General features: G+C 40.1%; 1 protein-coding gene across 2 annotated transcripts; it reads right to left on the reverse strand.

Annotated features, from left to right (window-relative positions):
- Window positions 1–6,141: 6,141 nt before the first annotated feature.
- SEC6 lies at window positions 6,142–110,060 on the reverse strand. 2 transcript variants are annotated; one of them, XM_087682188.1, is made up of 25 exons: window positions 109,641–110,060; window positions 109,528–109,566; window positions 103,602–103,690; window positions 103,302–103,392; window positions 97,422–97,511; window positions 69,776–69,855; window positions 69,569–69,661; window positions 68,888–68,914; window positions 64,500–64,601; window positions 64,169–64,325; window positions 63,948–63,992; window positions 63,772–63,827; window positions 36,686–36,794; window positions 36,463–36,603; window positions 36,178–36,357; window positions 35,949–36,029; window positions 8,398–8,511; window positions 8,000–8,044; window positions 7,822–7,900; window positions 7,668–7,737; window positions 7,458–7,545; window positions 7,270–7,359; window positions 7,053–7,169; window positions 6,897–6,959; window positions 6,142–6,787 (listed from the first exon to the last, which is right to left on the reverse strand). In XM_087682188.1, the coding sequence occupies exons 1-25, from the start codon at window positions 109,764–109,766 to the stop codon at window positions 6,668–6,670; spliced, it is 2,292 nt and encodes a 763-aa protein (XP_087538314.1). In that variant the 5' UTR covers window positions 109,767–110,060; the 3' UTR covers window positions 6,142–6,667. The 2 variants fall into 2 exon arrangements, with proteins under 2 accessions (XP_087538314.1, XP_087538320.1); XM_087682194.1 differs by having other exon boundaries at window positions 6,143–6,787; window positions 8,398–8,484; window positions 109,641–110,058.
- Window positions 110,061–144,179: the final 34,119 nt, after the last annotated feature.

The raw sequence follows: 144,179 nt of genomic DNA on the forward strand, positions 1-144,179 counted from the left end.
GTACTCCATGATGCAACAAAGGGGTCCAAAACCATCATGGAAGAGGCAGTGGTACCGTCCTTGTATATCATAGTATACTGTACATCTATATATATAGTGGTCCTCTGTCTCAGGCTCTCGACCACAAAGCTGGTAAGTCCTATCCTCTGCTAGGGTATCTGTCCACTAGCCTATTTCCATTTGAAGCCTATGTGAGGAAGTGTGAATCTATTCGATAGTAGCTCGCATACTATGGGAGAGATGGGTGTCCATATATGAGGGCCGAATAGTGAAACCATTATCAGAGAGACAAGAAACAACTCCTATAGAACTCCATACTTGATCCTAGAGGGAGTGGTGGGTGGATCCATGTCCTTGCTATCTCAATCCTCAAGATATAAGCTTTGATCACCTGGTTCAACTCTAATTGGTTGAGAGAAAGTATAGGGCAGTCAAGGCTATAATCAAAAGGTGAAAGGCTGTCAATATCAAAACCATGTAGGCTCATCCAAATAGTCATATGTGAAAACCAACAGTTCTTCTTGCCTCCTGCTAGTTTTCTAGATGAAGTTAGTGCCAATTTGGAGTATCTATGACGTGGAAGCTCCCATAATTTGTGCCAAAAGATCACTACCCTGAAGAGTGCCTCTATAACTATAGGTGCTATCCCTAGCTCTGCTATGACAATGGGATGTGGGGTGGAGAGCTTACTCCTAATCATACATGCTATCATCATGAACAATGACCTTTCCGTGCTATAACAAGCATCACAATAATCCCTCTCTACTCTCATATGATTAATGATGAGTGGGCTAAGAGGCATGTGGTACAAGCTGCAACCCCAAACCTTTGCTCCATATTGTAGTGTAGATATGACTAGGGTGTCAAACAACCATAATTTGGTGTGGGGCTCTTGGAACTGTATGTGAGCACATTGACTTTCAAGTGCCCCTAGTGCTGCATATCCTCATGCCACACGTGCCTCTGATACTTGTCTCAATGAAAAACGTGGGCTAGAGAAGGCAACTCCTAGGTAGACATATTCCCTCACATGCTCCACTAGGTCTCCTCCAAATGTGAACTGGTACATAGATCTAGTTACCCATGTTGCTAAAGTATTGAAAACCATGGTTTCGGTCTTTCCAAGGTTTAGTGTGAGGGCTCTATCTCTACAGAAGATGTGCAAAGCATCTAGGTGGCACTGCAATCCCTTGAGTGAGTCTTAAATGAGAACAATATCCTTTGTATACACCCTTGCTAGGCTGGCTCTTTGGCTCCTCCTCCTCGATCAATGTAATCAGACACCTCATCTATGTATAGACCAAACAATGTGAGTGAAAGCAAAAATCCTTGTTTCACTCCTATGGTATTGTCAATTGTCTTTGATAGCCCCCCAGGTGCCCATACATGATCTATCACTGTCTCATATAATGCATAGATACCCCACTGTATACCCTCTAGTACTCCAATATCTTACAATCTTTGCATGATGCATGTATGAGGCACTATATCAAAAGCTTTGTGAAAGTCTACAAAGTAGCAATAGATCCTCTTGTCTCGGGCTCAAACCCTCCTTAATAGTGGCTCTAAGTGAGAATATGGTCTAGCATGGTATATCCTCATTGAAATCCGCCTGTCCTTGTGCTCTCTTGCCTTGCATTTTAGGCCACTCACTGAGTTCATGCTCCAATATAGATCCATATATCTTGGCCAAAATATGATCTATCATGATAGTCCTATAGTTGCTAGGGATTAGGGGATCACCACTCTTAAATAGTGGAATTATTGTATTGTCTGACCAGCTCATAGGAAAGCCTTGACATACTGCTCTATGGAACATATGTGCTAGAATGGGTGCCAGTATGTCACAAGCATGTGAGAAATGTTCTACCACTAGTCCATCCTCATCCTATGCCCTCCCATTTTGTAATATATAAATTGCATCCCTAACCATTTTCTAGGTGAAGAAAGACCACTATGCCTACAGGCCTGTGGGGGCTGCATAGATGCTTGTCCTGGCAAGTCATACAGATGTCTCCCATTGTCAAGTCAAGCCTCTGGTGATGTAATATGTATGGGGGGCTGTCTTTCATGAAACATTTTCCATGTACTCTTGCTATCCCATCCCAAAAAGAGTTGATATATCTCTATGTCTGCTTTCACTAAGTAATCTCGTTTCTTCTTTTGCACAAGGCATTTAAAGAACGTCTTTGCTTGATAATGTGTATGAGTGCCTAGCTCCACTTCTCTTTGTAAGCAAGCTTGGGTGACTCTACACTCATCATCATACTAGCTATTTTGGGGAGCAATAGAGCGTGTGGGTCTACATCGAGGCAAGGTGTGTGGGAATACATACATGGATGATCCATGTATGGCCTCTGCTAAATTGCTTATACATTCTTCCAATGATCTACTCAAGTCCAATATATGTAAACTCGTTTGTAGAGAACCATTGTAGATGTGTGAGGCGTTTTCTATAAACTAGTATTTGGGATGTTTAGGGAGGCATGGTGTTTCATGTTTGATATGTCCACAAGGGAGCACGAATGTCAAAATAGCACGATCTACTGGTGTGCCGATTGGTCTCTTAGATACCTTAAAGTTTTGGATGTCTAGTATCAATGTTGGTGAGCCTATCAAGTAGTTCACAATACTTGCCCCTTCTTTGTGGTTCCAATATGTTAAATTGTTAGATCCCGGCCATTGTGGTACACCATTAAAGATGGCTAGTCTATGTGCACTTCCCAAAGCCAATAGGTGTGTCCCATAGATACTCGCTTCTTTATCCTGGGCTCTCCTATGTAGGCCTATTTCATCTACGTCGATCTCTTTGAATATGACATTATCATGCATATAAAAGTTACTCTGCCAATCTATAGTGTGTGTTGCGTGCATTGAAATCTCCTACTAAATAATATGTCCCCAATGCTAACATATCTCATGATATCCTTGTGAAGTACATCAAAGGGAGATCCATCCCGTCTAGTATACGTCGAGTTTATAGGAGGAAAGTAGCATATTGCAATGAATATACCCCATGGTCTTCATGAATGTATCTTAATCCATAAGTATCGTGCATCATCATCATCTCTTTATTACTTGCACTATCCCTTTGAGATCTTCCTGATATAGCATGGCCACACCTCTAGAACCCCTAATGCTTCATGGTTTTCTAGGTGTTGGATGAAATGCACTTTCCCACTCATATCCCCGTATGTCTGTTAATCAGCTACCTTTACATTGGTGTGTTTTTGTGTACATTGCTATATCTATGTTCCAGAAGCTATCTTCAAAGTAACCAACATTTAGGCAATGTAGGGCTCCATTACAATTCCATATTGACATATGAAGTGTCTCATAGACCTCGTACTATCATGAAGTCCTCTTGTTAGTGGTGATGACTCGTCCATCCCTATAAACAGGCCAATTCCTCTCTTTGTGAGCCTCCAATACTATGGGCATATGTTCTCTGCAATGTGCTATCTGTGCTGGGGTAAGGTCCTCATCCAAATAAATCTTTTCACCTTTGAGGGTTCTTCTCTTAGAGAGAAAGCCTTTTTTTTTTGTCCCCAAAGCAAAGAATTAGAGTCTTGGACTTAAAGAGTCCTCTTTCACCACTCTCCAAGCACTGACTATAGTTACATCCGAAGCCCCAATTTTGTCGGTAAGTGTCTTAGCATTTTCATGTGGGCTATTCTTCTCCTCCCATCCTACTACCCGTACATACAAAACCCTAGCCCATCTCCTAGCCTCTTCTTCCAAAGTAGCATTACTTTAGTCTTGTTCATTGATGTTCCCTTTCTTTTTTACTACCTCAATCAATGGGTCGGCTTCTTCTATTTGCTTTTGTGTTGTCTTTGCGACTTCTGCCCATGAGTGAACCTCCCTTTCACATGCCCTTAGTGCCTCTTTCTCTTTTGTAATTCTACTTACATGTTCTTTTTTTTTTGTTAAATGTATTCAATTTTTACGTCAATTCTAAGATTTCAAATTTGTAGGCATCTACCACTTTCTGCATTTTAGTTTTCAATGTGTGCATTTCATACATCATTTGTGCTTGTAAGTCATTCTTAATCTTTATCTACATGTCTTGAATTTTTGCCTTTTGCTTTACTATTAGTTTTCAACTTTGACTTGCTCTCATATTTCTTTTTCCAATTTTTATCTCATAATTTGTATTTTAGAGCGAATCATGAGATGAATTTCTTCATACTTCCTTTCATCATTCATGGTGCATGAGATCTTTCCATGCTTGTTACATTCTAAAGAAATGATCTGATTAGAGTAAATCATGAGATGAATTCTTTTTCCAATTTCTATCTCATAATTTGTAGTTCGAAGTAAATAATGAGATGAATTTCTTTGTACTTCCTTTCATTCATGATACGTGAGGTATTTCCATGCTTGTTAGATGCTAGGGAGACAATCCAATCACGAACCCTACAACCATACGTCTTGTACCACGTGTTCTTAGAAGGGGTATTGAATATTACTTCCATGGACGGTTGTGTCAGTTCTTGATTACATTCATCTCCCAAATTTTAATTTTCCATGGTTTAATGCTTACGTTTGTTTGTAGCATCCATCTCTCATACATTGTGTGCAAAGCCACTCAGCTTGTACTTTGTGCTATCAAATCAAAGTAATGTCTGTTATTCTTGCAAAATTTTAGAGTTTCCCTTACGCCTCACTAAATTTGTGCAAGTTCAATAATCTTTTACAAGCCCAAATGCCTTCACACTATTTACAATTAGCATCCCTAATCACTGCATTATTGCATATTCTAAGACATGATCAAAATCAAAGTCAATGCATCATTGCCTAGCCCACAAGTCAGTGCATCAATACATTCATCTAGGTCTGCATTCATGTGATTTTGAGTTCATTCGTGTCATATCAATCCGAGTACATATGCAATCTCAATACATTGGTGTCTCCAATCTTAGTACATTGGTATATGCAATCTCAATACATTACTCAGGTCTACATTCATGTCAATTGACACATCACGTCAAGCTTCTGAGTGCACTCACATCAATATGCACAATGCAACAGTCGCTCCCGTGTGTTTCAATCAGTTCCCCTACATCAGTACATTCATCATGTCTATTGTAGAGAAAGCATACAATACTTCTGTATCAATTCATTATTGTGTCAATGCATTGCTCGAAATAGGGAGAGCATTCATTGCTCATGATAAGTCCTACCTCACATGAGGCACATTCTTGCTCATGACAGGTTTGCCTCACACCGGAGAGATCAACCTCATGACAAACCTGCATCACATCACAGAGATACTGCTTCATGACAAGTTTGACACCATGACAGGTCTGACACCATGATAGGTTTCTTTAGGGGAGAGAGGTTTTGAAAAGAGGAGAAAGAAAAAAATGGAGAAGGGGGAGGGAGAGGAAAATTGGAAGGAGAGAGAAATGGAAGAGGAAAAAAATTCAGTAGGCAAGAGATGGAAGATACTTTGAGAGAGAGAGAGAGAGAGAGAGAGAGAGAGAGAGAGAGAGAGGAATAATAGAGATAAAAAACAAGAAAGAGAAGAAAAAGAAAAGAGGGAGAAAAAAAAGCGATGTTGCTGTGTGATAAGAAAGTGCACATGGCAACTTCACTTCCCTTGCACCTACTTAGTGTTCCGCGCTAGTCTATCATGGGAAAGATTCAAGAATGTGTTTCATGTGTCGCCTTTTTCCTCCCCGACTGTTGCACAAGACTCGAATATGTCTTCTTCACCTCACAATATCCAGCCTGATTATTCACTTGACTTAGCTCTGGCCTACAAGTTCTAAGATTCAAACAGTATGTCTTAATCAAAAGGGAGGTGGTCTGTCAAGGCTTGTCCCATGTAGGCTCGACCACGTGTACATCTGAGCATACTAGCAACGTGTTGTTTCCTTCTCTGGCCAAGTGTTTGGAAGACTTGATTTCTAGGCACAAGTGTCTATCCTGTGACAACTCTCATTACCTTGGATGAAGGTCACCACTTGGAAGAGAGCCTTTGTGACCACATTGCCGCACCTAGCTTAGCCCAAATCATAGCATGTAGCACGGATGCCTTCCTATCATGGTCACAAGTCTTTCCATGCCACCGGACAATATATCATGTTGAAAAGTAGCTTATCAAGCGCACAAAATCTAAATAACGAAATGCACTATCATTGTTACAAAGGTGTGATTACAAATAGCCATAAAAACAAGGAATTTGAATGGTGACTTGTGTATGTGTATCACCATCGAGAATGGAACGGTGGATTGTCCCTGTTAATGCTTCTATTCTAATTCAAAAGAATGGATATAATGTAGTTCTAGAATAGCTATACAATCAGGGGATTTGAATGGTGACTTGTGTACGTGTATCACCTCAAGAATGGAATGGATTGTCCCTGCTAATGCCTCTATTCCAATTCAAAAGAAAGGGATATAATTAGTTTGCCTGGAGTTGCAACATGGGGCTGACAACATTCATCTGAGATACTAACATATAACAACATCTGAAGTATCTTACCACTCTTATTTCCACTCAATAAAAAGACCTTTCCTCTGTTTTAGAAATGATGCAGGACTGACAGATGTAGTCTGGCTCTTGATTACAATTAAATCTGGAGATCACCGGAAAACTGTACGAACAAACTGTCATTATTAATCAGCCACAGAGCTGCCTTAGTGTTGCCAGGATTTACTATCTTTTGCGCAGTGTTGCTTTAGGCAAACATGCCAACCTGCTAAAAAGAAGCCCTGGCTTTGGGAGATCCCCACCAGCAAGGGTTTTACTATACACACTTCTGCATTCTTGCACCACCTGTTCAGACCAACCAAAATAAAAATAAAAATAAAATACAGAGAATGGAACACATGCTGTGTAGAATTCCAATAAGCAAAACTGCAAAAGGAGGTTCAAAGAACTTTACCTCACGGGCATCCTTTCTTGGAATATCGTCACGAAGTGCCACCAGTTTCTCCACTACTTCAGGCTGCCAAGATAAGTCCTATCTGTTATGATGGAAGAACAAAATAACACAAGCAAAAACGTCTATGAAAGAAAGTCTTGATCAGATGAGGTATACAGGGCAGTCAGGATGGTTTTGCAGGAGATTTGTGTAAGCCAAAGTAAATTCATCAACACTTTCTGCTGATGCAAGATCTCTCAGCTCACGTAATGGCTGCACTCTCTTTTCAACTTTCTGCATACCGGACATTACATATTTTCATCAACTTATCCATGTAGATAAAAGACAAGAAGACTATAAAACCTTAACACTATTGGTAACTGAGAGCTCATACCACTGGACTGATGTACTCTTGAAAAAATTCTGTGAGAACCTCTTGGTCAATATGCATTCTTGCTAGTGTGTCTTGTCTAATGTAGTTTCTCTGGTGGTTAGTGAAAGACAATTCGCCAAATTCAGCACTGTTGCCATATTACACATACATATATACAGTTCATCAGTCAAAAAGATGATGCTACCTACCTGTGTAAGGAGATGATCTACATAAACAATAATTGTTTCCTCTAGGCAGGACTCCACAAACTTTGGAAATGATCTGTCTTCAAGGTAACTGCATAGACAAGGTTTTAGCTGTATAAAAAGAACTAATTCAAACATACCGTATGAGGAGTCTTAGAAAACAATCTGGAAATTTGAAGAGTCTTTCAAGCTTTGTAAAGCACAATCACGTACATCTTTACATCCCCAAAATAGTCTCCAAATGTTGCTACAAGATACTCAGTTACAAGTCCCTCATTCCAATCTGATGTAAATGATATATCCATAAGAACAGCAGCAAAACAAGTGTACAAACATTTGGAAATAAGAGGAAAACAGAGTTCTTCACCTTTTTGGTACAGTTTGGCAAACAACTCTTGAACACCTGGATCGTCAAATATCACTCTTACTGTAAGCAGTATTGCTTCCTGAAGACAATGATAAGAGAATGTTAGCACCAGTCTCTGATTTCTTATAACCAGTTGCAGAAGAGTATCAAGCCAACCTCATGCATGAAATCCACCAACCTTGGCAACTTCTAAAAATCCTTTGCATGTGTCCTCAAAATTGACCTGCAAAGAAGTGCTTTACTAACCCACTGGATACAAATAGCTTAAAAATAGCTTCTTGATGTGGCTGCAAGCTATTACCATCATAATAAGAAATCACAGAATGACTTATTTAAAGTGGTTGCATTATCAGCATAAAGCAGATAAGAGACATACAAGGCAGGCAAACACATTTTAGACAATCCATTGACTATCTACCTTTGTGCATTGTCTTTCATGCTCTGATTTTCATGGGATGTTCCGTCACAAGAACATATAACATGAAATGCAGAGTAAGATATCCAAGCATATTATGTTTAAAATGCACTCTGATCTAAAACTACATAATTACTCAACAGAAAGGATATTGGTATAACCTGCTCTGCATAATAAGGTGACAAGGCCTCCATCACACTGTTCCGAGTTTCCAATGAGGAGTCGTAGTTTTTCAAATTATTGTTTACCTGCACAAAGGACAGCAGGGTGACAACCTGGCAAATTTATTAGGAAGATTTGAATTCATGTTGTAATTAACACTTCAATATTAAGGTACAGGCATATATGTGTGAGGTGGGCTGATTTCGTATGACCCCGTGTGAGAGTATGCTGATTTTGTATGTGTGTATGTCTGCCAAAAGGGGTGTAAACAAAGATAACTAACATATTAAATTGCCAGGAAAAAAAACGCTGGAAAGTCAGGACTTTCTTTTTGAGCTGCTAGGACTTAGTCAACACAAGACTTCTTTGCACCCTTCCAAGTGATTATGGCATTGGTAGAATGCTAGAGAAGCTGTTTGAGAGATCAAGTCACCTCATTCCAAAATATAGAGGAGACAAATTGGAGATCACTCAGTGGAGACTGATCACTTTGTTTGGGACTGCATATAAGATCCGTGCTAAAATGATCGTTCTCAATCTCATGTCAAATATTGTCAAAAGTGGTGCAGCAATGAAAGCATAGACAAGTGCTGAAATAAACTGCTGAACACAAGATAGAACAGAGAGAAAACAAAAGAACATTGCAAAAGAAGAGAACTCAAAGATGTGCTTGGGAAATGGAATCCATAAATCAAACATGAGACAATCGCGTACAATAGTGAGTAGTCACTGGCTGCCTGAGCATTGGCAAGGTTGTCTCCCCCAGAGTATGGATTGATCCGTACAGTACGGTTGTTGGGTTTTCACTCACGCCCGCTCACAAAGGAGTGTCGGTGATCAATAGGACACTGGGGCACTTTTTACTCTCAGTACGAGAGGTTTTTTCCCCCAAATTTATTGTCTTCTTTTGTACGTGCTTATGTCACACACTTATGTGCACTTATTGTGTTTGGGTGTGAACACCCCCTACAACCCTAGGGTTTAAGGGTTATACTTGTACTTTCAGTTTACACTTTTTCAGTCTATTGCATTGGGTGTCGTGCTTCACTCTGCACACTGTCTACTGCACTCTCAGTTGAGCTTCGATCCTCTCTCTCTCTCTCACTCCCTCTCACATTTGGTATCAGAGTAGAGTATAGCTCAGTCTGCTCTCTGTGTTCAGCTCAGACTTCTCACTGTGCTCCGGCCTGAACCTGGTCAGCTGCTCGTTGGCAATACCAGCTGACAGGTGCATCAGAAGTTGTCACTCCAACAGGAGGCGCCCTGCCCCTGTGCCCTGCACAGCATCCCCCAGTCAGTGCTTTGTGCAGCTTTGCCAGCTGTGACCCTTGGTAGCTGCAACGCCCTACAGCCGCCCTGCAGCTTGTGTGTGAGCCACCATGCCCTAGGTGCATTGCCTTCAGCCCCTCTAGCGCCGCCTGCGCCTGTTCCTGCTCTGTGTCCTGCTGCGCGGCCCTTGACCAGCAACCACACGGCCCGCCTTTGATGACGCCTGCAACGTCCAGCCCACCTGTACCTGCCTGCGCCACTCCCGTCTTCAGCGTCGCCCCTGGTCTGCACCACCAGTGCTGCCCTTTGCCACCCCCGCCTGAGCTCCTGCGGCCTGCAACTGCTGCTATCAGCTCGACTGGTTTCTGAGGTAATTTAAAAAAAAAATACTTTTTTATTCCAGATTTATCTCTGGAAAGAGGAACTTCTGCCCGGGCATGCACAGAATTCTGAGTACGTGTTTGGGACACGATTGATGCAAATTTCTTGGCAAATAAGTAAAAAATTTTGGGGCTTTTGAGGTTTTTGAAGACATTGGCACATGTACTGCAGTCTCAATCAGACATAGACTGTTTTGGACAATTTTGGGGCAAGAAATTTTGGGGTTTTTGCTCATACAGTGTTGCTAAACATTGAATGCACGTTGGATTGCATGCATTACAGACAGTTTTGACAGAGTGTACCTTAGTGTACTAATTGCAGCAAGCTATTTGCTGTAATTTCTGAAAATTTTGGAGATTTCCAAGTTATTCCAGCTTGGACATTGCTCTTTTGCCTTCTTTTGGTATTGATTATCATGGCAAATCAGGGAGGAGATGTATTTACCTATGTATCCAAGGAGGATAGATTGGATGGTAACAATTACTCACTTTGGTCCTTCATGATGAAGAATGTGCTTGTAGCGAAAAATCTTTGGGACTATGTCAATGGAGAAGAAGTTAGGCCCAGAGTTGTGGCTCTTGCTACTCCTTCTCCAGGAGGACGTGGACAACGGGCACCTCAGCCTGTTCAGCCTGCTCCATTTCAGCCACTTCCCCAAAGATAAGCAGCTCAAAAAGCATGGGACACACGGGATACACAAGCTTTGTCGCTGATTGCATTGGTAGTTCAGCAGTCCATCATCCCTCACATTTATTTTACAGCTTCTTCACGAGAAGCTTGGCTAACTTTGGAGCAGATGTTTGCTCATAAGAATGAGACCTGCATCTTTTTCTTAAAGAAAGAGCTTGAGACATTAAAGATGGATAAGGGTGATTCTATGCAAGATTACTTGAATAAAATTTAAGACTTGTGTGAGCAACTTTTGAATGTTGATAAGTACTCTTCAGATGCATAGTTGATATCTACTACATTGAACTCATTACCTCCTTCGTACTTGGCTTTTCATACGGCCCTAAACCTCACCATAAGGATTGCCGCACAACCAATTACTTTTCTTCAGTTAATCAGTTTGCTTCTAGAGAAGGAGCAAACAAGAAGAAATAGTAGTGTGGATGTCATAGCCTCTAAGTAGGCTTTTATGGCTAGACAGAAAGACAAAGGCAGCCAAGTAAAGAATGCTCCGTAGAGCTCTGGGACTTCACGCACTTCACAGGGTAATAAAAAACAAGGGGACAAGCAAGCCAAACCAAATCCTCTAAATATAAGTTAAAGTTTAATCCTTGATTCACGATCCCATTCACTAATTAAGGGCAAATGCCATTATTGCAAAAAGCAAGACCATTACATCACTGAGTGTACAAAGCGCATCGCCAAGGAGAAGAAAAAGGAGTCGGGGATGTCTGTTTTTTATGCTCCTTCCTTTGCTACTGAGTCAGCGTCCTTTGTTGTAGACAAGGATTATTGCTTTTATACATGCAGTTATGACTCTTCTTGGGCCGATTGAGCATTTAGCTCTACTGAGGATTCAGACACTTGGTTTTTTGACAGTGGTGCTTCTAGGCACATCACATCTCCCAGAGATTTATTTGCTTCTGTTGGTGCAGCTCCAGTTGGCAAGTTTGTACAGTGTGTCAATAATGCATCATACCCTGTTAGAGGTTTTGGGGAGATTGTGCTTACAGCCATTGATGGCTCTATTCTCCGTCTATAGGATGCTTTGTTTGTGCCACCTATAAAGAAAAATCTGTATAATAGCCAGCTAGTGGAACAAAACCTTCCAAACAAGCTGATTTCAAATGGAGGATGATGTTAGAGATCTTACTGATGATAAGTTGGCTGAGATTGTGGATGCAGTGGGAAAGATTGACCTCATAATTGGAGGAAGCCCCTGCAACAATCTCTCAGGCAACAATAGAGTAAGTAGGGTAGGCTTGGGTGGCAAAGAATCCTATCTTTTCTTTAAATTTCCCAAGATTCTGAGTAGTTTAAAACATATCATGCAAGCAAGAGGTTACCTGAATATGACCAAAACTCTTAACAGCTAGTATTTTTTTGAATAGGGCATGATTGGATGTATATACGACATAATTACACTTGGATCATACGCTAGGACATGATATACATGTATAGGATCATACGGACATGATATACATGTATATACGACATGATATACATTACCAACTTTACTTCTTTTTGAGTATTACAAATATACATCCAATCATTCAAAGCTAATTACATATATGTGATTTCATGCCCTATATACATCCAATCATGCCCTATATAAATGTGATTGGATAGGGCATGATGATTGGATATATATATATATATATATATATATATATATATAGAACTGATCAATACACTCACATGTCTCATTTAATGCTGTGCACTTAACCTAGCCATACATGCCAATTCATAGCATGAGTAGATTGATGTAAATTAGTTGGCTTGTGCATATTCTCTATTTCTTCTTTGGCATGTTGTGGATTGCAGGTCACCTTTGATGATGACAGATGCATGGTGAGAGACAAGGAATACATGACTTTGGTCTTGACTGACACTTTATGTCATGGGTTATATGAGTTGAATGCTCTTTCAGTTGATCAATCTCAACGTACTTGGCATCCACTCTTACTCCTGCTATGATACAGGTAGAGTTATGGCATGCTCGGATGGGGCATGTGAACTTTGGTAGCTTGATGCTCTTATAATGTACATAGATGCTAGATGGATTACCTCTTCTTAAGAGACCTCCTGAGCACTTGTGCGAAGAATGTATTTTGGGAAAAATGCATTGGTTTTCGTTTCCTCGTGATGTTGCTTTTAGAGCCACAACTAGGTTACAGTTAGTGCATTCAGATGTATGTGGGTCTATGCAGACAAAGTCATTGGGAGGATGTTACTATTTTGTGACTTTTATTGATGACTTACTCGATTTTGATGGGTCTATTCTTTGGTAAAAAAGTTAGAAGTGTATGATGCATTCTTAGCTTTTGTAGCACTTGTTGAGAATCAATCTGGCTGTAAAATAAAGACTCTCAGTTCGAACTGAGGAGAGAAATATATGTCCTCTATGATGCTGAATTCCTTTTGAAACTAGAAGGGGATTGTTCAACAGTTCACTACTGCTTATACTCCACAGCAGAATGGGGTTGCAGAGAGGAAGAATCAATCACTCATGGAGATAGCCAGAGGTATGTTGAAAGCAAAGAGCTTGCCACACAGTTTTTGGATGGAAGCTGTTATGTGTGCTTGCCATGCTTTGAATAGATGCCCCACCAAAGCATTAAAGAAAATTACACCTTTTGAGACTTGGAACAGCTAGAAACCTTCTGTTGGATACTTTCGTACCTTTGGGTGTCTTGCATATGCACACATTCTCAAGGTACTCAGAAAAAAGTTGAATAACAAGGTTGTCAAATGCATTTTTATGGGATATAGTACTGAGAGCAAAGGCTATAGACTTTATGATCCTGTCTCTAAAAAGGTGTTTGTCAGTAGGGATGTACTCTTTGATGAAAAATCAGAATGATCTCTTGCTGGTTTAGACACATATCATGCATGTGAACTTTGGTAGCTTGATGCTCTTACAATGTACATAGATGCTAGATGGATTACCTCTTCTTAAGAGACCTCCTGAGCACTTGTGCGAAGAATGTATTTTGGGGAAAATGCATTGGTTTTCGTTTTCTCGTGATGTTGCTTTTAGAGCCACAACTAGGTTACAATTAGTGCATTCAGATGTATGTGGGCCTATGCAGACAAAGTCATTGGGAGGATGTTACTATTTTGTGACTTTTATTGATGACTTACTCGATTTTGATGGGTCTATTCTTTGGTAAAAATGTTAGAAGTATATGATGCATTCTTAGCTTTTGTAGTACTTGTTGAGAATCAATCTGGCTGTAAAATAAAGACTCTCCGTTCGGACTAAGGGGGAAAATATATGTCCTCTATGATGCCGAATTCCTTTTGAAACTAGAAGGGGATTGTTCGTCAATTCACCACTGCTTATACTCCACAGCAGAATGGGGTTGCAGAGAAGAAGAATCAATCACTCATGGAGATGGCCAGATGTATGTTGAAAGCAAAGAGCTTGCCACACAGTTTTTGGATGGAAGCTGTTATGTGTGCTTGCTATGTTTTGAATAGATGCCCCACCAAAGCATTAAAGAAAATTACACCTTTTGAGGCTTGGAACAGCCAGAAACCTTATGTTGGATACTTTCATACCTTTGGGTGTCTTGCATATGCACACATTCCCAAGGTACTCAGAAAAAAGTTGGATAACAAGGTTGTCAAATGCATTTTTGTGGGATATAGTACTGAGAGCAAAGGCTATAGACTTTATGATCCTGTCTCTAAAAAGGTGTTTGTCAGTAGGGATATACTCTAAGATGAAAAATCAGAATTATCCCTTGCTGGTTTAGACACATATCAGGCTGCCCGTGATGTATTTGAAGGGCTGCTGCCCATTACATTTGGTGATTCAGTTGGAGTTTCAACAAGTGAATTCAATGTTCAACCAGTTGCTCCATTGGAAAATGCAGAAAATCAGCCATTGGCTGATTTGAATATTCAGCAAAGTGCTGAAACTGAAATTCAGTAAGAGCTTTTGCATAGTTTGGAGGCAAGACAAATGCCTAGATGGTATTTATAGACTATGAAAGATAGTCATCTGGATACACCCATGGCTGGTCGTGCTAGAAGGCAAGCTCGTATGCATGATACTACACATACCATGGAGTTTGTTATGGCAGCAAGTACAGTTGGTGATGAGGAGCCTGAATGTTTTGAGGATGCACAACAAAGTGTGCATTGGATGGTAGCAATGCAAGCTGAATTGGATTCTATCATTAAGAATCAAACATGGGATTTAGTGTCTTTGCCCTATGGGAAGAAAGCCATTGAAACAAAATGGGTCTACAAGCTAAAACAGAATGCAAATGGATCCATTGACAAATATAAGGTAAGGCTGCCCATTATGGATGGACTGCGTATTAGTTAGATATTAAAACTGCATTTTTACATGCGGAACTTCATGAGGAAGTATATATACAGCAGCCCATTGGTTTTGCAGTTGAGGGATCCGAACACTTGGTTTGCAAGCTGAAAAAGGCTTTACATGGTTTAAAACAAGCTCCTAGAGCTTGATATGCAAAGATCGATGCCTTTTTGCTCAACCAAGGATTTATAAACAACTCATATGAGTCTACCCTTTACGTATATAAAAAGGGGGGATCCATGCTGATCATTTGTCCATATGTTGATGATCTTTTGCTTATAGGGACACATGTTGATCAAATTTCAACATTCAAACAAAATTTGTAGCAAACTTTTGAAATGTTGGACTTGGGATCTTTGCATTATTACTTGGGCATTTAGTTCATACATGATGCTAGAGGTATTGGTTTATCATAGTCAAGATCATTGGTAAATGTCTTGAGAAGTTTGGCTTACAGGATTGCAAGCCAGTCTGTACACCAATGGAACCTGGACTAAAGTTGTCATTACATGATGGCAGTGATTTGTTTGATATACACACATATACTCCAGCAGTTGGATGTGTTATTTACCTATGCAACACTAGGTTGGACATATAGTTTGCAGTTTCAGCCTTGAGTAGATATATGCACTAGCCACGCTGTCACATTGGCAAGCTGTTAAGCATGTCTTTCGTTACTTGCAGGGTACTAGATCTCTTGGATTGCTTTATGCCAAGGGGGAACCACTGTAGTTACATGCTTACAGTGATTCTGATTGGGCTGGTGATTATGATTCATGTCACTCCACTAGTGGCAATTGTTTCTTTCTTGGCTCATCTTGCATATCTTGGCTTAGCAAGAAACAATCCACTGTTGCCACATCATCATGTGAAGTTGAATACAAGGCAGCTTTCACTACCACAGTTGAATGCGTATGGATTAGACGCTTGCTAGCTGATCTGGATGTATCTGTTACGGAGCCTACTCCTTTATTCACTAACAATCAGAGTGCCATTGTAGTGGCATGGAACCTAGTGTTTCATGCACGTACGAAACACATTGAGATACATTATCAGTGAAACATTTTGCAATGCTTTAAATTTGATCTTCATTGGCGGTGAAAGATCCTTGTACTTTTGATCACTCTTCACTCCAAGGGGGTTTGTTGGGTTTTCACTCATGCCTACGCTCACTATCACCAGGTGGTGATACTTTTTGCAGTTGCTTTCCTTATTTACTTATATAAATATTTTATTTTTCTTTTCTTTAGTTGTTGTTGCTTTTTACCCCCAGAGGTCTCTTGGATTAAGCCGAGATCTTTGCATGGCAAGAAGAGGCAGCCATTGGGACAAATTGGACTAATGGTTTGTTTGAGCCTTAGGACCAATTCCATATTGAATGAGCATTGAAGAATAGAATGCCAGTAGTTTGGGATTGTGTGCTTAGCCATTGGAGATGGTGCAAGACAATGAGCCTGGCCAAGACAGAAGATGCAGATGTAAGAATGCTCACGGAATAAAAGTCACTGTAACTGAGTCACATTACACTTTTTGATGTGGTTGCAATGATAAAATTTGCTCAGAACAACTTGAGGAATGCAAGGGCCACTATTTCATGATAAAATTTAGGGAGTTACTATTTTTTGAACCCCAAAATCTGTTCGCGTCATTATCTTCGTTTTTGCACGAGGATTAATTCTTTGGTCTATGCCGGATTAAATTTTGCAACAAACATGGAGAATTTCAGACCGGAAGATTTAAACGGGAAAATTGTTACATATATGCCATGTGGCACAAATTTCCAAAAGAGAGAGAGAGAGCATTTAAAAAAAACGTAATAGGCATAAGGGGCAAATCTGAGAATGAAGTTTTGAGGAGCTGAGGGCAAATTGCTGCAAGAACATCAGCTATGGAGAGTACTTCTTCAACTCTAACTCATATACAGAGGTAGAGCTTGCTCCCTTTGGTCAACTCTCTCTCTATTCTCAGAGGAAATGCTTTGCATGATGGGCTGATTCCATCAAAGGGTTTTTCAGCTCTGATTTAGTGTTGTTTGTGGGACTTTTTTAATGCTGGAATGATACTTTCCTAAAAGGGATGTTGTTCTGGACATGCTGGACAGTAAGAACTGTGAATTCAGAGATCTGCAGATTGCAATTCTGCACACGAATCCTTGAGTTTTGGTCACAGAAATGCTTTCCTAAAAGGAATGTTGATCTGGTCATGCTGTACTATCCTTATGCAGCTGGGATTTACTCAGAAAATATGAAAACCAACTGTTCACAGGTCATGTATTTTGGAACATTTCATTTGTTGTAACTTTCCATCTTTTAAATTGAAAAAGAAATACCGAAAGGGCGCCGGACTTTGGGGCCAATCAGGTGTTGAGTGAGGGAGTGAGGTCTCTGTTTGTGTGTGTGTGTGTGTGTGTAAAAAGACCAGGTGTTAATTGAAGGAACTACTGCTTTATGTGAGCCATAGACCGGTTTCATGGTTCCATCCCCCGGATTTGAATTCTTTTATGTAAGAATTTAAGCTCGTACAGTTTTGGGTGAATAGGCCATACACAAAGGTTTTACAGAGATTACACGACTAGAGAGATGGCAAACATGGATAAGGGCAAAGGAAAACTCCCTCATGAAGAAGAGAGTTCTTCTTCTGCTCATAGACACCGAAGAGAGAGTATTAGTGCACAGGTGTCAGTACCTTCTAGAACCGGGATTGAACCACTGGATGAGGAGCAAGAACAGGAGGACTTATTTATGGCACAACTCCCTAGTATGGTTGGCTCTTTCGACCAGCTGGTAAAGAATCCTTGGATGCAAAAATTATTGAAGTCACATAATGAGGATTCTTAGGATGAGTCATCACATCATACCATGGAGCGCTCAAAAAGACAAACCTCTAATGTGCGTGAGCATGTGGAAAAGACACCAACATGGAGAAAGGTCTAGTGCAACAAGAAGTACATGCACAGGATCAGGGAGTGAATGGTCAAGGCGTATGCACAAGTGGTATAGCAGACTATTCCTCCTCAGTTTGTTACTTATCCTAGTTACTTTGGTGGTGGTTCAGTTTTTCAAGCAATGGTTGGATTACCCACGGGTTATCAGGGATACTTGCCTAGAGGGCCACCAGGAATGATGCCTATTGAGGCAGTGAACCCACTTTATGCTAATATTGGTCTACAGTCCGGTTATCTGACTTTGCAAAGTCCTTATTCGATGCCTGGCATACAAAATGCAGCAGCTGGTTTTTTTCAGCCTAGTGGGCATATGGCACCTAAGACAGGTAAATGCTGATAATGCGCCTAAGCCTAGTGGGCATATGGCACCTAAGACAGGTAAATGCTGATAATGCGCCTAAGGGACTCCGCTTTTTACAGCCACCTGTCTATGACAACCTGGAGCCAAAAAGTGCAAAGCCTAAAGACTATAAAGAGGGTGGTCAGGCATTAAAGTTTGAAACCTTTAGTGGTATGCAAGATAAGCTGAAAGCTTTGACATTTATACAGCAGTTTGATGCAGCTTACACTGGAGGGAATTTTACTGAGACTTCCAAAAAGTGCAAAGCCTAAAGACTATAAAGAGGGTGGTCAGGCATTAAAGTTTGAACCCTTTAGTGGTATGCAAGATAAGCTGAAAGCTTTGACATTTATATAGCAGTTTGATGCAGCTTACACTGGAGGGAATTTTACTGAGACTTCCAAGGTGCGGAAGACTTCAACTTTTTTGAAAGGTAATGCTTTGCAGGGGTGGAACATATTGTTGATGCAAGGATATGCACCTGCCACTTGGGTCCATTTTAAACAGTTGTTTGCAGCCTCATGGTTAACTAACACGTTTGAAGTAGATGTCATGACTATATGGCATAAATTGGATGCAGCAAATTGTGCAGATTTAGAAGAGTACAATAAGAAATTTTGGGAAGCACTTTTGCCAGTGAGTTCTTACAGGACAGTACCCCTGTCAGAACAAATTGAAAAGTATTGTTGCGGTTTGTCCAAAGCCATCAGGGATTATTGTACCAAGACTAGGGTTACAAATATAGTACAGTTAATTGAAAATTCTGGTGTGGCAAATGCATTGTTGAAAGGAAAAGCTGACAACTTTAAAGGCGCTGAAAAGAAGGATTCTCAGTTTAAGCAGGATCCTGGCAAGAAGAAGAAGCAATTTCCGGAAAAGACCAGCTTTACAAAGAAGTTTTTTTGGAAGAAAAGATTTCAGCAACAACCTCAAACTTCTTTTAAACAGGGTAAAGGATAGAAGAGGCCACTTTTTGGCAAATCATTTGAAAAAAGAAAGGCTTTAATGATGGCTGGGAAATGCTTTGAGCTTGTGCAAACTTTCTCTCACTGGCATTGGCAGCTAAGCTGGGTATACCTCTCGAGGAAATGGGACCAGTTGGATAGGTTGATTTGGCATGCCCAAGACATACTAAACCTGTAATCCCCCATTCTTGGCAAACTTCATATGTACATTCAGAGCTATGTTGACAGAGAGGAATTTCATATTATGCCTTTAGAGGGGTGTGATGTTCTGTTGGGTATTCCATGGTGCCACAGGAAGCATGCTATCTTGGATACTTACAATATAACGATTACTCTTGTACATAAGGGCAAGACTCATGTGTTAGATGTGAGGCTTAAAGGAGAGTCTGTCCTCGTTGTTTCTGCTTCTGCAATTACTTTTGTAATGAAAAATCATATTTCTGTACACTTGGTTTTTGCAAAGCAAGTTAATGAAGTTGACAGTAATATGTTTGTACTAGATGCAAGTAGAAGGGCTTTCTTGGATAAATTCAGTGATTGTTTCTCAAATTCATTACCAGGAGAGTAATGAGTTACACCTTGAGAGGCCTGAAGATCATACCATAGATCTTATTCTAGGGATTAGTCTGCCCAATAGGCCATTGTACAGGGTCAGTGCACCATAGTAGAAATAGATTATGACACAGGTTAATGAGCTTTTAGAGAAGGGACTAATTCAGCCCAGTAGTTCTCCGTTTTGTTCACCTCTGTTGCTAGTTTAGAAAAAGGACGGCTCTTGGCGAATGTGTATTGACTACAGAGCCTTGAACAACAACATGATCAAGAATAGGTTTCCGATTCCAAGGATAGATGACATTCTCGATCGATTACAGGGAGCAGGAATGTTTAGCAGGATAGATTTGAAAAGTGGATACCATCATATCAAAATCAAGCCAGGGGATATCCATAAGACTGCTTTTAGAACGACATTTGGTCTCTGAATTTCTAGTCATGCCGTTTGGATTGACCAATGCTCCTGCTACATTTAACAGGATGATGGATAGAATTTTCCGCCCTTATCGAAGTTTCGTTGGCACATTCTTTGATGATTTGATTATCTTTTCAAAGAATGAAGAGGAGCATAGAAAACACTAGCTTACAGTCTTTAATGAGCTCAAGCGTAATAGATTGCTCATTAATGGCGAGAAGAGTGAATTCTTTTTGGAAGAGATTTACTTCCTTAGACACAAAGTTTCTAAAGATTGTGTGAAGATAGATCCTGCAAAGATAGAAGCAATTGTCTCTTGGCTAGACTTGAAAACCGTTCATGATGTCCGCAATTTCCTTGGCCTATGCTCTTACTAAGATTTGTAAGACACTTTGTAGAGATTGCTTCTCCTTTACATGCGCTTGAAAAAAAGGATGTCAAATGGCAATGGATTGACAAAGAGAAATCAACGTTTAGATGTTTGAAGGGGAAAATGACTACAGATCCAATACTTATTTTGCCAAATCTGTCTAAGCCATTCGTAGTGCAATGTGATGCATGTGGAAATAGCATTGGTGCTGTATTAATGCATAATGGGCCGAGTTGTGGCATATGAGAGTATAGTACTTTCTGTCATTGAAAGGACTTACCAAATTTATGAGAAAGAGCTATTGGGGCTGTGATCCATGCACTTTCTAGTTGGAAGCACTATTTGCTTGGTGCTGATTTTGTAGTGCAAACAGATCATCAAACACTTAGATACTTTCTCACATAGGCTAAATTGATAGAGAAACAAATGCGTTGGGCGAATTTCCTATCTGTGTTTCATTTTCAAATAGTGCATGTGGAAGGCAAGAAGAATGTAGTTGCAAATGCTTTATCTCGCAAACCACCAATGTCTGTTGTTTCAATTTCTTATCACCATGAATTGGATGATATGAAAGAGCAGTATGCTGATGACGAAGATTTCTCTAAAATCTATGAACACTTGATCAATAGCCACCATCATGATCATTATGTGTTCAAAGAAGGCTTTATTATGATGCATGGAAGACTATGCGTTACAAAACAGCTAAGGCCAAAAGTTTTATTAGAAAGTCATGCTCCACCGTATGCAGGACATCGTGGTATTGATGCTACAGTCAAAGCGGTAGAGACTTTCTTCTATTGGCCAGTCTTGAGATCTAATGTTGATGCATATGTTAGATCTTGCATTGTATGCCAAAAGGTCAAATTTGATAGACAGAAGGCACCAGGGTTATTGCAACCACTACCCATTCCGAAAAGGCCATGGGAAAGTATTGCCATAGATTTCATTTTTGATCTTCCAAGAACTTCAAGGAATGATGAAATCTGGACTATCATTTGTAGATTCAACAAACAGGCACATTTCATTCCTGTAAGGAAAAAGGTTAAGTCAGAACACATGGTAAAGATATTTATGCATAATATCTTCACGTACCATGGAATGCCACAGTCAATTGTGAGTGATAGAGATCCAAGAATGACTAGCTTGTTTTGGAAATCATTGTTTGAAAACATGGACATTACGCTGAAATTTTCATCTTCTTCTCAATTATTGCAACTTTACCAAGAAGCTTTCTTGCTGGAACCTACAATGACTTAGAATGCTTTTTGAAGCAATGTACATTCTCTATTGTACAATTGAATAGTACATTGCATTGAACAATGCATAATGTATGGTTTACACTTACCATTAACATGTGTATCATTGAATGAAATCTCAGTGCTTTGAAGTTGTATTTGTTACACTTCAGTTGAATGGTTATACATACTGTGACACTAATAGTTCAGGGATACGTGCTATTGCCCTGTGTTGCATCTAGAAACATGTATATTAGAAAGGCTCCTAGTAACCATAGTTGGATACAGGATATGATCCTCCACCTATGTGAGACTTGAACTTGCAATGGCACAAATGATAGTGGGATAACTTTTAACATCGCCCCGTGTCTTCTATTAGCAAGTGATACATGCGATGGTACTAATAACATGGAGAATCTTGTTGTCGTCCTATGTCATCCGTTAGCATGTGTGGCATGCAATTGAGGTCGCTTGCTTCTTTCGAGAGGGGGGTATGTCACTAGGTGGTGATACTTTTTGCAGTTGCTTTCCTTATTTACTTACATAAATATTTTATTTTTCTTTTCTTTAGTTGCTGTTGCTTTTTACCCCCAGAGGTCTCTTGGATTAAGCCGGGATCTTTGCATGGCTAGAAGAGGCAGCCATTGGGACAAATTGGACTAATGGTTTGTCTAAGCCTTAGGACCAATTCCATATTGAATGGGCATTGAAGAATAGAATGCCAGTGGTTTGAGACTGTGTGCCTAGCCACTGGAGATGGTGTAGTACGATGAGCCTGGCCAAGACTGAAGATGCAGATGTAAGAATGCTCACGGAATAAAAGTCAGCATAACTGAGCCACATTACACTTTTTGATGTGGTTGCAATGAGAAAAGTTGCTCAGAACAACTTGAGGAATGCAGCGGTCACCATCCCTAGTTACTATTTTTGGACCCTAGAATTTGTTCGCGTCATTATCTCCGTTTTTGCACGAGGATTAATTCTCTGGTTTGTGCCGAGGTCAAATTTTGCAACAAACATGGATAATTTTAGACCGGAAGGTTTAAACGGGAAAATTGTTACATGTATGCAATATGGCACAAATTTCCAAAAGAGAGAGAGAGAGAGAGAGAGAGAGAGAGAGAGAGAGAGCATTAAAAAAAACGTAATAGGCATAAAGGTCAGATTTGAGAATGAAGTTTTGAGGAGCTAAGGGCAGATTACTGCAAGAATATCAACTATGGAGACTACTTCTTTGACTCTGATCATGTACATAGGTACAGCTTGCTCCCTTTGGTCAACTCTCTCTCTATTCTCAGAGGAAATGCTCTACATGATGGGCTGATTCCATCAAAGGGTTTTTCAGATCTGATTTAGTGCTGTTTGTGGGACTATTTTAATGCTGGAATGATGCTTTCCTAAAAGAGATGTTGTTCTGGACATGATGGATAGGAAGAACAGTGAATTCAGAGATCTGCAGACTGTAATTCTGCACACGAATCCTTGAGTTTTGGTCACAGAAAATGCTTTCCTAAAAGGGATGTTGATCTGGTCATGCTATACTGTCCTTATATAGCTGGGATTTACTCAGAAAAGATGAAAACCAACTATTCACAGGTTATGTATTTTGAAACATTTCATTTGTTGTTACTTTCCATCTTTTAAATTGAAAAAGAAATACCGAAAGGGGCGCTGGACTTTGGGGCCAATCGGGTGTTGAGCGAGGGAGTGAGGTCTTTGTTTGTGTGTGTGTGTGTGTGTGTGTGTGTGCGTGTAAAAAGACCAGGTGTTCATTGAAGGAACTATCGTTTTATGTGAGTCATAGACCGGTTTCACTCACAGAGGAGTGTCGGTGATCAATAGGACACTGGGGCTCTTTTTACTCTCGGTATGAGAGGTTTTTTCCCCCAGACTTATTGTCTTCTTTCGTATGTGCTTATGTCACATACGGGCACTTATCGTGTTGGAGTGTGAACACCCCCCATACCCTAAGGTTTAAGGGTTGTACTTTGTACTTTCAGTTTACACTTTTTTAATCTATTGCATTGGGTGTCGTGCTTCACTCTACACACTATCTACTACACTCTCAGTTGAGCTTCGATCCTCTCTTTTTTTCGTAAAAGCTTCGATCCTCTCTCTCTCTTTCTTCGTAAAAGGTAATTGTATTAATTACAAAAAAAAGTACAATTTACATGATTACAAGATACACGGTGGCTCTACGCCATCGCGTGCAGGAACTCTCTCTCTCGCTACAAGAAGTAAACAACCCAAGAGTTACAAAAAGTCATGGCAAAGTCGCAGTGGAAATTGCTATATGCCAGGGAAGTAAGTCCTCCCCAGGGAGCAAGTCAGAGAGCCGAATAAGATCTATTTGCCAGAGTAAGAGACCTTTAAGCCTGGCCATGTGTCCCTGAACATTAGAGGCGGAATCAAAAATAAAAGCATTCCGAATGGTCCAGTTATGCCAACAGCCCCAATATCTAAGAAAGTGAAACAAGATCTTCATATGTGGCTGTGTCGGTGTGGGGTATTTGGGCTGCCCAAAAGCCCAATCAAACGGGCGTAGCGAGAACCCAACCACCGCACGCCAAACTGCCGACAAGGACCATATTTTCTTAGCGAGAGGGCAAGAAATAAATCGATGACGAGTCGATTCCACGCTAGTGGTGCAAAAGAAACAATTGCCATTGGAGATGCGACGCTTGGAAAGGGCTGAAGCCAGCGGAAGACCACCAATCATTACCCTCCAAAGAAAGACCTTATATTTGAAAGGGGTCTTGTTCAACCAGGCTTCCATCACCGTTACCGTCCACCAGGACCGAGATTTACGCAATCCCCATAGAGTATTAGCTTTAGTGACCAGCCATTGATGATCTTTAATCAGAAGATGATACACCTGGTTAGCTGAAGCCTTTTCCAAATTCAGCCGGCCTACAAGGTCCCAGTCCTGCCAGGGACGATCCGAAGCAAGGGAAGGAAAGGGTTGTCTGTTCTGTAGCATCATCAAAAGCTGTCCCCATAAATCCCTGTATCCACGAGGGATCCTGAAAAGTCTCTTGGCTATACGAAACGCTATCAACACATTGCGACTGGCAAGGGTAGCATCTGCTACTGAAGTCAAGGCCAAACGTGCCATGCGGTTAAATTTTGGTCTAAGCTCATGTTTCCCTTCCCAAGAAAGTAACTGCGAGACTGCCAACAATTCCAGTTGGAAGGAGTTAGTGACTAAACGGCCCTCCGCTGGATGCCACTGAATATGTGGTTGTGTCGGTGTGGAGTATTTGGGCTGCACAAAAACCCAATCAAACGAGCGTAGCGATAAACCAACCACCGCTCGCCAAACGCCTGACAAGAATGACCAGATTTTCTTAGCAATGGGGCAAGAAATAAATCGGTGACGGGCGGATTCCACACTAGTGGTGCAAAAGAAACAATTGTCGTTGGAGATTCGGCGCTTGGAAAGGCCTGAAGCAAGCGGAAGACCACCAATCATCACCCTCCAAAGAAAGACCTTATATTTGAAGGGTATCTTGTTCAACCAGCCCTCCATCATAGTTGCCCTCCACCATGACCGGGATTTACACGATCCCCATAAAGTATCGGCTTTAGTAACCAGCCATTGATGATCTTTAATCAAAAGATAATACACCCGGTTAGCTGAAGCCTTTTCTAAATTCAGCCGGCCTGCCAAGTCCCAGTCCTGCCAAGGACGATTCGAAGCAAGGGCAAGAAAATGGTGTCTGCTCTGGAGCACCATCAAAAGTTGTTCCCATAAATGCCTGTATCCACGAGGGATCCTGAAAAGCCTCTTGGCTATACGAAAGGATATCAACACATTGCGACTAGCAAGGGTGGCATCCGCGACTGAAGCTAAGCCCAAACATACCATGCGGTTGAAATTTGGTCGAAGCTCATGTTTACCTTCCCACGAAAGCAACCACAAGACTGCCAACAATTCCAATTGAAAAGAATTAGTAGCCAAGCGATCCTCAGCTGGATGCCACTGAGCCTTCCGGAGGACCAGTCTCCAAGAACATACCAAATGGGCAAGCAGAGATGAAGAAGGACTGGAGAACCAAGAATCAGCATTAAGAACATGCCACCAAGAACTCCGGATTTGGGTATTACCATGCAGAAGCCCGTGATCCTCTAGAAAATAACGGGCTATAACAACCCACGGATGATGATCCGAGCACATGGCGCGGAAAAGAGACCAACGGAGTGCCAGCATATGAGTTTGGGCATCTAAAATAACCCCTCCACTCATGCGTTTGGGGGTGCACGCATGCGACAAGAAATCCAAGAAATGCCTGCATGCAGGGAATCCTTCTTCCATAACATGAAACGAATAGACTGAGTAAGAGCATTCAGTGTAGTAGTAGTCCAGGGCAGCAATGGCAAGAAATATGTGAGCATTGGCAACATAATTGTCTGGGCTACTTTGAGGCAAACATGGAAGGGCCAGGCCTGAGACTTCCAATACAGAAACTTAGCCGACAGTTTCTATGAAATCCACTGTAACAGCTGCTTTGGGGGAACATCAACACCCAAAGGGTACCCAAGATGCCTGACAATGGAGCCACGGGGAATAACCATATCCTGCCAGTCCAATGACTGCAAATCCGACTCTGTGCAACTGAGAATGGCTGATTTCAAAGCATTGATGCGAAGACCGGAAGCCTGACAAAAGAGAGCCCAAACATCTAATGCTTTGCGAAGGTTATCCTTGTCCGCACGTAGAATCATAAAGCTGTCATCAGCCAAGGATTGACTCATAAAGTGCTGTCCAGAAGGAAGCGACAATCCAGCCAACTAAGTAGAAGCTACCATATGAGATAACATCGAAAGAACAAGATGAGTCGCAAGGGCAAAGAAGAGAGGACTCAAAGGGCACCCCTGTCTGACAAAGCGGGCAAGGACAAATGGCTCGGTAACACCTCCATTCAGCATGACTCGTGAAGATGCCGCAGCACTGATGGTGTAAATCAGACGAGACATCCGAGCACCAAAGCCCATAGTAGACATAAGTTCTGCAACGAAAGACTAGTCCAAATAATCAAAAGCCTTTTCCAGGTCCAATTGAATCAGTACGACCTCCTGATTAGAATGTCTTGCATAATCAATCACCAATTGCGCATTTAATACATTGTGCAGAATGTTTCGGCCCTTAATGAAAGCATATTGGAGAGGATGCACAATGGCAAGAAGATGCTTATGGAGCCAATTTGCCATTACTTTGGAAAAGATTTTATACATAGAACCCATCAAAGAAATTGGGCGCCAATGTTTCAACATAGACGGCGAAGGAACTTTTGGAAGTAGTTTAATAAGTCCTTCTTTCCATGACGAAGGCATGATCCCTGTTTCCCACACCTGCTGAAACAGAGCCATCAATGGTTTCGCCAGTTGGGTAGCAAAAACCTCAAAGAACTCATTGGTGAGACCATCCCAGCCAGGACTTTTATCCTTGGGCAAGTGTAACAGAACATCCATATCCTTGGGCATGTCCTGCGGAACCTGATTGTGGACCAGATCATAAAAAACTGAACGGGCATGAGTAATTTGGCCTGAAGGTGGAGAAGTGGAACCAAGAAGGTCAATGAAATAATTCCTACACATATTCATAATAGTCTGCGGATCAAGGACCATTTGACCTTCTGCATCCTGGAGTCTAGTCATATTCTCTGGAGCAGGAGAGGCATGGAGAGCTCGAAAGAACTTATGAGTCTAACAAGCACTATCTTGCAAAGTCTCCATCAGATGTTGCAATTTGGCCTGTTGATAAGATTTCAACTGAAACTCTTTAATAAGATCAGCCACACGCATTGCCAGTGACAACAAAAATTCATCATCTAGAGTGTCCACCAGTAGTGAACGAAGCAAAGCCAACAGGTCCTCCGCTGCTTGTCGACGCCGACAACAAAGAGAAGCATGACAGATCCCATACTGCCGAGCAACCTGCTGCACATTAGAGAGCAATCGTTCAAACGAAGCAGTGCCTTGAGAGGACAAGTCCAATAAGAATCTATCAATCAATTGCTAAATATAGCCCTGAAAGATTGCATGCTTCAAATAAGACGAGTTGAAACGCAAAGGAAGTCTCTCCAGAAATTGCTTAAAAGGTGCAATGGGTTGTGCAAGCAGCTCAAGCTGTAGAGGGAAATGGTCCGACAAGGCATATTGCTGCAACACTTTCATTTCGAGCATCTTAGGAAGGAAATCATCATTCTGCATGATGTATATGCGGTCCAACCGCGACCATGTTATTGCATACTAGGCAGAATGGTAAGTAAACCTTGTAGAAGAAGGGTGTAGCCAAGACCAGAGATCTTGCTTAAGAACGGCAAGAGCCAACTCATGCCACATACGACTTTCCAGCGCATCCATTACCGAATGCTCCGATGTGGACTGCGAAGAATCGACACACATATTGAGATCCCCCATCAAAAAACCCCGTCTGCCAAGTGACAAGGAAGTCTGCAAAGTATGCCAAAGCTCCCGGTGAGATAAAGGATCATTCGGAGCATAGAGACCAAGCAACCATAAGATCTCTCCTTCGAATAAAATAATGAGCACACCATAAGATCATTTTTAATAAGAGCAGGCTGATATTTTTCATGTACAATCATGAGCACACCAAAATAATGCATGGCATGTGTCCCTGCATAGAACAAACGAAAGGCATGGCAATCCACAACTTTTCCTGCTTCACTGTGACTCTTGTGCTCAAGAGCACACAAGACATCCCACTGATTCTCATGCAAGACAGTCTACATGGCATGTTGCTTGTGGCGAGAACAAATTCCTCACACATTCCACATGGCTATTTTCATGTATATTCAAAAGAAAATCAGGTATGAGGCACAGCTTGCCTCGATTTGACCTTTTCTGCGAGAATGTCCAGGACTTCCTCATCCAAAAAATCAGCTAACACGGCAAAAGAGTTCTGATGACCAGATTTGGAGGTAGACGATATATCCGCTGTCTTGGGGATGGAACGGGGATAACGACAATCCCATGGGGTAATGACATTACCTCTAGTATCAAAAGCCAGCTTAGCAGGTGGACCCTTTGGACCATCCGAATACACTCTCCTAGTGGGCTGTTGACGGGGAGCCGAGGAAACCATAGCAGGAGCAAAGTGTTCTGAAGACAACATTTCTTTCCTGCGCATATAAGTACGCATGGAATCTTGTGAGGCAGTAGGCACAGTATCCACCATGCCAGCAACAAGCCTGTTGCCTTTTTTTCGGCGTACATTGACCCAGTCATTGGCATGGGAATCCAAACCCGAAACCTATTGTTTACCTTTATCCAACACTTTAGGCGGCTGGGTGGCATCTTGCGACGGAGCCTCACACACCATATCTTCCATGGGTAGCGCAACATGCTCAGTTTCTGAAGTGTGATGCTTCTCTGGGCATTCGGCCATAAAATGCCCCAATTTTCCACACGAAAAGCAATGTCCCGCAAAGTTGCCCCATTTCAAACGAAAGTGTAAAGGATGCATACCGGAGCAATTAAGACGTAACCACGCAGGCCTTTTCCTAGAAGTGTCCCATAACATGCACAAACGGTTACGATTCACGGCCCTTAGGCTTGGAGGGACCAGAACAGTGCCCACAACGGCCATGGCGTCCTTTAACAATGGCCAATAGACAGCCGGACAGTTTTCCAAGACAGTTTTCCACTTCAACCCAGACAGGGCATTCACGTTGCAGTAGGCGCTGAAAATCCGCCATTGGGCACCATGGCACAACATGGACCAAACGGCGATCTAAGAACAAAGGTAGTTTAGACAGGAGAGCAGCACGGTACGTCTCAGATTTCAACAGCACCTCAAAAAAGCCTCAAGGCCCAACAAAAATCCCTTCAACACATTCCCCTTGTAACAAACTGTGCAGCCACAAGCGAATACGGGAAAGCTATGGGATCCAACCAGTGAAGAAGAGTATCACCACGCGTTCATAGAACACTAAAAAGGAGCACAAGACATTTTTCGGGTCCACAGTGGCTTCCAGAACATCTTCAATTGCAGAGTCAGAAAAGACTTCCTGATTATGTTGAACATAATCGCCAAGCAAAGTGTTGGCAAACTCTAGCAAATGCTCCCAGTCAACCTCCTGAGAGTTCACAGAATCAGAAGCAACCTGAGCATAGGAACGTGCACGGAACCATATCCTCTAGTTCCTCGGTATCAGAATCCGGACCAAGAGTTGCCACCATTTGATCTATAAAAGCCAGATCCGGACCAGCCATATTGTATCACTGCATATGCCGGTCAGAGGTCGAGTAAAGAGCTGCAATCTCTCTCTCTCTTTTCTTTGTATAGATCAGTGGGCACTCTGGCCGAGACGTTGTCTCTCTGACAACTAACGGGCTTAGGGTTTTACAGCAGCTGGACGCCTCGGCAAAAAAGGACATGCACAGGCAGGCGGAGCCACGAACAACATCGCAGACGAAGGAAGCGGGGCGATTGGTGACGTGGCAGCGCGATTAGGCAGAGGACAGGACGGGACAGACGAAGGGACAAAAGGCAAGACAAAAGACGGGGCGAAGCAAGGCGGCGCTCAGGACCGGGAGTGACGAAAACGAAGGCCCACGAGGCGGAAGGGCGACGACAGGGACCCCCGCCCTCAGCGCAAACGAGTGACGGGCGACAGCTACGCCGTCTACACGCTGACGAAAATTACCGACGGATGGCGAAAGAGGGGCGGCGGGACGTCGCGACCTGGATGTGCCATATCTCTCTGTCACATCCTCTCTCTCTCTCTCTCTCTCTCTCTCTCTCTCTCTCTCTCTCTCACACACACACACACACACACACACACACACAACGGTATGGTACATATCCGTACGAAAAATTAAACACTTTTTGGCCACTCTCCTTCAAGCCTACAACTTTTTTTTTTCTTTCTCCTTTCTTTTTTTTTCATCTTTCTTTCTCCTGCAAGCCTCTCTCTCTCTCTCTCTCTCTCTCAAACTTCTCACACCCTCTCTCTCTCTGAACTCTCTCTCTCTCTCTCTCTCTCTCTCAAGTTTCATAGTTGCACTAATACCACGTACTAAAGATTTCCTACTATACCATACTTGAGGTACCGTACCTTACGTATTAGTATCATAAGGTACCAACTTAATGGAAACATCTTTTCTTGTTCGAACTGCATTTTGGGATGAGCTAAATGCTCCTTATACTAATATGTTTCTCCCATGAGATTAGTTTATTTGAGATTCAAACAATTTCTCTCGAGTCTCAACCTTTTCTCTCTCAAGCCCACACTTCTCTTATTTGTATGATCATTCATGTATGATGTATCCACTCCCATCTATGTAGTTTAAGTTGTAGATAGTAGTAGAGCATGTTGCACATGCAACATCAAATTTTGGCATGTTACCCTCAAGTATTCATCTTATATACTCTAATAGGATTGCTATTTAGACTGGAAACATCTATTCTATTATCTTTTGTTCAAAATAATCAAGTTAATTTTTTTTTTTGTACTAATATCATACCGTATCTTATAAAATCTTAAGATACCATTTAGGACCGTATTTTATCGTACCATACTGTATCGTACCTAACAACTATGGGCATTGGCACCAACTCCTCTCTCCAGCAGCAAGTCCACCTGATGAATGATGATGATAAAGGAGGAGGAGGAGCCTCACTATAAATAGGCAATAAATATGCCAAACACAATAACCAGTCGGCCAGCATTAAATGCTTGCTGATTGGCATAAAATGCCACAAATAAATCACTATGATAATGCCTAAAATAATGATAATGTGCCCACCTGACAAGCATGCACAAACTCATACATGAGCTGACAATCGTGCTCTCAAATCATGGGTGAACTGATACAAAACAATGATACAATGATAATGACTCATCACAGTCCATATAACATAGAACCACCAGAGTAGAACCATAGATACCCAAGCAGGGATCAAGCCACCACCAAGATGCCTCAGAGAGAATCTAAGGTCCATGTTGATCACATGTAAGCATAGCTTCCTCATGGTTGTCCTCATCAAAATCTTCGAGAAGTGGAAAAGGACATTGAAGATATGAAATAGCTCCACAAACAATGTACCAGATCTGCTTCTGCACAAACCAGCCTTTCATCATAGCACTCCATGTAAGATAGTCACATCCATATAAGTTATAATGTGTAGAAGTGCATAGAGGAGCTATGTGGAGAGGATAAGAAGAGAAGATAGAAGGTAGACACAGAGAGAGGACAGCCAACCAAACAGCAAAGATTGCACAATAAGATAGTTCACACATAGCATTCACAAGCTGATCACAAAAACACAATGCTACTAGTACCAAAATCTGCAAGAAAACTGTTAGACGATGTTGCCCAGCAATAGAGAAGTGTTAGATGCTGAAAACACAAGAAATCTAGACAGCATGTGACAGCAATACAAGAGCCATCAAATGGAGCAACACGGTCGCAGCCTGAAAACACAGGTCTAGTTGGGGCTGACATCAGCTGACGCTGCATTATATGCAGCAAACACAAGAAGTGCAAGTAGCAAGCAGATCATGGAGTAGCAACAAACTAGCGCGCCTGATGAGCACATGGAGGCAAGACCTGAGATCAACAAAAGAAAACTAGTAGTAGGAACCTAGATCTTGCAATCTGATACCATGTAAGAAGTGGTGTAGCAATGGAAGTATAGACAAGTGCTGAAATAAACTACTAAACACAAGACAAAAGAGAAAGAAAACAAAAGAACATTGCAAAAGAAGAGAACTCAACGATGTGCTCGGGAAATGGAATCCATATACCAAACAAAAGATAGTCGGATACAACAGTGAGCCATTGGCTGCATGGGCACTGGCATCGGTTCCTCTCTCCAATAGGAAGTCCACCTGATGAATGATGATAATTGAGGAGGAGGAGGAGCCCCACTATACAAAGGCGATAAATATGCCAAATACAATAGTTGGTCAGCCAACATCTATACTAAGTATCTACAATATTAGGCTTTGGTGTAGTCAATTGGAGAACTAAACTCTAAGATCAACCATAAGGATAGGAGAACAATATATTAGAAGATCCATCCATGCATTTTAGATGGTTACTTCCTTCTTGCTTTGATGTTCGAACTCTGCAATGATTGCTTATTTTCCCTATCTCCAAGCATCATGTACTTTGGCCAATTCTTGTTTCCTGTTCTTGAGTTGGGTGGGTGTGAGGCCATCTGCCATCTATATCTTGGTTCCTCACAAGGATTTGGTTTGCTTCATTACCTCTATCTTTTCTCGCATTGTTGCATATCATAATGCTAGATGCTTTCTTTTGACCATGATTGAGGGATCTCCAATATCGATGAAGGGAATGGCCCTATGCACCTTCCTTTGTATTATTTCGTGTTCTTGAACAAAGATGTCTTCTCTATCTACTCATCATCCATGACCTTAACCTTATTCCATCCTTCATCTAAGGGCCCTACTCTAATTTCCTTGGCAACCCATTCTTATTGTTGCCATTTGTAAATTCGTGTTATGACTTCTTTTATTAGAATCTCATTTTGTGATTTAGATTGCTATAGCCTATACCTGATGGATAGTCTAGTCTTCCTTTTTCTTTTGCTAGCTAATGTGTTCTTCTAGTGCTTGAACTTTTTTCTTTGTTTCTATCAACTCCTCCTTCAGAGTTTTGTTTTCTTGTTGTAGCTAGTGGACCATATCCACTAGGTATTGCTCCAACAAGGAAGGCCTCATGATTGGTTTCAATGGGGTTGAGCCCAGTACCTCAGAGAAGCTTGATTTGGTTGCAATGTCTGCCTGTGGATAGGGGTATAGATAAAAATGGGGGGCTGCTACTAGCATGCTGCCCTAGCCATTTGAGGGACAGCCCCTTGACCTTAGGTAGTAGGGACTACTTCACACTACTGTGGCTGAACTAGCAAACAAGTGGGTTTTAGCCTTTAGGTCTGGTTGAACATGCAACTATGGGTTGCAAAGCTAGGTAGATAAAAGTGTCCCTTGTGTTAGATGTGGGAAGCATGAGGAGACACAAAGGCATTGCATACGAAATTGCCTAAGGGCTCATGAGGTTTGGAGAAGAGTGCTTAGGATAGAGCAATGGTCATGAGGATGTGTATTTTTAATGCTTAGCTTTGGTATTGTTAAGTCATGCACATGTGAGGTGCATACGTGAAGTGCAAGTCAATTAAGTCATGGCAATGGCTTAAGTAACCCGATTGAATAGTAGGTGACATTGGCAAAAGTTGTACAAAGTTATGTCAGGCAAGTACTTGTGGGTACTTAGTGTCAGTCTGGGCCCTAAGGTCTAGGCCATTAAATGTCTAGTGCTGACATTGTGGGACTAGGCATTGACTAATTAGTAATAAATTAATGCTAGTCCAAGGCCAATCAATGTTGGGACCATTAAATGTCCCACGGAGGTTAGTAGATTAATTGTGAATGGGTATTAGCTAGTTCTCGGGCAGGGTCAAATGGATAATTAATTAATTTTCAGAATCTAAATTCTGAAAATTAATTAATGAAGTTGGAAATTACAATTAGAAGGCTGTCAAGTAGCAAAAGAGGCTTGACTTGTCAAAATAACCCATGCAAACTAAGAGAATGTTGTTTGGGGGTAGGCTGAGGGTCATTCCAACATTCACAAGCAGAGGGAGGAAGGAGCCTCCATTAGATGAGCTTTGAGAGAGCTACCACCTGTCAAAATAAAGGGCAACCAAATTAGCAAACAGAGATATGCATTATGCAGTAAACTTCATGATAGTATAAACACTAAGATAATCAAACCACATCCAAAAACAGCATTTGAAATAAAACATCAAGCAACTTGAAGTGCATGTGCCTATATATGTGATTTTTCCACCAATCTTTGTACCTTTTCTGTGTCTGACACATTTCTTGGATAAGGTCTCAGTCTAATCCATTATATCATTTAGGACTTGGACTTACTCCATCTCATCTACCACTCTTCTAAGCTTTGGAATTTATTCTTCTAACAAAACACTTCTTGGCCACAACCATGGGCAGCCATGCAGCTGACAATGACTGCAAAAGCAACCAGCACAGCAGAAGGCAGCAGCAGAAAGAGGCTGATTGCAGTGGTGATGATGACGGCTGCAGAACTGACCATTGTAGCAATAGGCAGCAGCAGACAGAGGTGTCAGCAGTGAACTTAAGGGATGATGATTGCAGAGCACAAAGCAGGAGAGGATGCAAAGCGATGAAGGCGGCACAGCTGTATGCTGAAGGCACAGATGCAAGTGACAGCAGGTGGTGTGCTCAATAATGGAGGATGAAGTAACACATTTCGATTAGACCTGAAAGGTGAAAGTTTGCTGAAAAAGCAAGCATTAGAATAAAATTTCAAGAACAAAACCTCCCAAGTTGTCTCAGGAATAAACAGAAGAAATTTCAGGAAAATGGCTGCCAGCTGCTTGCCCATGTTGATGCTTTGCCATTGGCTTTGTGGTTTTTGATCAGAAAACATAGAAGGGAAGCAACTATACCAACTTAATAAATGTGGAATGAAGTATGTGCAGCATGGTGCCTATAAACTGACGAGAGCTGGAACTGGCTGACCTGATCTGAGAGGACCAAAATACGACTGACCTAAAATAGTCATGCCCATACACGTGGCAAACAACAAAAAGAAATGAGGGTAGATAAAAACCTGTCCGACTCCTTCATCCTATACTCCTCTCCCAATGTCACCAATAATCACTCTACTACTTTGCTGCATGCAAGTTTGACAGCCTACTAATGCATTGTCACAAAACATCCAAACAAGCCATGTTCCCCTCTAGGAAATCCTAGTCAATCTTGTCATAGACCCTCCCAAAATCCAAGAGAACTACTAGGGCTATGTCAGCCCATTGTTCAGTAAGAAGGAATATGTATAAATATTGTAATCCTAGGCAAACAATGTTTTTGGCAAATTACCATGCTATTCAACAGTTGTGCATGAGAAGTCCAGTCAGTCTTGGCATCACAGATTCCTAATGTAATTTACAAACCTATCATATGCAACACTACAGGTAAACCAGTGCAACCTCTGCCATGCAGATGCTGAATGTGCACAATCAAAAGTTAGCACTTACTGCTGCACATGCAAAGTCAAGCTCAAGCTCTTGGGCTTCCTCAAATCGTGTTCTCTGAGCTGCCTGGAAATCAACCATAACCTGCAACATATAAACAATATAAGTTTTTTCACTGGAAGAAGCTTGAGTAGTTATTATTTTCTTTTCTCTTGCTAAAGAAGTTTTGTCGTCTGGCTACTTGAGCCCAACATATAAACTCAATCATGCAGGGGATGCTTGAGGTTTTTGCCTGTATCACAGCAAGCGCGAGTCGATACAACATTACATCTGTGCTTTTCTCCTTTACAACCTGCACTTGCTCATTTATTATGCGAAACAATTCTACCCCTCCCATAGTAAAAGACTTCCCATCTGCATCTCTCTTTGTAGGATGTGAGACCTCGTCCTGCAATAGATTGGTATACCATTTCTGACAAAGCAAGTCACTTTATCAGCTTATGCGCTTACAACAGGTAGTACAAGACTGTGAAAAGTAAATCCAGACTCAACTCTTTCATGAAATAAGTACAAATACCTGCATTGTCTGTTGCATACGATCAACATACGCATTCATTAGTGGATCCATAGCCCCACTTTCCGCACAGACTTGTGTTAATGATTCATCAACTCCCAAACCTATTAGCTGATCTTGGTATTGCACTACCCAAGTTGTCACCTGTCTAATCAAGCTCCACTAAGAAACATTTATAAACTATCAAACTGAGAGAATGATCTGAAATCTAGTAACAAGAGTTTACCTTCAAAATTTCTTGGTTGGTAAGATCATTTGCTCTATCTCCCAGCTTTCTCAACATTTGGATGAACCGTTCAGTGTAAAGCTGAACCATCAGCTGGAAAATTTCATATCTGCATAAAATATAAAGCTTTGAGAAAATTCAGAAATTTGAGACATCCTTTGACATTTGTCACGTGAATTTCAAGCCTGCAATCTACATTAGTCCATGCAGGATGGTTCCCAAGGAAACTAAGTTTGTGGCCACCAGAAATTTGTGGCAAATGGGAAGGGAGTGCTACCTCATCATGGTAACATGACAAACATGTGATTTTATGCCCAGAAAATGTCTTATAATGCTTCAATCCACAAAGATAGTAGCAAATATTTGGTGCAGCTTCTAGATAACTAGGGCTTTGGCTTTTTATAACATTGAAATGCTGATTCTAAAGGTTTGGACTCTAAGTTCAAAGTTTTATTAGAATGTTATGGACTTTCGCTTTTCAAGCTTCACCCAGATTACAATGGCCGGCAAGTCAGGTGATAGACCTTGAGAACAAGGAGTGGAGGTAGTTCCTTCAAGTGCGAAAAGGTCACATATCATACACACATGTTATTCTGAATATAGCCAAGAAGAACATGCGCTGCATATGTAGTGCACAGCCACTTTTGTGGCCTATTATAAATGTATTGTTAACCTTTGAGTGGAAGGCAGTGGTGTTATACAACAAAATTCAAAGAAACATGTCTATGGAGAGAGATTTTGAAAGTAAAAAAGACATTATGATAATACCATTTTGCTTTTTATTCCACTTGTATACAAAGGAAAGCAGATCCTAAAGTTTACATCAAAATACTACAACTATCCTTTTCACTTGTGCACAAAGGAATATATGATCCTACAATAAATTTGTATCCTTTTTTGGTATCTCTCTCTTTTTTTTTGTGAAGAAGTTTGAAGTTTGAACTAACAAATTGAAATAGCTACAAAAGGCCATCTGGTCAACCACACACACTCAAAGACAAGTAGCAAACACACATGAAGCCCAAAGGATATGAAACACATGGCTACAAGAATAGAAGGGGATCATGAAGCAAGCACAACTGGGGTGGTGCAGATGACATCCATCCATGGAGCAGCCACCGCTCCAATGATCACACCAGCCAAAACCATGGACGTAATTTTCCATAGTAGCAAACCTCGAACACAGCCCACATGACCACGGATGCTTGAGAACAAATCAAAAATAAAAACATTGTGTGTCCAGGAGATGTGCCAAAGACCAGTCCAACGCAGAAAATGAAAAAGATAGGGATGATGCAATTGTAAAGTGACCGTGGACAGGATCATTGTTTGCTGATGTGCCACTGAAGTCCATACTTGGGAAATGAAATCCAAGATTCGTCTAGCAATTGGATAAGAGATAAAAAGATAAACAGGAGTGTGACATTAAGAGTGATATTTAATGTCACGTTAAGGTCATAAATATGGAATGTGACATTAAAAGTGACATTTAATGTGACATTAAGGTAAACCTAGGGGAACATGCACGAGAATGACCGTCTGGGCATTTGGGCGCCCGAACGGGGTTAAGGGGAGCCTAGAGAGTAAGAGAGTCCAAGAATAGTAGGACTCCAGAGAAGTGGACGGCTGGCAAAGGAATACGGATGAGGGGGGCCAGCACTTATCTAGGCGTGGTTGGAAGGAGAAGAATCACTCGTGCTCAGTGGTTTAAGGGTTTTCTCTCTGTCTTTACGAAGCCATCCAACATTGGTATCAGAGCCTATGGTTCAACGATCAGATCCGTCGTCTATCAGAGATCGTCAGTTGTTCGTCAAATTGTCAATAATACGCCAGGTCATCAATCGCCCGCCAGGTCGTCAACTTTTCGCAAGGTCGCGTGAGTATCAGGCGCCGTGAAAACGCGACGGGCCGTGAAGGAAAAGAAAGGTGAGATGTGCCAGGCGCCGTGAAAACGCGACGGGCCGTGAAGACAAGAAAAGTAAGACGTGCCACGTCACATTAATGTGACACGTTACGGGCAGGGAAAAGATTAGACGTGGGGTCGCGAGGACCAGACCAGGCGTGGGGTCGCGAGGATCAGACGTGGGGTCATGAGAAAACGTGACTTTGTCACAACTGCTGTTGACGGGTAACTGCAACTGCTCCTGAGATGGACATGACTGCGACTGCCGTGAGAGGGACAGAAGAATGTCATATACGACTGAAGTCAGGAAATTGAATTTCCAACATGACTGTTTTACTGCTCTAGTCTGGGAAGATAAAATTTGTTCATTACTCTTCGGGCTTCTTTCCAAACCAGCAACTAAAGTCTGTCATTAAAAATCAGGGAAGTACTTTACTTTGTATGCAAATTTCTTATTTTTGCTTTCCAATTCCAGTGTATTAATGGCAGAAAAAGGGAAAGAAAGGGTAATGGAAAGCTCTAGTTCTGGGGACCAACATATGGTAGATCCCCATGAACCAGAAATACAAGAAGAACAATGGGAAGAATTTTTTGCTACGCGAGAGCAATTCGATGATTTTACTGCTCGTGTGCAAACTCAGGGGGTTCAAATAGAATTTTTAACTCAAACACTTACTGAAATAAAATCTCAATTAACTTTATTGTTGGAAAGAGATAAAAATAAGATAGAAATCTCAGATGTCCCATCTTTATCGAAAGATTTAGATGTGACTATGCGAGATCCTAAGGAACCCCAAACTTACCATAAATTGAGGGATAATCCAGTTCTGAAGGATATGAAACCACCTCAATTTTACGGGGAGGAAAAGGATAGGAATAAAGACGCAATCTTTAATTTCCTCCAAAAATGGGAAGATTTACATAAATTAAAAATTACCCCACCACATCTCCAAGCACTGGAGGCTAGTTTGACTTTGGGGCCCAAAGCATATAAGTGGTGGCGAACTTTAACGGAGGCGAATAAAATACCTGAAACTTGGGCTCAATTTGAATACGTCTTTTTGAAAGAATTTCTTCCTGAAAATGAAATGGAAAGAATTTGGGAAGATTGGGATTATGTCAGACAAAAGGGAAGACCCCTGCTGACATATCTGGAGGAATATCGTGAGATAATCCTCAAACTGGAAGGAATAGATGAATTCCAAAAAACAAGAGGATTCATTAGGGGACTGGATAAAGCCTGTAAAAAGGAAGTAAAACGGAGTTTACCTAAGACGCTGGAAGAGGCAATTAAATTTGCATTAATTTATGAAGATAGTATGCGTCCAGGTACACTCACTAGTCTCACTGATACGGAGCCCAAGTCTAAGGAATTGGAAACCTCAAAATTTGTGGTCAAATTTAAAAGAAAAATGCCAGTTTTTAAGGGTAAAAAACAACCTTTTGAAAAGAAACCATATATGAGGCCAAAGTTAAGTCCTGATGACTTTGATAAGGCCAAAAAAGAAAAGTTGTGTTTTAATTGCCTATCCCCTAACCATGCTGCTTGGAATTGCCCTCAAAAGAAAAAGGGGGAAGACAAAGGAAAGGATAAGGACAAGGGCAAGGGAAAAGAAAAACAAATCCATGTAGTGCAGACCTTAGAATTAAAGGGCCATGAAAAGTACAAATCTTTAGAGGTCTTGCACATGGATGTACAACATAAGTGTTGTATGTCAACTTCTATGTGGCAGCCTACTTTTGGGCCACATGATTTACTTAGAGTACATGGATTGATAGCTGGAAAACGGGATAGAGTCATGATTGATGACTCTGCCACACATAATTTTATAAATTATGCACTTGTCAAAAAATTGAAACTTCCCCAACAAAACAGTGAGCATCAATATGTTGTTCGTATGATGCAAGGCCAAGACAATAAAATATGGGATACAATGGTATCCAATTTGGAAATCGAGATTCAAGGATATAAAGATAAGCTTGATTTCCAAATAATGAACATGGAAAGAGCTGATATTGCTCTAGGGAGGGAGTGGCTATGGGCATTGGAACCATCCTTAAAACGTAGCTATCACCATAATACACTGGAATTTGAAAGGGATGGTAAGACTTTTGTCATTCAAGGTGAACATGAAGTATCTGATAATCCTTTGCTGTGTTCTACTGAAGTTCAGAAGCTGATAAAGAAGGAAGTTTGTGAGGTATATATCCTATGGTCTCTTCCTGTATAGAATACTTTTACTTTCTGTAATATAAAGCAACATTTTTCTTATGTTTGTGAGTTGAATGTTAATAATGAATTGAATAGTTTGTTAGATGATTTTAAAGACGTGTTTCCTTCTGATTTACCAAGTGGCCTTCCACCAGATAGGGGTGATATAAATCACCCAATTGATATAAATAAGGATACACACCCAATTTCAAAACCACCATATAGGTTAAGTGAAACACAGCATCAAGAAGTTGAAAAACAAATTAAGGATTACCTAGATAAAGGGTTTATTCAACCCAGTAATTCACCTTGGGCTTCACCAATTTTATTGGTAAAGAAAAAAGATGGTTCTATGCGACTTTGTGTTGACTATAGAGCACTTAATAAAATAACGGTGAAGAATAAATTTCCTATGCCCAGAATGGAAGATCTTTTTGATCAATTGCAAGGGGTAAAATTCTTCACAAAGATAGATTTAAGATCAGGCTATCACCAAATAAGAATTAAGGCACAAGATGTTTCCAAGACAGCATTTCGTACTAGATACGGGCATTATGATTTTTTAGTGATGCCTTTTGGCCTCACTAATGCACCAGCTACCTTTATGAAGCTGATGAATAGTGTTTTACGACCCTATCTAGGACATTTTATAGTAGTCTTCTTGGATGATATCTTGATCTTTAGTAAATCAAGAGAAGAACATTTGGAACACTTACAATTAGTATTCCAACTGTTAAGAACACATTCCCTTTATGCGAAGAAAACTAAATGTGAATTCTTTGCACCAAAAGTCAAATATCTGGGGCATATTATCTCGAAAGAGGAAATCAACATGGATCCAGAAAAAGTAAGGGCAATTATTGAATGGCCACCTCCAAGTAACCTGGAAGAGCTGCAGATCTTCCTAGGTTTATCTGGATTTTATCGTAGATTCATTCGAGATTATGCCAAAATAGCTGTTCCAATGACAGACCAACTTAAAGGGAAAGGAAAAAGTTTTAATTGGGGAACAGACCAAAATGAAAGTTTTCAAAAACTTAAGGTAGCTATTGCTACAGCTCCAGTACTATTAATAGTGGATCCCAACAAACCATTTGTGGTTGAAGCTGATGCCAGTAATCAGGCAATAGGCGCGGTCTTATTACAAGAAGGTCGACCAGTTGCTTTTGAAAGCAAGAAATTAGATCGTGCAAAACAGAACTACTCTGTTTATGAGAGGGAGCTGTATGCAATAGTATATGCAATGAAGAAATGGAGGCACTATTTGTATGGTGCCAAACTTTTGATTTTATCGGATCATGAAAGCATTAAGTGGCTTAATAATCAACCAGATTTACACGGGCGTAAAGCCAAATGGGCCGAACTCCTCCAAGAGTTCGACTATGAGATAAGATATCGAAAAGGAAAGTATAATATAGTAGCTGATGCACTCAGCAGAATGCCCATCATTAATGAATTGAGTTTTATTCAGTTCACTTCCAATTTGCTTGAATCTTTAAAAGGGAAATGCCAGGTTGATCCAGCATATTCCAATATATGGAAAGCAATAAAAAATGGGGATCCAAATGGAAGTGCTTCTATTGAGGAAGGAATATCTGAGGATGTTCAACAAGGAAATGGAGCATCAGGGGTTGCTCAAACTGAATTCAAGTGGAAGAATTTTACCATTGATAATGGTTATTTACTCTACAAGGGTAGGGTATGTGTCCCGAAAGATATAGAAATAAGGCGCCAGATACTCTTTGAGTGTCATGATACCCCTAGTGCAGGACATCCAGGAGTTAATAAGACTTATAGTCTTATTAAAAAGCAGTTCTATTGGCCTGGAATGAATAAGGACGTCCTTGACTATGTGGTCAAATGTAATAAATGCCAGGTTAATAAAGCTGAAAGATTAAAAATGGGAGGACTTCTCCATCCATTAGAAATTCCTTCGAGAAAATGGGAGAGTATCTCCATGGACTTTATTGTTGCTTTACCTAGAACACAGAGGGGGCACGACTCTGTGTGGGTGATTGTGGATAGGTTAACCAAAATGGCTAGGTTCACTCCAACTTCAACTGATGTTAAAACACCAGAATTGGCTAGATTGTTCGTAGAGAACATATACTGATTGTATGGCCTTCCGACAAATATAGTTTCTGATCGGGATAGAAAATTTGATAGCCATTTTTGGCGTGCGGTATTTAGGAAATTGGATACTAAACTTAGCATGAGTACGGCGGATCACCCGCAAATAGATGGGCAAACTGAAAGGGTTAACCAAATTCTTAAAGATATGCTTAGGGCATATGTAAGTAAAAGGCAAACTAATTGGGAAGAGTATTTACCGATAGCAAAGTTTGCATATAACAGTGCCAAGCACTCTTCCACTGGATATAGTCCATTTATGTTAATGTATGGGTTTCAGCCCAGAGCTCCTTTTGCAGTAGGACTGCATAAGAAAAAGGTTCAGGCAGCTAAAGACTTTTTGGAGGATATGAATAGTATGTTAAAATTTGCTCAAGAAAATATTAAAAAAGCTCAAAATCGAGCTAGAGCATATGCAGATCCTCACCGAAGAGACATCTCCTTTGAAGAAGGAGAATTGGTCTATCTTAAGGTGCCTGAACAAACTAAAACTATGAAAAAGGGACAATGTCCAAAGCTTTCACCAAGGTATTGTGGTCCTTTCATAATACTTAAAAGGATGGGAGAATTGGCTTACTGTAAGAAGCTGGGAATACTTAGAATACTAATAATATGCCATGTCACATTGACACTGGTATATAAGGAGAGAAGTTGTAATTTTTCACATCTTTTTGACATATCAATACATTTACAATCCTTCTCTCCCTTCTTGCTCCAAGCTTCCATGGCTTCTTCATATTTCCTGTCTTTCTCTCTCCAATTCTAGTCTTTCTCTCTCCTCATCACTCTATTTCTCTCTCTTCCTGTAGTCTTTCTCTCTCCTCTGCAGTCTTTCTCTCTCCTCTTTCTCTCTCCCTAGTTCTCTCTCTGACAAGTGGTTCCTCTTTCAGTTTATTTTGGTGTTCTTCAACGACATTTTGATCTACAGCAAGACTTTTCAGGATCATTTGTCGCATATGAGGAAGGTTTTTGATGTGTTGAGACATCATAGGCTTTTTGCTAAGGAGAAGAAGTGTTCTTTCATGCAGACTGAAGTGGAATACTTGGGACATATAGTCAGTGAAAAAGGAATACAGGCTAATCCCAAGAAGGTGCAATGCATAAAAGATTGGCCAACGCCTACTACTACTACCTCTTAGAGGATTTCTTGGTCTATCTTCATTCTATCGCAGATTTATAAAGCATTATGCGGCAATTGCAGCCCCTTTAACTGACAGATTGAAGAAAGAAGCTTTCTTTTGGGATTCTCTTGCAGATAGCAGCTTCAACCAGTTAAAGGAATTACTTACCTCCGCTCCTATTCTTGTATGCCCGGATTTCTCTAAAGAGTTTACTATACAATGTGATGCTAGTGGCCGTGGCATTGGGGCTGTTTTGCTTCAGGAGCATGGAGTAATTGCATTTGAAAGCCGTAAGCTTACTGATAAGGAGATGGCCATGAATGTTTATGATCAGGAAATGTTGGCTATTCTGCATGCAATCAAGAAATGGCACCATTACTTATATGGCAGCCGATTCAGAGTGCATAGTGATCATCGCGTACTCAAGTATTTCCTTACTCAGTCAAATCTTACTCCAAAGCAACGACGATGGGTAGCAACATTACAAAATTATGACTTTGACATCACTCATACAAGGGACAAAGATAACATAGTGGCTGATTCTCTCTCTCGTATGTGGGCCTGCAAAGTATCAGCCATAACGGAATTACATAGTGATTGGATTGAAGAGCTACAAGAGGCATATCTCTTAGATGAGGAATTCAGCCAAATCTTTCAGAAATTACAGCAAGGTCTTATGGAAGAAAACTCGCACTACCAGCTTAAAAATGATCTTATTTGGTGGAAGAGCAAGATTGTTATTCCCTCTACTTCTTCTTTCAAGCGAAAAATTATGGAGGAGATGCATTCTTCGCCTTTAGCTGGACACTTGGGAGTTTTCAAGACTTATGACAGGATCAGCAAGAGCTTTTATTGGAAAGGACTGTGGAAAGATGTCAAGGACTTCGTTATGAAGTGTATGCCTTGTCAGCAAAATAAGGATAGCACCCATAAGCCAGGGGGTTTATTGCAGCCATTGCCTATTCCTACGGGTAAATGGACTCATATTACTATAGACTTTATCACTGGCTTACCTACTACCAAGAAGGAGTGGAATAGTATTTACGTGGTGGTTGACAGACTCACCAAAGCAGCTCATTTTATCCCAACAAAAATTCAGTTTACTGCTTCTCAGGTGGCCAACCAGTTTATGGAGCATATTTTCAGATTGCATGGATTACCGCAGGTGATTGTCCATGATAGGGACTCAAAGTTTATGAGTAACTTTTGGCAAGCGGTATTTACATCTATGGGTACCAAGTTGGCTCCATCTACGGCTTATCATCCCCAAACTGATGGACAGACAGAGAGAGTTAATAAATGGTTGGAGACTTATCTTCGCCATTTTTGTTATGATGTCCAAACCTCATGGGATTCTTGGTTACACCTGGCTGAGTTTGCTTATAATAATTCCACCCATGAGAGCATAGGAGTTTCACCCTTTGAGGCTTTGTATGGTTACAAGGTGCCCCTACCCACAGTCATTTTTAACGAAAAGATCAACCCTCATGGAAAGGAAGAGTTGGATAGAATGCAGACCCTTCTTCAGCAATGCAAGGTGAATCTAAGGAAGGCTCAAGATCAGATGAAGATGTATGCTGATGAGAAGAGGAGGCCTTTAGAGTTCCAGGAAGGAGAGCTGGTTTTGTTGAAGGTGCCCAAATCCAAGTATTCTACATTGAAAGATGGATCCAGTAATAAGCTTGCCCACAGATTCTATGGCCCTTACAGGATCCTTAAGCGGATTGGAGATTTGGCATACAGACTAGAGCTTCCCTCTTCTACAAAGATTCATAACGTCTTCCATATTAGTCAGCTCAAGCCCTATTATGGTGATCCAGTGGATTTAGTTGATGAGCTGCCACCTATTGATGAAGATGGTATTGTTCAGTACATCCCAGAGGCTGTTATAGGTCAGCGTGAAAAGAAGCTTCGATCACGTTCTATTGTGGAATATTTGATTAAATGGAGAGGTTTACCCTCTGAAGAGGCTTCTTGGAGACCTGATTCAATATTGGATGAGTATCCATACTTGAAGGATACATTGGTGGCTGAAGCCTATTGCTTATGGAGCTAGTATTGGTGCAGACTGGTTCAAGACAGCACGCTGTTTTAGAACAGTTTTTATCGTACTTCATTTTCAGAATTGAGCCATCTACATGAGCTTAAAGTACTCTTCAAGAGCTTCGTTTTGATATGTAGTACACCTCATTTGGACACTTCTATCAAAAGTTATGGCTGATTTGGTCCAGCAGGGACTGTTATTTCAGCAAGCTGTCTACTTTCTTCTAGAACTATTTGTTGAAGATTCTATGGCTCCAATGGCTTCTAAAGTTCTTCAAATCATGTATATAGCAGGGTCCACTTTCCGTACTTCAAATTCAGCCCTTGTAATGATAAATTCTTCACTCATTCCCTATTTGTAAAGCTGTAAAACAGAGTAGTACTCTGTTCTATCCATCTTTTCTTTAGCTCTTTCTAGTTTTGTTTTTGGGGACAAAAACTTTTGGGAAGGGATGGATTGTAAGAAGCTGGGAATACTTAGAATACTAATAATATGCCATGTCACATTGACACTGGTATATAAGGAGAGAAGTTGTAATTTTTCACATCTTTTTGACATATCAATACATTTACAATCCTTCTCTCCCTTCTTGCTCCAAGCTTCCATGGCTTCTTCATCTTTCCTGTCTTTCTCTCTCCAATTCTAGTCTTTCTCTCTCCTCGTCACTCTATTTCTCTCTCTTCCTGCAGTCTTTCTCTCTCCTCTGCAGTCTTTCTCTCTCCTCTTTCTCTCTCCCTAGTTCTCTCTCTGACACTTACAAGCTTCAACTACCTGCTGGTAATAAAATACATCCAGTTTTTCATGTAAGTAAATTAAGAAAGAAGCTGGGTGATTTGGATAATTTAATCCTAAATGATGATATTGAGGAGCTATTCAATGACCAATCTAATCCACATGAACCAGAAAAAATATTAAATGTTCGTAATAGACGAACAAGGAACACTATTTATCAGGAATGTTTGGTTAAGTGGAAAGATTGTTCAGAAGAAAGCTCAACATGGGAGCGAGTAAGTACTTTTAAAAAAAAGGTTTCCCGATTTACAGTTAGACCTTCCAAGTATCGCTTTCGAGGACGAAACCGATTCTTAAGGGGAAGGAAATGTGACATTAATGTGACATTAAGAGTGATATTTAATGTCACGTTAAGGTCATAAATATGGAATGTGACATTAAAAGTGACATTTAATGTGACATTAAGGTAAATCTTGGGGAACATGCACAAGAATGACCGTCCGGGCATTTGGGCGCCCGAACGGGGTTAAGGGGAGCCTAGAGAGTAAGAGAGTCCAAGAATAGTAGGACTCCAGAGAAGTGGGCGGCTGGCAAAGGAATACGGATGAGGGGGGCCAGCACTTATCTAAGCGTGGTTGGGAGGAGAAGAATCACTCGTGCTCAATGGTTTAAGGGTTTTCTCTCTGTCTTTACAAAGCCATCCAACAAGGAGTCTCATCACATGTATGAAAGATACATCTCCCATTAGAGACCTTGCAATGATGTAGCATATCCCTTGTAGGCTGCGGGGAGATCCTTGACTGCTCTCTCTCTCTTTCTCTCTCTCTCTCTCTCTCTCTCTCTCTCTCTCTTCATGAAGGTAATTGAATTAAGTAACTATTTTACATCAGACCATCAGGTCGACTTAGAACTCTCTCTCCGAAGAATATATACATCAAACCATCCGGTCAGCATTCTCACTAAATCTCTTACATTCTGTTACATCAGACCATCAGGTCCTCCAAGAAAGTGACGAAAGACTATCAGGACACCTCTGAAGTTTGACCTATATGGATAACCAGATATCACCATATCCTTGGGGTACCCGAAAGTGTTGACGAATACACCAAAAAGAGTAAAGCCGGAACTGCTTAGGAATAACACCGTCCAAAACTGTTTACAACCCCAAACAAGCCATCCGATTAAACTTGAGTCTGTGCAAGTCTTTGTCCAGCCAATCTAACAATCTGGAGAAGGCCAAGACTTCTCCTTGCAGCAAATTCATGTCCTTGTGAATCTCAAGAGGGCATCAAACTGAAAAACGTAGGATCTCCTGCCAAGATGCAATCAAATGAGAAAGGAGAAAAGACTAGGTGATCTTAAGAGGTCTCCAGGAATTAAGCACATCCCACCAGGAGAGGCACGAATGACTATGTTACCATGGGAGATGCAAGTCTTTCCAATGAAAAATTTTGCAATGTCTGACCAAGGATGACTCTGTACACATAACGCCTGCAAAAGGGCCAACCTCAAGGCTTTCATATGCAAATTAACATCCAGCAAAGCTGCTCCCCCCATTCATTTAGGCATAGTCACATACTACCACAAAATCCCAAACAGTTCCCCTTCTTTTTCCACAACATGAACCTGATAGGCTGAACTAGTTCCAAAAGGGACTTCTTAGTCCAAGGAAGCAGAGGCAAAAAGAATGATATCATACTAATCACATACTTTGAGCAACTTTCAGTCTGACATGTAAAGGCCAACCTTGAGATTTCCAGTACATGAACATGTCATGAATCCGGGAGGCCATCCAATCCAATAAGGCCCGGGGTGCTACCTCCACACCAATAGGATATCCCAGGTGTCTGGTGATATTTCCCTTTGAGATCACAATTCCATGCCAGCCCAAGGCCTGCAGATCAATCTCCATACAGGATAGAAGTGTAGATTTTTGAGTATTAATATGAAGACCAGATGCCAAAGCAAAAAGATTCCAGGCCACCATTACCCGATTAACATTAGTGCGATCAGCCTTAAGGAACATGAAAGAAACGTCTGCCAAAGATTGACCCACAAGTTGAGTACCACTGGGAAGAGACAAGCCAACTATCTCGCCTTGATCAGCCAGCTTATCCAGCAAGGAGAGCATCGGGTGAGTGACCAAGGCAAACAGCAAAGGGCTGAGAGGGCAGCCTTGCCTAAGGGAAGGAGATAAGGCAATTTCTTACGTGATCTCTCCAGAGCAATACGAGCCATAGCTCCTAACCAATAGTGTCAATAAGAGAAACCATGCGAGGGCCAAATCCCATTGTAGACAATAATTTCCGCAAAAAAGACCAGCTAACATGATCAAATGCCTTCTCAATATTGAGCTGAAGCATAATTACTTGTTGTCTTGAAGCTTTAGCATAGTCAATTCCCAGTTGAACATTCAAGATGTTATGTATTATATTGCAGCCTTTAATGAAACCATATTGGCATGGATGAACCAAGTGCGGAAAAACTTTCTGCAATCTGTTCGCAATGATTTGGGAGAAAATTTTGTATAACAAACTCATAACAGAAATAGGTCTCCATTGTTTCAAAGAGGTTGGGGAGGGAACCTTGGGCAACAACCAAATGACCGCAATCTTCCAATCTAATGGATAATACCAGAATTCCACACTTGCTCACACAAGCGAATCAATGGGTCTTTAATCTACTACACATTAGCTGAAAAGAGCTCATTAGGAAGTCCATCCCAACCAAGGCTTTTCCTTCGGGGTAGGTGAGATAGCACTTCTTCCACTTCATCTTCAGAAATATCCGCCTCCATTAAGTCCACCCATTCTGGTTTGATGTGGTTGCTTACCAACTCGAAAATACATCGGCGAGCAGCGAGTATAGAATTAGAAAAATTCTCTTGCGGACCCAACAAGGACTTTAAAAAGTTGACACACATATAAATGATGGAGGCCGGGTTAGTCACCATGACACCCTATTCATCCACTACATGCACAATATTCTCCCGAGCATATTTCTGATGCAAGCGAGCAAAGAATTGATGGGATTGACAGTTATTATCATATAAAGCTTCGGCTCTGGCCAGTAGTTTGTATTTTGCATATTCCTATTCCTGAAGAGAATGAACCCTGCCTTTCAACCATTCAATGCATGTGAGCAAGCCACCATTAGAATCCCTTGATTGACTTAGGGACAAGGAGTGGGCCACTAAAGATTGGGCATTCTGCAATTCAGCTCGTAAGGAGAAAGCTTGTTGAATACCATAATGACAAGATAACTGCCTGGTATTATCCCTAAAAATAGCCCATGCGTCCCTTCCTCCAAATAGAACCTTCAAGCTAAAAGAAGCAATCCGTTGCTGAACATATTCCAAAAACTGATTTTGCTGTAGAAAAGATTGATTAAAACGAAGTGGCAACTGAGTAAGAAGGGCCTTAAATACATGAACAGGTGTATGGGTCATTTCCAAGACCAAAGGATAGTGATCTGATAAGGCATGCTGTCGTTCCACCCACATGTCAATAACTGCCAGAAGAAAGGAATCGCTTGGACAAATATATATCCGATCCAGTCTGGCCCAGGTGTTAGGATGCTGCGAAGATCGATAGGTATAACCGGATTGTGACGGATACATCCAAGACCACATGTCCTACTTCAAAGATCCAGCTGCAAGGGCATCCCAAGCCTGTCGCTCAAGACCATCCATAACTGAATGCAGAGAAGTAGCTTGATCCCCAGATAGACATACATTAAAGTCGCCCTTGACAAAACCTTGACAATCCATGGAAAGGCAATGCAGGTCATCCCAAAGTTGACAATGTTCCCTTGCAGTAGAAGGAGCATACACGCCCACCAACCACAAAACCTCTCCCTCATAAAGAATCTCCAAAATCACAAATCGGCCTCAAGGGTCTTAAGAAACCAATGATGGTTGCAAGCAGGATTTGACGGCCAACATAACACCAGATTTGTACAGAGCTCGACCACTGAAGAACACAACGTAATCCTTATAAACATAAGAGAATCCAACCAAAGCATGTTGTTTATGCTCCACCGCACAAAATACATCCCACTTTCCAGCAAACACAACTTTTCCACAACCGATACTGCTTACTACCCGAAGAGATACCTTTCACATTTCACAAAGAAATTCTCATAATAAATCAAAAAAGAGAAAACTACTGAACCACCGCTTTTCCTTTCCCTTTTACATCTATAGCTTAACCTACCTAGAACCTTTCCATCTCGCTTCAGATTACATCGACAAGGTTTGCCCTTTGCAAACCAGCAATCAGAGCACGAGAAGGGAATTGTTGTTGTTGTGACCGAAAAACATCCCTGGGAGGCAAAAGCTTGCCCTGCGCATCAAAGCGCAAAGTAGAATTGGAATTCCTTTTATCATTCCCCGCCTAAGCACGTGAAGATTGAGGGTTCATGTAAAACCCCTTACCTTTGCGTTGAAAGGTCTGAGTGATGGGGTGTAGCAATGGGTGGGCAGGAGCCAAACAAGAAGCTTGTCTTGCATTACGTCTAACCATTGAAACCCAAGAATGTTCCCGAGAAGACACATTCTGACCAACCAGAATGGAAGTACGCTCAAGACCCACTTGGGAAATCCCCTTCTTACCTTCTCCCGACCATGTTAGGGAAGCATCTCAGAATCAACTTGAGGCTGCTGACGTGAGTGGGGAGAATGGTGTTCCTACATATTCATGTCTGAATCTATAGTTTGCTACAAAACCTTCGGATTTTTGTCACATTCCGAAATGAAATGGCCCAATTGGCCACATCTGAAACAGTGTCTTGCAAAAGTACCCCATTTCAACTCATAAACCAAAATTTGTATTCCTAGAACTTGAAAATGGATTTTGGTCGGGCGAGGTTTTCTTGTGTCCCAAAGCATGCATGCCCTGTTCCGATTGCGGGAAGCCAGCCGAGGCTCTACCAACACCTCGCCTAAGGTTCTCAAGACCAAAGGAAGGAGTCTCCAAAGATACGCAGGGAAATCAACCACCTCCACCCATATAGGGCATGCCTGCCTCAATACCTCCTGAAACTCGGCCATGGGCCTCCAAGGGACCATTTGAACCAACTGCCCATCCAAAAACAAAGGGATGCGCTGCATGATGAAAGATCGCACTTCCGAGGAGCGAAAAAGCACCTCAAAAAACCCCTTAGGATTATCATAAATTTCTTCAACAAGAGGGGCCTGCACATGCCCTAAAGCATCTTCTTGGCACTGTTGCACATTTACAAGCATAGACTGCAGCTAGGTACAAATCCTGGTGATCAAGGGAGACCTTCCTATAAAATAAAGGATGGCTGCCCTCTCATGAAAGGGAGCAATCTGTTGTAGAACCAGTTCCGTTCCCATGACTGCTACTACATGATCCCCTTCCCGAAAAGAGTTAGCTTTACTCTCATTAACATGTACATAATTGGACATAAGATGGTTGGCAGTGGCCAGCATGAACTGAAGAGACCCATCAGGACCTTGACCAGAAGCTTGGACCTCTGGCCGAGGAAAATTTGAGGGGCACAATAGCGGATCTTCAACCGACATCTTCTGACGTTTACTAGTCTCATCCCCTTCTGTCAACTGCTCGGAATTCTCCGCCAAAGAATCACTATCCGAGTCCGGCAGAACTTGGTCTTTCCCATTCCCTAAGCACTGGTCAAGAAAGGCCAAATCGATACCATTTGTCTCCGGCAAATTCTCCATCATTGAACTAGATGTTGAGCACGAGCTGCTTGTCTCCCCTGTTGCAAGCTTGCAAACCACAAGTGTCTCTCTCTCCCTCCCCCCCCCCCCTCTCTCTCTCTCTCTCTCTCTCTCTCTCTCTCTCTCTCTCTCTCTCTCTCTCTCTCGCTCTCTCTCACACACACACATGCAGACTAGTGAGCACTCTGATTTGTGCAAGACGCTGTTACACACTGCCAGATGATGAAACTCTTTCAACCTTCTCAGCACAATAGCGTGTAGAGTGCGGTGCCCAAGGGCAGCAGGACACAGGGCAGATGCTTAGCAGGGCAGCAGATGCAACGTACCTGGACGAGATGCTCTATTTGTCTGACAACGGTCAAGATTAGGGTTTACAGCAAGTCGACGCCTCTGCAGAACTGGCGAACGCGAGCAAGAGGGCCAGAGGATAGCACGACTGTCGACTCTCTCTCTCTCTCTCTCTCTCTCTCTCTCTCTCTCTCTCTCTCTCTCTCTCTCTCTCTCTCTCTCTCTCTCTCTCTCTCTCTCTCTCTCTCTCTCTCTCTCTCTCTCTCTCTCTCTCTCTCTCTCTCTCTCTCTCTCTCTCTCTCTCTCTCTTTGACTATAGCCTGGATTGCCCTACACTTGACCTAAGCCAATCAAAGCTAAACCATGTGATCAAAGCAGACATACTGAAGTTAGATACGGAGAAGACCTGGATCCGACCACCCTCCCCCCATGGCACGAGGATAGCACACTACCAAACCCACTTACTTCAGGTATCTGAGGATGGCTTTATCACCCGACCCAATTACATGGACACACAGCTGCCTCATGGACTACGCACAGTTATTGGTCAAATCCGCACCTCATCCCACCACCTGAGGATTGAGACAGGCAGATGGGAGGGTATACAGACAAAGAAACGCATATGCCCACTATGCGACAGAGAGCCAAAGACAGAGGAACACTACATCTGCCGATGCACTGTATGTTATGATATACGAGGTAGATACCACTGTCTGTTTCGAGAGGGTTTTGGACCCTTGAGACGGATCATGCAGTTTGAGGATCAAAGATGCTTGGGATTCTTCCTCTTGGAGCTCTAGAGGCGCAGAGCAACAATTCTACGGAGGAGGAGGCCCCATAGCTCGGCTCACATAGACAAAGAGCAATCACTGACTTTTTCACTGATACACGACAGAGTATGGCAGATACCACTACTACTGCCACACAGCCTACACGAGTACATCATCATTGGACCTCATCTTCTGTAGATGTCCCTTTGGATAGAGCAGTGGCCCTTAGCCGGTCTAGGCGCCCACATCCACCCGGACAAAGGCCTAGGCATCCACACCACAGACAAATTACAGCCATCATTGAGCGCCACACGAGACAGATGCCGAGACGCCTCAGCCATGCAAAGATACACCTCCTTAGAGGACAAACATCTCATTGATGGAGAGTTTTTCTTTTTCTACTTTCACTTTTAGATCATTGACATGTTTCCCTTTTATAGGACACTATTTCATTTTTTCAGTCTTATAGGCATGTTTTTCATCTTTTCTCGTTCTAGATGAGAAATACACCATCATTGTATGTATTGCTTTGGTCTCATAGGCCACATTGGCCTTTTAGAGACGTTAATATACTCTCTCTCTCTCTCTCTCTCTCTCTCTCTCTCTCTCTCTCTCTCTCGCCCCCTTCCTCCAATAAAGGGTAATTATATTAATTACTAGAAAATTACAAGAATCACAGATGACTAAAAGGACAGCAGAGCAATAGAGGAAACTACGATATGCCATGAGACCAAATCCTCCCGAGCTAGCAGCCTTACATGTTACGCAATACCAAGCTACCAAAGAAGAAGGCCTCTCAATCAAGCAATATGACTTTGAACACCTGAATGGGAGTCCAGAATAAAAGCATTGCCAGTGACCCAGTTATACCAACAACCCCAGAAGCATAGAAAGTGAAACACTATCCATAGCAATGTCTATCCAAGGATGATGTTGCACACATAAGGGCTGTAACAATGCTAACCACAAGGATGTCATATAAAATTTTGACATCCAACAAGATAGCACCACCCAAATGCTTTGGCATAGTAACATGTTGCCATCTTTTTTTTTTCGTAATGGTTGTTATATTTATAAAATACTACACAACAAAAGAGTTACAAAAGTCATGGCAAAGATGCCGAGGAAATTGCCATATGCCAAGGAAGTAAGTCCTCCCGAGGGAGTAAGTCAGAGTGCCAAATGAGATCTATCTGCCAATGCAAGAGACCTTTAAGCCTCGCAATATGTCGCTGAACATTAGAGGCTGAATCAAAAAGAAAAGCATTCCGAATGGTCCAATTGTGCCAGCAGCCCCAGTATAACCGAGAATTTGCATTAAGAACATGCCACCAGGAGCTCCGAATTTGAGTATTACCATGCACAAGCCCGTGATCCTCAAGAAAGTAACGGGCTATAACGACCCATGGGTGATGATCCAAGCACATGGCACGAAAAGAGACCAACGAAGTGCCAGCATATGAGTTTCAGCATCCAAAATAGCCCCACCACCCATGCGTTTGAGGGTACATGCATGCGACCAAGAAATCCATGAAATGCATGTATGCAAGGAGTCCTTCCATAACATGAAACGAATGTACTGAGTAAGAGCATTCAATGTAGTAGTAGTCCAAGGCAGCAATGGCAAGAAATATGTGAGCATTGGCAACATAATTGTCTGAGCCACTTTAAGGCGAACATGGAAGGGCCAAGCCTGCGACTTCCAATACAGAAACTTAGCTACCAGTTTCTGTGAAATCCACTCTAGTAGTTGCTTTGGCCGAACATCAACACCCAAAGGATACCCAAGATACCTGACAATGGAACCACGGGGAACAACCATTCCCTGCCAATCCAATGACTGTAAATTTGACTCCGTGCAACTGAGAATGGATGATTTCAAAGCATTGATATGAAGACCAGAAGCATGACCAAAGAGAGTCCAAACATCTAATGCTTTGCGAAGATTATCCTTGTCCGCACGCAAAATCATAAAGCTGTCATGAGCCAAGGATTGACTAATGAAGTGCTGTCCAAAAGGAAGAGACAATCCAGCCAATTAAGTAGAAGCTGCCATATGAGATAACATCGAAAGAACCGAATGAGTTGCAAGGGCAAAGAAGAGAGGACTCAAAGGCCAACCCTGTCTCACAGAGCGTGCAAGGGCAAATGGCTCGGTAACACCACCATTTAGCATAACTCGCGAAGAAGCCACACCACTAATGGTGTAGATTAAACGAGACATTCGAGTACCAAAGCCCATAGTAGACATAAGTTCTGCAATGAAGGACCAACCTAAATAATCAAAAGCCTTTTCCAGGTCCAATTGAATCAATACCACCTCCTGATTAGAGTGTCTTGCATAGTCAATAGCCATTTGCACATTTAAGATATTATGCGGAATGTTTCGGCCCTTAATGAAACCGTATTGAAGAGGATGCACAATAGCAGGAATATGCTTATGGAGCCGATTCGCCATCACTTTGGAAAAGATTTTATACATCAAACCCATCAAAGAAATTGGTCGCCAATGTTTCAATATTGACAGCAAAGGAACCTTTGAAAGCACTTTGATAAGACCTTCTTTCCATGAGGAAGGCATGAACCCCGTTTCCCAAACCTGTTGAAACATAGCCGTCAATGGTTTCACCAGTTGGGTAGCAAACACCTCAAAGAATTCATTGGTGAGACCATCCCAACCGGGACTTTTATCCTTGGGCAAGTGTAACAAAACATCCATAACCTCCGCCTCACCAATATCTGTCTCCAAAGTAGTTTGCATGTCATGTGGAACCTGAATGCAGACCAAATCATAGAAAACTGAGCATACATGAGTAACTTGGTCAGAAGGTGAAGAAGTAGAACCAAGAAGGTCTAGAAAATAATTCCTGCACATATTCACAATAGTCTGAGGATCAATGACCATTTGACCTTCTGGATCCTGGAGTCTAGTCATATTTTCTCGAGCAGCAGATGCATGTAGAGCTCAAAAGAACTTATGAGTCTGACAAGCACTATCTTGTAAATTCTCAGTCAAATTTTGCAATTTGGCCTGTTGATAAGATTTCAACTGAAACTCTTTGATAAGATCAACCAAACGCATAGCCAATGGCAGCAGAAATACATCATCTAGAGTCTCCACCAGTAGAGAACGAACCAAAGCTAACAAATCCTCCGTTGCTTGTCGACGCCGCCGACACAGAGAGGCATGATGGATCCCATACTGTCGAACAACCCGTTGCACATTAGAGAGCAATCGTTCAAAAGAAGCATTGCCCTCAGAGGAGAAGTCCAATAAAAATCTATCAATCAATTGCTGCATGTAGCCCCAAAAGATTGAATGCTTTAAATAAGACGAATTGAAACGCAAAGGGAGTCTAGCTAGAAATTGCTTAAAAGGTGCAACGGGTTGTGCAAGCATCTCAAGCTGTAGAGGAAAATGGTCCGACAAGGCATACTGCTGCAACACTTTCATTTCCAGCATCTCAGGAAGAAAATCATCATCCTGCATGATGTACATGCGGTCCAACCGTGGCCATGTAGTTATATACTGCGCAAAATAGAAAGTAAACCCTGTAGAAGAAGGGTGTAGCCATGACCAGAGATCTTGCTTAAGTATGGCAAGAGCAAACGCATTCCACACACGACTTTCCGAAGCGTCCATCACCGAATGCTCTGATGTGGACAGTGAAGAATCAACACACATATTAAAATCCCCCATCAAAAAACTACATGTTGCCATCTCTCTCTCTCTCTCTCTCTCTCTCTCTCTCTCTCTCTCTCTCTCTCTCTCTCTCTCGTATGCCTATGTGTGTGTCTATGTATAGATTTTGTTAAATTGGAGGATGTTAAGATGTCAAGGGGCCGTCGGGTTTGCAAACAAAAGCCATATACATAACTAAGAAAACAATCTACTATACCACCACTAACTAGCAAAAAGAGAAAAAGAAGAAGATAAAACCTCAAATCTCTCTTTTTTTTCCCGTAATGGATAAGTTACATTATATCAAATCACATGGGGAATACAAAAGTCATAGCAAAGAAACAGAAGACATTGCCATATGCCAAGGAACCAAATCATCCCCTAGGAACAAAGTTAGCATACTGAATGAGGTCTAACTGCATTGTAGAAGACCCTTGAGATGAGAGATATGTCCTTGGACACTAGAGGCTGAATCAAAAATGGCATTCAGGATGACCTAGTTATCCCAACAGTCCCAATATCTAAATAAATGAAACATCTTCTTCATATGTGGATGTGCAAGAGTGGGAAATTGCACCTTAACAAAGATCCACTCAGAGGAGTACAAAGACGGCCCAATTACTACTCTTGAGATATTAGATAAGAAGGACCAAATTCTTTTGGCCACCAGGCAAGAAATAAATCTATGATGAGAGGATTCCACATTGGTACTGCAAAAGAAACAATTGCCATTCGAGATTCGGCAATTTGAAAGAGCCAAGACCAAGAAAATTCCACCAATCATCACTCTCCAAAGAAAGACTTTACATTTGAAACGGAGTCTTGTCTAGCCAACCTTCCATCATAGCCATTCTCCACCAAGCCCTGGATTTGTGTAGGCCCCAAACAACATTGGCTTTGGTCACTAGCCAATGGTGATCTTTGATCATGAGATGATACACTTGATTAACCGAAGCCTTTTCAAGATTCATCTGTCCTACAAGATCCCGATCCTGCCAAGGACAATCTGAATCAAGGACAGAAAAAAGTTTGCCTACGTTGCAACACCATCAAAATCTGGAAAATAAGCCACAATATCCCTAAGGGATTTGAAAAAGCCTCATGGCTGTGCAAAAAGACATCCACACACTACAACTCATCAAGGTGGCATCAACAACAAAACTTAAATCCAAATGTGCCATGTGATTAAATTTGGATCACTCGTCATGTTTTCCATCTCAAGAAAGAAGTCTTGACATAGCCAAGAATCCCACCTGGAAGGAGTTAGCAGTCAAACGATCCTCCGCTAGGTGCTATTACACCTTTTGCAAAACTAGCTTCCATAAGCATACCAAATGATTCTCTCTCTCTTTTTTCGTAATGAGGGATTATATTATATCAAAAGACTGAAAAGGTACAAAAGTCCCATGAGAAAAGAACACAAAGGAGTACAAAATCCAAGGCAAGGTCACTAAAGAGACCACCCGATGCCAAGGTACTAAATCCTCTATAGACAAAATATCAACGCGTTGAATAAGATCAAGCTCGCAACATGAATTTGGATGTCAGAGGCAGCATAAAAAATGAATGCATTGGGAGTGACCCAAATATGCCAGTAGCCCCAAAATTTGAGAAAGTGAAATAGAATCTTCATGTGGGGTTGCAACAAACCATGATGCTTAGGGTCACCAAGAACCTAATCAAAATGATGCATCCTAGTGCCCACCACAGCGTGCCAAATGTCAGAAAGGAGGAGCCAAATTTTCCGAGCAAAAGGACAGGAGATAGATTGATGATGGGAAGACTCCATTGCAATAGTATAGAAGAAACAATTCCCATTGGAAATACCCTGATGGCGAAGAGCTGAAGCAAGGGGAAAACACCCACCAACATGCACCAAACGAATATCTTATATTTGAATGGCATCTTGTTGTGCGATCCCTCCATCACTGTCAATTTCCACTAGGCTTTAGATTTGTGGAGTCCCCAAAGTGCATCAATGCTTTGATGGTCAACCATGCATGATCTTTGATCATGAGGTGGTAAATTTGATTAATTGAAGAAGAAAGGAGACTCAAGTAGCTTGCAAGATCCCAATCCTGCCAAGGACAATTGGACTCTAGGACAAGAAAAAGTTGGCAGTTGTACAAAAGTTTGGAGATCTTGCCCCAAAGGTAATTGTAGCTATGAGGGACCTAGAAGACTCGTTTGATAGTGGGAAAAGATAAGTGTGTGCCTCAAGACAAGAGAGTGGCATCAGCCACCCATTGAGACCAATCCAAGGCAAGCCATATGATTAAACTTAGGTTTGTCCTCCGATATACCTGAGTTTATCCTCCACAATATAAAACAAAAAAGGCAAGTGAGATCCTTCAAAGCAACATTAGTCCAAGGCAACAATGGGAAAAAGTACATGAGCAAGGGGAGAATAATGGTCTACAGCACATTAAGGCGTACATGAAAGGACAAAGCTTGAGATTTCCAATAAACAAATTTAGCTTCTAATTTTTGTGAGATCCATTTCAATAAGTGTTTGGGCTGCACATCCATACCCAAGGGATAGCCAAGATGCCTCACAATGTCACCTTACAGAACAAACACACCTTGCCATCCCAGATCTGACAAAGTAGAGCCCGTAGAAGCAATAAGGGATGATTTTGCAGCATTAATATGGAGACCCAATGCATGTCCAAACAAATTCCAAATATCCAAAGCTTAGTGAAGATTAGAATCATCCACCTTAAAAATCATTAAGGTGTCATTGGCCAACACATGACCAACAAAGTGTTAGCACAAAGGAAGAGATAAACCATCTAGTTGTCTTGTATCAACAAGATGCGACAACATAGAAAGAATGGGGTGAGTAGCAAGTGCAAAAAGAAGAGGGCTCAAAGGGTAGCCTTGGCGAATTGAACGTAAAGGGATGCATGAATTTCAAAGAATTCATTGTAATACCATCCCAGACCCAACACTTTTAACATGAGGCAAATGCAACAAAACATCCATAACTTCACCATCGCAAATATTAGCCTCCAAGGTATCTTGCATATCCTGTAGAACTTGATGTTTGACCAAGGTACAAAAGATTGCGCAGGTATGAGCAACCTAAGGAGAGCATGCCTATTGCAAACCCAAGAGATTCACAAAGTAGTCCCAACACATACATACAATAGATTGGGGGCCTGTAATCATGTGACTCTCTAAATTCTGCAATCTCGCCATATTCTCCCACAAGGGATGCATGGAAAACTTGAAATTTTTTATGAGTTTCGTAAGAACTATCGCGAAGGCCCTCAGTCAAGTCCCAAAGCTTAGCCTGCTGGTGAGACCGCAATTGAAAACAATGTATAATTTCCAACTTTGCCGATAACAAGGCCAAGAAAGTATCACGCAAAGAATCAAGCAACAGTAGGATGTCCTTTGCAACATGCAAACACTGCCTAGCAAGCAAAGCATGGTAAATCCCATACTGTCTTGCTACTATCTACACATTAAGAAGTAGCCTATTAAACGAGGCCAAGCCTTCCAATGGAAAATCACACAAAACCTTTTCAACAGCTGGCTCATATATCCTTTGAAGATAGCATGACTTAGAAAGGATGAGTTAAAGCACAAGGGCAGCCTACCAAAAGACCCTATAAGGCATCCACATGCTGCCTAATCATATCAAGCTGCAAAGGAAAATGGCCTGGTAAGGCATATCGCAGCAACACTTGCATTTCCAAAATTTCTGGTAAAAAGGAATCTTCATGCATAGCATAGAGATGGTCCAATCGAGACCACATGGTTGAATATTGGACCGAGTGAAATGTAAACCCCAAAGCCGATGGAGAAAGCCTCAACCAAAGATCTTGCTTCAAAACATCCATTGTAAAAATATTCGAAGCCCGGGTTTTTGACGTATCCATCAAAGAATGCTACAAAGTAGACTAGGAAGAGTCAATGCACATGTTAAGGTTGCCCATGCACAAGCCCAATCTACCCAAAAACAAAGAATCATGAAGCTAATTCCACAAGACTTGATGATGCAACAAGGCATTGTGTACATAAAGTCCAACCAGCCACAAAACCTCTCCTCCTTCAAAAACAATTTCCGCCACTATAAAGCCACCATGCACATCATTCTTAATAAGTACTGGCTGAAGTTTCTCATGCACCACTTGAGTAGAGCATTGCTTTGCTACTGGCATAAAAATGGCAGAAACCATCAATCCAAAATGCAACCAGCATCATCATGACTTTTATGCTCAACAGTACACAACACATCCCAACAATTCTCATGCAAAATGCACCACATGTCATGCTACCTTCTGCAAGAACAAATCCCGCAAACATTGCAAGTGGCAATCCGCATGGCTGAAATTAAAATTGGGGACAAGGCTGCTTACACTTCGCTTGAACTTTATCTACCAATGCCTCCAGAATTCCGTCATCCAAGAAATCTGCCAAAACAGCAAAAGCGCTCTGCCCTGGATAAGTAGACTTTGAAGAGGAAGGGCTAGATCCATTCATCGGGGCTGAATGAGGGTAGGTATCTACGATCCCACAAGGTGATGACCTTACTTGTGTGATCAAAGGCAAGGCATGCCAGCGGGTCCTTGGAACATTCAGTAGGCACCTCCCGCTCTACTTGGAGCAAGGGGGGGGGCACACATTTGAAGGAACATTATCAAGAGAAGATACACCCTTCTTTTGCGCATATGTGCACAAGGAGTCTCAGGACTAGAGTGTTGAACCTGTGATGGCCAAACCTCCACGCTTTTGGTTTTTTTCGAATGAACCTCTGTCCAAGCAGGAGTTGATTGATCACATGAGTGCATAGATTGTTTACCCTTATCCATCCTCTATAGAAGGGATTCACTATCTTTTGACCCCTCAGCTAGCATGTCTGCATCCCCCACAGGGGCAGCATTATCCGGACACTCCGACATAAAGTGAGCTAGCTGCCCACAAGAAATGCAGTGGCCTGGAAAGGCACCCAATTTGAGCCGAAAAAGCAATGGACGCATACCAAAGCAGTTTATGCACAGCCAGTTAGGTCTCTTATGGGCTGTGCCCAATAACATACATAATCTGTTCCAATTAGTAGCACCCAAGGTTGGTGGCACTAAAATCGTGCCAATGGCAGCCATGGCATCCTTCAACAAAGGCCAATATACTGCTAGGCAACCTTCAACCTCCACCCAAATGGGACATTCATGCTGAAGCTGACATTGGAAATCTGCCAGGGGCATCCAAGGCACAACATGGACCAAACGATGGTCGAAAGGCAAAGGCAACTTTGCCAGTACAGCATCCAGATGTCAATTGTCAGATAAAGATCTGTCTTCTTTGACACATGCATAGCTACCATTGAGATTCTTTGTAACCCATCCCCTGCTCTTAGCTTCAGTTCATCTGTATTTCAGGCCCTAATTGCTACCCTTGAGACTCCACCCTGGTTCCCTTCTCTCAGCTTCAATTCGTCCATCTGTTTCTCAGCACTTAGATGCAGGTGTGATGCAGGTGTAGCTGCATCCTTACAGTCAACTTAGTCTATTTCGACAATCCTACCAACAGCTTGTTGAGAACTATTCTGGATCATCAACCAAGCAAGCCATGAAGAACCAAAGAGAATTTATCAAATCCATACACTTACAAATAAATTAAATATTGGTTCTCTGGAGGACATCCCTTAATTATATCCACCTCTACTAAAGATGGGGATGCACCCCTATATTCACTCCACCTCCTTTAGATGATAGAGTCCTGATTAATACATCAATGATTGCATCATTGGCTTAGCAGGTGCTACCATGCAAGGTACAGCTGACATGCATTATTGATTCTGTAGAGTACATCCTAAATTATCTCCACCTCTACTAAAGATGGGGATGCACCCTTATATTCACTCCACCTCCTTTAGATGACAGAGTCTGATTAGACTGAAGTTCTTGATAATACGTCAATGATTGCATTATTAGCTTAGCAGGTACTATGATGCTAGAGACTAAGGTTCCAATGAACCTAATTTGAGTTAATAGATAGATCTAGTCTACCCTTTGCTTTAATATCCTCCCACGAAACATGGTTCTACTGTAAGCTCTATGAGTTGAGCTACATTCTCATATATTAATTACAGCCTTCAGTTTTAAAGTTGCAAAGAGCACAAGTTTATACTACAAGCATACACTCATAATGACAAACAAGACAACTCTATAGCACAAACAAGTCAAACACTTGCAAATGTAATAAATATTTTCATAACACGCCATCTATGTAAAACAGGTTAATGAAAGAAGTGCATATAGGAGGAAATGATTTGAAATGCAAAAAATTTTGACCACCTCCAAAAGCCACTCGCTTTCTTATTAATAAAATCTTTGATGGTATTTGCTTTAGTTCATCTTTCAACAAACTCATGAGGCAACTCTACCGCAGTTTTAGGTAGAACAAAATTTTTTTTGTTCATAGTGGATCAGCAAAACGCAAACATTGGAGAAAGCTCAAGTAACTACTTAACACTTCAAGTAAACTACCTCGGAGGAAAGCATGGTGCAACATGGTCATATATATCTGGAAGTTCCCCGGCTATCTGCATCAGCATTATATATGTTGAAGTTATCAATTTTGTAATGTTGCCTTTCCTTTTTCCAGAAACTTTCATGGGGCATGATTATACAAACAAGTGAACATGCTAAATATCATTACTCACCACATTGGCTTCCTCCAATGCAGCAAGAAGATTTTCTTCAACAAGCTGGGGGGCAAAAAGTTTAAATAAACACACAAAAACACAATACTTGCAGTAAGTTGACATACAGTTCAGGCCTGAAGGAAATGCTATAAAGCAGCAATCTTCATGGAAGTACTTTGACGGTAGCTAAAACAGCCACCTAAATGGATGAGACTAAAAGACATATTTGTGATCCTCACATTTGTAAGAAGTAGGTCGAATCGCTTTTCAACAGCTCTTCGGATTTCTTCATAGCATCTGTCTTTATATCCTCGTCCGCCAGCTTTTGATTTCTGCTTGATTTCAAGCTCCGATGCCCTTGGTGGTACTAATCCTTTGCCCATTGCTACAGAGGTCCTGCATTTAAAGTAGGGTACTACATGAAGTGAAAATTCACAAGATTACACAATTTGACATGCTTGAAAACCAAAAAATAGGTTACCAGTGCTACTCCCTTCCTTTTACAAGTCTATCAGCTTATAAACTCACAGCAAAATCAGGGCAACTGAATGAGCACATTTTTAATATTACCTCTTATTCCCCCTTGAACTCAGAGGGTTTGCAATGGAACCTTCCAAGTCAGCAGCCTCCTCTGCCTGTTGCTGATCAAGTATCTCCTGCATCTCGACAACTCTAAAAAGCCCATGTAAGGAATGAACAGTTCAGTTGCACCATAATAGGAAATTGTTACTAAACTCTTTCAGGAAATTAAGAACATACATTCTCCACACATATACGGGATTTTTCTCACCTATGTGGCACATCACTTCTTTTTAGGCCTTCTCTAGGTCATGCATATGCTGGGTGAAGATTCTCATCAGGAACTTATTTGGTTAGAAGAGATAGAACCCAGCAAGGGGAAACGTTTCTCAGGATGTTATTGTGGTCCAAAGGTGGCTTGGAAATCATTGATCCAAGTTGGCGAGCATAGCTTTATTGGAGAATTTCATTGTTATATGTCTTCCTCTCACAAGGAGCCATGAAACAAGCCACTGCTATAAAATTAAAAGCATGACAACCTCCTTGGATTGTCAATAGATAAGAGCCATAAATGTTATGAAGGGTTTTAAAATCAAGTTCACAATTGCCATTCTTCCAGCCTAGATATTGGTTTCTCTTGTCTACACCAGATTGCATAACCACAGTTCAAGAGAAGTGGCATGTCCTTGATCCATGGGATTTCAGACACCTTGTTTCACCTTGAGTCACACAGGTTTTTGGTATTGGCATTATAGACATGCACCAAGAGGAATGGCTACCAGGACTTGACTTTGATATACATATCTTTGCCTTGGACAACCACATTTTTTAATGTTTACACTTAGGCAATTTTTACCTCAGGATTTGTATATACTTTTGTTTATTATATTTGACATGTGCAGCTATCCCACCCCCCACCCCTTTTAGTTTCACGACAGAAAAGCTGTGAACTTTGTCTTATCCTCCATTCCTGCTTATGTTCTTGATTTTCCCTCTTGCCATTATTTCCAACTCTTGGCATCAGAGCCTTCCACCCTCCTCTGCAAGCCTCTTATACAAGGTGCAAACAACATTGATTTGCTGCACAATTCAAGGTGGAAATGGCTCTCTTGTAGATGTTCAAGCTACTACACAAGCTAAGATTCTGCAGTTTGTTTCACACCCAAAAGAAAAAGTTTTGTTGCTAGTGTAGTCTTCTCTATACTCTACATCTCTTTTAATTCTACAATACAATTACAATAGTTATGGCAATCATTCCCGTGTTTGAAGCAAACATATCGCTCATATGCATTGGGGATACTTTGTAGTTGTAGTCTCAGCAATTTTGGTCATGCACTTGAGAAATTGGGATGATTGGAAACAAAGATGTATTCAATGGACTACTTGTTGAGGAAAGCTTGATAGGCTCCACTATCCATTATGGTCATATACAATGCTACATGTTTTGGCAACCAAAGGGCTATTCAATGTTACTACAAGCATTGGGAAGTGTTTGAGTCACCCATTGAGGACAAGCTTGATGGGATCAACTATCCATGGTGGTCCTATAGAATGGTACATGTGTTGGCTACCAAAGGGCTATTGAATGTTACTATAGGCATTGGGAAGTGTCCGAGTCACCCATATTGTTGCTAACTCTAGAGGTACAATAGAGGATGACAAAAGTTCTAGCAATAGAGCTACACCTACTACTATGTCAAATGTACCATCACTCCAAAGCAATCTAAATGGAATAACAGAAGGGATGAACACTCATGCATTATTGGCTCTAACTGGAAAAAAGCGCAACTATGTCATCTATCCTTTAGTGGATTCATACTTAAGTGACTACATGTATATATATTTTACTACTTTTCATATTAGTCTTCTATCATGTTGTGGATGAAGTCTTTTGTGTGGAAGAAGAAGAAGAAGATTTCAGTGTTGCTTCTCCATGTGCTCAAGTCTCCATTACGTGTGTTTGTGCTCTTGTTTGTCTACATCATATTAGATCCATGAATGCATAGAGCTCAATTGAAGGCTGAGGTGAAGGCAATAGAGTGTGAAAGCAAGCAAGGAGTAAGAACTCATGTTGAACTACCAATAAGGCTTGGGATGCACTTACTAATCTCGATAAAGTGTATAATGAGGCACAAGTTGCCTACTAAACATTTGGATTCTAAGAATATTCTAACAAATTTCAAGGATCTTAAGAAGCAGCTTGCTGTAGTTGATGGAATGTAGTTGACAAACACCTTACCCGCCAATATTATGAATGGTATACCTAACTCATTTCAAGGCTTTGCATTTGCATTTAGGCTCATTACAAAGAGCAATCTGATTGACCTCACATTTAATCAGTTGATTTCAAGAATAGCCCATACAAAATTGTGAGGGCACAGGATATTGGGTTTAGACGTAGAAATATCTCATTCTTTCGGTGGTTAGTACCACATAAAGCAATTATGCTAGCAATGACCTCCAATCTATAGCAATGCCCTTAAGTCCACAAACATTGAAAAATCTGGTGAGGCAATCATCCTTAAGCACTAACCTGAAATGAGATGAGCATGACTCCTTTGTCTATCCTCATATCCAAGCTGGGTCTCAATTGTGACCCGTTGCAACCATCCCCTGGTTGGACCACCAATGTAGTCATGTCACAGATCTATCAGACATATCCACTAAGAAACTCAGTAAATAGGGTGGTTCGGGGACTCTGAGGAGGTGGATAGATGCTTTCCTTAGGGCCTAGGATTTTGACACCTTCTTTCACTGTCAACCATGCATGGTTTCGCATTATAGATCTCTTAATTGGTTATTCACTCAGGCCTTGTAATAGGCTTTCACTTTGTTATATGTTTTTCATTTTGAAAATCCCTTACAGGTTATTTTTGTATTTTCCTTGGGATACTTTGTCCCAAGGATACTTTGTCCCAAGGGGATTTATTAATAGAACTTCACTAAACAACAAAATTTGATCAACTAATGAGGCATTTGCTGCAAGTTATAAAAAAGGGCAATGGAAAGGCCTCTTTTGTTGGTGGTTCAAGTCTACTTAGGCTCGGGAAAAACAATACTTAGGGTGATAAGAAGAAGAAACTTTATTGCCACTATAGTAGACATAAAGGTTACATCATCAAAGAATGTCAAAAGTTGAATGCCAAGATGGGGAAAAGAAGCATGGTTTGGTAGCCACTGAAACCAGCCTTAGTGAGATTAAAGGACTGATAACTTAGCAAACACCATCAACTCTAAAGTCAAATTTAGCAAATGAACAACTTAAAACAAAGGAGCTATAATGCTTCCACATAGAAGAAACCACCAATTGGCTCAGACCTTGATGCCCCATGTGGTATTTCTTTAATTCACTGAAGACCTCTTCAAATCAAATTACCAAATCTGAATGCTCACCTGATTAGGGTTTCTGACAGATTAACGCTATTTAATACAACAGTTAAGTCCCTATTTTTCCCCTAAATATTCAGTGCTTGCTCTTCCAAGTCAGTCCAGCGTTACCCTTTTAGCTTTGCCAATTCTCCCTCTCACAAACAGTGACATTTTGCAGGAAAAACTGTCACAATGCTCTCTTAACATGCTTGAATGATTGTTAGGGCTAAGAGTGACTTCTTGAGGAGTGACAATCATACTGTTGATAGGGTTGGTATGATTGTTAGCGCTAAGAGTAGCCCACAATAATAACTTAGCAAACAATCATACCAGGCCTAATGATGATTGCACGGCCTGTACACATACACATTGCATGCATCGCCAAAATCCAACATGCAAGGTTTGCTGCTGCTTGCAGCCCTAAACAGCACCAATCATCAAATCCATCACCAAAAAGAGGAAAGAGAAGAAGAGATTCAGACCCTGTCTAATCTAGAACAGAAAACCCATGCCAGAGGAGATGGCACACAGACGAATAATGAGCAAATTAGAAGCATGCTGTTGTTACTAGTGTTACAAGCTTGCCTTGCTGGTCATGATGCTGCTCCCTACATCCACAATGCTGTCATCTGCGTGACACAGCAAGTCTTAGTGGCTGGGAGGTGGTAAGTTAGAGTTGCTTTTGGAGGAATTGTCCGTATGCATGACAAGGCGGGCAGGGGCATAGTTTCCCCATCTCAGCATTCTCTTGTGTGCCACATGACAATGGCACCTCCCCTTGGATATGATTGAGTGGCCGCTCACATAGACTGCCTGATATTACCTGTTGACACAGGTATGACTGACACCTTGGATGATGGAGGCACACTCAGGAGTGGGGGTGAACATCACACCCCTACTATGTTCTTGATTTACAAAAAGGGAAATCATTTACTTAAAACTCTAGCATATTGAAAGACCTGCTCGAAAAAAACTTCCCGAATTTTGACTTGTTGAAATCTTGGTAACACTGAAAACTTGAAAAAAACTTGAAAATTGCACACTCACATTCAAAAATAAGTAATACATACCTCAAAGCCCGAACAAGTGTTTGAGGACTGCAGTGTGCAAAATAGCTGTCAGCTTAACTGCCTTATAGTTCATTCATAATTAAGAACCACTTCATTTTGAAACCCTATTAAGCAAATTTTAACTCAATGATCAAGCACTCATTAAGTCCCTGATCAACATGAAGTTTGCCAATCATGTAGCGCTTTCTTTTGTGACATCTGCTCTATTGTCCAGAAGCACATACAAAAACAAGGCACAAGAGGGACAAATTTTGTTCACATAAGGTACATACAAAGAGTCAAATTGGGAATGATTAGTGATGGTGCATTAGTAGAATAATCTTCATGGATCAACATCATGCATGAGCAAACATAATTTTTATCATAGCAATTTCATGGATAACCATTCTTTAAGAAAGAAAACCAAAGCAAGGATGCAAAAAATCTGTAGGTTTTTTTTCCTTTTTTTTTCGACAATAGTACATAGAGATAACAACTACCAAACAAGAAACCAAGGTGATGCAGACAGGCAACAAATATCAGTATTTCAAAAGCGTGCAAATAAAGCATATCAAAATTTCATCTGATTGGTTGGCAATGGCTAAAGATATGTAGATGTACCAATTCAAGGCTGTTGTATCTGTTTAACTGGTAGGAAGTTCACCCAAAACTTTAAACAATAATAAGTTTCACACATCATACCTTTCCTTTGATAAGTTAAAAAAGTTGCCAACATGTCCCCAAAGAGTAAGCTCAAACTTTTCTCTTGTTTTGTTGACATCTTCAAAGTACTCACTGACATGATTAAAAAGCAATGCAAAAATTACAGAGAAAGCAATGTGATGTCAGAGCAATAATTTTCACCAAAAGCAATGTAGGAAACAGAATGTGGACTAGTTAGACATGGACCTTAATTTGCTTGCTTCTTCTTTATGTGATGATGCTGTAGCTAGGGCAAATCTTCTTTTCCCCTCAAGGATAGTCAACCTCTGTAATTGTAAACCACTCATAAGAGAAGTATCACCCATGTAAAGTCTAAACTAGCAAACTAGATGACAAGACATGTCCTTTTTGCTAAACAGTCATCATTGCGCAACTAAGTATCAGCTACTCTTTCACCAAAACACAGATAAGCCTGATCAAGTCATGGCCTGCACTTCAGAGAAGAGTTCTACATGAAAGTTCACAGCACAGTCTAGTTTAACAGCTCTTGCCTTGAAACTTCAAAGCCACAAATAAACCTCAACAAGAACAAAAAAGCAGTCCCCCTTACAAAACGGCAGTTTTATACCTGTTAAGGTAGCATACTAGCAAAACACCTCTCTCATAGGGAAAATTATTGATTTCTAGGCTAAAGAGGGGTCCCTAGAAAGCATCATGCTAAAAAATACAGTCATGTTTGCGCCCAAAATCCTAATGATCACCAATGATGCAATTTTTTGACACAAAATTTGGAAAAACTATTGATAGCTATAGAAACACCATTGGAAATATGTAACTAGGCAACAAGTTACCTCTCAAGATAAGGACTTTGTCACCAAATTCACTATCAATTTTAAGTGACATGTTTGAAAAGACACATTGACCATTTAACGATAATTTAAGATCCCGTAAACAAGGTTTTTCCTCTCACCCTAGAGTCATCAAAATTTGATCAGATAGAAACTTTGCATTGGCAAAACATATCAGTTAAATATCTTTTGTTCCCAAGGTTTTGCAATTTCAAAGAGACTCCAGAAATTAAAAAATGGGCATACATATTAGTGCACTCACTACTTTTCACCTCTGTGTCAATTCAGCAAACACAGAGTTGAGAAGGGGAGTGTTCCTCAATCAGGTTTAATTTCTTACCTCCCATCTCTGCTTCTCAACGATTTAAAGCTTGTATTAAAGATCAGAAATTAGTCCAATTTGTGTCCAATTTCAAGCTTCATTTGACAGTTCCTTGTATACAGTAGCTGCTGTCACATACTGACCATTGATCTGACCTACCTGTGAAGTAACCCCCTCTCTAGCTGAGTCAACACAGCCACCTACCCTTTTTCTCACTTGCTCCTGCCTGTGAACTCCTTGCTAGCTAAGTCACCACCACTGCTTGCACTTCTTCCAACTTGCTCACACCTCTCCTGCTCCCACCTAGTTGCTCTCTTTACTCACTTGTGCTTCCCCTACCTCACAATGCACACACCTCCTATACCCTCTGTTATCAGCACATCCATCTCCTAAGTCAAAATACACTCTTCTCCACGCTTCACAGACCACCGAGGCTGGACTCAGACATGAGATCATCATTCAGCTTACCTCCCCCAAGGATGTGAGGAAGTTGGTTAAGAACGGAATTAAGGAGCAGATTCATCTGCCCCACCCCTTGTTGCAATGTCTGAGACATAGGGCAAGAAGCACCTCCTTTAAAATTGCTAGAGGGGTGAGTGTCCGACTTTGCCCGCCGATGTGTTGGTACAGAAAATTATGACTGCTTGAGTAAGCCTCCTCCGACGTGGCATCACCTTGTGCTGATGTAGGACAATAGTCAATGATATACCCTCCTTTATCAGCACATCCATCTCCTAAGCCAAAATACACTCTTCTTCTCCACACTTCACAGACCACTGAGGCTGGACTCAGACATGAGATTATCATTCAGCTTACCTCCCAAGGATACAAGGAAGTTGGTTTAAGGATGGAATTAAGGAGCAGATTTATCTACCCTACCCCTTGTTGCAATGGCTGAGAGGTGGGGCAAGAAGCACCCCCTTTAAAATTGCTAGAGGCGGGTGTGGGTTTCAGCAGCATGAGGTGAGAGAGAGAGAGAGAGAGAGAGAGAGAGCTCTTGCAAGTACACAACAAGCTGAATAGATTGATGTGATAGATGATGATGAAAGAGCAACAGTTAGGGACTCATTATATAGGCCACAGGTTTCCCCCAAAACTCTGACCCTTGTTAAATGCTGGGAGGTGTAAAAGGTGTTCACACCTTTGACACACACACACACACCTAAGGTGTGTTCGCACACATGGGCATGTATAAAACTAACGAACCCACCTTCGGGTCATGGGTGGCTGAACCAGTGACACAAAACACACAAAGAAATCAAAATGTCTCAAAGAGGTAATGTCTAGTCCCATACAATGATTGTGGAAAAGGAGATACATAAGTGAGAGAGGTGCAACATGGGATGACATGGTCTACCAAGAAGCTCAAGGACTTGAAGTAAGGCACGTTTCAAAGGTGTGTGTTCATGGCTCAAAGGTTTCAAATGCCAATGTGGCTCAAAGGCACTCCAGACATGACCAAAGGTCAAATACATGGCTAAGGCTTTCAAGATCAAACTCAAAGGTCATGCATAAAGTGGTTACAAACCCCCCTTAAAATAGAACTCCTAATAGAATCATAAAAGGAACGTACAAATCTTTTTGGATCAAAATCCGAGCAAAGTATCCCACACAATAAATAGATGTGTTTCGAAAGGTCTTAACACATGCATTGGCATGGTTAGTGTCTAATTCCAAAACACATTATTTATTTGTCTATTTATGATTTAATTCAAAACGCATATTGATAGGGTTCATCATTGCCAAGAGACAATGACGAAATAGATACATTAAGGGCCTTGTTAGAAGGATAGGTGACTTGTCAAGGTGACTATCAGATAAGGTAGTAGCAGCAACACATTGGGCATGTTACTTGTCTTGCTACTTGTATTTCTCCTTGTAGTATTGGTCAACAGTGTGACCAACACGCTTGCAATATCGACACTTGGGCAGTTTTTTCTTGGTGTAGAAGGCTACCTGTGCTATGTCAATATCTTTTTTGCACCTTTCCTCATCCAAAAAGATGGCAACCTTCTCTTCATATTTCATCGCTCAAGCAACCTTGAGAGCTATGACAATTTCATAGAATTGTGCTTCTTTCATCAAGACATTATTTTGTACAGCCTTTTTATTATCATCATCCAAGAAGTACACTCTTTTTATCATCGTCATCTAGACGACTATTGAGAGCGGTCAATTGTTGATAAAGGAGACTTAAGTGATTGAGATACTGCTTAAGAGTCTCCGAAGGATTGTAGGAGATACTAAATAATTACATCTTCAAAAATAATTTGGAGCTATTAATATCTCCCCCAAAATGTGACTTGAAGGACGTCCATACCTCTTAGGTAATATAGATCATCTCATTCAAGGGTTAAGATAGTCGAACTCTTTGATAAATAATCACTTCCAGATGAACCTCAAAGGCTTTTAGATGCATGTAATGGATTTGCAAGGATAATATTTACCAAGTGGAAGGACTATTCAAAAGAAAATTAAATGTGGGAGCATATGAGCACCATTCAAAAATGGTTTCTGAATCTAAATTGACATTTCCAACTTTGTTTTCAAGGACAAAAAGATTTCTTAAGGGGGGAGAAAGTGTCACTATAATTAACATGATAATTATGGAAAATACTATTATTTGTGACTATCTATGTACAATAGAATACATAGGTATTATTGAGAAACCAAGTCATTCAGTATATTTCCCCTACCTCATTCCTATTTTGATTCTATTTACAGCCCAAAAAAGGCTTTATTTGGATTATTATTTAGTGTCGCGGCACCACCCAAGAGAACCAAGGTGCCACCAAAGAGACTTCATTGGGTGCCACTTAAGAGAGTTGGGCCACCACTCCAGATAGTCTATGCCTATAAATATGGCACTAACTTCCCCCACTAACTTCCCTCATTCTACATCCCACACATTCACTCCTTCTGACAACCTATCACTCTCTTCCATGTTCTTCTCTCCTTTCTCCATCCTCTCCACTGCCATTCATACCCCCCGAGGAGGACATTATGGTTCATGGCTTTTGCATCCAACCCTACTTGGCATTTTTCTAGCTTCATCATCTAGCGTCAAGCCTCCTTGGTTGGCATCATCACCAAGCTTGGTTTGCAGCAGACTTAGGCTGTTTACAACAAGTTACACCCTCCTTATCAGCCCTACATCAAATACCTACGTTTTTGTGTTTTCTTCACTCCTAAAGAGCTGCCCAACAATTGCCTCTCTACAAATACTTACAAGGAGAGATTTTCATCAAACATTCTTCCATTTTTTTCTCCAACTGGCTGCCCAGTAGTCGCCTTGATAGCGGCCATCACCTCGAAGATATTTCAGCATATCCTTCATCTTTGACAGCTCTTGAGGACTGCATTTTTCTCCCTCTACAGCTGATGTCCTTTCCTTCACCCTTCAGCATTTACCTTTCATATCCTACTTCCGGAGACTACGTTGCACTCCCTTCCTGTGCAAATTTCCTACAAGTGCTGCCACCTAATTCAGACATGTTACACCCTCCTTATCAGCCCTACATCAGATACCTGTGTTTTTATGTTTTCTTCACTCCTAAAGGGCTGCCTAGCAATTGCCTCTCTGCAAACACTTACAAGGAGAGATCTTCATCAAATGTTCATGTTTTCTTCTTTGTTGGTTACCCAACTATCGCCTTGATAGCAGCCATCACCTCAGAGAGATTTCAGCATATCATTCATCTCTAACAACTCTTGAGAACTCTATTTCGCTCCCTCTATAGTTGGATGTCCTTTCCTTCACCCTTCGGCACTTACCTTCGATATTCTACTGCTAGAGGACTACGTTTCACTCCCTTCACTGTGCTAATCTCCTACAAGTGCCGCCACCTCATTCAAACAAGACAATGCAACTGTCTTCAGAGCTTCAACTCTGTTGTATCAGCTTGATTCACTTAGCATGATTCAATGATATATCATTCATCTTCTTCTTCTTTTGTGTCTTCTGAGTTTCTCTTCTCTCTCCATGTTTGCCGTACACACTATGTTTCCGCACGCAAATCCTAATGTCTTTGTGGTTTCCTTTCACAGCAATGATGCAATCATGTTTTGACATGGTATCACAACATACCTATTATTTTGACATGGTATCAAAACCAAAGGCACTCAAAGAGCCAACACAATCCTCTACATCAAAGAAGGCAAAGATAGGTTGTCGGAGTGCTGATATCTTTTGATTACCCCCCATTCCGCTGCATCATCAAGAGTTACCCTTATCTTCTTCTCTCTTCACATCAACCCTTTAGAGATTTACCACTCTAGTGCTATTGAAACCAGCCTTCCTTCTCGAATAGGGTGGTAAAACTTGATAAAGCACTTAATTACAACAATATATAAATTAATAATTGAGCACAAACTAAAATGTACACATTACCTTGACAATCTTGGACAATAGACACCCTGTTGGCCCCAAAATTAGCGCCCCTTCTGGTATTTCTTTAACTTCAATTGCCAATGGATCAATTACAAGCTGAGATTTCTCGATCTTCGCGGATAATCCAAAAACCCCTTGCTGGTTCAACAATCAAAAAACAAATTGTGCAATTTTTCCCTTGAATATCACCCAAGACTTGCTCTAATTGGACCTCAATTAGTCAAATGCTGCTGCCCCAAATCTACTGTGGATGGCTGGGCATCTGAAATCCCTAACAATACAACCAATTGCAAGTGTTAACTTCAGTGTACGATGCCTTCTCCTTTTGGCATGTGTTCCAAGGTAGCTGTCAAACCCTCATTTCTACAAAAATTTAGGATTTACAACAAAAATCCTCCTACTATCCACCAATTTTGACTAAGATCTACTCTAAACAACTGGAGAATGCTGAGAATAGCTTAGCACAAGCTGGAGAAAGTGAGAGAATGCCAGAGAAGAGAGAGAGATTTCTGATTTCCACATAGGAAAGGTATAAAATCCGATTACTGCTTGTACCAAACAGTAATTAATCCAGCCACCTACTACTCTGGAGCCCCAAAAATTCAGTCACCAGCCCCAATCTTTTGTCGCCAGCCTCAAAAGAGGTCAATCTTGTTGTCACCTACCTTCTGGAAGGTGTTGATTGCTGTCCCCTACCCTAAATTGCACAAACTGATCAGCAGCCTATTCTCTCTCTCTCTCTCCCTCCTTAAATGAATTGACTCCATCTCTCCAACCCCCAAAAATATTTTTTTCAGTTTGCATGGCATTTTTGCCAAGTGGCAACCTTCTAAACCCATTTTCCAGCATTATCCAATCATTAAATTAATTTTCAAAATTAAATAATCTTGAAATTTAATTTCAGCCCTTCTAACCTTACCCAAAATTAAATGTCCCCATTCATAATAAAATTGGCTAGAACATTTGTAACCTGGAGTGGTTCCCAACCTCTGTTGACCCTTTAACTAGCATTAATTAATTAATTAATGTTGGTCCCTACTCTCACCACTAACACTTATTGGCCAAACTGTAACCATCCTTCCTTCTTGGAATGGGTGGTGATAACCTGATTTAAGAGTTAATTACAGCAATATATAAATGCACATAAATTGAAATACACACTTTACCATAACATTCTTGGACAGTAGACTCCCTGTTGGCCCCAAAACTGGTGCCCCTTGCGGTATTTCTTTAGCTTTCATTCAATTGGAATGAGTACAACTTGAGATTCTTCAACCTCCTCCTGCTAACCAATTGCTATTGCTGTCATAAATGACCAGCAAGCCTTTTGGGTCATTTGCCCCTTGATTCACCCAAGACTTCTTCTCCAATTTGACCCTTGGCTGGCCAAATGTCGCCCCGAATCAATTTGGGATGGGCTGCCTCATGAAATCCCTTGATAATCTTCAATTATCAGCTGCTGCTGATTTCAGTCCCTTGAGCCTTCAATCTCTGGCATGGATCCCAAGGTGGCTGCTAAACCCTAATTTCTGCTGTAAATTAGGATTTACTGCAGAAATTACAGATCAACCCACCAAAAATGGCTGAGAATTGCTGAGAATGGCTGCGCATAGGCTGAAGGAGACGAGAGAATGCTGTAGAGAGAGAAAATTCTGAGATTTTTCGCGAAGAACTGATAAAAATCAACTGCTGTCCTGCTGTACCAGCCCCAAACGGATACACCAACAACACTCAGAGACTGTGATCTTCAGGAGAAAGTGCATCGGCAGCAATTGCCAGCTTCCCAAGGTCAAGAATATGCAATCTCCATCACCAAAATGGTCTCCAATGGCTGGGAATTGGCCCCAAAAGCTGGAAGCAACAGTCCAACAGCTCCAAAATAAAAAAATGAGATTTCCCTCTCCCTTTAGCCCTATTTAGCCTTTCCCCACTTGCATGGGAAAGTTTTGCCAAGTGGCAGCTTTCTTAATCCATTTTCAGCAATTTCCAACCATTTAATTAATTTTCATAATTAATTAATTCTGAAAATTAATTCAGCCCTTAATCCATACCCAGAAAATTGACCTTGCCTATCCAAAAATTGATTGGCTAGGCCATTTGTAACCCAAAGTGGTCCCATGCATTAATTGACCCTTGGACAAGCATTAATGCATTAATTAATGCCTACTCCCTAGTGTCACCACTGACACTTAATGGCCAATTAATGATCCTAGGGGCAAACTAACACCAAAATTCACCTAGAATCTAACAAGTGTAACTTGTTGCAACTTTTGCCTTTGACACCTATCTTTTTCACAGGGCCCTTCGGCCTTCAACCGTGAAAAAGTAGCTTGCACCTCACATGTTCAACACGTGCATCTTTTAATTGCACATTTGATTAATTCTTTAATCAAATGTAAATTAAACATAAGCAAAGCATCAAATTTTCACATTCTCGTGACACAAACAACTATCCTTGGGTCAAAACTGACACCAACCAACCACCTAAACCCAATCAGCATAACTTATCACAACTTTTGCCTCTAACACCCACTGCAATCCTTCGGGTCCTTGGCCTATTACCATGAAATAACTACCATGTGTATCACATGTGCTGAACAACCTTGCAGAGACTTGGACCCTATGATGAGAAAGAAAATCTCACATCTAGTAATTGGACCGTCCAATTTCTCATCTTCTAAGAATGGGTTGGAGAAGGTGAGAGTAAGCCAAGATGAGAAAGAAATCTGATTTTCTTTGTGAGGAAACCCTAAATTCTGCTATTGCCTACTCCAGCTTGCATTTAATGCAATCATCTATTACCAGACACCTCCAAAATATTGTCACCTAATTAACAATGCTATTGCCAACTCCTGGAAGGTAACTCCTTGCTGTCCCCTACCTTCTGACTCCCAGATGGTTGTCTTTTGCAGCAAATTGCTATTCTTTGATCAGAAAATGGAACATCTCTCTCTCTCTCTCTCTCTCTCTCTCTCTCTCTCTCTCTCTCTCTCAAGCTGTAAACTAACTGAATGGATGATTGAGAACCAACCCCCAAAAACGTTTTCTCAGTTTGCATGGGCATTTTTGCCAAGTGACAATCTTCTAAACCCATTTTTTTAACATTATCCAACCATTTAATTAATTTTCAAAATTAAATAATCTTGAAAATTAATTTCAATCCTTCGGACCTAGCCAAAAATTAAATGTGCCCATTCATAATTAAATTGGAATGCCATTTGCAACCTGGAGTGGTTCCCAACATCTATTGACCCTTAGACTGGCATTAATTAATTAATTAATTAATGCTAGTCCCCTAGTGTCACCACCGACACTTATTGGCCAAATAGTTGTCCTAGGCTCAAAACTGGCACCAACTAACCCCCAAAGCCCAGCTAGCATAACTTATCACAACTTTCGCCTTTGACACCCACTACATCCTCAGGGTCCTTGGCCTGTTACTATGAAATAATTGCCATGTGCATCATATGTACTAAATAACCTTGCACATTTGATTAATAACTTAATCAAATGTTATCAGCAATATTAAAGCATCTCAAAATTTCACGTCCCTATGACAAACCCCCCCTTTAAATCCCTGCAATCGTCCTTGATCGCACTGCACTGTGCAAAAGAAAAGCATACTGCACTAGAATTTCCATAGAGCATGACAGTCACAACATTGTACACTGTTGTCTAACCATGTTACATGCCCCAAACCTTGCTGAGAATTTTCAGCCAGCATATACATAATATAAAACTAAAAACCAATCCAGAATTGTTGCTAGAAACTCATTGGATGCATCCATAACTCATGTTTCTCTAACTATCAACCATACAAAAGCATCAATTCAGCATAAACCATGGTTGAAACTATCAATGGCATTTACTAACATGCTGTTGTCCTTAGAACTAGCTGTAAACCATTGAAAACTCAGCATAACCTAATCATAAACTAATCACTTGTTTATCTGAGAACTAAACTCAAACTGCTGCAAATGTGACCCCAAACTAATCACAAACTCATCAAAAAAAACTGACTAGCAATCAATGCAAAAACTAATGCAAAACCGATTCCAAAAGTGACCATAAACGGTTCTCAAGCTAATAAAAATTTGAGCTGAAACTAATCGAAATTTTTGTCTCAAAATTGAGACAAAATTCATACCAAATTGATCATAAGCTGATACAAAAGTAAACTCCAATGCCCATGACTCATACTCATCTGCATACATCTCACACACTAATTAGTGACCTCATGGCAAACATACTATTGGCACAATATCTTGGATCCATGATGAATACATCCGAGATCCACTACATGCGAGAGCTATCCACAATTGGCAAAGTGGACATGCTACCCTCCCCCCTAAGCATCAGGCAATACTCCGAACCCTTGCTCTGCTAAACTTGACTGAGCCTGAACTAAAGTCAGCTCTAACTGAAAGACAATATCTAGGTAAAGCTGCAACAACTAAGGATGGTCTGCCAAGTCATCCTCTTTCATCCAATTGGCATCCATTGGTGAATAATTTTGAAATTTCACAAAGTATCTTCCGAAAACTTTACCCTTGACCTTTCTTTCCCTATGTGCCAAAATTTGCTCAGGTACCAAAATCTCATCCAACTCCTCAACCTCAAGTTGAAATTCAACAAACATATCCTCTGACACATCTCCATGAAAAGGCCTCAACAAACTGACACGAAAGGCATTGTGTATCTGCCAATGTGGAGGTAATTTCAACCTATATGCCACATCGCTGATCTTCTCCAACACTTGGAAGGGCCCATAGTATCTCATACTCAACTTCAAATACAATCTTTCTTATCCTTTCTTTTTTTTCAGCCTTGCCTTTTCAAAATGCAACAATACATAATCGCCCTCTACAAACTGCAAAGCGCGTCTATTATGATTAGCTTCCCTCTTTTGCTTCTCCTATGATCTTTGAAGTGCATACTTTATCTTTGCGTAGACTGCATCCAAGTTTTCCACATAACGGTCAGTCTCAAAGATCTTATCCTTAGTTTGCAAGATAGGTGGTATCTTCTTGCCACCCTCAACCACCTCAAGTGGAGATTTGCCAGTGGAACTATGCATTGTGGTGTTGTAAGCAAACTCAACCAAGGGCAAATATTGCTCCCACTATGTCTCGTGGTCTAAAACATAGCACCTTAAAAGATCTAACACTATGGAATTTGCTTCGTCAAACTAACCATCTGTTTGTGAATGAAAGGATGATAAGAATTTCAGCATGGTACCCATATTCTCAAACAACCCCTTTCAAAATAAACTGGTCATTTGAGAGTCTCAATCACTAACCATCGACTCTGGCATACCATGATACTTAAAGATGTGCTGCAAAAACAATGGTGCCATATAATCAGCCTTTATTTTCTTCTCACCAAAATGAAATGGACTTGTTTACTAAACCTGCAAATGATAGTCCATATCCCATCATTTCTTGTAGATATCCTAGGAAGCTCCAAAAATAAAATCCATTGCAATGCTCTGCCAAGGCCTATCCGAAATAGGCAAGGGCTGCAATAAACCTAGCATCTTCTACCATTCATGCTTTACCTTCTAGCATACGATACATGTCCTAACAAACTGTTTCACATCATGTCTCAAAGCTTACCAATTTAAAAAAAATGCTCCATTGCCTTGACTATGGCATCAATACCTCTATGTCCTGCATACGAAGAAACATGACTTTCAATGATAACTCTAGGCTTTAACTCCTTTGTGACACACACTTGTCCATGCATCATCAGAAATCCATCTCTTAATACAAAGTGTTCATGTCTCTGGCCATTGCAAAGCTGATCATAAACATTAGCAAAGTCCGAATCAGTAATATATCTCTTTCATAGTATCCAACTGAGTGTGATAAACCATGCTGACAATTGAAATTTGTGGCTTACATGACAATGCATTAGCCACAACTTTCTTTTTACCATCAATATGTACAATCTGAAAATGAAACATAGAGAGAAAATTTTCCCATCTCATATGCTTCTCTGACAATTTTGTATGCGTCAAAAGGAAACCTCAAAGTTTGATGGTCTGTCTCCACCGTAAAATCAATCTCCAACAAATAGTATTTCCACGTACACAGTGTATGAATTACAATCAAGAGATCTTTCTCATAGACCTGAAAATTCTTTTTTACACTATGGAGAATTTGGCTCTCATAAGCCACAACTCGGCCGTCCTACATAAGAATAGCCCCAATGCTATCATCACACTGAACTAGGATTCACTTTCTTAGATCAAGCAATACAAGCAGAGGATCTAAAGTCATCTTTTCCTTCAACTTTTCAAATGGTGAAATTTCCACTGCTATCCATCTAAATGGCGGATCCTTCTTTTGCAAAGCATACAATGGAGATGCAATTTCAACAACTCCGTGTACATACTTCCTGTGATAAGAACATAAACACAATAAGCTGCAGACCTCATGCACATTTTTCAAAGGTGGCCATGACCATATTGTCTCAACCTTTGCAAGGTCCATTCGAATACCATCAGCCGATACAATATGCCCCAAAAAGTGAATTTCATACAAAATGAATTCACTTTTCTTGTCGTTGATAACCAGCCTATGCTTATGCAATTCATTGAACACAATGTCCAAGTATTTTCTATGCTCTACCTTGTTCTTTGAATAGACAATCATATCATCAAAGAAAGTGTCCACAAATCCCCTATGTGGCTTGAAGATGCGATCCATCATCCGATTAAAAGTGGCAGGAGCATTCGTGAGTCCAAAAGGCATAACAAGAAACTCATACAATCCAAAAGATGACTTGAAAGCTATCTTAGGCACATTTACAGGCCTAATGCGTATCTGATATTATCCACATTTCAAATCTATACAATCGAATATAGTTGCCCCTTGCAATCTATCTATAACATCATTGATCCGAGAAATCGGAAAGCAATTCTTTATTGTGATCTTATTCAGAGCACGATAATCAATACACATATGCCATGAACCATCCTTTTTTTGCACCAAAAGCACTAGAGAACAAAAAGGAGATGAGCTGGGCTGAATCAGCCATTTTTCTAATAGCTCATTCACCTGACTCATAATTTCCTCCTGTTGGGCTGCACCAACTTTGTAGGGTGGCTTATTAGGTGGGCTACTTCCAGGGATAAGATCTATACCATGATCTTCTAGCCTTTCACACGGTAGCTTCCCTGGAAATGATTGAGAGAAGCAATCAGCATACATTTTCAAAAATGACATGCGATCATTCTCTAACTTAGACATGTTTCTAACATTCTCACTATCATCTTTATCCTTAGTAAAAACCAAGTACGCTGAAAGATAATTTTTCATTACTGTAGAAATGGCAATTGTAGATACAACAGGGACAGATTCACCTTTCAACTTTACATCAAGTATAAGTGTCTTTTCCTTATGCTAAATAATGATCTTTTTTGCATGAGAATCAATCACTACATGCATGCGGCAACGCCATGGCATACCAAACAATACATCACAACCCTCAAGTGGAGCAATGAAGAACACTTTGCTGTCCACATATCCCTGTATATGCAACCGAAGCTTTCTAATGATTCATGCGACAAGCTCTATATGGCCTTTACAAGCCATTCCAACTTCCCTCATAGATCCCATCTCATCCTCTCTAATGCCTAGACAGGCTACCATGTCAACAGAGATGAAGTTGGTACATGCACCATTATCAAAGAAAATCAATGCATGCCGATCCCTAATTTTACCCCATGCTTTGCACAACTCAGTAGCATCATCATTGGGCTTATCATTAACACCTTCAAGCATCAATCCCACTAATGTTTTAGGCCTCTTTCCTTTAGAATCTCCCTAATTTTTTTATTTTCCAGCTTAGGTAGTCCCTTGCAATGTGACCCTCCTATTCACAAATAAAACATTTATTTACAGCTATCAATTCCCTATGTTGTCCCAATGTTTTCAAGCCCTTTCTTTGCTGTTTTGGCCTCTTTACAAGCTGATTTTCAAATTTGGTCATTTTCTCAGCCTTGAACAACTTTTTATTCGACTTCCCTCCACTCTCTAGGAAGCTGGAATCCTTCCCACACAGCAAAGTATCAATTGTAGCAATGGTCTCTATGAGCTGAGACATGCTAGAGACGATGTCTACAAACATATTTCTCCACTTACTCATGAAGAGGTATGGGGCGATAAGAAGTAATAGCCAGCAATGCATCCCAAAACTTCTTATTATATTGCTCCAAATTCTTACATTCCTCAACATCCAACTTCTTCCAAGCTGTCGTGATATCCACCTCAAAGGTACTTGTAAACCAATTCAATGCAAACATTTGCTTGAAGTTTACCCACGTTGATGGTGCTCTACCTTGCATTAAAAGAGTGGACCACCACTACAATGCATTCCCTTGCAAGAAAGTGAATACCTTTCGAATCTTCGAAGACTCGGTGAAGTCCCCCCCTGAATAGGTTGTATCAAATTGGTGAATGGAAGTCAAAGCTTTCAGTCTATCTTGTGCACCATTGAAGGACTTAAACTTCACTACTTTTCCACCTTCATCATAGTCTGTCCCTTTGGATGTCAAGTTGTCATACACTAGCTATTGCAAAAAGGGTGCATTCGCTGAATTTACATCAAAACCAACATCAAACGAAGCATTTGCATGACCGGCACTCATTCCTTAAGCCCCATAAGCATTCCAAGGCATAGATGCATTATCAAACATGCTACTTTGTGCCCCAAGCATCAAACCAATGCTGCCATACATAGGGTACATTTCCAGCCATACCAGAATACATTGGGCCTTGCACACCATGCATTGGTTGTTGCATACCATAGGGATTTGTGACATACATTTCTGTATGTGATCCCTGTCCAACCGTAGCATGAAAAATCGTGCTTCCACCAAAGTATCCTAGCTGCCTCATCATAGCATGCATACCCAACTCTCCAAAATCCATTGGATTGGCACTTCCATGATGACCTTGCATTTACATTCCTTGCTCCGTAGGTACCAACTATTTCATTTCATTAGCAACTTTGGGAGCTTTAAATGAAGGCTTTGGTGCACCTTATTGTCCTGAAAGTGTAGAAGGCGTCTTTTTCTTCTTGCCTTTGCTATCATTCTTCAAAGCATTCAAAAACCGGATAAATTGAGGATCCTTTGCCAATTCAGCAAAGAGATTTGATGTTATCCTCATCCGATTCTTGAACTACTCATCGAATTTCTCTTCACTTTGCTGGTCATTAGCCTCATTAGACTTGAAGGCTCTGCATCTTACTCAATAGCAGCATTTTCAGCTTACTCCCATGGTCCAACTACTAACTCCAACCCGCATTTAATGTAGTCATCTACCACCAAACACCTCCAAAATGTTGTCACCTGATCAACAATGCTATTGCTAGCCCCCGGAAGGTGACTCCTTACTGTCCCCTACCTTCTATGGCTCCCAAAGGACTGTCTTCTGCAGCAAATTGCTCTCTCTCTCTCTCTCTCTCTCCAAGCTGTAAACTAACTAAATGGTTGAGATCCAACCCCCAAAAACGTTTTCTTAGTTTGCATGGGCATTTTTGCTAAGTGGTAATTTTCTAAACCCATTTTTCAGCATTATCCAACCATTTAATTAATTTTCAGAATTAAATAATCTTGAAAATTAATTTCAATCCTTTTGACCCTGCCAAAAATTAAATGTGCCCATCCATAATTAAATTGGCTAGGCCATTTGTAACCTGGAGTGGTCCCCAATCTCTGTTGACCCTTAGATTGGCATTAATTAATTAATTAATGCTAATCCCCTAGTGTCACCACTGACACTTATTGGCCAAATAACTGTCCTAGGGTCAAAAGTGACACCAACTAACCCCCAAAGCCCAACTGGCATAACTTATCACAACTTTTGCCTTTGATACCCACTACATCCTCAAGGTTCTTGGCCTGCTACCATGAAATAACTACCATGTGTATCACATGTGCTAAATAACCTTGCACATTTGATTAATAACTTGATCAAATGTTATCAGCAAGATTAAAGCATCTCGAAATTTTGCATCCCCACGACAGTCGGTCCATCCATGTGGGCAACAAGTCAAGTTAGACATCCACTTGGCATCTAAAGTCAAGTTACACATCCACTTGGCGTCTATGACTAGTTGATATCCAGCACTAATAGAGACTTGCAATACTACCTTCTAGAATATCATATCTATTAAGCATTCACACCTTCTACAATCACTGTCCCACATTCATGCTTCTAGTATCTACCTAAATCAATATTGAAGCTTTAGAGGCACAATCTTGCATAGAATGATTCTAAAAGTAGGTAAATAGATTTTATAGGAGGAGAATTTGCTTCTAACGACTTAAAATATTGAGTTTACAAGGAGAATGGCATCAAGTACCAATTCTAACATCATGGAACAAAACAATCAAATTGTCATGGAGATGGCACCATGTATGCTAAAAGGACAAAGATTGTCAAATTCTTTGGGAGATGCAGCAGTCGACTTTGGAGTGTATATCCTCAAGTGAAGCTACACTAAGGTGCTGGAAGGCAAAATACTTCAAGGCGTTGGAAGTGTACATTTTCAAACATTTGGATATGAGTGTTATGATCATATTCCAAATAAAAAGAGGACCAAGTTAGAAGCCAAGAGCAAGAAGTGCAATTTCTTGAGTACAATGAATTTGAAGCTTGTTACAATATAATTACAAGATTGTTGTCAATCATCATATGGTGTCCGTGAAACAATCATGCAATGGAGGAATCGTCCTCATTATGGTTAGCCAAAAGAAGTAACCCACCCTATATATGTACTGATTGTTGAAATTCTTGTCAAGGAAAAGGAGGAGGAGCTCTCAAATTATGAAGTTCCTCAACCACAACCACCCACTTTGGTGCCACAAAGGAGGTCAATTCCCAAGTGGGCCTTGATGAGAAGAACCAAGTTCCAACATTAGAGGAGCCATCTACTCATGGGCTTGAAGGTCAAATTGGATAGAGGAGAAAAGAAGGGCTTTTTTATTAGACTAAATTCTCCTTGATGGCTCACATAATGCAAAACCATGAAATCGGCCATCAATGAGACTAAGGGGCAATGATAACTTGATTATTAAACACAATCAACTCAAAACTAAAATTCAGTAAACAAATAACTCAAGTTTCACACAAAAAATAAAACATTTACTTTTGAAATTCAAGGCTTTGGTGGGAGATTGTTCTACCAAGAACAATGCCTCATGAGAAAGGATCTTCACAGAGCAGGAAGAGAGGATTTCCCGATACAGCAGGAAGCTACTACCTCGACAAAGTTTTATATATTGGGCATATGTTGTGGGAGCCGCCAAGATAGAAGCAAGGGTTTGCATTTGCATTGGTAAGCATTGGCTCTAATGCAGTACAGGATTGAGGCATTCTTATAGTGGGAAGGGCACTTTGGGTGTCTATGAGAATAGAGGAGAGACTAATAGGCATGTTGCTTATATACACCCCCTAATACTCAGAGGGAGAGGAAACTTTTTTGTTTCATGCCTATCACTTGAAAACCTTCACATTGTGTCTGGACTCTGCCCAATCTTGCTTCATTGATCCCCTCTTCACAGTCATTTTTGATCCAGGCGGCTAGTGGGGCCTTCGTACTTGTGAGCCTGCTCATTTTTTATTTGAATGTTAGGCTCTCTCTTCACATGGTTACCTTTCCAAATTGATTGAGTGTAAGCATAGCTTCACACTCCTTAAAGGGCACTTCCTTGTGGCCTTGCATCAACAAAAAGTCTTTAAAGTCGTTTGAAGAAATAAAATAGAAATATATATAGAATATCAATTCTTGAAACCATATTTCATCATGGTTTTTATTTACATCAATACCAAGAAAATAATCAATGGTATGATAGTTTATGGATAGCTAAGCATACATGATAACATCTTAGAGTATATTCAGCCCACCAAATCATTAAGGACCCTACTTTTTCGATTGCCCAAGAACCCTAGTTTCACACACATTCATCATGCTCTACACCTATTACAGAAGACATAGTCTTTATATGATACAACAACTATTTTTGTATTCAGCTCAAAACATGAAGTAAATCCTTCTTTTGATTAGTAAAAAAACTCTATTTTCAGCCTGCATTCCTTTAATGTAGGACAAGAGAACAACAAGTGTGCTCCTACTCTCACTCAGTCTTTACCTCAAGTCGACCATTGGATTGTAGATGGGGATTTCAAATAGTGGATGCCTTGGAAGATAGAAGGGGTAGATGCATAGACATTATCAAAGGAGGAGAGCAAGCAACTTGGGAGGAATTTGCCTTTCATATTTGGGGATAGGACCCTTGGTTCATGGCAGAGTTTGACACATCTACAAGTTCTCTGCAATTCTCCAAATGAGACAGTACATTGGGGCTAAGATCTTCTCTCAATAGGAGAGATTCTATATGGATGATTGGCCTTGTGATTGGGGAGGTTTGGTTAGTATAGTTCCAAGAACCACTTGATCAAGCAATTGCACCAATACAATTAATTCTTATGGAGAAAGTTATAAGAATCACTACTAACATCAAGATTCTTACGCATTTATATTATGGTGAGGATTTAAGGGAGGACATTACTAGGATTTGGAACACCAAGTTCTTTTTAGCACAAGCAGAGCAGCCAAGGACTTGGATAAGGGTCTGCAACATGCCAAAAGGTGAGCTCCATTCTTAAGGAGGTGGCTAGGAGCAAGAGGAAAGGTCTCTTGGAGAGGGAAAAAACTGCTAGAGCCTCTTTGGCACTTATTGGAATTTGCTTTCGTATTAGTTTTATTTTTGCGAAAATACCTTAATAATAGTTTCTTGAACAAAGCCAACAAAAGGCAATAAGACAGCCAAGATGTATGAAACCGGCCTTTTGAAGCCCAAAGGACACTAGACTATATTTAGCAAACACTTAATACAGCTTAACAGTAAATTCAACAAGACAAATCTACACATAACTAGAGCTAGAGTACTATTGTACCACACATGACACTTGTTCTCCAAACTTGGCCTGCTCAAAGTGAGAGAGAAAGAGTCTCAAATTGCCAATATAGGCTTTCCAAATGAGTAACCAATTGCTCCTTAATTAGATCTCATATTTTACTAAGGGCTAATTAATGACTTAGTCATTAATCATAAGTGAGCCGCTCACTGAACGAAACTTTAGCTCAAGGTCTGCTTAATAACTTAACTAGCCTAAGTGAGTTGCAACCTAGATGAAACTTTGAATGTAACTCAATTCTAGGGTGCAAACTTTAAATTTAATGAAAGTTTCACATTCCATCTTGTTACTTTTGCCTTGCTCTTGTACCACATAGCTTGTGCACTTGTCCACCGCATGCCTAGTGTCAAATCCTTTACTGCCTATGCAACGATCACCATACCAAGAGCTAGGGGTATCAAAATTTAAGTTTATCTTATTTAAAAATCTTTGTGAAATTTAATTAAATCATTAAGTTCATTTCACACCTTGGTGATATAGCCCCCTTATGAAACATCGCAAGCGATCCTAATTGCAAGTAGTTAGGCTCCAACATGGTATAGAAAATTACCAATACATATTTCCCAACAACCAAGTGTACTGTTATTACTGCATGTTTTCCAACAAACTAAGCATACTACCATTATCCTATGTTTTCTAGCAACTAAGCACACTGCCATTACTGCATGTAGTGTCAGCATACAATAGTTGTTCATATATGTTTCCAAGTAACCAAGCACGTTATTGTTACTCCATGTACTACCATGTACAATTATCCATACATGTTTCTTTGAAGTAATCGAGCACACTATTGTTATTCCATGTTTTGGAAATGTACATTTTTTTCCAAGATAGTTGTTGCAAGAGTATACAACCAATCACAACTGTACAAATCCACAAGTATTTTTAAAAAAATACTCACTATATTAATAGATAACCAACACTGTAGAGACACAAGTGTCTAGTAGACTAGTACTTGTGGATCTGAAAGATCTCCAAATAGCCTCTAGATATATGAGCATCTCTGTGCCAAGAAAGTAGAAGCACCAACCCCCTCTTGAGCATCTTGGAATACTCCAATTTATGCTCTACTCAGCTTGATTGAACTAACCCAAAGTCGTCTCTAACAACTAAGAAGCATCAAGGTAATATTGTAACAAATGAGGTGATTCTACCAAATCCTCCTTCTCCATCCATTTTGCATCAAGCGATTCATAGTTTTGACACTTCACCAAATAGCAACAAGAGACTTTACCCTTGCCCTTCCTTTCCTTATGTATCAATATCAACTTAGAAACCAAGATTTCATTGAGTTCCTCAACTTCTAGCTGCATCTCATTGCCAGTATCCTTAAGAACATCACCACAAATAGGCCTAAGAAGACTCACATGAAAAGCATTGTGGATCTTCCAATAATAAGGTAGCTTCAGCCTGTAAGCCACCTCATTGATCCTTTGCAATACTTGGAAAGGCCCATAATACCTCATGCTGAGTTTAGGGGAAAGATGTTCTTTACCCTTCATTTTCTTTAAGCTGACCTTTTCAATACGTAACAAGACCCAATCACTCTCTGCAAATGCCAAAGATCTACGGTGATGGTCAACTGCTTTCTTTTGCTTCTCTTGAGTCTTTTCGAGAGTTGTCGTTACTTCAACATAAGCTTCATCCATACTCTCAATATACTTGTCAACCTCAAAGATCTTATCCTTTGTATGCAAAATGGGTGGGACTTTGTTCCCCCCTTCCATAATCTCAAATGGTGCCTTGCCAATGGAACTATGCACCGTGTTGTTATAACTGTATTCCACAAGAGGTAAAAACCATTTCCATTTGGTTTTTTGCTCAAGCACATAGCATTTCAAAAGATCTAAGATAGTAGCATTTACCTCTTCAAATTGCCCATTTATCTAATATGGAAAGAATATGAGAACTTTAGGGTTATATTCCTATTCTCAAAATAATCTCTCCAAAAGAGATTCATCATGTGAGGATCCCGATCGCTCACAATAGATTGTGGCATACCATGATATTTAAAGATGTTCTACATGAACAATCTTGTTATGTGATCCGCAGTTATCTTTTTCCTCACTGGAATGAAATTAGGCCATTTGCTAAACCTATAAATAATGGCCAATATACCATCATTCTGTTTAGATTGTCAACTCATTTGTGGCATTGGTAGCATTTATGCCAGTCCGTAGCTGCTATTTTAGGCATATTTATTGCCTATTTATTGTGGGGCTCCTCCTCCTCAATAATCATCATTCTTCAGGTGGACTTCCCATTGGAGAGAGGAGCAGGTGCCAGTCCCCATGCAGCCATTGTACGTAACTATCTCACGTTTGGTATATGGATTTCATTTCTCGAGCACATCTTGCAATGTTCTTCTATTTTCTCTCTCTTCTGTCTTGTGTTCATCAATTTATTTCAGCATTGGTCTATGCTTCCATTGTCGCACCACTTCTTCTGGCATGGTGTCCGATTGCAGATCTAGATTCCTACTGCAATTTCTTTGCTGATTCCACATCCTTCTTTCCTTTTGCTGATCAAGCAACCTATTGCTTATCATTTTCAGCCTGTCAGAGGTCCATTGCTGCCTGAGTTTTAAGCCAGCCCCTTGCGTTTTCAGCCTGCGCCAGTCTTACAACCTGCAATCGTCAGTTTGTTGCATTAAATGCTCAACCAGCCTACATGTTTGGTTTTCTCACCCTAATCATGGCTGGACGACAGTTTTTCCAGGCCATTTTTGCTGTTTTTGGCAGGTTTTGATTGGGTTTTCCTCCTCTTGTAGAAGTCACCCTTCGTTTTTTATCAAATTTTTTGTTGCATTACATGTGCACTCTCATTTTCTGAAGTCTTGGCTGCTGTTTTGGCTGCATTCTCTCTCTATATACCTTCTACCTACTCTCCTCTTCTTATCCTCTCCATATGGCTCCTTCATACACTTCTACACATGATAGGTTACATGGACCTGACTATCTTACATGGAGTGCTGTGATGAAAGCCTAGTTTGTGCGGAAGTTGATTTGGTATCGTTTGTGAAGCTATTCCCCATCCTTAACGTCATTTTCCCCTTCCAAAAGATTTTGATGAGAACAACCATGAGGAAGTTGTGCTTACATAGGATTTCAATGATGTGCGTGCCTATTTTGCTCTTCTTCAATGCATTTCTAAATAAGTTCTATTGGTGGCTACCTCCTCCAAGACACCTTCCGAAGTATGGTCAAAGCTTCAGATGTTGTACAAGGCACTTTCCACCATGCATGCAGTGACCCTTTATGGCTAGCTTCAATAGATGAAGTTTGAGCCGAAGGACAGCATTTAATCCTTTTTGCTTCATGTTACACACGTATAGGACCAACTTCGGCACATGCAATCTACCCTTCTAGAGGCGCATCTAGTGGGAATGGTAATCTACAAGCTCGCCCCAGAGTTTGTGGCATGGCACATGCTTTAAGGACACAGACATCATCTAAACTTGTGAGCTTTGCACATATGTCCATGTTGTTTTAGCATGAGGCATCTTTGTGCCTGCAAGGGAGGCCTTCATCTCATTATGGAGGTTCCAATGAGACCTTTATAACTTCGAAGAGAGGTGACAGGAAGATGTTGAAGGCCCAATATTATCACTGTGATAAGAAGGGCCGTTTGCGGAAGGATTGCAAGGAGTGAGTAGCCTCGCGGAAGAAGAAGGAGAAAGAAGAAGTGGGATGCAGACCCTCTGACTCCAATCCTCCGGCCAAGGAGAAGTCCAAGGCGTGGAAGGGATCCACTTCTTAGGACCAAGTGAAGGGCTTCACTAACCCTTCCTCTACTACTTTCTAGTCTAAGTGAAACCAGTCTATGACTCACATAAACCGGTAGTTCCTTCAATTAACACCTGGTCTTTTCACACACACACACAAAAAAAAAACAGAGACCTCACTCCCTCGCTAAACACCAGATTGGCCCCAAAGACCAGCGCCCTCTCGGTATTTCTTTATTAATTAAAAGATGGAAATTTACAAAAATGAAATGTTCCAAAATACATAACCTGTGGACAGTTGGTTTTCATCTTTTTTGAGTAAATCCCAGCTACATAAGGACAGTTCAGCATGACCAAATCAACATTCCTTTTAGGAAAGCATTTTCTATGAGCAAAAATCAATGATTCATGTGCAGAATTGCAGTCTACAGAACTCTAAATTCACTGTTTTTACTATCTAGCATGTCCAGAACAACATCCATTTTAGGAAAGCATCATTCCAACATTAAAACAGTCCCATAAACAGCACTAAATCACGGCTGAAAAACCATGTTCCTGTGTGGCATGGTCATTACTTTCTTTAGTTCCTGCATTGGAGAAGCCAATAGCTACTCCTAAACCTGGAGAGTGAGGCTCTTGCCTCAACAAAAGTGCAAAGAAAACATAGAACTGTACCTTCGATGGAATCAGCCCATCATGCAGAGCATTTCCTCTAAGAATAGAGAGAGAGTTGCCCAGAGGGAGCAAGCTCTACCTCTCTACATGAGTCAGAGACGAAGAAGTACTCTCCATAGATGATAAACTTGCAGCAATCTGCTCTCAGCTCCTCTAAAACTTCATTCTCTGATCTGCCCCTTATACCTATTACGTTTTTTCTTAGATGCTCTCTCTCTCTCTCTTTTGGGAATTTGTGCCACATGGCATACATGTAACAATTTTCCCATTTAAACCTTCCGGTCTAAAATTCTCCATGTTCGATGCAAAATTTGACCCCGGCACAAACCAGAGAATTAATCCTTGTGCAAAAACGAAGATATGACACGAACAAATTCTGAGGTCCAAAAATAGTAACTCCCTAAACTTTGGGAATGGTGACCCCTGCATTCCTCAAGTTGTTCTGAGCAACTTTTATCATTGCAAACACATCAAAAAGTGTAATGTGGCTCAGTTACAGTGACTTTTATTCCGTGAGCATTCTTACATGTGCATCTTCTATCTTAGCCAGGCTCATTGTCTTGCACCATCTCTAGTAGCTAAGCACACAGTCCCAAACCATTGGCATTCTATTCTTCAGTGCCCATTCAATATGGAACCGGTCTTAAGGCTCAGACAAACCATTAGTCCAATTTGTCCCAATGCCTGCCTCTTCTGGCCATGCAAAGATCCCGGCTTAATCCAAGAGAACTCTGGGGGTAAAAAGCAACAGCAACTAAAGAATATATATATATATATATATATATAAGTAAATAAGGAAAGCAACTGCAAAAAGTATCACCCCCTGGTGACATACCCCCCTCTTGAAAGAAGCAAGTGAACTCGATTGCATGCTACACATGCTAACGGATGACACAAGATGATAACAAGATTCTCCATGTTATTAGTGCCATCGCATGTATCACTTGCTAACAGATGACACGGGGCGATGGTAGGAGTTTCCCCACTACCATTTGTGTCATTGCAAGTTCAAGTCTCACATAGGTGGAGGATTTCATCCTATATCCAACTATGATTAGTAGGAGCCTTTCTAATATACATGTTTCCAAATGCAACACAAGGCGATAGCACGAATCGCCGAACTATTAGTGTCACAACATGTATAATCATTCAACTAAAATGTAACAAATACAACTTTAAAGCACTGAGATTTCATTCAATGATACACATTTTAATGCTAAGTGTAAACCATATATTATGCATTATTCAATGAGATACAGTATTCAACTGTACAATAGAAAATGTACATTGCTTCAAAAAGCATTCTAAGTCACTGTAGATTCTAGTAAGAAAGCTTCTTGGTAAAGTTGCAATAACTAAGGCAAATCTGCCAATTCAGCCTCTTCCATCCATTTGGCATCCATTGGTGAATAGTTTTTGAACTTCACCAAAAATATTATTATAACTCTACGTTTCACTTTCCTATCCTTATGTGCCAGGATCTACTCAGGAACTAGAATCTTATCTACTTCCTCTACTTTAGGCTGTTCCTCTTTAACCATATCTTCTGGCACTTCACCAATAAAAGGCCTCAATAAGCTCACATGGAATGCATTATGAATTTTCCAATTCTCTGCCAATTTCAGTCTATATGCCACATCATTGATCTTCTCTAAGACTTGAAAAGGGCCATAGTAATGCATACTCAGCTTTGGAAACAAGTATTCCTTCTTACCCTTCCGTTTTCTCAAACGTGCCTTTTCAAAACGCAATAAGACCCAGTCATTCTTTTTTAACAAGAGTTCCCAACGATGGCTATCAGCAACTCTTTTCTGTTTAGCTTGTGACTTTTCTAAGGTATACTTCACCTTTTTATATGCTTCTTCCCAATCTTTTACATAACGATCTGCTTCAAAAATATTATCTTTTGTCTACAAAATGGAAGGCAGTTTCTTTCCACCTTCCACAATCTCAAAAGGTGCTTTGCCAGTAGATGAGTGTATTGTATTATTGTATGCATACTCAACCAATGGCAAGTAGTGTTCCCAAGAAGTCTTATGGTCTGAAACATAACACTTCAGTAGATCTAAAATAGTCAAATTTGCTTCTTTAGACTGTCCATCAGTTTGTGGATGAAAAGAAGATGAAAATTTCAGCGTAATGCCCATGTTTTCAAACAATGCTTTCCAAAACAAGCTAGTCATTCTTAGGTCTCTATCACTCACAATTGACCATGGCATTCCATGGTACTTGAAGATATTATACATAAATATCTTTACCATGTGTTCTGACTTAACCTTTTTCCTTACAGGAATGAAATGTGCATGTTTGCTTAATCTGCAAATGATAGTCCAAATTCCATCATTCCTTGAAGTTCTTGGAAGATCAAAAATGAAATCCATGGCAATACTTTCCCATGGCCTTTTTGGAATAGGTAGTGGTTGCAATAACCCTGGTGCCTTCTGTCTATCAAATTTGACCTTTTGGCATACAAGGCAAGATCTAGCATATGCATCAACATAAGGTCTCAAGGCTGGCCAATAGAAGAAAGTCTCTACCGCTTTGACTATAGCATCAATATCACGACGTCCTGCATATGATGGAGCATGACTTTCTAATAAAAAATTTGGCCTTAGCTGTTTTGTAAGTAGTCTTCCATGCATCATGATAAAGCCTTCTTTGAACACATAACGATCATGATGTTGGCCATTGATCAATTGTTCATAGATTTCAAAGAAATCTTCGTCATCAGCATACTGCTCTTTCATATCATCCAATTCATGGCAATAAGAAATTGAAACAGCTAACACTTGTGGTTTGCGAGATAAAGCATCTGCAACTACATTCTTCTTGCCTTCCATATGCACTATCTGAAAATGAAACATAGATAGGAAATTTGCCCAACGCATGTGTTTCTCAGACAATTTAGCCTGTGTGAGAAAGTATCTAGTGTTTGATGATCTATTTGCACTACAAAATCAGCACCAAGCAAATAGTGCTTTCAAGTAGAAAGTGCATGGATTACAGCCAATAACTCTTTCTCATAAATTTGGTAAGTCCTTTCAATGTCAGAAAGTACTCTACTCTCGTAAACCACAACTCAGCCATTCTACATTAATACAGCACCAATGATGTTTCCACATGCATCACACTGCACTACAAATGGCTTAGACAAATCTGGCAAAATAAGTACTGGATCTATAGTCATTTTTCCCTTCAAACATCTAAATGTTGATTTGATGCAAAAGTTACCTTCATAGAGAAAAATTTGCACAAAACTAGCTTATGCTATATAGCATAGCACAAAATTAATAGTAAAAGGCCTTACCTACGAAAATGAACACTATTAAAAATTCTTCACGAAATGACAAAACAGCCCACGCAGCAATCATTGTAGTATAAGGAAGCTTGAAATAAACCTGAATCAAAAATATGATGACACCAGGTCTATGGGCTCCTTGTAATATTATTCAACCTATGGAAACTCATCGAATCTTGTCCCAATCAAAGTAGATGAAGTGGAGGGTGTTGATGACTTTGCACAAGAGGTGGAAGCCCATCTTAATACCAAATGTTGGATTTATGGTTGAAGGAATGTGCATACACAAGCTGGAGAGGAAGATGCTTGAAAGCACACAACACAAAGCGTATTGGAAATATCAATGTAAAAGATTTACAACGCTAAGTTTTCCCTAGAGTGAATGAGCATCTATACAAGGCGAGGGGGAAAAAAACCTCCTAATGAGAAAAAAAAAAAGTGTCTCAACAGTCGTGTGTTCAAACATCACTAGCGAAATACAATACCACAAGGTCTTCTCAAGGTTTGTTTTATAGAATTCCAAAGCTTCAGCCTTCATGAAGAGGCTTCGGCATTGTGATAGAGAGTGAGTGAGTAAAGGTAGGGGTAGGGAATAATGTGCAGCATGTTCCTTATGGACAGCAAACAATTCCTCAACCATCTATGCATGTCAGAGTTTTAGGCTATAGATGCCATTGCACCCGCCAATGTTGGCATGCAAAATGCAGCTGGTTTTCAATTATAAGGAGGCAGAAAGTCAAGTAAGAAGCTTGAACATTCAATCAAACCCTGTGAGCAGAAAGTTTAAGTTAAGACTGTCCATATCTGTACATGACTAGTTGACCTCCAACACTATGTAAAGCAATGCTACCTCCAGCATATAACAACTATTGAGCTTCCACACCTTCTATATTCACTGTCCTCCATCCAGCTTCTCTCAAACCAATAACAAAGATCATGGGAATGCATAGGTAGACAGCAGTTATTAGACATTAAAGGTAACCGTTTTGGTATATGTTGTTTCTTATTCTCTCTTTTGCAATTGTACTCACTATTATTTCCCCACTTGTCATCTCTCCTTTCCTTTCAGCACTTAGTTTGACAAATCTAAAGTGCACATATACAATTTTTCAGATCACTTTTTAGCTGAACATCTTTCTGCTCTACTGCACTCAAAAATGCTCGCCAAGTCAGACACTTGCATAAACCTGAGTTTGTTTATCAAGGTGTAGATCCTTAAATTCTGAGGAGGGTAATATTTTAGTTTACAGGAGGTGTCTGAGACAGTACGCACCATAAGACCACATGAGGCTCTAGAGGACTGAGTCAGCACATTCCAATTGTGAAACGACAAAAACATGCAATTAACTTTCTCTGTGTCTTAGCTAAGCTCCGTGAGTTGATTTGGGCATGACAAAACTTACTGCAGTAAAAGCCTGCCTTTTCTGATTACTTACCTGGCTCTTCACTATTGTACTTTCAATCTTTCTGGGAAGAGAAACAATATAATGATTACATTAGTTTAAGCTTCCAATTTTTTGTGTTCAGCTGTTCAAAGATCAAAATTACATAACTAAATATATGTCAGACTTTGAAGAATTTACAATTCAAAAACATAGTCAACATATTTTGCATGTCAGAACAAGCGCACAACATTTTCCAACCTCAAAAGTATGGACGAGCTGTCTGTCATCAGCAAGAGACTCTCTTGCCTCTGCTGCCTCAACTGATATTGACATCATACCCTCCACATCCTGCAATACCCACCAGCAAACATACCCAAAAGTTTGAATAGATGATACAACTTCAGTAATGCAATCATTAATTCAAGTTATGCAACTCATAAACCCATTTATGTAAAACTTCTGACAAACAAAACCTCATCATTAAATATCTGATGCTAGTCTTACAGTGCAGATGAGATAATAGAAAAATGATGTTTTGACCACTCGTATCATTTCCTGCTAAAGAGCAAATATGGCACTGAGCTGATTTTAGGGCAGAGTAAATGTATGAAGGAAATTAACACAAAATCATGTTCACGTGCTTTTGGTAGTCTGCGTGAGCATGCACAGCCAGCCATGCCATTGAATGCTGGCTAAACTAGGAAACAATAGGGCACCAACTTGTCAACTTAAGAAAGTACCACAGATCAGCAGGTAGGGGCCTGAATAGTACTGGGCCATGGCAGGTTTGGCTGAACCCGACAGCAACAAGCAAGCCTCAATCAATTATATCTGATTCTTGGATGAATTTGGTGTGTCATCCACTGCCAACATGCCAAGGATCTCGAGTTTGAATGGGGCCTCGAGTAAGCACCGCTGAACATTCACATATGCACAGGAAGGAGGTAGATAGGGTGGGAGGGAGAGGACTGATGGCCAAATACATTTTAAAGAGTCTAGGAAGTGAGGTCCAAGACCTGAAGTCTGGAAAGCTGAAACTGAAGACTAGGGACAACAGTGAAGCAACTAAGGCTTGAGGGCTGTGGCCTGAATATACCTGGAAGAAAATAACCAGTCCGCCAAAGAAATAATAAATCACATCAGCCAATTTTGCCAAGGCCCTGAATATATACATAGTAAGAGCCCAAAGGTGATTGCCTAGCAGTCAACGCTTGGGGTCATGAGGTTGTGAGTTCAATTCTTGCTGGGTGACTCAAACACTTGGTTGGTCCCCCTCCTTTGTAGGGTTGGCGAGGAGAGTCCCACTCCGATCAAGCTCCACTGTTCATTAGGTTTGCCAATTATCCCATCTAGGAATCCTGCTATTGCCCGCTCTTGAGGGCATCCCCCTCGTTGTGTGAGTCATATCTGTGCATTGGAAAAGTGCTAGCATGGCTATCTTATCTAAAAAATGCTAGCCAGGCTCTTGCCTGCTCTTGAATGAGGATAGGGCACTCCTCCCTGTGGGCTTCAGGTGTGTATATCTAAGTTTGAAAAAAAAAAGTCTGGAGCAGAGAAATACTGTCATATTATAACAACTCTCTACCCCATTGAGATTACACATCATCCTCAACTACAATGTGCTTGGTGAAGAACTTTCAATCATGGAACCATTTGCTATTATCTTGGGACTGGTTATATATCTTCTCTTTGAAAAAAAAAATACGAGTCTGGAGCAGAGAAAGACTGTCATATCACAATTCGTAAAAAAGTTGCCTCATCTCAATCAACAGAGATAACTTTCATATAATATGCTTAGTGACTCCTTAACTGAACAGAATTAACCATGTTTCTGTAGCATGCCCTTTTCTAGCTTTTTTGCATGTATTCTTATTTCCAAACTACTTTAGCCCTTGGTATAAAAATCCTTTATCTTTGCCATCAGATACTCTCTCCCATTGAGATTACATGTCATCCTCAAGTACAATGTGCTTGGTGAAAGAACTTTCAATCACGGAACCATTTGTTGTCATCTTGGGACTGGTCCTGATTGAAACAAGGATATACTTTCACACTGAGTTGAAAGTTCGTGGAAAATAAAAAGATCAGAAGTCTTCTCATCAGATGTGGTGCAGAAACCACATCCACCATGGAAGATATTGCAGAATTGTAGCATGTCACTTGCGGGAAGACCACCTATCAAAGCCCTCCAAACTAAAACTTTACCCTAGTACAGAATCTTCACTTTCCATAATCGAAGCACTCCCACCACTTAGCTATACTATCCATGCATGATTTTACTTTGCTTTTCCATTGTCCATCCTCCTCACCCCATCATTTTGTGATAGATCTCAATGAATTCCTTAGGATGCAAAAAAGCCCATCCAGTGATGCAATCTCGAACTGAAATGCAATGGACAGCAGGTCATGATGGCTGAGGACAGTCAATAGTAATTGTTGCTAAAGAAGGTGACACTAGGTAGGCAAAGCTGGCAAAGGTCTAGCAATGCTGCAACAAGCAAAACAACAGCTTGAAGAGAGTGTTTCAGGCCTAGAGATTGCTGAAAATTGAATCTAACATAACTACGTTGATGATACATGTTAGAGTTGTGCTCACACAGCATGCCAATATGTTAGCAGAAGAGAAAAGTGAAAACAGATGACAAGAACACTAGAGAGCAAGATGAAGGCAATGACAAACTCAAACTCATGCAAAAAAAGGCTGGTGCAAGAACAGCCCCTGCATACGCTATAGTGTATAGCTGCAATGAGGGTGTTGGAAGAATGAAGGCCAAAGACAAAATATGTCTAATTACAAAATGCATGTCGACTAATCAACAGGACAGCCTATAAATAGGCAGAAAACCCTAAAAACTTTGTAGAAAGTTGTCTTAGGGAAAAAACAAGGACAATCCAAAAATAGGGATACTAACCAAAATGGACCAAACAAGTCCAAGTTGACCAAACTAATGAACATTGGATAGAGCTCATAATGTCTTCACTAACTCATCATAAGGCTCACAACCAAGAGATGACCATGACTGCTAACAAGATGTAACATACACTCTCCACAATGACCTCCCCATTACATGACCGATGTGTCCATTCACACTCTCACAACTATAATGCATGTTGTCTTTAGTCCAATGACTTGGAAAAGAGACATCAGAGGTGTACATTCGGTTCCACACTGTTGCACATTGCAAACAATCTCTAATACATGCAAATCTCAGTTCCAAACTGATTCAATCTACTTTATGAAGCCTCAACCCTGTTCATACTCAATCCAGTGCTTTGTCCTAACTTTTGCACATCCAAGTGACTATCAAACGGAGTAAATTCAGACCTACATGTTCTCACAACAAAACAACATTCAACTCATTCCCAAAACCAAACAGCAATTGCTCTGATCCCTGCAATATGCATCCATTAGGCACTACCTTTGCATTTCCCTAATTTTCCCATACATTTCTATGATAGAATGGATGGATTTCAATGATTTCACGCAGCACAACCGATCCACACATCACATCCTTGGATGCTATTAGCATTGGTCACAATGACCTAGTGTGAATGTCAAATGACCTTAGAGTTAGGGCAATCGATTCCTATTTATGAGACTCAAGGCCCTATTGTGCACATCATTGTAAATCACTAGGCTTGGATACTCATGTTTGGGAAGGTGTTGGGGTGATGATAGTAATAGATCTGAGGAACTTTATATGGAGCTATAAGAGATTGGCCCTCATGTCTCACATACTCATAGGGGGGAGACACCACACTTTTCGAGGAGTTGCAATTGGTGGCAACACATGTAGCAATCAAGACTTATCTGAGGAGCTGATCTACACCAACTACTCATCTTTGCAAAGATACTTTTGTTCAAGAGCCAAAATATGATGATCAAGGCAATCTCTTAGCAATGGTAATTTTGATTCAGCCTCAACAAGCTCATCTAGTGATGAACATGAGCCTCATCTTAGTAATGGATCTAAGAACTCATGTTATACGAGCTCTTGACGTTTATTTAATATTGATTACTCTATGTCCTTGCCACTTGCATGTACCCTAAAAACTAGCTCCTTTCCTATACATTGTACTTGTAACCTAACTTGCTCTCTTTTTTGTAAATGCCTTTAATCTTGAAATTTATGAATGATATTAGAGGTTGGATCTATTTTTATCAATGCTCAGCTTGTTACTCTATTTATATTTAGTCTCATGATATTGAAGCAACTAGTTTAAAGCTTGTATTGAATACTTGTCACTCTATTTCATGGTTCATAACTCATCATATTGAAGCAACAAGCTCAAATTTCGTATTACTAGATTAACCCTTAATTTCAAAGTATTTTTTTATTACTATATGAAACATTGTCCTTTTTTGCCATTCTCTTGTGTACATCGTTACCGTTCTAGTCCACACAATTAATTTCTTATGCATTTTTTATTGACCATATAAGACATTGTTCTTTATTCGATTTTTGGTGTACATTCAGTACCATTGTAAGTCCATAGACTGAATGGATCTGATGGATCATGCTTGATGACCCTGCGCAAAAACTACAATATCTATTTTTATCCTCTTGCAATGTAGGCGGGCAAAACACTTTGCCAAGAGAAGAAGACATCGCATGCAAGTGTTCATGTAAATAGTCAAGAAAATTTATACCCTCCATCTAAACTCGATGCTGATGCCATATGAGATTGTTGTAATCTTTGGTCGGAGACTAAGGTGATACATGTACCAACTAGTGCCCAAACACTAGAGGTGATCTTTCCAAAATAGCTTGTTTTTTGAAGCATTAGAGAGCAAAACATCAAAATGGCCACATTGAGCAAAAGTAACTTGTTGCAGATACCAGCACCCAATGTATTTGGACCCATCGCCCCACATCTTGCACAATAGGCACCTTTCCTAAAAGAAGACTATGATTGCTGAACCTCAAAATCACTTTCAAGAAGACGAATACTAGAAAGAGAAATCTTGAATTTGTGGGAAGGAGGTGGATCCACCCAATTTGATAGCTTTGTTATTGCACTTCAGGAGAAGACTGCTGAGTATAATGATCTTCCATATGTACCCTTTTTGAAGAAACTATGTCGTTACTTGTTTCATAAACCACTGGAGCAAACTCCAGGAAAGATCATAGCAGCAGCAATTCTGACTTGCAGAAGCTGTTAATACAGTGAAATAGTTGCAGATGATCACCAGGAGACTCAGGAGAAGACCACTAAGTACAATGATCTTCCATATGTAACCATTTCAAATAAGTTATGCCCTTGCTTCTTTCATAAACCCTTGGAGAAAACTCCAAGAAGATTGCAGCAGCAGCAATACTATCTTGAGGAACTTAATAGAACACCAAAATAGCTGCAGATGATCACTAAAGACTCAGGTTATCTGAACGAGTGGAGTGCAGCAGCAGATCAGGACCAATACACAGCAGCAAGGAGCAAAAACAGAGTGGAAAGAGAACAGGAACTGTAGAGTAAGGAGGTAATCACCAGGTCACGACAGCCTTTATGGCCATTCGAATTGAGGAGAGCAGGCAATGGCATTCAAAAATCCTGCATTTCCAGCCCCAGAAACCCGAGGAACACGGCAGCACAACAGCAACCTCTCTCACCACACCACACCACACAGGCATGAGTGCAGGCATGCGTACACACACAAAAACAAACAAACATACATATGTATGTGTTCATATGTATCTATATGTACCTCCAACCCCCATTAACAATGTGGCTGATGGATTCATTGAATTCTATTTTACATCTTTTGCTGGTGGTTCACCTAGTGATTTTAGGATCCCCACAAAATCACATTTTCTTCTATTTTGAATCAATTCTTCTTTCTTTAAGAGAACCCATCATCCATTCTCCACCAAAGTTTGGGGTTCAATGTCATTGTCTCATGTTCTATTCTTTCCCTGAACATTGTTTGAATTTGTTAAAAGTTACTCTCCTCTCTTGCTATCAAGTTGGACTTTTCCGTTGGATTGTTTCTGGAAAAACAAACATGAGAATATTTATAGACCATGACAGAATAGGTACTCTCTCTCCTCTCTTGCTATCAAGTTAAATTTTCAGATATTTGATGATTACTAGAAGACAAACATAACAATGTTTAAAGACCATGACAAAATACATTCATACCTTCAGAGTTGTATTAAGATTGTTTCTTGCATTGCTTAGCAACTTGATGAGGTCATGATGATCAATCAAAGTTTGACACTCCTGGCATAATCTGGAGAGAAACACATATACACTTACAAACAAGAGAGAGATACAACTCGGTAAAATATAGCCATACAAAAACACCCAACACAGTCCACCCAACCAAAACTAGGCAGACAATCAAGCCATTTCTAAGCAAGCACAAACATAATCTTATCATAAAAACAACCAGATAGCTGCAGCCAAGCTGAAATAGAATAAATTCTTTTGAACATTTACTTGTCAATAAAAGCAAAGTTGTCACGAAGTTGGGCTATAGTTGTTTGAGAGGCATGGAGAGACTCAATTCCAGATCTTGCTTGTTCAACCTGTTTTACAGCATAAAGCAAACAGAATATTTGAGGCAAGCCCGCAAACACAAATTAGGACAACAAAGACTTCAAAACCAACACAGCTTGAGATAACAAGATCAGAGCAAATGAGAGAAAAAAATGTAATATTAACAATCTAGAGCAACTTTTTGAGAGAACATATTACATTATCAACTCTGAGGGAGATAAAATTAACTTTTAAGTTCTCTCTTCTCAGCAATAACAACTGTATGACAAGCTTTTGTGTCTCTAAGTCATTCTTCTAGAAAAGTTCCTAAGATCCAACCTTACACATTACATAGTATGCTTGCAATTATAATATTCACTTATTTATGAAACTCAACAGTTAGAGAAAATAGAAAGAATGAATGCTCGAAGTTGAATATGAAAATTACTTAGAAAATTACAGCCCTGGACAAATAAAAGAAATGGAAACCTCGGGCAACTTGAGTGTTGAAGATGGGAACCCAACCCACCCCCTATGGAAGAAATGTATTTATGTTGCTCAGCCCGAGTCCCTTCGGGATAAGCTTAATTACAATCAACCTAAGTGTGAGAATAAGTATTTCTCACTCTCACAAGATCATGCAAAGGGTGGAACATGTGCATATGCATCATATGCATATACTTACTATGCAATAAAACAACTAATTCTTTACAAACTAACAATAGAAAGAGAGTGAAAATCAACCCTCATGCAAACATGCATCATATGCATATACTTGCTATTCAATAAAACAACTTAGTTATTTTGCAAATTGAGAGTAGGAAGAGAGAGAAAATCAGCCCTTCTTCAATCAGCTATATATTGGCATGGCTTTCTTCTTGATCTTGAGGTGGAAGAAGAGCTCTAAAACAAGGTTTGTTGTCCTATAAAACAGCAAGAGAAGAGGGAAATCAAGGGATCTGATGGAGTGGAGGATGACGATAAAGATGGATGGGACTAACTTTGGGGCTAACTTTAATTGCTATACATGAGTTTACAATTTTGTTGTCCTGTAAAACAACAAGAGAAGAGGGAAATCAAGGAATTTGATGATGAACCGTTGGATGATGACGATGGAGATGAATGGGACCAAATTTGGGGCTAACTTTAATTGCTATATTTGAGTTTACAGCAAGGCAAATTCATGTAGAATGAGAGGAAAAATGAGCTCTTTTTATAGGAAAAAAAGGAGACAATTTGCAAAGAGTGAAAGTGAAGTAGCACAAGACAAGTGTCCAGCCACATGTTACAAAGCATGACAAAAGTGGTAGGACACTTAGAGAGTAAGTGGAGTAGCACAAGACAATGTCTAGCCACATCATAAAGCGTGACAAGTGGTGGGACACTTGGAAGCTTGTGTGACAAGTGTCTTAACAGTTGTCTCTTCTTTAAGGCCTTCCTTTTTTGCTACAAACTATCAAGAATAAAAACAACTTAATTTAATAAGCATCATAAGAGCACAAACTTACTACTTTTTGGAATATCACCCCTACTTTTAAGGATAAGCATTTTATGGCCTATTCAAGGCTCCTAAAACTTAGGAGCCTCCAAAAATTTAGGGATCTCTTAAACAACCCTGATATGTGCAAGTGCAAGTCAAACCCTGATATGTTGAGTTTCAATTATAGCTATCCATTCAATTCATATTGATGAAGGCATGCACTAACTTTCTTCTAACCCACCATGTGGATCCACTATATTGAGATACCAAAGTCTTTAAGATCATTGTATTAACATGTATTCCTATTTTGATTTCCATTTGCAGCCCCAAATAGCAAAAAGGCTTTATTTTTATCATTTATCAATGTCCAGGCGCAAATCTAGATAGTTTAGACTCATGTGCCTATAAATAGGGCATGGATATTTATCCAACTTCAGTCCACACTCACTTTCTCTTCATTCTTCATCATCCCCCCTGCAAACGCTATGTTTCCTTCACATGATATCAAAGCATACCATTATGTCTCAACATGGTATCAAAGCATAGATGCTCCAAGAGCTAAAGGACTCATTCGTTGCTAAGGCAAACAAATATTTAGCAATACTCTCAAATTCTAGTTACTTATTTCCAATCATCATTGGGGGATACCATTATCTTCTTCTCCCTGCCACCCTCCCTTTATAGATTTGATACACTACTACTATGGCTCCTCCAAAAACGAAAGAAAGGACTAGTGGGTGCTCCTATTGCAACAAGAATGCCGGCATTCTACCCATAAATTGTCATCCTCGACCTTTGCTCTCTACCCCACTAGGGTATAAGTATCTATCCCCAAGCACTCCTTTGGCCGCCTCACTGTTCTAGGCAATAGAGATCATTTTGCATCAACTATCAAGAGCATTATGGTCAAGACAATCAGACACATGCAACATGCACTAAGCCCTTGCAAGCAAAGAGAGGCACTAAGACCTTGTGAGGCAATAAGCCCTGCTGGAGACCATCGCAATGCGCTATAGAGGTTTCCCCACCTACTTTCAGGTCCAATGGCTTTCATGACCCGCTACTCTACAACCCACTCCACTGGGAGACAAAGGCTGTGGATACTACCTTATTGGCCATCCACTCCATTAAGAGAAAGGCCTGTTTGAGGCTGAGTGGAACCTCATTCCGGCATTGAGGAGGTTAGGGGAGGAAAGAGAGGGAGCTACTACTACAATTTTCCAACCACTGGTGATGAGCCTAGCAAATTGGAGGCTATCAAAGAGCTGCCCCCAACTAATCAAGAGGCCATGGAGACAAGTGACAACTCCTGTAGCTCTAAGAATTTCAAGAGGCCAGCCAATGAACATTAGGTTTGGAGCAGAATTTGTTGTCTAAGGAGCGAATTGAAGGCCAATACCTAAGCAAACTAAGGGGCCAATTGGCTTGAAGTCTTGCTAGTTGCTAGACAACAAGATGTATTGAAGTATGAAGGAGATCAAGCTAGATCTCAGTAAGTTTCAACCTCTAGCAATAGAAATTAAAGAAATACCACAAGAGGCACCAATTTTGGGGCCAGCAAGGTGTCCATTGTCCAAGATTAAGTAGTAACATTTGCATTTCAATTTATTTGGGTTTGATTGCTCGATGTAATTAGTGAACAATCGAGTCATTATTTACCACCCTTTAAGTGTCCTCAAGCTAATACAGATCAAAATAGGCTATCCACCTGGCCACCCATCAGCATCCTCAAACTAATACAAATCAAAATAAGTTGTCCACTTGGCCAGCCTTGAGTTAATGTTGGTCTCATCACACCCTTTCTTCTCCAGTTTTAAGGGATTCAGCTAAAATTGGAGAGGCAAATTCCTCATGACTACAAGCATAAATGGAAAGTGGGGCATTTGCCATTGCATGTCTTTAATTTGAGATTGCAAACCACCACAAGAAACAAGTACGTATTAGTTTTCATGGAAGAAGATCCTTTAGGATAGTGCTTGTGCATTTATTCAAGTTTGAGTGGCACGAGGACATGAAATTTTGATGCTTTGCTTAGCATTTGATTAAGTTAATAATCAAATGTGCAAACGTGAGACACGTGCTGTATAGGTCACTCAATTCACAAAGGCTGTTTTGGGCTAGAAGAGAGGGAGAAAAGCTGATTTTACATTGTGACTTGTTGAGGAGAGATGTTGGGTTGCTAGTGAATGCAGTTTTGGAGCAAATCCTGGCTAGAAAGCACCATTCGCTGCTGGCAACAGCAACTTGGAAGCCTAGAAGACCTAATGAACTGGACGAGGGCTTGTGACTGCAAAATTGAACCTCTACAAGGGTTGGTGACAGCTGGAGCTCCCTGTTGATCTTGCTTGCTGATTTACAGACTTCTACAGCAGGGCAGCGACTGATTTTCTCAGATTTTGGCAATGAATCTCTGAATTTTCCCGCTCTTCAGCTTCCTCTTAGTTCTCTCAGCCAATTCACAGCTTCCCTCGAGATTTCAGCCACTTTCAGTCCCAAGAGAATGCAATTGAAGAATTTATGAACTCTTGAGCTTGTGGTATTGGGCTGATCATCCTAAGTGCCTATTTCTCTCCTATCCCTTAATTTATCTTATTTGTCACCTAAATGGCTCCTCCATGCTATAGTACAACTGATAAGCTAAAAGGACCCAACTATCTCACCTAGAGTGTTGTTATGAAAGCTTAGTTTGTGCAAAAGTGACTTTGGTACATTGTTTCAGGGTCGGCCTTGCATCCCTAAAAGCCCTCTCCTATTCCTCAAGATTGGGATAAAGACAACTATGAGCAAGCAATACTTACTTGGGACAATAACGATGCCAAGTTATTCTCCTCTTTCCTTCATTACATCTCAAAGGAAGTCCTTCTAGTAGCTACCTCTAGGGTCCTACAAGGTATCTCTAGAGGTGTGGGAGAAGCTAGAGAAGCTTCAGCTTATGTACAAGACTTCATCGACCATGCAAGCTATGGCCCTCTATGGATAGTTAAAGAACATCATGTTCAAGGCAATTGATACAATTCACTCATTTCTTCTCAAGGTGACACAAATTCAAAATCACCTTTACCGCACGTAGCCCACCCTTCACAAAGTGCATCTCTAGGGACTATACTCTATGACCTACCTCCATAATTTGATGGTGTGTCTAACACCTTATGACCTCAAACATCGACGATCCCTATCAACTTTGATCGTATCACCTCAATGTTGCTTAAGCATGAGGCTGCTCTACTTTTACAAGGGAAATTACCATCTCGCTCAAATGGCAAGGTGGATGCTTTTGTTGCTTCAAAAAGTTGTGACAAGCAAAAGAAGAAAAAAAGTCAATGCCACCATTGTGGTAAGAAGAAGCATCTCCAAAAGGACTGCAAGACACTAGCAGCATTTTTTAATGTTAATAATAATAATAATAAGGATAAGAACTCCTCCAACAAGTTATCATCCTTAGATTCAAACTCAGATTCTAGCCAAGCGGCAAAGGCTGCACCTACCTCTTCAACCTTCTAGTCCTAATAGTATTGTTGTCCCTCACAACTCTCTAGTGCCAAAGAGGGAGTGTGAGAGGGTGGTGGCAGTGGAGCATCCAAGCCTCATTCAAAAGCACATGTGGTGGGCCCTAAGTATGGCCTACCACAACATCAACTAAGTCTAGTGTATTCAAATTCTAGAGTTGGTTTGCCTTCCAAGTCCATAATGGGATATTTGGTAAAGAGTGGTCTTTACTCCTAGTCGGATCTCACATAAGGGGATTCTTTGGAAGTTTGGCAAAAGGCGGAGAATCCATAGTCATGACATGCTTTCCATGGAGTTGGTTTGTGACACATCAAGATTCACCCATTTCTACTTTCTATGGTTAGGGATTGATACAATCAAGATTCACCCATTTCTACTTTCTATAGTCAAGGATTGATACTTTCTATGGTCAGGGATTGATACGATACATCGACACCAGTATCTTTCCAAGGTATCTTGGTGGCTTGATCACCTGCTTCTTAGATATCTTTGGTCCTATCTATGCCTCATTATATTCTATGATGAGTCATTCATCATTGTATAGTTCATTGCATTAATCGCCAATGATTTGAGAGAGGGTGTTAGTAGAGTACATATCCTGGATGACAGGGCCAACATTGTGAGTGCTTTTCACTTCTATGTCAGACGCATTAAATGCTGGCCAACTAGTATTTTAGGCCACATTTATTGCTAGCTGATTGAACGTATTTTTGTATTTCTTTTTTGCCTACTTATAGGCAACCTCTTCTGCATTGGTTTGTACATTTAGATACGCACACACTGCTTCCATTGGAGAAATGGATTGACGCAAAAATGGGAAGTTCCTTGACGTGTTAATATTGGCATAGATTCAAACATGCATGGTAACTATGGTAATGAATTGGGGGAAGAGTAGCTTGCCTGCGCGATCACGCTTGTGCTGAGCTGAGCATCGTTGGCCTGGGCATGCAAGACGAGTGAGACATTGGGAAATTCAATGAGCAGAAGAAAAAGAAGAAGAAGAGCCTGGTCACCTGCAGGCGTTGGGCGTAATCGCTTCTGATGGTAGCGATAGAAGCCAAGGAGCTGGGTAATGGCAGGAGCTTGGCAACCTCTCGAACTGCCGCTTCTTTGGCCTCGATGCCCAGATCCTGCATCATCCTCTCTCTCTCTCTCTCTCTCTCTCTCTCTCTCTCTCTCTCTCTCTGCGTGCGTGCGCGCGCCTGTGTTTGCACCTCGCGATCCAATGGCTGGAAGGACTGAATCACCGCTTGGTCGAGCTTCTTATGAAGTTGAACGCGACAAAGTTTAATTTATATGTGTTTCCTATTTGGCATGTCCGACATGGGAGAGCTCGCAATGCCAGTCGAAATTTAGATATGTTTCCTATCTGACATGTCCGACACGGGAGAGCTCGCAATGCCAGTCGATAATCAATCTGCACGCACATCAATCGATCAATCCGATTAGTCTTATTAATCATACCAAGCAGTAGTCAAAATTGACTCTTGACGGTTGGGTTCCTTAGCATGATATCACCTATGTGCTAGCCTATTACCCTTGACACATGTGACTGTTGGTCTCCATATCAACAATATAATAGTGCTAATTAGCACTAACATTAAGAATATCAATGTTACCATGGATTACTAATTAGCATAGTTAATATTGATGATGTTGTTAACATTTTGATTATTATTGATTGTATTGTTGATATTGTCCTTAACTGTAACGCGTTTTTACATTGCCCAAACTCCACACTTTTGATTATATTTCTTCTATTTATCAATTCAAAACACAGTATCATTTTGGCTTCCCGCCCTCTTACATTTCCTTTTCCTCTACTATGTGATTGAAAATCAAAATTCTAGATATTTGCTAGTGTTCCCCAAATTGACCTCGTCCACCACAACCTCTACATGATAGTTTAGCCCCTTCATGTGAAACAACAATATCTTCATATTCATATGCACCTTGTTTATAGTGTACTATTTGAGTGGATGACTTGCACATCAAGTTGGCATAATATTGTCAATTACTTGCCAAGTCTTTCGAAGCCAAAAGCATTTCAAGTTATGCTTTTCTCAAACAAGTTGCTTGAAATATACTGCAATGTATGCAAAATGTTATCTCTTTATTGCATGTGCTTGCTTTTTGTGACTTTGATTGTCAACTATTGGGGAACCCAAGGCTATACCATCAATTGTCAAAATTCTAAAGGGGAAATGGAAATTCTGAATCTAACAATTCACATCAAAACAATTATAAAAGACCAAGCTAGTAGAACATCCCTAAAAATACCAATATTGTATTCTTTGTCAAAAATGTAGCCGTATAGATGAGGAGTGTCATTCAAAGGTTGAGTATTGCATCATGCTTATTGGAACTTATTGTGAAGTTGAATGATATATTTTACTTGACCCCCCTATACAAATTATATCTAAATTATTAACATGTCCAACAATGGAGAGCTTGCAATGCCTATTGATAATTGATATCTAAACAATAATCTATTTTCTTAATCCTAATAATATAAAATGCATTAATAATTCCAAGTAGTAGTCATAATTGATTGTTGATAGTTGTCTTGCTTACTATAGTATTCTCTATTGTACTAAAATTATGTCCCAAAGCTGATGGTCTAGTGGTTAGCACTTGGGCTCACAAATCATAAGATAGTGGGTTCAAGTCCCATTCGATAACTTGTTAGGACACTTAGCTTCACATGATGTTCGTGCAGGTCCAAGCAAGAGCCCACTCAAACTCTTAGTTGATCCTCCTCCTTTATAGGATCATCAAGGAGGAGGGTTTGAATCCAATCAAGCTCTACTATTCATTCCGCTTGTGAGTTATCTTATCTGTGCATAGGAAAAATGCTAGTTTGGCTTTTGCCTACTCTCCTAGCTAATATTTGGAGGGGAGTTGCCCCCCTTTTCGAGTGTTTAAGTGTATGTGTGTGTGTGTGTGCATGCATGTGTGTTGTCTTAGAAAAAGAAAATTGTATTAAATTTGCTACTATGACTCTTTACATGTGTGAGGTTTGTTGAAAAACTTGTAAAGCGAGCCATGTTTAATCATTGTATTATTAATGTAATAATTATACTTAGCACTAATACTAAAATATCAATGCTTGCAATTGTCTTTATGATGGTATTAACAAATTGTAGGACGATTCTACTACTAGCAAAACTAATGCTAACAATTAGTTAGGATTAGTAATTAGCATAACTAATTCTAAATGTCATTGTTAATAGTGATTATTATTAATCATATAGTTGGCATTATCCTTGATTTCCACATTTTGGTAATAGCTACATTGTCCACACGTGTTGATTACTTTTCTTCAATTTATTTTATTTCACTTGATCAAAGCATTATACCTTTTTTTACTTTGCAACCTCTTACCTTTCCTTTTCTTCTACATTGCGAATGAACATTGTTAGGACTTGAACTTCACTGTATATTTAGTACTATTTTACACCTTAGTATTAGTATGCATGTAGTCTTTTGGATCAGCATATGTAAAGCAATCCTTATACTTCATACGATGTTTCACCTAAAAGTCAAGGCATAGGTAAGAAACGTCAAGTAGTTGCTTTTTTATCATGAATGGAATACGACTAAGTACAGTGCCAAAAAATGGCAGGGCTGATGTTTGATCCCATTATCTTTTGATTGTCTCTTGAATGTTAGTGTTATTCTCTTTCAAGTTGTTCAATTAATGATGGCTATGGTCATAGAAAACAACGTAGTATTTGATGATTAGCAATTCTATGTTGCTGAGTATGATGTGTGCTTTGTGTTTGAATGTATTTCTTGAACATTATGTAGTGCTAATGGCTATAAATCTATTCAGGAAGTTCTCTACAGTATTGTGGTGTTTTTCTCAGGTAGAACATTGTGTCTGAATTGTTATGGTATTCTAAGAGGCCAAAACACTTTAGCAATCCCTGCCAGTTTCAGGAAAATAATTTATTGATTTAGGAGCAGATCTGGAACCAATTCCTGAGAGATTTACGTGATAGGAATGCTAATGGCATTGATCATGTACCAGGTGCCTTTTATGGGCAGTATTTATGTTAGGTAATTACCCTTATCATTCAAACCCTATTCTTACCAGGAGCAAATCACGGGAATTAAGGGAGACATTGGTAAGGCAGCAACAACATGAAGTTTTTCTTGATAATGGAGAGGTTGTTGCAGCATTAGGCAAGCTGGATGAAGAACATGCTGTACCTGATAGTCAGGGTGATCAGGATGTGGATCCCTCTGGGGGTATAGCAACCATTTATAATTCTCCTACTAGTTCTAAATAATCTTTTCCAACCCCTCTGACCCCTGAAGTTTCACCTAATGTTTCAAAAGATGAGGAACTATCATTACCACTTAAAGATCAAGATTTTCCTCCTAAGCAGGCACTTGAAAGATTGCAACATATAGTGCTTGGGAGATCATTTTTACTGAGAGGTACAACTCTTCAATCTAAGAAGTCTTTAAAATTTAATCCTCTACCGCCATTGCGGAGGCCTCATAAACCGAACATAATGAATCCAAATCAAATTGTTAACCTAAAAGTTAGAGCCTCTAAGTTTTCAAAAAAGAAAAAAAAAAGACCTTGATTATCATGTGGCCCAGTTTGAGACAAGATGGACAGCCAATGGCTTCAACCAAATGTATGGGGACTAGGTTAAAAAGCAACAGTTTGTTGCCACCTTTCGGGGGAAAGCTATGGACTGGTTTGCCAGTTATGGTATGGCAGCCTTCTATTCATATGATGCTTTAAAAATGGCATTTTTAGGCAGGTTCCGTAAGGACAAAACTCTCGGAGATATTCTAAGGAAGATCAAGAAGATCAAACAAAAGACTATGTTGGTGGAGGATTATGCTCAGAAATTCAGGAACTTGTTGAATAGGCTGGATATTGATGATACACCTTCGGTGGAAATGCAAATTACCTATTTTATGAAGAGTCTGAGAGATAAGATTCGGAATCCTATTGCCAATGTAGAGATGGGTCATAATGATACATTGGACACGTTGATAAGGGCAACTATGAGAGTGGAAAAAAGACTTGGTACCTCTAGATCTAAAAATAGTAAAGATGAGGACTCTTCAGACTCAGATTCTAATGCAGATTCAGGGTCAAATTCAAACACAAACAATGATGATGAGGATAGTGACTACATCTCAGATTCAAATGATGATTCAAGTGACTTTGATGAGGATAACTCTGATAAGAGGAGGCATAAGAAGAAAAAGAAGAAATTAGGATCAGCCAAGACTAAAAAGAAGAAAGCAAAGGACAAAGATAAGACGAAGTCAGAGGATAGCAAGTTAGATAAAATGATAAAATAGAAGCTAAAAGATCTGGATATTTCTAAAAGTAAGAAGAAGGAAAAGCATTGTGAGATATGCCAGAGAAAGGGCCATGAAACTAGGACTTGTTGGTATAATCCTAATGTTAGGATGACACAGTAGATGCAAGTAATGCAGGCTAGGCCAAGACCTATTCAACCAGCTGCATTAAATCAGATTATTCCTGACACCATGTCACAGAGACCCTTCAGAGGACCTAGAAGAATAAAAGCTAGAAAACCTTGGGGAAATTTTCAAGCACCGTAGCAAACTACCCAAACGGGAGTATCCCACTATTGTGGAGGTCAAGGACACTTTGTTGGACCAAACTATGAACTTTGGGCAAGGCATAGGACTGAGAGAGGAATGCCAGTAGTAAGGTCCCACAATGACGGACGACTTGCAGGAGCATCTCATCAACAGCATCCACTTGCCCTAATTGCAATAGTCCTTATAGAGTTACATGATCAAGATGAGAAAAGGCAATCTTCTGATGGTATAGGAACTGCTAGCTGTAAGAAAATTCAACAAGAGAAGGTTCAAGAAGAGGCAAATGAGGTGTTAGGTAACACTAATGTTGTAAGTATGCATGTTCATTATGATTGTTCTAATTGCATTGAAATAGAGGAATGTCAAGAGGAAACAATGGTCTTAGTAGTAACCAGAAGTCAAGGTGGTATGAAGCTTGATTGGCAAAAACAAGAGAAGGTAAGGAAAAAGGCAACAAAGCATGTGAGAAAGGTGCAAAAACTTGCTGAAGAATGTGAAGCTGATCAATTGGATGATGTAGGGAATTCAAGTCTGTAGAGACCTGAATTGCAAGAGCAGTTTTTTGAATTTCAGGAGTATGCTCCTGAACAGCAAAACCAGTTTCCTAAAGATCAAGAATAGTTTCCTGATAGTATTGTTGCTCAAAAATTATAGCAAGGAGGCTCAGAAGAGCTATTCCAAGCTTTAGCAAAGTGTTATCTGCATTTAACTTTGGAGAAAATCTTGGATCTAATACTGGGATTTAAGGAGAAGTTACTCCTGAAGATTAGGAAGAAGCAACAAGAATTCATTGAAAGTATAGCAATTCAGGATCAAATCGTTCCTGACTATCAAGCAATGATACCAACCCAATAAGAAGTAGTGGATTATCAAGTATTTACCATTTAGGTTGAGTATGCAGGTAGTAAGTATGAATGTTCTATTGGATGGAGGTTCTGGAGTTAATATACTTCCTGAACATACATATTTGGCAAATAAGCACGAAGAGGTATTACTAACCTCATTTTAGGTTTGGATGGTAGACCAAAGGAGATTACAGCCTTTGGGTATTCTTAGAAATCAACAAATTCGAGTAGCTGGCCTGAAGTTTAGGGTTAGTTTTATGGTCTTAAGAATGTCAGAAATTGGGGATTTTTATACAATTCTTTTGGGGAGGCCATGGTTCATATTGGCTAAACTCAAGCAGGATTGGGAAAATGATTATGTGTGTATTCCAAGAGGACTCAAGCAAATCAGGTTATCTACAGTGAATAAGGTTATTTTGAAGAGTTCATCTAGACTTGTTGTGGCCCAAACTATTAACCTTGCAGATGAAGTAGAAGATGACGAGGAAGAATTATATCTTCAAGCAAATCCTTCTATAGTTCCAGTTTTTGAGATAGATATTGATGGTATTATACAAGGGTACCAAGAGCAACCCAATATGGATGGAGATGTATTTCTGGAGCAGCAACCTGTTGAAACTGCAAGTCAAAATCAGCCTGCATAGCAATCAAAAGGTTTTCTTGAAGGTTAGGAGCATCCTAAATTTTAGAACAGGTTAGGGCATGAAAGGAATAAATTAATTTAGGACTGAGGCACTACTCATCCTAAAGTTTTGCAACAAGAAATACATGATAAACAACAAACTGGTATGGACAGTTTTGGTACATTGGATGAGGAAGGGCAAAAAGCTATTGTTCGGGCCGAATTAAGATATGAGGATACAATGGGAAGATCGGCAAGAGTGGTCGAAGATGAGGTTCAGGAGCTTAACCTAAATGTAGAAGACGAGCTTGAATTTTTGTGGAAGATAATTTCAAGCATGATCTAATTCAATTGTATAGAGAGTTTGAATATATTTTTGCTTGGGATTATACAGACATGAAGGGATTCGATCCAGTTGTGTGTCAACACATGATAAACTTGAAAAAGGATACTAAGCATGTTGTTCAAAAGAGGTATAGAATGAATCTTAATTATGCCACACAAGTCAATGAAAAAATTGACAAGCTTTTGAGAGTTGGGTTTATCAAATTGGTTAATGAGGTTACTTGGTTATCTCCTATTATTGTAGTGCCAAAGAAGAATGGGAAGATCAGAGTTTGTGTGGATTACAGGAAATTAAATGCAGCTACCGTTATTGATCCCTTTCCCATTCCTTTTACTGATTCTCTTCTGGATGATGTAGCAAGTCATGAGATGCATAGTTTCATGGATGGTTTTTAGGATATGATCAGATCATGATGCATCCAGAAGATATGCATAAGATAGCTTTCATTACAGAGTGGGGAGCTTAAGTCAGCACAATTATGAACTTTGGGCTGAAAAATGAACTGGCTAAATTTCAAGGAGCTGCTCACATAACCTTTAAACCATATTTAACAGCTTTTATGAGAGTATTCATTGATGATTTTTGTGTTTTTGGTAGCAAAGAGGAACACTTAATACACCTCAGACTATGCTTTCAGAGATGTAAAATGTTTGGTATGTCATTAAATTCTTTCAAGTCAATGTTTGCAGCCAAAAGAGGTGTGTTGTTGGGTCATATCATGTCTGAAGAGGGTATGAGTATAGACCCTAGGAAGATTGCAATTGTGCAGAAGGCTAAGGCTCCCAATAATGTGCAAGAAATCATGAGGTTTGTGGGGCAAGTTAAGTGCCATAGTAGATAAGGTACCTATCACATATTTGTTCTCCTCTTACAACTCTCACAAAGAAAGGGATGCAGTTTGTTTGGAGGGAAGATCAAGAGAGAGGTTTCAATGTTTTGAAAAATATATTGGTGGTGGCTCCAATTTTATGACCTCCAATATGGGATTTACCTTTCCATATTTTTGTTGATGCATCTGATTTGGTTGTGGGAGCTATTCTTATGTAGGATAGAGTATTATGCAAGTAGGAGATTGAGTGATGCAAAGAAGAACTATTTAGTAACGGAAAGGGAAGCACTTGGAATGGTCTTCTCAGTGCAAAAATTCAAACATTATTTATTGGGAAATCGGGTTGTTTTCCATGTGGATCATCAAGCATTGTTGTTTTTTATAAATAAGCCTCAGTTGATAGGTAGATTGGCTAGATGGATGTTGCTACTGCAAGAGTTTGATTTTTAAGGTTATTCATACCCCTAGAAAAGAGCATGCCATTGTTGATTATCTAAGTAGATAGCAAATTGATCAGCCTGAAGCAGGAATTCATGATCAATTACCTAATGCTAAACTTTTTGAGGTTCATGTGCTTGATCCTAATTCATATTATGACCAGATGCTACATTTCTTGAAGTCGGGAATTATGCCTGCACACCTTTCAGCATATCAAAGAAGAAGGTTGGCATTAAAGAGTAGATTATTTCAGGTCATTTTGAACACACTCTATAGAAGGGGGAGTTGATAATGTATTGAGAAGATGTGTTCTTGAGTTTGAGCAGCCAACAATATTGCATGAAGCTCATTCCGGATTATCAGGAGGTCATTTTTCAAGAGAGATTATAGGCAAGAAAATTTTGCAGGCAAGTCTTTGGTGGCCTACTGTGTTGAAAGATGCTCATTAATATGCCAAAGAATGTTTACAGTGTCTGAAGGAAGGTCAACCACTTGATAGGGTTAGGATGCAAGATCATCATGTATTACCACTTGAACCATTTCGAAAATGGGGAATTGACTTTGTCAGGCCCATCAAACCAACAGCTAAACGGACAGGTAATAGATACATTTCGGTTTGCACTGACTATGCTACAAAGTGGGTAGAAGCTCGGGCATTAAAGGATAATAAAGCAACAAGTGTGGCCAAGTTTTTATACTCTAACATTATGACCATATTTGATTGTCCTATTGAGCTAATTATTGATTGGGAAAAGCATTTCTTGAATCAAATGATCAGAGAACTGACTATCAGGCATATGATTTTGCACAAGAAATCTACTCCATATCACCCTCAAGCTAATGGTCAAGCTGAAAGTTCCAACAAGATTTTACTCTACATCTTGAAGAAAATTGTCGAGGATAACAAGGAGGATTGGGATATAAAACTTGATTCATCATTATGGGCCTTTAGGATAGCATATAAAGTTGCAACATGGCTTACACCTTTTAGGCTGGTTTATGGTTTGGAAGTGGTGATTCCTATGGAATTTGTAGTTCCAATTTTGAGAGTTACTGTTATGTACAAGATGGATCTTGAAGAATCAGTGCAGCATAGACTAGAACAACTTTTGAATTTGGAAGAGGACTGGATATTAGCAGCTTATATTACGGGTGTCACACAACAAAGGAGAAACGCATGGGTTAATAGACACGTCAATAAGAAAATGTTTCAGGAGGGAGACTAGGTTGTAGTATATAACTCTCACCTTGGCAAGTTTCCCGGTAAGCTAAAACTCGGGCATGCATGTCCCTTTGTCATTTTCAAGGATATGGGTTAGGGTATTCTTTTGCTACAGGACTTGCAAGGAAAGGTTTTGCACCCTGCAGTGAATGGGTCTAGGCTTGAGAGGTTATTACAACCCTATTATTCAAATGTTCATGTTATCATTCAAAATGGGACAAAGGAATCAGTTATTGGTAGTTACATGTGTGAATGGTCTACATCCTATGATGTTGAGGTGACACCTAGCACAAAACAAGGTGGACTGAGAGAAGACTTGGACTTTGGCATGCAAATGGAAAAGGGCATGTGTTCTTTTGGGAGTTTCTCTCCTTCTCCACTCTCGACTCATTCTCGACCTGCAACTCTCACCGGCATGACGCATACTTGCTACTTTTTAGCTCAGAAGCTATCCATGACCAAGCATGGCCGTTAGGAGGATGATGATGATGAGCTCTATCTTGCCAGTGATGACAACAAGTTGGTGCAATAAGGAGACGAAGAGGTAACACCACCAAAGGCTCCATCTTTTTCCAATCCTAGTACTATTAGTAATCCCTTTGTGGACTCCACCTTGTATTTGAATGTTGAGGCAGAGGTTCATTGGTCATGGTTGCAAAAGATCGGATTGTATGATTATGATTGTTTGCCATGGGTTTGTTGGGCATCGAATGTGCATTCCTCCATACAAATGGATATTTTGAGGCACTCAATTTGCAAAATTGCAAGTCGTCTTGAGTTGACTCCTACCATTGTCAGTCAAGTGTTTGCACTTCCTATGAATGATAATCCGATTGCATATCGATGCATGGAAGACCAGATGCATTATGTTTTCGTTGACCCAACAGGGCCCAGGAATGTTTATGTGTTAAAAAGCATTGATGGTGTCAAGAAATTACAGTTGCTTTGATTTATGGAACTCTTTATGATGTTCATCAAGACAGATAGCATTGCTAGAGATACTTATGGGATTCTTTACTATGCGGAGAATTTAGGGATGCCAAATTGGGTAGGCCTTATGTTTGAGAGGCTTATGGCTGACGTTAAAATTTCAAAAACCAAGAAGGTTTTTCAAAAATCTCAAATGGGTTGTTTTCTAGCAGGATTGCATGAGCATGCACGGGTCTTGTATCGAGAGCTTACGACTAAGTATTTGCTGAAAATGGATGTTACTTCTTTGGTCAAAGCTGCAATGGAAGCCAATCATAAAGTTGATGTTTCTCATGAGCTTAAAAATGTCAATGATGCTCATGATATGTTTGATGGTGATGTTGAAAAACATGCTATGTATAATGATTTGAAACAGGTTGGATATGATGAGGCATATGCCAAGCAGGTGGCTTCCGAATTTGTTAAGGGAGACCATAGAGATGCAGGTATGAAAGATGTACTTCATGTTGGTAAGCAATATGAAGGGGATGCTTCTAAAATGGATAGTAAATTTTATGCAAATAAAAAGCAGAAATTTGGGAAGATATGGTTGAGGAGTAAGTCTGCATTAGAGGAGAAAAAGCAAGATGCTAATCTTGATGCTCGGAATCATCTTGGTAATGACTTTGGTGATCAGCATGTGGCTGAAGGTCCAACAAAAATACCTTCGGGTTCAACTAGTTTTCGAATGTATGATGGTCAGTTTGACAGTCTCTCGGATGCTGTTGGAGTTATGCAAAATGCTTAGATTGTTGTTCATGTTATTGAATTGAAGGATCAGTTGGCTTCCAGGCAGAAGGCAATTGAGGAGTTGATTCAGAAGTTGCAGCAAAAATAGTCAAAGTATGATGCATTAGAATTGGATCTTGGGGTTAAAATTGCAAATATGCAGCAAATGTTGGATAGAAACAAAATGTCTAGTGCACTTTTTGAAAAATGGACTAGTGAACTTAGGACTCGATGCTTGGAGGAGATGCGGTCTTTTATGGGGAAACATGTTCAACTTCAGGTTGATTATCAAATGTTATTGGAGAGATTTCAACCATGGCAGGGAGTGGAAAAGCAAATTTTGAGCAATGTTGAAGTTGAAGTGGATGCTTCAGTGATATTGAAGTTTGACTTTGAGGATATTAGAAATGCATTAGTGGATAATGTCAAAGTTGCATGGCAAATGTTTGCAAATAGGTTTGATGGCATGATTTCTTGGCCTTATCATATGCTTAAAAATGTATTTGTGTCAGCACATTATGAGGATCTCATGCATGAGAGAGATGCTTTGAGATTGAAAGTGGAAGAATTGGAGACAAAATGCATGGATGTAAATGCAAGATTGGAGAAGGCTTTGGATGCAAAAAGAGCAAGTGAAGAGCATATTGCTTCTTTGTTGCAACATAGAGATTTTCGATCTGATGAGCATAATTCTATCATGTAGGAGGTGGTTCACAAACTTCATTAGGGTTTTTCTGTCATGGATCATGGGAAAGTTCAGAATCATGATGTTGGTGCTGTGGCATGTAAGATATCTTCATGCACAATCATTCTTTATACTTCTAGATCTTTCTAACTGTTACTTTGGATGTAGTTTTGTTTTGTTCATGACATCTTTTGATCATTCCACTGACTCTTAAAACCAATTATGCAACTGCATAAGAGGATTATAAGAATCCTAGAGGGGCTCTACTCATGATAGCTCAGTGTGGCTTGGCAAGGGGTGTAAGGCCTCTGGCAAGCCATAATTGTGTTCTATGAGTAGTTCTTTATCATATTTAGTTTTCATATGTTCAGTTAGCCATCTACATGCTTGTGGGTTCTAGTCATGACTAGCCCAGTCATCCACCAGGCTGTGCTAGGTGTTAGGACTTAAACTTCGCCATATATTTAGTACTATTTTACACCTTAGTATTAGTATGCATGTAGTGTTTTGGATCAGCATATGTAAAGTAGTTCTTATACTTCATACGATGTTTCACCTGAAAGTCAAGGTGCAAGTAAGAAACGTCAAGCAATTGTATTCGAGCAGTTGCTTTTTGATCATGAGTGGAATACGACTGAGTACAACACCAAAAAATGGTGGGGCTGATGTTTGATCCCATTATCTTTTGATTGTCTCTTGAATGTTAGTGTTATTCTCTTTCAAGTTGTTCAATCAATGATGGCTATGGTGATAGGAAACAACGTAGTATTTGATTATCAGCAATTCTATGTTGCTGAGTACGATGTGTGCTTTGTGTTTGAATGTATTTCTTGAACATTATGTAGTGCTAATGGTTGTAAATCTATTTAGGAAGTTCTCTGCAGTATTGTGGTATTTTTCTCAGGTAGAACATTGTGTTTGAATTGTTATGGGCCTTGGTGCTTAGATTATTATTCATTTTTGTGTTTATTATTTGTGTGTGAGACTATTCATTACTTTTGTAAGGTTTAGGCTATATGAATAATTAGATAGGCATTAGCAAAAGTAAGGGTTCAAGGTTCAATTGTTTTGAGCATAGAAAGGAATACGATTCACTAAATGCATGCACGAGAAAGGCACTCGCTCATGCACAGGGGGAGATTGTAGTGAATGTTGTGCCATGCACTATTGTCTAATGTTGTCTTGTGTGTTCTCTCAACTGTAATTGATCATTGTAACTATATGGTGAGGCAGGATTGCATTTGTATGACAGAAAAGGGTGTTAGAGAGTTCAAAGGAAAGTTACATCACATACATATAACGTGTCATCTTTGCCAACATCAAGCATCCCCTCTTTGTCCATTGTAGAACAACAAAGAAGAGTGGTTGTTGCCTTTGAAGCAATCCAAAAGGATCCCATCTCAACCATATAGTATGGGAACACTTTATAAAGGCCCAAGCCACTGAACGCCCTGCTTGCCCATGAAATCACTTTGACTAATGATTTTTCATTATCAATGTGGTTTTGAGGATCTTTCAAATCTGACACACATGGCTACTATTAATTCATAGGCCCCTATTATTTTACTCTTGTTCCACCTCCTCAAACTAGTTAATCACTATCAAGGTGGTTTTGAGGATCTTTCAAATTTGGTAAACATGGCTACCATCAATGCATAGGCTCCTCTTCTTTTGAAATTACTATTCTTCCACCTCCTCAACCCACTTCCTCTTCGACCATATACAACGGCCGATGATGCACAATACCATCACGGTCTATTTCAAGAGAAAATGGGCAATTCATTATTAAGCAAATGCTTATCTTAAGCCTAAATTAAGGTTTTGATTTAAGCGTTTAAGAGTTAGTTAATATTGAGCTTCATATCTCAACACTCTATGAGTTGCATTAATCACCACAAAGTATCATATAGCCTATTAAGTTGTTATACACTTTTCCAACTTCATATGCAACCAAACTTCCACCTAAAGCTGGAGTTGAGAAAAAACCAATGGAGCCCAAAGAAAAATCTCAACCTACCAATATTAGTACATAATCTAAGAGATCCAAGATCAGATGTTATTGATGTGGTAAGCTTGGGTATATTTAACCCAATTATTGTGTCAAGACTACCATAGCGGAGCTTCACAACATCGAGGAGCTAATAGACTACACACCCAACTAGACTATCGATTCTCTACAACAAGAGGTAGCTAATGAAGGAACTAGACTATTGATTCTCTATCGTAAGAGGTAGCTAATGAAGGAATTTCCATATATATTTTACCGTGCATGAAAGGCTTTATTAAATATTCTAAAGTTACCATATTGCATGATAAGGGTGACTCGCACGACTTTATCTTGGAGAAACTTAAGAGGCTACAAGTAGAAACCACCCCTTCACTATGAAAAGTTAAATCTGCATTTTAAGGGATTAGATAGAATGGCATGAGGAAAATTAGTGGACTAGAAAACATGACGGTATCATATAGGGAAAAAATGTGACATTTTCATTGTGCCTTGACAAACTTCAAATATCATATTGGGTATGCCAACTAGATATCAATCATGAGATGTAGATATACATTACTACACAATCACACACCATCACTTTGAAATTTCAAGGTTGATCTATTTTTCTAGCTAGTGATCTAGAAATGGAATTGTTTCCATTGATAAGTCACACATGAGCTAAGAGTGTATTAGGGAATGACAAAAGACATACATAATTTATCTTTGCTGAGGTATAGTCTTCACAATTATCAACTTTAATGTATGTAGAGTCCCACAAGCATTGTTTGGCTAAAGATTATCTACCACATATACCATCCTTTAGAGGACATTTAGATGAAAAATTAGAACTTTTTATTGGTGTAAATGCTTCACATGAATCTCCTTATAGACATAATTCATTGCACTAGAAATAAATTCAAAGACAGGTCATTCGATGTCTATGAAAAGGCTTAATTAGACCTAGTTCATCACCGTTTGGAGCACTTGTAATTTATTAGAAAGGTAAAACAAAACTTATCAAACATGGATGGATTATAGGGCACGGAACAAGGTTACTATCAAAAATAGATATTTGATACACTATATAGATGACTTGCTAGATAGACTAAGGGCAGCTAAAGTCTTCAATAAAATAGATTTTAAGTCTAGGTATCATCAAATTAGAATGGATTCGCAAATATATTTAAGATTGCACTCATGACACTATTTGGTCATTATGAATTTGTTGTTATGCATCTCATTCTTCATGCACCTACCACATTTGCAAAATTAACGAACTGCACCTAAGCATGTTGATGAGGTTAGATCATTCCCTATTCTAGCTGGTTCCTATAGGAAAGTTGTAAGGAATTTTTCACTCATATCTTTATCTCCAATAATTACTTCATGTTAGTACTTTGTATTTAGATAGGAAGCTAGCCAATAGAAGTCATTTAAGACATTGAAACGCCTATTGACTCATGCACAAGTATTATGCCTACTTGATTTTACCCAACCTTTATCTCTAATAGTCATTGATGCCAGTGTAAGTATGTGTACATTTGCAGTTTAGCTGGATTAACAAGGAACACACTAAGGGGGATTAAGGTAAAATCAATCCACCAATAGGAGTGCAACACTGGAACCAGACGAGTAACCAGAGATGCCAAGAACAAACGTTTAGGGGGAAGACACAACCATCTAATTATTGAGGGAAGAAAGGACTAGTCAAGATTAGAGACACATCTTTAGGTGGCCTAGTTAACCTCATAGAAGCACTAGTGGGTCACGGGACAACCACCATGGCAAGTACCAACTCGACTGAGAATGACCTTGACCTTAACATGGTAGGGTACCCAGACAATATTTGGCGACTTGTCAAACACTATGACCAGTAGACAAGGATGGCACATCATGGAAGACTAGCACGGTCAATATCATAGTTGACCTTCAAGATAAGAGGAGATTGAGAAGGATAATATTGCAATGCATAACAAGCTATAGCTAGGAGCAAAGGGCTCAGAGGTTGCGCCAAGAGAGAGCTCAATGAGGTTCATAGCCATCTCAGGTAGAAATAGAACAGTATGTAATGTAGATAGGGAGAGAGCCTTAGAAGCCGACCTTACAAGGAGTGAGCTACTTACAAAACAATTGCTTAACAATACTAGTGTCGAGCAAAGTGGGGTAGCCTTGGCAGCATCATTGCTAGCCAAGCTTGGAGTCACCCCAAATACCAAGCGCCAAACAAAGATACCCATAGTGGCCAACCAATTAGATAAATATCAAGCACACAACAATCCATGCAGCTTCATCAAGTAGTTTGAGTAACTATGTGAGGCTAACAATCTCATGGACCTTGCTCAACAAGAACAAGCATGCGGTCTTTGCTCGAGAGACAAGGGATAAACTTGGAATTTACCACATTCTGATAGCTTCATTATTAAGCTAATGAATGTCAGCCAAAAAGACAAAGAGGATATATGAAACTACATCATACATGTGAGGAGTCTCTACAAGAGGATACCTGCAGCTGATGAGCGACCCAATCAAAAGGTGGTCTCCATCGTATTCATTAACGCAATCTACAAAATGAAGAGCTCTATAAGGCCCTAGAAGTGAGCAACTCAAACTTGCAAAGGGTCGTGCTTGCAAGAGTCTTTGAGAAGGCCATATGAGTGGATGACGTGCTCAAAGAGAGAAGCTCTCAAGCTATGTAGCAAGGGAGCAACATGTTTAGAAACATCGAGAGAACCATCACACTCTAGTGAGCAAGACAAAGAAAAGAGTGTCGACCAGACCAAAGTAATAGCTGGGCTCAAGAGCTGACCAGATTGTAGGAGTGAATACAAAGGCCAATACAACCTCACGTGCAGTGTATGCATTGTGGATGGAACCACTTGCCAATTGAATGCCATGATCTTAGATCTCAGCCTTTTGCCAACTATGGAAGATCTGGGCATAATGTTGTGCACTGTTGATTGCTAAAAAGTTTGCCATACCAGCAACCCCATGATTAGCCATACTATCCAAGAGTTAAGTAGCCTTACTTCGAAAGGGGAGCCCCTTTGGCTCTACCTACACCTAACAATTCAAAGCCAGTCGCTCCAAGAATCGACATTAATCCTAGAGGAATCCTAAAATCACCAGGACCTATAGTGACCCATCCACCAAGTGATGCTTCAGTGCACTTTGTAGAGGAACCACTAGAGCAAGACTCATATGTGAACCCTTATCTCTCCTATGACAAGGAGGTAATCCCATGTTGATGGATTTTAAGCTTATGTGAATCATGGCTTTGGGTAGAGGAAGAGATAGAGGCCCAGGAGGAGGTCAGAACCATGAATCCATAGCATGTTGGACGTGTGGCCATATAGGGCATATCTCATCCCACTGCCTTGAAAAAGAGCAAGCAAATAGAGAAAAGATTGACATGAGTTGTCCAGAATACACAGTTACACGCCTTTTTGTTGATTGCTCTAGGAGAGAAACTTCCACTAGCTTGGCAATCGTACCATCTTTATCAGTCAGACTCTTTTACGTGTTGGGTCGTTTGTCAATGATGCCACATCTATCCCCATAAATGTCATGACACGAGCCCAAACAAAGCAAGCTAGTATCTCATTATCTGAACCGAGCAAACTAGATGAAGCCTCTATAGGGAAGAAGAGCCAGTTGTAAAGGAGGAAAAAGAGGACCGACGTAAAAATAACACTCAAGATAGAGAGTGAGACTACGTTACCAAAGGGAAAAGAGGTCACTAATGCAAGAGTAGAAACATCTGCTCCTAAGCTGAGAAAGAAGGGAAGCACTAAGGTTGGAGAGTACCCTAGACCCAACCCGCAAAACTAAAGGTTGTGGATAAGGTCAAGGAATGGATTAAAGAAGCACGAGCTCACCTATGAGATGCTAAACCTATCATTGAGGATAAGATCAATGAACTCTCAACCATGAGCCCACTAGTCTCTCCCATGTACTTGAGAGTGGGAGAGGCAACACCACCACATGCACAATTGCATGGGAAAAGCATGGATGCCATGAATAGGCGGGCCACCCAAGGGCATTAGCAACAAACCCATGAAGCAAAGGAGGGGAAGATAGTTGGCAATTTGCTAACCACACTAATATTAATCCCAGTGACATTTTCATTGGGAGAATTGCTTAGGCAAAACCCCGCATTATGGCAAGGATTGAAGCAATGGGTAGAACAAATTGATAAACATGAACCGCAAGACTTGCCTAATCATGACATTGTGACACACATACCAAGTCTAATAACGAATCCAATGTCAAAGTCTCCACAAGTGAATGCCTTTTGGGAAGGTACTGAGATACACACAGTCTTGTGATTGCCCTCGAAGACACTACACAGAAGAGGATCGTAGACACATGAGTAGAAGTTAGTGTACTTAGCCATACAGTTCTACAAGCTTGGAAAAATTTGCCGATAGAAATTACCCAGTTCAATGTCACTCTAGCAAATGGAATGAATATTAGACCTTACGGAGTCTTGAAGGATTGGCCCTTAAAGATGGTGGGAATCCAATTATCAGTGAACTTCATTTTCATGAAGGAAGTGGATTATGATCATGTTAGGCAGGTCTTGGATGAGGAATGCCCGAGTGATAGAGGATTGGGGTACCTGATATCCTTAGGCAATTGATTAGAAGTAGTCCGTGTAGAGATGGGCACTTGGAAAACCTCACCAATGGACCTAGATGCCATCTCCACCATGCTAAAGGGTGTCTCAAAGGATTTTAAGGTAACTTGGCAAGAAGGGTTGTAGTTTTAAAGCACAACCTTGTTACATCAGTTATCTATTTTCTCTATTGTTTGAGACCCAGGAAATTCGCTCTCAAAGACTTAGAATCTATTTGCAAAGATTTATTGTGGGGTTCATCAAATAGCTCAAGAAGAGTACCTAAGCTTGCATGTGCCACATGCATCCTACCCAAGAACCAAGGAGACTTAGGCCTCCCTGATTTGGAAGGTTTAGTGGATAAGCTTGTGATTAAATGGATCATCTGCAATATACAACACTTGGATGAGAATTGGGTTGTTCTTTTGTATGAGATGTTGTAAAAATTTTCATCCAAAGTTGCCCAAGATGGAAGGATCTTTTTGTTCTATCAATAGCCTTTTCCAAAAGCCTCATCACAATTAATAAGGCCTCCCAACTAGCTCAAACTCTTCAAATAGTTTGGCTACATTTCAAATACAAGATGACACTCAATCCCAATTATAATATCACCTTGCCTTGGGCTACTTTTGATTTAGGATGGTTTAGTTTGTTTTGTGTCCTCATAACTAATGAACAAATGGAAACACGATGGAAGCTCTACAAAAAAGGCCTCTAGCTTTTGTACGATTTGGACATCAATCGCAAGAATTGGACTCTTTAAAAGCTAAGTATCAGCTCAAAAGGGAAGACTTAGCTCTCCTAGCCCAAAAGGATGGAGCATTGGCCTAACAAGTTGGACAAAGCCATCCAAATCAAAGGGCAGTTTAGCATTAAAGCAGTCACATGGGACAGTGGGAATGCTCTTCTTCCTATTCCAAAGCAAGTAACCCCTAATTGTAAATCGATTCATAAAATTAACAATAAATGACACATCGATTGGGACAAATTTCAATGGGAGCTTTGATTTTAGAATATTTGGTCAAGTGCGATCCTAGCAAAGAAATCTACCCTTCTTTAGCTCATCTTACATCAAGGCCTATGGACACGAGAGAGGGCCCTCAAGCTTAACATTGGTGAAGGTGAATGTCCATGATACAAAACTAAAATTGAATCACATCTATTTATAAATTGTAGGGCCAATATAGAAGCTCTCAGATTCTTACAATGGGTAATCAAACCATTTCACTCAATTGAATTGAATTGAAAAGAAATAATGATGAGGGAGGCAAATGGCCTACCCACACTAGTGTGGATATGGATCACGGTGTTCTTCCTATGATCCATCTAGACACAAAGAAATGAAGCTCTATTCAAATGTAAATGTGACCTTTCTATGCATGAATTGAAACTAGACTTTCTATTTCAAGTCTCATAGGTTGCTAAAGGAATTGTCATCAAAACTTCCAAACAATTGACAAGAATCAAGAAGAAGATGGAGTTCTAGGAGCTCCAAGTCGTGGCAACTAAAAGAAGCCTTGATTGACATCAACCCAAGAGAGTACAACCACATCTGAACTTTGAAGTAGCATGTGTCCTGGATGCTATAAAAGCCGATGCTAAGTGCTACTATTGTACCATCTTAGCTAGTCTTCTACCTAACTACTATGTACATCCCAAATCTCATGCGAATGGGAATATCCAATAGCCTCACATATGTCCCTAAGACTCTATATAAGCAATGCTATACCATGCATAACAAAGTGAAAACTCATATAGCAAAGGCATCCATTGTAGCCTCTTTGCAATAACACATTTCTAGCTTCTCAATCTCAACTTCGTAATTGTGAATTTCAAAAATGAGAAATGTATTCAAAGTAAGCTCTACCATTGCTTCCACTGTAGAATGAGAGTTCGCCTTAGAAGATGAATTTGATGCTTTGAATATCGAGTTAATCAAAGGTCGATTGCCCAAGAAAGTAAAGAATTTCACGATAGAGCTCACGTTTTCTGTTTTAAAAAAAAACACCAAGTGCAATCATCTCTGCTTCTTCCCCCAGCTTTGTGTTAACAGATGACCTTTCCCATCCCTCTCAAACCTCTTATCACCCACTTTCCGAATGGGTTGAGAGAGAGAGAGAGAGAGAGAGAGAACTGTTCTTCCAGCTGTCGACCACTAGTCTTCTTCAGCAAATGAAAATTGATCTCGGCAATGAGGTCAACAACAATCAACTCAGCGATGGAATTGAAATGAGCTCAGCGATCGAATTGGGACAAGATCCACTCCTGAAGACTAGTGGGCAATGTCAAAGTACACACAAACACCCACACAACCTGGAGGTCATGTGGAAGAGGAGGTTTGCTTGCCAACCTTGTATTATTGCCATCTAACAAGTGGGAGGGAGACTTCCGGAAATGGAAAGACAATTCACAATGTGAATGGTGACACTCAGAGTAATGATAAGGAAACATGACTGTAAGGCTCTATTTTGTTTAGCATGGATCAGTAACAACATTTCAAGCATTTGGAATGAGTAGGGGTCCGCACAGGGATTGCTCTGTTGGCTAATCTTACTTTTGCTGACTAATCAATTTGTTACTTTTTCTTTTTTTTGTGAATTGGTTTGCATTTTGATTTTCTTCAAATGGGATAGGATTTGGTTCAATTAAAAACTAAAAAAAGGCTACTTTGGTGGATGCATGGGGCTAGGTCAAGCAATTGGCTATAGACATCATTATACAAGCAATGCAAATTATAATTATTAATGGGGTGGGCCTATGGTTGGGTGCAACCTACCAAGGAATGGTTTACTACTAATGTGTGTTTTCGGTGGGGGGAAGCCTGGGGCAATGTATAGGTAAATCGACCACGAAAATTGCAACCCCATGCCTTGAGCACATATCCATGACAAGAGTTGCTACTATATATATATATATATATATATATATATATATATATATATCTCTCTCTCTCTCTCTCTCAATTAAAGCAAACTTTTTATAAATGGCCCTTTCTCCTTTTTAAATCAAAAGTTTTAATTTAGACTTCTCTCCTTTTTTTCTCTTTTTTCTCTTCTCTTAATTAAACATTTCAAAAGATTTTTTAAAATTCTCTCCTCTTTTAGTTAAATTAAAATTTTTAAACAACTCTTTCTCTCCCTTCTTAAATCAAAAGTTCTTTTTCTCTCTTTCACTTCTCTTTTAATTAAATATTTTTTAACAATTTTAATGTAATTTCTTTAAACAGACTTTGAGAGAGGAGAAGAAAATAGGAGAGAGAATATAAACAAAGAGAACTATAAAGGAAAGATGAAATTTAAGAGTTTTTTTTTAAGAGAATGGAGAGAGAGAGCGAGAGAGAGAGAGAGAGAAGGAAAACAAAAAAAAGGGAAAAAGAGAAGATGGAGAGAGAAGAAAAATACAAAAGGCAACGATGAAAGTGAGAATAAGAAGAAAAAGAAAGAAGAAAGAGGGGTAAGAGAGTAGGAAATGTGAAAAGAGAAAAGTTATTTTTAAATTTTCACCTTTTTTATATAGTTTTTACGAGAGAGAGAGAGAGAGAGAGAGAGAGAGAGAGAGAGAGAGAGAGAGAGAGAGAGAGAGAGAGAGAGAGAGAGAGAGAGAGAGAGAGAGAATTATAGAGAAAAATAGAGAATAGAGGGGGAGATAGGAAAGAGAAATTTTGAGAGGAGAATTTTTGAGAGAAGAGAAACTGTAGAGAGAAAAGAGAGAAATAAAAAGCTAGAGAAAAAGAGAGGAAAAGAAAATGAGTAGAGAGAGAGGGGGAGGGAAGAAAAAAAAAAGACCGAGTGAGAAGATTAAAAAATAGGAGAGACAGAAAAGATAGGAGAGAGAAAAGTCATGACAAAAGAATGGAGAGGGGGGACAAAAAAAAAGAAAGGAGAAAGAGAGAAGAAGAACAACAGCAACTACTACAACAAAGAGGAAAAGAGAGAGGGGGGAAAGAGAAAAAAGAAAAGCCTTTTTAAAAACAAGAGAGAATTAGAAAGAGAGTAAATAGGGGGAGAGAGGACAAGAGAATGAAAAGAGAAACAAAAGAGAAAAACTTGAGAGAGGAAAAGAAAAATGAGCAGACAGAAAAAGAGAGGGAGAGAGAGAGAGAGAGAGAGAGAGAACAAAAAATCAAGAGAGATGCAGAGAGGAGAAAAAAAGAGGAGAGGGAGGAAAAAGAAAAAAGAGGAGAGAGAAGAAAAAGAAACTTAAAAAAGCAAGGAGAGGGGGAGGAAGAAAAGAAAGGAAAAAAGGCAGAAAAGAAAAAAGAGGAGAGAGAAAGAGAATAAAAAATGAGAGAGGAGGCGAAAGAAATGAGAAAAAATGAGAGAGAGAGAAAGAGAGAGAGAGAGAGAGGGAGGGAGAGGAAGAAAAAGAAGATGAAGAAATAAATAAAGAAAAAATAGAAGAGAGGGAGGAAGAGGAGAGAGAGAGAGAGAGAGAGAGAGTGTGTGTGTGTGTGTGAAGGGGAGAGAGAGAGAGAGAGAGAGAGAGAGAGAGAGAGAGAGAGAGAGAGAGAGAGAGAGAGAGAGAGAGAGAGAGAGAGTGTGTGTGTGTGTGTGTGTGTGTGTGTGTGTGTGAAGAGCACCCTGCCACGGCACCGTGAGAACCACGAACCGGCCAAGAGAGGTTGCAAACACATTTGCTAGCCATGAAAACCTGCAAGAAACCTCTTCTTTCTCACCAAGAACCATGCTCTCCAAACACACAAGAAATTGAGAGAAATTCTTCCATCCTCACCCTCTTCCTCTTCCTCACTCTCCATTAAAGATAAGCATGAAGCACAAGAGAGGAAAGCAAGAACAAGAAAGATGAGAGTTGTGCCAAAATGAGAGAGGGAGAAATGAACCGTGAGAGGAGAAGATAAAGGAAGAGAGAGGGTGTAACCACCTCAACCTCCCACCTCCTCAAATCCCACGACTGCAACCACCTCCTTTTCCTTTCTTGAATTATAAAAATTCAAATTTGCATACATGGACTAAGGTCTAAGGACCTTTCAATTTTTAGCATGAGACAAAAGGGTTTGACCTTTCCTTTTCCTAGGAATATTTTATAGTGTGTCTCTTTTGGACTACACATTTTACATTGCTTCATATTTGGAATTTAACAAAGGGGTACATTTGCAAAGTATCAATTTAACAAAAGATGTTTCCATGTTTAGCACATTTTTGTGCCTTTATTTGCACTGATTTCCTGGTCATCATTCCTCCCATGCTTAAGTGTGAAGCGTCCCCGCGAACAAATTTGAAGAAGAACCACGATCAGATCCTTGAAAAACTTCATCTTCAATCTTTAGTCTTCATTTTTTCTTCATCATCTTTGAATTGTCATTGGATTGGGAAAAGAAAATAACCACACAATAGAAAAACACAACTAGGTCGTAAAGCCTAGGTAGCAAACACCCAAAACAACAAAAACACAAAGGATAGGATTTTCCAACAATATTGCACACAAGGACATCTTCACATGTAGCATAGATAGGAAAACAACCATGCAATGAAGCACATTAAAAGGAACCCGAGAAGGATATGAAAATAAAGTACACCCTCGCTAAGAATATCACAATGGAGTTCTCCCACCCGGTTGATTTGGAAAGAAAAGGGAAAGTGGTTTTATTATGAATGAAAGAATGCAAAGTGATAAAAGAGAGATCTATAGGAACTTTTGTGTGTATGGAGGATGGTCTTGGCAAAGAGGAAAGGAAATTTGAAGATAGAGATAAGAGGCACATGAACAGGTTGCAAAGGGTCTCTTCTTTAAATTATTAATCTTATTATCATTAGTTTCTTCTTTTGAAGCTTCAGGCCCACGTGGAAGATAAGGAAAGAAGTAGAAGCCAATGAATTGTCATAACATGGAAAAAGATAACGGCCATTGATTTCGTTGGTGCAAGAAGAATTTCACGACTGTAAATCCAGCGCTGCACAGAGGATGGAACACTGTTGAGTGACCAAAAGTCGGTTGTGAAGCTTCTAAGTTCTGCCCCCCATCACCAGCGTCTTCATCTGAACCAGACCCGTCATCGTCGTCGTCTGAGACAAAGGTCTCAGTTGGGCAATCACTGTCCATCGTTATCATCATGGATGCTGTTGTTCGCCTTGTGATAGTGGAACCACACCTCATTATTACACTCAGATACAACAATGCTATCATCGATGCAAGAAAATGACATTGTTGTGGACGTTATGGTGGAGTCTGGGCTCTTGTCGCACTTTCCATGTTGCTGATCTTCGCCCGCTCCACGACTGGCAGATGCACCTATGTTGGTCCTGTAGCTCGTCCTTTCGATTTTGCGGTCCTGCAAGGCTGGCTGTTGGTGTGTAATGCTTGCGTGTTTAGGCATCATTGAGCAAATGGTAATAGGCTAGCGGCGGTAGATGGATGCCACTCGACTGTCAGAGTAGAAGCAGCAACTTTGGAATAAATAAATCGATGCAGTTACTCTCTTCTTCTACAACTCGTCAAGTGTGACAATGTGGAGCGTTAGTTCTTGATCTTCTTCCCATCTCTGCAAGCATAACTTCACTCCTTTCCTCATGTTGAGCACAAGTGTTCTCTTGTCATGGCAATGGCTTCAAAACCCCTCTTCCTTGCAAGCTCCATAGCCACCTCTTTTCCCGGCCAGTGCACCAAATGAAGAGCACCCTGCCATGGCACCATGAGAACCACGAACCGGCCAAGAGAGGTTGCAAACACATTTGCTAGCCATGAAAACCTGCAAGAAACCTCTTCTTTCTCACCAAGAACCATGCTCTCCAAACACACAAGAGATAGGCACACAAGAAATTGAGAGAAATTCTTCCATCCTCACCCTCTTCCTCTTCCTCACTCTCCATTAAAGATAAGCATGAAGCACAAGAGAGGAAAGCAAGAACAAGAAAGATGAGAGTTGTGCCAAAATGAGAGAGGGAGAAATGAACCGTGAGAGGAGAAGATAAAGGAAGAGAGAGGGTGTAACCACCTCAACCTCCCACCTCCTCAAATCCCACGACTGCAACCACCTCCTTTTCCTTTCTTGAATTATAAAAATTCAAATTTGCATACATGGACTAAGGTCTAAGGACCTTTCAATTTTTAGCATGAGACAAAAGGGTTTGACCTTTCCTTTTCCTAGGAATATTTTATAGTGTGTCTCTTTTGGACTACACATTTTACATTGCTTCATATTTGGAATTTAACAAAGGGGTACATTTGCAAAGTATCAATTTAACAAAAGATGTTTCCATGTTTAGCACATTTTTGTGCCTTTATTTGCACTGATTTCCTGGTCATCAGTGTGTGTGAAGAGGGGGAAGAGGAGAGAGAGAGAGAGAGAGAGAGAGAGAGAGAGAGAGAGAGAGAGAGAAGGAATAAAATTGCAAGATAGAGAGATTGGGAGAAAAATATGAGAGAGAAGAGGCAAAGGAAATAAGAAGAAATGAAATAGAGAGAGAGAGAGGGAGAGAGAGAAAAAAGAGGAGAGAGGGCAGAGAAAAGAGGAAAGAAAGAGGGAGAGGGGAGAGGGGGAAAAGAGGAGAGAGAAAAAATAGAGGAGACAAGGAAAAAAGATTAAGAGGAAAGAGAGAAAGGAGGAAAGATTTTATATATATATATATATATAGAGAGAGAGAGAGAGAGAGAGAGAGAGAGAGAGAGAGTAAGAAGAGAAAAATGAAAAAAAAAATTGGAGAGATTTTAGTGACACATAAAAAATAGAGACATAGAGAGAGAAGAGGAGAGAGGGGGAGGGAAAAGAGAAGAGAGAAAAAGGAGAGAGATGTGTGTGTGTGTGTGTGAACAAAGAGAAGGAAAAAGTAAGGGAGAGAAAAGAAAAGGAAAAAGAGAGGGGAAAGAAAGGCAAATAAAAAAGAGGAGAGAGAGAGGGAGGAGAGTTTGACTTGAACTTCAAACTTTGTGAGGCCCAATTGGTACCAACTTCATGTATAGATGAGATTTTATAAGTTTGATACATAAAAGAGATTGTATGTATATTTGGCATGCTATATTACAATTTTTATTAATTACTTTTGGTTTTAAGTTTGATACAAGAGAGAGAGTGTGCGCACTCATAATAGCTTCAAAATCTAATCCATGCAACTTTCACAATTGTAGGATCTGAGCAACCTTTATACGATTGCCAATAATAATAAGTGTGAATTGTATCCCTTGTTCCGACACCTTTGTCAAAAACGTATGGACCATTTCCATGCCTAGTTGGTACATATGCTCGAATAATAAAACATCATCAAACATAAGTTGAAATTTTCAATCTCCCTTGCAAAGTCAATAGTTGCATTAGGGCAACAATGTGTAGGTTTTCTCAAGTGTAGAAAGTTCAAGTATCTTTGATGTTGCATCCAAGTGGTTAATAGAAATTCTTTTGCCGTCAATAAAGTGCCTTTAAAGTGTATAATCGGTTCCTCCCAAATAAAGAAGGGTGTGTTCTCTCGATTAGCTATAGATTATATAAATGTACTTGCTACCATTCAGCATGAATTGCTCCAAAATAATGATGGATGCATTCTCTTTGATTACTAGAATATAAATCAAATGGTGTCCTTCTTGCATCTGGAAAAGCAAACAACAATAAACATCATTTGGCATAGTAATGTTAAGTAAATAAGAAGGTTGGCATAGTAATTTGATGGTTCTTATTTACTATATCAAATAGATGCAAAACATGACATTTCACTTTTTGAAGTATGGTAGTTTGAAGCTATTATTAAATTAGATGCATTATTAGCAAGGCACGTTGATAATACTATTTAGGGGAACCACCAACATGTCTATATCTTGTATGTCCAATGTTTGGAATGTTGTTTTTCTTTCCAATCATTACTACAAACGGATAGTATGCACTTTTAAAGGGAAGATTTTTTTTTTAATCACACTTATTGGGCACTTAGTTGTGATTTGTTGATAAGAGTACTAATATCCACTTTAGACAAAAACTCCTTGGATGTGTTGATAAGAAGGGAAAAACTCCATGGAGTGCCTTTGTTTGTTTTGAATGCACTTGTGTCACGATACATGGTGTGCAACATCAACAATATCATATGTGATCAAGTTGTATTAGAGGTCCACATTTTGCATCAAAGTGTTGTGATTGTTGTATGAAGTGATTGTGTAAATAAGGCCATTCAATAACACAACAAAAGAGTGGGGACCCAAATTTGTTGCATATTGCACTTAGATAACCCTTATTGTCTACCTCAAACATTGTAGCCCACTTTGAGCTCATGTGATCCCTCAGATTGGTTGAGGTTTGAGAGGCACTAACTACATTCTAGGCATTTATGCTTAAGTGAAGTGAAAAAAAGTTTTCTTTACATTTTGTTTGATCATTGTGAGTTTGTGCTTGCTATAGATCACTTAAAAGCCTTGTTGTGTTGACATTTAATTGATCCATAACAAGCATTGTCATGTTGATTCCCTTGACTTTGAAACTCAATGACCAAGAAATAGTCCTTGATCTCACCAAGCAAAGGTCCCAATGTTTCTTAGTAGCCAAGGAAGTGATATGGATTGCCCTAGCTAGCACAACATTCCAAAGACATTCCTTCTTAACTTGTATTAGCAATTTGCTAAGCTGTACAATGCCTCAGTAATAGAAAATTGATTGATATACCTTCTAAGGGCTTAGATTTTACAAAATAAATCAATTATCTTAGTTTCTTGGCTCCTAAATTATGCATGATAGATAGTCCTTTGTCCTAACACCATGATATATTCCTACCTACCCACAAAAATTCTAGGGAGATACAACTCTTCAAAATGCTTCTCCTTGAACAAACTATTGACGGAGATATAATCATTACAATTTGATTGATTTTTAAGATTGGTTAAGGTTGATGGAGTCATTGTGGTGATAGATCTCTAGCAATACACCCACTATTAATAATAGGTGTACCAAATGAGACAAATATTAATGATTATAAGATAGCTTTTATTTCATAGCATCTCATTGGCAAAAGAAGATTTGTGGGTTGTATTTAGCCATCATGTTGCTAACCCCCTCTTTCATGTCATAATGACCATTTTATGTAAGTTGTGGTATTTGAGCAAAAGAGCTACAGAAGCATATATGTTTACTTCAATTTGGGTTAGATCTTTTGAGATTCATGGAACTACATAATAATGAAATCATGTCATTGATATCTTTGTTATAGCTCCCTTTTGTGTTTGTGCTTCAACAGCCTTTCTTCTTAAGGTATTTTCTAATGAAATGGGTAGTCATCTCTAGACACCTACTATCTATTAATGATGTTCTCAATAAGTTCGTACGTTTTCAATTTGATTTGTGCATCATCTGAAAATGCGAGGCATTTCTCTTTACATGTTTGAATGTTGCAAATTGTAGTACTTAAACAATTACAATCTTGATGGATGGTTAATCTAAGTCTAACTCATGTTAACCCTCACAAGACCAAGTCGAAAAATTTTGAAAAAATCAGCAATGGAAGATAGCCCCAAGGCAAGAGGAAGATGGAGGACAAAGGTGCACTCAGAAAAATCTAAAGACACGAAAAGTGTAGGAAAAATTCTAAAATGTACAAGGAAGTGCACATGAGTAAGCACACCTTAATATTTTAACAAGAAGAGTGTCATGTGCATTGTAATTCGTTTTGTAAAAGAGCATTGGTCTCTCTCCTATGCAAGTTGTAGAGAATGAGAGGCACAAGCTAAGACCAATGCTTATAGAAAGGAGGAGGAAAGAGAATAGTGGAATGGACAAAGGCGGACCAAAAAGGAGATGGCCGTCCCAAGAGGGAATAGGGCATATATAAAAGTCAAAAAAGTGAATGAAGAAGCTTATTCTTGTGTATAGCCAACTTGTTCTCTTCTTACTTATTGCCCTTACTTCCTTCTTGTGCATGAGAGAGGGAGACAGGGAGTGTGTGTGTGTGTGAGAGTGAGGGATCATGGAGAAGCTCTTCTTCTCCTCTCTTCATCTTATTCTTTTTCTTCTCTTCTCCTTTCTTGTGCACATGGCTATGGAGGTTGAAACTTGGAGCTTAAAGATGGAGCTTGTTTGAGAGTGCATCTTGAATCGTGGAGCCACCTCGAATTCATGGAAGGAAGCACTCGATGGGATTCAAAGGTAAGCTCAATACATTTGTGTGTGGGAGCGTACGCATGGCTATGTGAGAGATAGCCATAGCTCTTGGCTTGAAATGCTTGAAATAATAAGCGGTCCGTGAGTCTTGGTAGTATGCTTGCACAAGCGATGACATTTTGGTTCCATTGTCGAGAAATGAATTCAAGCCTGAGTACTTACATGCCCCAAAGCATTAGAGTAGGAGAAGTGTATTTTGATCACATTTAAGACACTAAGGTTTGGGAAATAAGGAAAAAGAAGGAAGAGATAAGTCTCTATATAACTAGGAATAGGGAAATAGAGAAAGAAAGGAAAAAAATTTCTAATGTCTAGGAAGGAAAATAGAGTATAAGGGAAGAAAGAAAGAATACAAAAGGTGAAAAGAGGAAAGAGAGAGCTCATTTGCACAGTGTGAGATTGAGAGAGAGCTACCAAGAAAGAGACAGAGAGCTATAAGTCCAGAGGCAATAGTAGCATCAATCCTTGGTATTGTCACATTTGAGTGCTCCAAGTATGTTCTGAGTCTCCCTTGATATTCATTGAATGAGGTTAGCACCATGGGTGCATTAATAGCCACTCTATTTGATCAATTTTTTCCATTTCATGCCATTCGACATGTTTCCTTGTGTCGCTGAATGACATTCAACAGGCCTCAGATAGCTGAATTTCCATCAGGCTCGGATATCTGAGTCACTTAAGACCACTCAAACATCCAACTTGGACAAAAGTCCACTCAGACGACTTAAATCAATTACTTGGACTCAAAAAGATGAACCTCAAGTCTCCGATAGCTGACTTGAACACTTGGATAGGCACCCCTCATCTGAGTCCCAAGTCCTGACCACTTGAATGGCTACCTTTCTTTAGGAGTCCACTCAGACAGGCGAATTTGGAATTCATATGAGTTGTCCAGAACTCTGATTTTGACTATTTTTTGCTACTCTAAGACCTGTTGTTAGGGGGGGCACAGCTAGCTCTCCAACAAACCTGGTTGAAATCTAGACCAGCACATGAGACCATAGAGTTGTCTGTGCTCAAAAACTTTGATATAGCAGTCTAGGAGTGATGGAAATAACTGACCACCACCAACTTACCCAAATAGAGACCTAAGTTGACTGTCTCAATTAAACACCCATCAGATCACCTATCAAGACTCACAAAGGAACCAAACTCGGCTATCTACTAGGAGTAATCAGGACAACCCACTCAAAAAAGCTACAATAGCATGAAACCAATTGGATGAGATTGAGTCCATCGAAGGGTACTGCTAGGGGTGTAAATCTCTAGGCCTTGAATTCCATTTATGACCTTAGTCTCTTACTTTCATATAAGGATATAATGGTTTGAGATCAATCTATGTGATTGTGCCTTTCAATGTCATAGGACAGGATACTTGTATTTCAGCTGTTGATTCTAATATGCATGTAGTATTTTCTTGAAGGGAGTCGCATGATTTCAATACACAAAGAGAGTCGGCACCAAGTATTCATGGTCGCTACAAGCTGTTCTCAACGTTTTTGTCAAGTTCTTTAAGTATTTGAGTCTCTATTCATGTATTCTAGAACCACAAATGATTTTTGGTTATCGGGGCTGAAGTTTATGCAGAGAATATGTCTATGTTTGTGTTCTTCATTTTAGTGCCATGGCATGTCTATGTATTATTTGCTTCCTCCTTGCAAATGCCCAAAACACTTTGGCGATCCCTACCAGTTTCAGGGAATTAATATCTTGATTTAGGCACTTATCTAGAATTAGTCTCTGGGAAATTCGATGGCAAGATCAGGCAGCAAGAATGTTGATGGCATTGGCAATGTTTGTTATAGTTTTCCATGTCACAGGTCAAGTATCAGTTGCCTCCTATGGGCAGCATTTATGTTAAACAATTATCCTTATCTATCCAATCCCATCCTTACCATGAGCAGATCATGAGAATTAAGGGAGGCATTGGCACGGCCACAGCAGCATAAAGGTTTTCCTAATGATGCAAAGGTAGTTGCAGCATTAGACAAGCTGGATGAAAAACATGCTGTACTTGATAGTCAAGGAGATCAGGATGTGGATACCTTTGGGGGTAGAACAACTATTTATAATTCTCCTGCTGGTTTTGAAGGGTCTTTTGCAACTCTGTAATAAAGCATAAGTTACCTTAGTTTAGAGTAGGCTAGGGTTAAGTATAAAAGGTGGAGATGTAACTTGTGAGGAATCTTTTTGCCATTTTCAAATAATACATGTTTTGAGGTTCCTTCCTCCCACCAACTAAGAGGGTGCATGCTCTTAGTCACCAAGATATGGGGTGCATACCATGTCCCACCTTAACATGAGGTGAGTATTCATTTTGCAGCTTACATCTTTGATTCTCAGCCTTCCATGGCAATATTATTTCAAGATTAGCTACCTTGGTGATGGCTACCTTGCAAAGATGGTGTATTTCTTGTATTTCTTTACAAGAATAGTGTATTTCATAAATTTCCAATTATTTGATTTGTTGTGAGAACTGGTTTATTACATTGGTATCAGAGCATGGACTTTGGTCCATGGGAAGAGTCATTTTCTTGGAGAATTTAGTCACAGGGGATAGGAACCAATTAATTGGACTACTAAGATTTGGTCACAGGGTTCAAACCGTGACTAGTTAGAGTTCTCTACAACAATTCGAGACTAATTTTGGAGGTTTCTTGAAGAAGATCTTGAGGAAGATGGAGGTTCTTGGCCAAAATAGCAAGACGTGGTCAAGTGGAGGTCCATTTTGAAGGTTTTTGACCCTAACTGGAGTCTAATTGGGGTTACAGAGGTTAAACAGAGATTACTTTTTGGGGACCAGTTTCTCTCTCTTCTTCCTTTCAAGCTTTTTTCCAAGAATCCATGGCTTCTACTGCTTCAATCTACTTCCAATGACCATTACTCTCACTGATGTGACATCAGAGCTTGATTCCTTATGTCACAAGCTTCATGTAGAGCAGCCTATTACTTAGCTTAAGCAATCTTTATCATCCAGGACAGGAGGAGTAGTTTGTGCAAATTGCATTGATTTCTAGCCTCTTCTACTCCATGAAAATTCCAGCCATGAAACTTGTCTGTGATTATTGCAAGCTTTAACAGGGATTATTCAAGCATTCCAACAAGTATTCAGTTCTATTTCCATTCTCTTGACCATTTTTGAGCTTTCAAACCCTAGCTATGGCAGATTCAGGATAGCAATGAGTTTTTCCTAAAATTTCTTCAAAATGTCAAAGGGCTTTTGTTCTAACAAGTATCCTTGAGATTCTTCAGCACTCATTGAACCGGCATTGAAGATTCCTTGCAAGATTAGAGCATTTCTTCTCTTGAAATGAGTCAAAATAGGGCAGCCACTTGAATTTTCATAATTCTTGAATGGGATTATAATCCATGGTCAGGATGTATCATGGGGCTTTTGGCTCTTGATGCATCCTAAAGCTTCTATGAATGGGATTATATCAAGAATCCATGGTCTTGCATCAATATTGCAAGAATAGGGCTTCTTCTTGTCATTGCAAGTGTATGGACAGCATATGCAAGCTTCAATGCTTCAATGGAAGAGTTATGTATCAAGGATTAAAATATTCTACCTTTGTGGATGCTCATCATTGATTCCCTTCCAAAATTCTAGCCACATTCGGACTACAAGGATCACTTATATCAAACTTTTGAATATTGGAGCTCTCTTGAATAGAAATTGGAGTCTATGAGCTACAATTTCATCGTGGGAATTGCAATCTGAATGTATTCTTGGCTACATCAAGTGAGAGATCAAGAATTTCAAGTCTCATACAGGTATTAGAGTCTTCATGATCATCTACTTCAACAATACAAGAGATATTTCTTAATTTTTCTCTTAATCCCTTTAAAATCCAATTGCTTAAGTCATCCATTTGTTGAAAAGGGATAATTAAGAGTAATCTCATCTAAGAATTACCATTTGATTGTATGTAGATCCAACTTAGGGCTGAATGATGTCATGATGAATTATTTTCATTTTAAACCCAATAAAAAATCTATAGCCAATTGTTGCTAATCCCTTCCATTTGTTGAAAAAAAAATTCTAATCCTAACCTTGAATTGCTTTTTGTGATGGAATGCAATATGGCTGAAAATAAGAATCAATCAATAGGTGGAATAGAATTGTAAAGCAGTGAGTCACTGCCATATCCATTTCAATTCAGTCCTATTCCATTTTGTTCTTGCATATCATGAAATGGCAAGATTTTGATTCAGCCATGCATATCATACTTTAATTGATAGAATACTAGATCTGCCATGTATATTCCGACCGAGGAAAAAGGTCAAAGCCGGATAAGATAGCAAGATAAAAGAGAGGTGACCCTCCCTTGCTATTTAAGACTCCGTAGGGGTGCACAACTTGGCCTTCGAAAGGAACTTTGCACACCTTCCGGAGTTTCAAAGCCCATTTAGGAGCCCATCCTACCATTTTATTCCTCACCATAGGTGGTGGACCACGAAAGACCACTTGGGAAAGAGTAGAAAGATTTTAAGTCTAGGGGTACCAAACAGGGCAGTTTATGACATCTTTGGGGCAGATTTACAGGTCTTTCCACATAGATACCTATCACTTGCAGAGATTTACTACATACTTACAGGTTCCTTACAGCCCATCACAGGTCTATTAATTGCTTTGAAGGTCTACAAGTAATACATGATTCCTACAGGTTGTTAAAGTTACATGAATTCTTTGGACAGGTACACATTTTCTATTATAGAAAATTCCTTCATGATCTGATTTGGGATCTTAATAGCTTGATTTAAAGAGGGGATGTTAATCTTTCATTTGAATCAAAAAATTTAGTAATCGGACATCGGGAGCAAAATTTATGGCCAATTTACTGACAGAGGGTCTAGTGGACTGACATGGGTGCACTATTTGAGTTCATTCTACCCATATACCTATGGCAAACTGAGATATAACTAAATCTAGAGTATCCCTGATATATAAGCTTCGTTTGGATCAATAAACCATTGTCATTGGTGCAATACTAAGCAGGTTATTGACAATTCCCTTCTCCACAATCATTTGGACAACACCCATCCTTAATGGCCAAACACAAGAGAAAAGATCAAGTCATGGAGACCATGCAAAAAGATATCAGAGAATACATCAATGATCAAAACAACACTAATGAAGCCCTCAATCATGAGCAACAAGATGATGATGTAAGTGTTGTTAATGCCCATAGTGCATAATTGGGTAATGATGGAAATCCCTTGTCTCATTTTGAAGAGCACATGTTTTCAAGAGAGATGCATATGTTGAACATTGGGATGCATGATCAATATGGGAAACTTTCCAAATCCTTGGGGAAGATTGAGAATACATCCAACAAAGTGGATGGAATTCAGCAACAGCTGGTCAAGTTCATGAAGAGTGGATTTGAGGATGTAGTAGCAGCTATCAAGGATTTGAAGACTCAACCCACATCTTCTACACAAAATGAACCCACTATTCATATTGAAAATACTTCAGTTCAGCCCTCCAATATTAAAGGAAAGGGGATTGATGAGCCTATTATGTCAACCCTTGAGAAAGGAGACCCATCTACATTGAGGAGTACTCATT

This window comes from Lygodium microphyllum, chromosome 1, assembly GCF_053477565.2.
Source record: "Lygodium microphyllum isolate KBCC chromosome 1, Lygodium_microphyllum_v1.1.10, whole genome shotgun sequence".
NCBI lineage: Eukaryota > Viridiplantae > Streptophyta > Polypodiopsida > Schizaeales > Lygodiaceae > Lygodium > Lygodium microphyllum.

Bases quoted from the DNA above. Each gene is read 5' to 3' on its own strand.
- SEC6 (XM_087682188.1), bottom strand. From the start codon at position 109,766: ATGATGCAGGATCTGGGCATCGAGGCCAAAGAAGCGGCAGTTCGAGAG. The intron at 69,662-69,775 runs GTCCATGTCTAA...TAATCATGTCAG, and splicing joins GAAGAAGCAAGCAAATTAAG to TGAGTACTTTGAAGATGTCA. The intron at 64,602-68,887 runs GTATGTATTACT...TGGGCTTTTTAG, and splicing joins ACACTTGTTCGGGCTTTGAG to AGTTGTCGAGATGCAGGAGA.